The sequence below is a fragment of the Amblyomma americanum genome, chromosome 4 (assembly GCF_052857255.1).
Source record: "Amblyomma americanum isolate KBUSLIRL-KWMA chromosome 4, ASM5285725v1, whole genome shotgun sequence".
In the NCBI taxonomy this organism is placed as follows: domain Eukaryota; kingdom Metazoa; phylum Arthropoda; class Arachnida; order Ixodida; family Ixodidae; genus Amblyomma; species Amblyomma americanum.
Window position 1 is genome coordinate 93,539,156 of NC_135500.1, and position 144,179 is coordinate 93,683,334.

The following is a 144,179-nucleotide window of genomic DNA, read 5'->3' on the forward strand; positions in this document are numbered from 1 at the left end:
TTCATACAACCGCCTCGTCCTCAAATGTGCCACCTGCCACCAATGCTCCAAATACGGCTTTGCGCCGCTCCAAACGGATCCCGAAACCGGTCCAGGGGTTGAACCTGTGGAGGGGAAGGGGTGGGGGGGGGGGGGGTAGAGAAGGGACGAAGACAAATAGTGTGGAACTCTGCTTCGGTGTAATTCCAGCGGTGGTTGGCTGCTTCACACTCATCTGTTTTGTGAGGGGTGGGTGGGCGGGGTGATGCAAGCGCCGCCTCATTACCATCATCCTGAGCGGCGCCTGCGACGTCATCGATCCTGCCCTATACAGTACTGTGCGTTTTTATCGTGAAGACTTTCAAAAATTTCCCCGCCTCAACCGCTGGCTCATTTGATGTGAAACTGCACACAGAGCTTGCGTATTATGGCAACTTTTGTAAGTAGTAGTAGTAGTAAGTGTTTAATCAAAAATATTATAAAAAGGAAGTTAAAAGATTTTTGCTCACCCCGGCATCTGCCATCACTGTATCGGCGGCACCTGAGCTGGGGCAGCGGAAATAAAGGATAGAAGGCAGTATGAAGAAGGGAAATGAAAGAGGTGAGGGGACAGCAAGAAAGGACATAGGGAGAGGTCATATATACACTATTTACAAAGAGTCAAAATAAAGTTGTCCAGGTAGTGCGCATGTACAGAAAATGATAAAAATAAAAATAAAAACACATGCCCACACCACTTTGCACACAACAGCTGGGGTGGGGCGCCCAGCCGTTAAGCGTCCGAGGTAGTGCACGGGAAGCGTTCCATCACAGCGCATCACTACCTGGCGCAGAACAGACGGGACGTCAAGCCCGTCTGTTCGAGGAATGCACAGAGGCTCACTATTGTTCGCTCACGGGTGCGCGCACTGCCCTGCGGCCACAGCAGTGCCTTCAGCGAGTCCTGGAGTAAGCCCAGCTCTCTGTAGGCCGCGAGCATATCGCGACGAGCATCAGCGAACGCGGTACAGCGAAGAAGCAGGTGCTCCAGTGTCTCCCCTGCACCGCATCCATCACACACACCAAAATAATAATAATAAGAAGAAGAATAATTGGTTTTGGGGGCAAAGGAAATGGCGCAGTATCTGTCTCATATATCGTTGGACACCTGCACCGCGCCGTAAGGGAAGGGATAAAGGAGAGAGTGAAAGAAGAAAGAAAGATATGCCGTAGTGGAGGGCTCCGGAATAATTTCGACCACCTGGGGATCTTTAACGCGCACTGACATCGCACAGCACACGGGCGCCTTAGCGTTTTTACTCCATAAAAACGCAGGCGCCGCGGTCGGGTTCGAACTCGGGAACTCCGGATCAGTAGTCGAGCGCCCTAACCACTGAGCCACCGCGGCGGGTACACCAAAAACCCGCAAACGACGTTTTTTTTTTCGCTGAAGGGCGGCAGTGGCGCCATCTGTTTTTGCAGTGGAAGACGTCACGACAAAGCCGCCGAGGCGAGCATTGCACTCAATATTCTTTGAGCGGTAAAGCCTCGCTAAATCAATTGTACTGATTTTTTTCCCGCTCAATTAGCCGGAAATGTTGCAAGCGCTTCAGTTGAGGCAGACGAAATAGCCGGAACGGCATATTCAAAGGGACCGCTCTTGCAACGCTCGCCTCGGCGGCCTTGTCGTGACGTTTTCCACTGCAAAAACAGATGGCGCCTCTGCCGCCCTTCAGCGAAAAAACGTCGTTTGCGGGTTTTGGTTCGCAGATCTCTACGTTGACGATTACGTTTTCGCATCATGCACGGCTCAACTAAGTAAGTAACGTTGTCAAACTTACTGTAATACAGAAGTTACCATAATACGCAAGCTCTGCGTGCAGTTTCACCGCAAATGAGTCAGCATTTGAGGCGGGGAAATTTTTTAGTCTACACGATAAAAACGCACAATACTGTATATGTAAGGTCACCCGTGAATAAAGTCGCTCTACGTGGTGCCTCGGTGCGAGTGTGATTCTTCACAGCTGCCAGGCCATTCCGACAGCATCGGTAACGACCGCACCGACAGGACCGCTACAGCATCGAGGACCGCTACAGCATCGCACTGAAGTCGGTCCACTGTGCGTTTAGTCTCCTCTCCAGGATGGACGCTGCGAAACAGCTTCGAGGTCGAAGTCTCGCACGTAGACTAGCTCCCACTGCACGAAAGCAGCACACCAACTTTAAGTCGTATCCGCTTCCACTCCGTGAATCTATCGCTTTGGTCTCGACCGCGTTACGGACTCCCCCCACGCTGGGCACTTCGCCTACGTAAACAGAATGCGGCTCGAATTTCCTTTTACGAAAGCTGACTGCGACCCTTGCGGCCGCAAACATATCACAGGCCTTCGTGTCAGTTCTGTTTCACTAAAGGCTGATCACCCAGACCACGCTTTTTTTCCATACACTGCTCATGCTACTCCTCGGACAGGCGGTGGATCTCCACTGCTCCGAGAGAAAGGAATTGAAGGTTCTTTAATGAAAAAAAAAAAAAGATATCAGCCGGGGTACAGAAACTAGGGGGGAATTTAAGCTCCGCCTTTAAGGGGATGAGGCGACAGCGTTATTGGCAGCTTTCAGCGGTTTATTGTCTCCGATTTCCCACATGGGGCCTTCTAACTGAGCATCCTCTTCTCGAATGAGGAGTGTGAAACCGACCGTCTCACATTGCCGACGGCGCCCCGACGGGCCTCGCTGCCTTCGCGGCTCCGGTTGCGAGCAACGCGCGGATGAAGGTCGCCATACACATACACGCGTGACGTCACACGTGACATGGGTTTCTCGACATGCTGCCGCCGCCCGGACGACGCCTGGCTTTCCGCTGAAAGGGAGCTTTAACGCGATACTGCTCGCATGCTATTCTGCACTGCGGGGGGGGGGGGGGGGGGGGGGGAGTGAGGTAAGCGGTAACAGAGGGGTGCATTAATTTGGTGAAAAATTATAATGTGCAAACAGGACACCACACGGTTGCTACTGCGCAAAACGAGATTCAAAGACAGCTTTTTTTCGGTGGTGAGTATAATATTACGCAGACATTATTTTTTTTCTCTCGTACTTATGCACGAGACGTCGCTAAGATATCACTCGTGACGTCACGTCGTCGTGACGTAAGGACCACTCAGCGTAGGACGTTGCAGAGACGCATTGCGAGACGTTCCTGCCTACTGGCCAATCAGAGTTGGCATGTGTGCAGCTGGTCCCTCCCCTTTCCTCCATGCGCCACTCCGCAGAACCGAGAAATGTTCCCTTACAGCAAGGGACACAGAGGTCAACTCCATCCATTTATCGTTCTCAATAAAAATTTAATACCTGGCTCCGCCTGGCTGTGCTGACGTTTCTCTGCCGCTGTAAAAACATGCGGTTACAGAATTGGGCTGAATACATGTAAGTGAGGGATACAGAAATGTTTTAAAGCACTGACACATTTCGACTGCCGGTCACTCACTGTGGAAACGATACGCGTCAGGAGTCGGTGAGACTAAGTGATAAGTAATCAGCACGCTTTCAAACATAATAATAACCCCCCAAAAAAACGAGTTCCTGAAAATAATTGCGCATTATTACGGATAACAGCTTTTCTCATCAGTATAGACAGATAAATAAACTGTACTAAATATGTTTACTACTCTGCAGCTCCTTGCTGTCTTGTTTCCGGCACACTTCACCCTGGTCTTCCTCTTCCACGCAGTTTAGCCTTCCTCAATAAACGTGCTGAAAATATTATTCACTGCCTAATAATAGCCTCTTTTCTGTAAAAAACTATAACCTATATGTTTGTTGCTAGTCTTTCAAATGATGGCACGTGCATACCCACACTGGGGAATCGGCCAAGAATCGGGAGGCAGAGGTTGCTATTCACCTGCACTCAATAAAGGCAAAAGAAAAGCACGCGCGAGTGCAAAACCGGCGGATTCTACCTCAAGAAGGGCATGAACAGGAAAGGAACAAGAGTTTGGATAAAAAGAGAGAGAGAGAGGGACAAAAAGGGAATAATTAAGTCAAAATGTATTATGACCAGGCTTTCTTCAATAACTTTACCACCGGTTGTGGATGCTCGTAATAGAGGATACAAAATCCGGCACGCATAAACTACTATATGAGGTACTAAAGGCAACGATATGAAAAAAAAACGTACAGGTACATCACTGGATGTAGCGCTTAATCTAAAACAGCAAAAAGTAAAGTCAGACCAGTTTCCATGCTGACGTGGCGAATCGTCCCGGAGGAAGAGAAAGAAGAAGGTACGGCACTAGGAGGAAAGAATAGAAATGTAATAAATTCACTAAAAAGACACCTAAGATACAAAAACTGAGGCTTGCATAGCAAAGCTAGGACGTCCCTCGTAGAGCAGGCGGAAATTGGGCTTGCGGAGATGCACTCGCGGCTGCTCGTCAGAGCTAGCGCCAGGAGGGCAACGAGCCATTAGAGGGTAAAATTAACCTATATCGTTTTCATTCCACGCAGAAAACGGCAAAAAGAAGCATACCGATCGAGGCATTTACCAGGACATAGAGCATCACGACCCCGAACAAGAATGAATAAAAACGCCGGTAGACATCACCATCCCTGAACACCGCTGTGTAACAAGAGGATTCGTGGGAATGAATCGCGTTTTACTGCAAACGACAGCACTACAGGCTCGGTCGTGGTAGGTAAGAAGCACGCTGAAGCGTTCGATAGAGCGCCTCACTGTGTTGACAAAATCGTGCAATGCCAGTCATCGCGACCGCTGTGATCGATTGAATGCACATAGCGTCTTGACCCAACCGCTCCACGCACATTCTAAAGGCATGTGGGCTGCGGACTCGATACACTTCTCTGCGCAGGAACATAGTCGTCGCTATTTGAGAGCCTCAGTTAAAGGTGCAGGGCCACCAGGTGCGAGATGACCTTTCTCTGAGTGCTTTTACCATGTGTAACGCCGCCATTCGAGCTCCGTGGAATGAACAGCAATGGTTCGTCTTTAAATATATAGCAACAATTCGAAGCGTACTACTCCTAACGTCTGTCATTAGGCACAAAAATAACAGGACCTGACTCCTACCGTTGTTTATTGAACCAAACAAACCCCCTTCGTTTGGTGCTGGCTCATAAGCCCCTTAGCCGTGACTGCAGAGCTAGGCATCAAGTGAACAGCAGCAACAGCACCTGGGTTAAGCACGCGACGCATTAATACGTGCATCGTGCTGTCAAATTCAGTCCAGAGTGGGCCACTTATTGAGAGTGGACGCCGCTACTGAATCTTCTAATGCTATCATTTTCGTAGAGCGCAAACATATGACCAAGCCGCCGCGGTGGCTGAGTGGTTACGGCGCGCAGCTGCTGACCCGAAAGACGCGGGTTCGATCCTGGCCGCGGCGGTCGAATTTCGATGGAGACGAAATTCTACAGGCCCGTGTACAGTGCGATGTCAGTGCACGTTAAAGAACCCCAGGTGGTCGAAATTTCCGGAGCCCTTCACTACGGCGTCCCTCATAGCCTGAGTCGCTTTGGGACGTTAAGCCCTATAAACTAAACTAAATATATTACCGGTGCACACCAACTCATGCCGACGACTCCAAATTTCATTTGTAAAACACTGTGGCAAAAAACCGAAAGCACTCGACAAGAAACATCTTGTTGGTATACGTTGACGTCTCACAAGGGCAATCAAATTCAAGCGCTTCGAAGGTGTGCAGCTCAGCCATGCTGTGTATGTCGATATAAAGATGTCAAGGTGCACCCGCGTTTATTTTACGCGCACACCATTTGTGTTGTTGAGCCTCCGAAAGGGATGCTTTAGTAAAGCTGGTCGTAGTCGAAAGTATTCTGGTTTATATCTCTGAAATTCGCACTCAATGGTCGATGCAAGAGTATAAGACGGTGCACATGCTCCTTTCTTCATTTAAAGTAGTTTATCAGTTTTGGTTCCCTGTTGTAGAAAAAAATACAGAATTTATTGTACGTAACGAAAAAGCCCTAAACTTCTTTCTCCTCTTTTCTTCGTTATCATGTTGCCGAGACCCATTTCTTACCGTCGATTGGCGATACAAAAGCGCTGTCAGCGTTGTGTAGATCGATGCGATCAACACGCTCACGTTAACAACCGTCAGTTGGTCACGTTGGCACCATAAAAGTTACTCATTTTGCTGAATAAAAACATTAACCAGGCAGAAATCTTACTTCGTCGTCGTCAAGACAATCATCATCGGTCGTTACCATCTTCCGGCACGCGCCTCGCGAGTTTTGTTGAACAGTTCCAATGAAAAAGAAGCGGGAGGGCTATGCATGAAAATTCAAAAAATACTGCGAAGAATGCCAAGACATGGTTTGAAAAAAATAGCAGCCGCACACCATTTTACAATTACAGATTCAAAATGCATAGCAGAAGCTTCTTCAGTGAGTATCTAAATGCAGGGACCTTCACCTCGAGTGCCATTTTTGGTTATCGAATAAACAGAAGAGGGCGCTCAAGAAACACGAAGACGATGAAGTGGGTGGCTATAAAAGCGGGCGCGAATCGAGCACCAGCGTCAGCTGTCCGGGAGCCACGGCCTCGACCGGTGGCTTTACCGGCCACTGGTACTCTCTTCTACCGGTACCGTCGCACTCGTCTGTCATTCGCCACTGCTGATCCTCATCTCACTATCCTCCGAAAAAGACTGGGTGCAGCGTTCGCCGCGGACGACGCCCGCGGGAGGATGGACGGTCCTCGCGGAACCTGGCCGGAGCGTTGAGGGGGTGGCCCCGAAGACGAGCTAAGTCGTGGCTTCACAAGGGCTCCGCTCGTCCGCTTCTGATGACGTGGCATCTCGTTTCCAAGGGCGCTGCAACACAAAAGAGCCGCAGCCGTTGAGCCGACCAGTTCGGCTGTTACTTCGCTATAGCAGAGACAACGCCTGTCCCGCTCCGACTGCAGAGCCCACAGGATTCCTCCCCGGTCCTCCTGCGGCACGAGACTTCTCGTTCGCGCATCCTCATCTCCATAAAGTGTCCAGTTTAGCACCCGAATGGCCCACCACATCCTGTCCTCCGAGGAAGACTCTAGGAGCAGCGTTCGCCGGGGACGACGCCCGCGGGAGGATGGACGGTCCTCACGGAACCTGGCCGGAGCGTTGAGGGGGTGGCCCCGAAGACGAGCTAAGTCGTGGCTTCACAAGGGCTCCGCTCGTCCGCTTCTGGTGACGTGGCATCTCGTTTCCAAGGGCGCTGCAACACAAAAGAGCCGCAGCCGTTGAGCCGACCAGTTCGACTGTTACTTCGCCATAGCAGAGACCACGCCTGTCCCGCTCCGACTGCAGAGCCCACAGGATTCCTCCCCGGTCCTCCTGCGGCACGAGACTTCTCGTTCGCGCATCCTCATCTCCATAAAGTGTCCAGTTTAGCACCCGAATGGCCCACCACATCCTGTCCTCCGAGGAAGACTCTAGGAGCAGCGTTCGCCGGGGACGACGCCCGCGGGAGGATGGACGGTCCTCACGGAACCTGGCCGGAGCGTTGAGGGGGTGGCCCCGAAGACGAGCTAAGTCGTGGCTTCACAAGGGCTCCGCTCGTCCGCTTCTGGTGACGTGGCATCTCGTTTCCAAGGGCGCTGCAACACAAAAGAGCCGCAGCCGTTGAGCCGACCAGTTCGACTGTTACTTCGCCATAGCAGAGACCACGCCTGTCCCGCTCCGACTGCAGAGCCCACAGGATTCCTCCCCGGTCCTCCTGCGGCACGCTGGTACGAGTGGCCTCGGAGTCTGAAACCGGCCGTGCGCAACGTGCCTGACGGTCCCGGACGCTGCAAGGTCTACCGTGAAACCTGCCAGGGGCGTTGAAGGGGGAGGCCCCGAAGACGAGCTTAGTCGTGGCTTCACAATAGGCTCCGCTCGTCCGCTTCTGTTCATGGCCGCATTCCAAGGGCGCTGCAACACGAAAGAGCCGCAGCAGTTGAGCCGACCAGTTTGGCTGTTACCTGCCCATAGCAAAGACTGCCTCGTGGCGCCGGCTACTCTGGTCGCCGTCGAGGAGCGGAAAAGGGATCCTCTTGCACTTCCACGGTGGCTACACTTCCGTCAACTTCCACCAGCATGCCGCAGTACCAACCGCTTGCTGAGGTTCTCATCAGTGTTCACTGCGGAACCGCAAGGACTCTCCTCAGCAGAAAGTTAAAGTAGGATCAGTGTTCGTCGTACAGTAATTTATGGCGTAGATTCCCTGCAGCGCATTGTCCGACGGCCCCTCTACAGCTTGGAAGTCTCATATGGAACCTGCCAGGGGCGTTGAAGGGGGAGGCCCCGAAGACGAGCCTAGTCGTGGCTTCACAATAGGCTCCGCTCGTCCGCTTCTGTTCATGGCCGCATTCCAAGGGCGCTGCAACACGAAAGAGCCGCAGCAGTTGAGCCGACTAGTTTGGCTGTTACCTGCCCAAAGCAAAGACTGACCTGTGGCGCTATTCCCAGCGCCGTCGGGAAAGCTCAAGGGGGCTCTCGAGTCATGACTGCAGTGGTTGCTGCCGCTAAAATCTGCCTTCCCACTCTGGTCTTCGCCGTGGCTCCCGGACAGCTGAATAAAAATACGAAAAACTTTGCTATGTCTCTCTTCGCTGCATTTAGTCAATGCCCTTTCGTAAGGAATGGGGTGCGAAGGAAACTCTGGGAGCTGTAGCAGTGCTCGCTGTCAGAAACTGCGTTCCCGTTGACAAAGCCACGTTTTAAGAGGAGACAGATGTAAGGAAAAAACCGGGAGGGCTCCGGATTAATTTCTACTACCTGGGGACACTGCGTTGCACAGCACTCGGGCGGGGCGGAAGTGAGGGCGGTTTCCAGCGGTCTGACTATACTCTAGCCTTCGCTACATGGAGTTTTTCTCCATGCTTCTCTAGCGTGGTCGCCCGCGAGCAAGTGATTGTACTGTGCAAGTGGTATGCGCCTCTTAGTCATCGGCAGCTTGCAACCGATACGCCGCTAAAGGCCTGGAAACGCGATGGTCGTTTGCGATTTTTGCTTGAGAACGAAGCGCGGACGATTGGATGATGATGATGATGATGACGGCCTCGGGCTTAATAGCACATACCCACGGCGGGGGAGTGCACATAGAATCAAATTCAGTGACAGCGATCGTTTTCGCTTTATGAAACCGGTGGTGAATATGTTTATTGGCAGAAAAAAAAATGCTACTTCATCCTTGACTTACCTAACATCGCTTGAAGCGGGTGTAGTGAGAACAGGAGTGGGGAAAATAGGAGAAAAGAAAAGCAGAAACTGAGGGAAGCGGAGGGCGTTAAAACCGGCTCTTGAGCTTCGCCCGTCGGATGAATTACGAGGAATCGAGGACCTGCTTTCGGTGAGATGGAGGTAAGTCCTTTTGGTAAGCATAGTCCACTCTTCGTAGCTGCAGCTGTAGTCTCCCGAGAACCTTGCGTAGAGCTTCTCTGCGGCACATCTGAAGGCCCTTGCATTCCCATTTCAGGTGTATGCTGTCGGCAGGAATGTCCCGAGAACAGTGTTTGCAGGTTGCCATGTAATGGTTCTGTAAGTCGCTATAGTTCCTTTATTGGCGCTGAAGCGGGTGAGCAGAGCTGCCGTTATATGACCGTTCCTGTCCGGAGCCGGCGCAAGATGACCGAGGCCTAGGGGCTGTAACCTGGTAGATTAGGACACGCCTCTTCCGGATACCTACTGTGAAGAAAGGCCCGTCGTTCGGCACGTGCTGTGATCTGCGCTTCGTCAATGTCAGCATTGTCTCCGATGTCATCGATCGGAAAGGTGCAAAGTTCCTCCCGTGAACGAGGCCTGCACTGAACGCCATGTGATCGGAGATGCTAGCAAAAAGGAGCTCCCGGGGGGCTAAGTGTGCGACCTCGTTGCCAAGAATTCCCGGATGTCCAGTATCCATTCAATGATTAAAGTAACCCGGCCATCTATGAAGGAGCTAGGGTTCCGGCGAGGGTCTATTCGCTTAGCCGTTCGGCTGCAGCTGTAGTGGAAGCTGCACGTTCGTATGGCTTCTTGGAAGTCCGTGAAAATACGTAAAGGCCGTCCTCGTTAACGGATCTGAACGTGCAAAGCCATCTTCGGACATCCGCTGTATTGGTACGCTGAAAGTACCAAAGAGGGTGTCTCAGCCTTTATGTTCAACAGACGTCCGCAGTACGTCCGCCATAGGATTTACTTTTAAACAAATATGGAACTTTTTATAGTCGTCATATTCGTATGAATGGCGTATAAATGATTACTGCCGTTGTATTCGTATTTTTTATCGGAATGAAATCGACGCGTTATGCTTTCAACTGAAGCATTTTTTAACTTGTATGACGCGTTCGGTCATTGCACGTTTTAGTCCAAATTGTTTGACGAAAAATGCAATGCCCATGAAACATTTTGCAGCATCATGCCGCGGTGAGATGAATTTCGGGCTGCATAGACGCAGCTACCAAAAGGCTGAAAAAGGACGAAACCGAATCTATCCGAAAATTGTATAAATGAGACAGTATAATTGAACCATGGCGGATGCAGTGGTTAGTGAACTGTGGCACCGTTTGCAACGTTTGTTGCCAACGAACGCCCGTCAGGCCAACCGATGAAAGATCGCGGACCTGGTGTACTTCAGCCGACGGAGAGTATACGAACACGGATCCGCGTATGTTTGTCGGAACATCTTACGGCAGCATGCATGTCCAGACTTTCTCGTGGTTTTCGCATGCTTTTGCCCAGAAAACCTCAACGGGTTGCCGTCTTCAATAAGAATAAAAATAACCGGTAAGAGGTGCAATGAAAGTTCATTTATTGCATGAGAGTGCTGCTTCCGCACCAACAAACGCGACACACAATATACGATGAATTATATACATAACAGCAAACAGTCATGGTATGATCTGCCTACGTACAGAGGTTAGCACGTTTGTCTAGAGCTCTTGAGCGGTGCGACACAGAGCGAACGAGTGAAATTGTACGCAGCATAAAGGTGAAGTACTTGTTTCTGCACGGGGTTGCATGTCTATCCCCAGACAACCATGAGATCAAGAAGACATTGACAGAATGTACCGCCCAAAATTTTTAATGTACAGAGGATGTTTCTTAATGACCACACTTTGCCCATTCTATGTCTAGAAGATGTTCCTATGGCCTCGGAATGGACATCTACAGAATATCCCCAAAAGTTTTTCGGACAGAAATTGTGATGGCAGTTGGGCAAAATACACATGCGTGAAAAATATTTGTGATCCTCTTTGAATATTCTGCAAAGGCAAACCGAAAAGAAAATTTTTGAAATGCAATAAACTAATCGCAAGGGAAACTTTTCGCTCAGACAGGTGTGATTGTTTGAACAGTTTATTGTTTTAATTAGTATCAACGCTACCGAGACACTATACCCACAATCACTATGAAATCATAGTTTATTGAAACTCTTCGCTCAGACAGGTGTGATTGTTTGAACAGTTTATTGTTTTAATTAGTATCAACGCTACCGAGACACTATACCCACAATCACTATGAAATCATAGTTTATTGACGAGCTGCACACACGCACACTTGCTGGTGGCATTCAACGGGCTTATATATTCCCCACACATGGCCTCCCTGTTAGAGCCAGTGGCACTTGCCAGTCAAGCGAAGTTATTTCAGTCAATTATGAACTTACGAAGGTAGAAACGAGAAGTCCAAGTAAGCACATCATGTTGCTAATACCGTTTATTAAAAATACTATATTAGTCTGCTGTGCTACCTTTACGCGAAGATTATGCAGATGCGTTAGGTGGAAACAAACGTGCTTCTAAAGAAGGCGCCTTTCTGAGCTCCATTCATGGAGCTTCTTAGTGCATATAAAACAGCATAAGCCATTTGAAAAGCTTTCCGGGACACATGCAGTCGAGTTCCTTGTGATGGTGCAGTGTGTGAGCCTGCCTAATTTAATCGTGTCTATTTGTGATCGTTCACAGAAAGTCCACTGTTAGAGTCTCAGCGATGTGCACAAAGTAACATTCTGACCATATCACAAAATGCAAGTCAAATGGATGTCCACTAACAGATGATCTCTTGTAAATGCTCGCACAGATGTTTCATGGGTCTCTCAAAATGATGTTTCATATTGGGATCATTTGTGGATATCCTCTAAATATTTCTGGTTTTCTGGGTCAGGCTGTGCTCGAGCGCAAATATCTCTTAAATTCAGTACCTGTTCTGAAAATTCACATTTTTCCTCCGAAAAGCACCACTCCAGACAAGTGTGCTCACCTCTAAATTTCTTTTGTGAATTCCTGACGAGTTACGCTGTTAGAGGCCAGGTGTACGGACGTAAGACGGCACTACGATGCAGGCAGACTTTTTTAAACTTCCTTTTTTTCCAAGAACCAGTATTACTTGACCACAACAAGGCACATTTCCGTACATTTTCTTCCCTTTGATAACCACTCACTCACAAGAAATGCTGCATTGCCTTACTTCAGAGTACAAGGCCTAATGGCAAAGTGCTTCTTTTTCTTGCTGTCGAACATTCCTTTCCGAAAACAGGTGTCACCTACAGAAGCACGAGATATTCATTCGTCAGTCACAAGAGCCACACCGTCGGAGAACAGTGCTTGACGACGAAAAAAAACCCGGAAAAGTGAGCCCACACGCACCTAGCAATATCCGAACACTGGCCATATTTGTGGTTTACTTCAGCGCAGAGTTGAGATTGTTACAAGGTACAAGTGGGATTAGCCTTGCGGATTTTGCCGGCAATAGCTGCACCATAGCAACACTTAAATTTTAAATATAAGGCCCACAAACCAGCCACATACCTGAGACCTTGCTGATCTACATCGCTATACACAGGCGCGAAGACTCCTTTCTACATGACTGATGTCCACGCGGATAGACAATGTCCTGAAGGAAAGTGTGAGCAGCTCCTGAATTCTTGACCGAAGCGAACAATTCACAGACTTAACTGCGTTGTACACTGGACAGCACTGGACAGCACATAAGCCCCTTCCTACCACTCTTACAATAGTCAAGCGTCCAATTTCTTTTACCTTTTCCGTTTTTCTCACTGCAGTCTGTGCAATGCTGCCACATCTGTGCCTCCATCCCCCAAGTCCACAAATGGCTTTGCGACATAAGGGAGCGTTGTGTCTCATATCTTCACAATTCATGATACCACAGTGCTATGAGGGTGTCCTTGTACACAACACACAAACAAAAAATCTCCTTCACTCTTTGCCCTCCTTTGGGACAAACTAGTGGCAGGACAGCTGTAAACTCGAGCTCCCTTATGAGAGCTTCCGCTATATTCACTCATAGACCATGGCCACATAACATCCCCTCATTTTTATTCCCACAAAAGAGCACGGAAGTCAACTCCATCCAAGTTTTGTTCCTTGTAAAAATCGCTTGTTTGCCTTATGGCTCTATTGATGTTTGTCCGGTAGTAAAAGACGACGTTTTTGTTGAGAAATTGGAGTTGAAAATGGAACATTCTTCTCCCGTCGCTCAATTCAAACCCACAGTGTCAATAATGAAAAGGACTCCATGATCACCGACCGGAAGCGAATGGCTCTGTAGTCTAGCCTCACAGATTCATGATGAGAAAATGTACTAACATCACCACACTTAATTTGTGAGAAAAGTATGTGGTTGCAATACCTCTAGTATTTCATTTTTTGGTCTTTTCTAGCTCGGAAAAGCTCCGTTACCAATAGAAGTAGCCTCTCTGTCATTGAAACACGATAATCAGTTGATAATAGTCCCACTTGAATTTGTCCTCAAATCCCATTGGTTTGCAATTTATTAAAATAATTTCCTGATGTGTTCATAACAGAAGGTATTTTGTTACACATACAAAGTTCAATTAGGACAGGTTATGGTAGCAATACGGTGAGGAAGGCCAAAGACCTGAATGATATGACCACACCACACACATTACTGAGAGCACCCACCACGCCTAGACAACATTCTCACAGGTCAGCAAGTGAATGAAGAAGTTTTCACACAAAAAGTACTACAGCGACAGCCTTTACCACAAAAAAATTTCCTTTACACCTATCACTGCAAAAAAAAAAAAAACTTAAGTCCATGCAGAAAAGATAAATGTTGGGTAAAGATTTATGCACAATTGGTATAGTAGTCCTACAGGTGTTGAGCCACACTTAACTACCTGTCTGGCCTGTGACCACAAAAAATCAAGAATTAAATCATCTATAACAGCTCCGGCATGCCACACTAACCAAATGTGAGTGAAAATATTGAACAGTTCACTTGTCTGCTCACAATGTGAACATGTAAGATGTTTTCAGAAGCAAGGCTTTTCTGTATAAGGTTTTTTGTCTTGTCATCCTTGCTATAGTCGCAAGCAATGGTGATGGCAGCCACAATGGTTGCAAATGAAATGGCGTTTCAAATAAAACCATCTGAACCACTTGCGCCTGACTGCAAATGGAAAGAGCCCAGATCTGAGTGTGGCAAGGGGCACTAGATGCGAGCTATCAAAAAGCAAGACCATGAAACACACATGTAAGGACTAATATACAGTAGATCGTTGAGCAAGAAAAATTTTAACACGTTCTAGATAATCGCTGATAATTTTAATAGACTTGGTGCAAAGAGGAGCTAACCATGAACTATTTAAATATCCATAGCTGATGAGCCAATCAAAAGGCATCAAATTCCATAAATGACAGCCATTGTATGAGGTCACCAAGTACTTCACTAACACAATTAAACTGGTGAGAAATTGTGAAATGTGAACCTTTTTACAAACAGTTCCTCTTGCTGTTGAGCATGATGTTGATATACTAGCAAAGTACACTGCAAAACAGCCGAAAGGAGTGCAGTGGCAGTGGGCCAGTGTGAGCCACATACAAAGCTCACCATCCTACAGATCCATATATAATAGTAATAATAATAATAATAATAATAATAATAATAATAATAATAATAATAATAATAATAATAATAATAATAATAATAATAATAATAATAATAAACACCTTTATTTTCAGAAAACATATTTACAATCTTTAAGACTGGTCTGCCCAAGCCACGAAGGCTTGTAGGGCAGTACCCGGCAGTTGGTGAATGACAAATATATTTAAAAACAGGCGTGACAAAACAAGCAAACAAAGATAAACCTTAATGCCAAAAGCAAATAAGAACACAGATAGTTTAGGTTACCGACATACGGGTTTTTAAGAAGTGTTTTAATTGTGACTGCGAAGAAACTGAAAAGATCGAATCGGGGAGAGAATTAAAAATTTTGGGTATATAATAATTACGATTGAAGTGGCCATAATGAGTGTAGCAGCGAGGTACCGTAAAATGGGGGTGATGGCGGAAAGGACGAACAGGAATGAAAGGAACCAAAAATTCACTCTCCCAAAAGTGAGCACGAATAACTACATGATGGAAAAGGGCATCGAAAGAAGGCAGCTGTAAAAACGAAAATAAATTGCAGTCAGGAGAAGCATCCGTGTTGTATGCCGCAGATCGAAGGATGTTCCTCAGTATAGCATTTAATTTCATTCGCCAAGTCTTTGAGCAGTGATAATACACAGTGACTCCATATCTGAGGATACCATAAATAAGAGCATGTGTAATAAGCTTGCGAGTCTGGAAAGGTAATAAATATCGAACATTGTATAGTACACATGATAAACCATGAAGCTTGTTACATACTACGGTAAGATGACTATTCCAAGACATATATCTGTCAAAAAGTATACCAAGGTACTTGACACTATTTGAAAAATTAATAGCAATGCAACAACAATTAAGACAATGCGAAGAATGTAAAAGCAATGGTTCAACAAAGGAAAGTTTTTATGAGGATTATGGAAACAAATGAGTTTAGTATTTTTGTTGATTAATTGAAATAGAATTATCTAAGAACGAGTCCATAACATGCACCACATCCGTTCTCAGGGCATACATGGCCAGAGGCAGCGAAGCATTTGCAGACAACAGTAGTGTGTGATCGGCATATTGAAAAATGTAACATTTTCCCACACCATTTGATAAATCATTTACAAATAAATTGAAAAGCAAAGGCGATAAAACAAAGCCCTGTAGAACACCTGCCGACAAAAATGATTCAGAACTTCGATGGCCGCATATTTCAACAACTTGTGCCCGATTAGAAAAATAGTCTTTCAGCAAATCATTAAAAGGGCCCTAAACTCCATGACATCAAGTTTCTCTAGCAGCAGGTCATACTGAACACAGTCGAAAGCTTTGCTAGCATCCAAAAACAGACCACATGCGAATTTGTTATTATCAAAACATGAGTAAATAATAACAGTAAAACTTTCTAATAACAAAACAGTTCCTTTACCTTAAATGAAACCAAACTGTGCCTCTGATACGATATTATTCGTGAAAACAATACTGTACATAACTCGGAATAGGTGCTTTTCAAGAATCTGTGCAATTGCAGGTAGAATTGAAATAGGCCTGTAATTTTCGATAGCCTTTAATGAGCCACTTTTATGTAATGGTCTAACTACGACAACATTTAAATTGTGTGGAATGAAGCATCCAGTAACAAAACTGTTCAACATAAAAAGAAGTACTGACTGCAATTTCATATCCTAACCCGCTTTACCAAAGAGGGTGTAACTATTAAAAGAGTAATGTGGCCTTTTCCTGAGAAGCTGAACGAGCCTTATGTCAAAAGTCTTATGAGACTCCCTTTGCACACTACTGACTCCGTGCAGACAAACCTAACTCCACGCCACTGCCTCCACGCTAACTTCAAAAAGCTCAATCCAGCATGGGCCAACAGGCTGCACGATTTTGTGCTGCTTTATTCAAGATGCTTCTACGCAGTGTCTTTCTCATGGTTTCGTGAAAGCTACGGCAACCAAGGTGCACGGACACCCTAAAGGTTTGGCTAACCCATGTGTTTACAGAAACAGAAAATTGAACAAAAAACATTCAATGCACTTCGCTCAAACGTTGAAAAGTACCTTTTAAATATCGTAAAAAAGCTTCTACTTAGGAAGTCATGCCATTGTTTTTTTTTCTGTCAGGCTGCACAACTTTCTGAATACGACTTTTCATGAAACTACAATTTCATTATAATTCAATAAATTTTAAATATAAATTAGCCCAAAGTAGTGGATACATTAGTTTGTGTGACCACAAACAATGTTGCCCCAGTTTCACCCCTGCAACATGGTAGCAACTTTTTAAAGCGTGCTATCACATCGGCACCCCGTAAATAACATCATAGCTATCTCACAGTAGCAAAGAATTGTATAACAGCAGGATAGGAAGTAAGTAATATCAGTGCAGGGCTTTCAGTTCTCTTTGAACTTAAAATCGCTCGATAAAAATGTCGCCAGGGCGGATCCTTTTGATTTATTCCTTTCTCTGAAAGAAGTGCCCAAAAGCCATGCATCTTGTCGCCCGATCACAGGTATGTGCATGGTCGAATATCCTCACAATTTTCTTCATCATAACCCCCAACCAGGCAGTAAACGCGCGCAAACAGGACTGTGAGGACAATGTACTACGCGACAGTATGCGACGCAGCCGACCACATAAAAAATGAAGGGACTTACGATGATTTATTGAGGAGGAAAGACAAGAATGGAGTTAATGAATGGCAAAAGATGGCCTCCACTGTGCAAGCGTCTACGAACATGCCTTACGCATTTTCTTCTAATACGGTACCGCCACACTCAGGGCAATGAACACTTTCTAAAGAATTATTTCCGGGATATCCAGCAACTTGCGTTTCGGAACTTTCCATCACGGTAGCACCGTACAGACGCGCACACCACGCCAGATCACCTATGGTATCACAACTGACGCCGTTAGGACAAACTCCGCAAAAGTACGCATGTGGGTTCACCATCACCATGCACCGGCGTCTTCTTTCCTCCATGACCACACCGCACAGGACGCATGCCTCCGTCCATCCTCCATCACCGGACGGGACGGCCAGCGGAAGAAGACACGTTGTTGCCATGGCACGTTGCTATGGTCTGTTTGCTCTATTTGCTAACACCAGCGAGCCTCAGTTTCGATAAAATGAAATTATCGCACAATTGATTACGCGACGCACAGCAGAAAGTTTAGACGTGCTTTGACGGAATGAACAGTGGTTCAAGTTGTCAGCTACGTCTGTATTAGCAGCGCGAAGTTGCCGTTATTTTCGAATAAAATAACGTGGCCAGCTGTAGCGGAAGTGACGTTTTATTTTGGTTGCGAGGAGCGCGTGTTGTGGTGGAGAGCAAGCACAGGAAGGGGGGTGGGTACGGAAGCGCGCTCGTATTTTTTGCCGTTCTGGGAGGCGCAAAAGCCGGTTTTCGTCGTACGGCTTCTGGAATCGCCCGGTCTTTGCCGACGCTAGCTGCCGAGCTTGAACATGCGGTTTGACGCCGGTAGCGAGCGTCGTTCACTTTTGCAGCGCGTTCGATCCTAAACCGTGCCGCCTCCGAACGCCATTTCGCGCAACCTCGCGCGTCACGTGAGATTCATCTGGGTAGATCTCGGCAGCCAGCGGAACCGTGATCGAACGCCTCGCCGCGTGTGATCGGGGTGCACGTTCCGGCAACTGATAAAGACCTCGGAACATTCTCAGCGTGCGATCTCCGCTGAAACGTGGCCTTGTGGCGGTGGCAGCGGCGACACCATGGCGACTCGGGTGTTCGTAGGCCGGCTCAACTACGAAGTCCGCGAGCGCGACTTGGAGCGATTTTTCCGAGGCTACGGCCGCATCGAGGACATCGTGCTCAAGAATGGCTTCGGATTTGTAGACTTCGACAACCACCGCGACGCTGAGGACGCCGTGCGCGATCTCAACGGTAAGCGGCTTCTGGGTGAACGAGTCACGGTCGAGCTGGCGCGGGGCATGCGGCGTGGACCTCCGGACCACGACCGCGGCCCTCGCCGCTTCGGGCCGCCGACGCGCACCAACTACCAGCTACTAGTCGAGAACCTGAGCACTAGCGTAAGCTGGCAGGACCTGAAGGACTTCATGCGCCAGGCCGGCGACGTGACTTACACGGACGCGCACAAGCTGCGGCGTCACGAAGGGGTCGTCGAGTTCGCCAGCTACGCGGACATGAAGAACGCCCTTAGAAGTCTGGACAACGTTAGCCTGGAGGGCCGCAAGATCCGCCTGGTGGAGACCAAGCGTCTGCTACGTCGCTCGAGCCGGTCGAGCTCACGATCGAGGTCGCCGCGTCCCGAACGCCGTGGCGGCAGCAGCAGGTCGCGCTCGCGGTCTTACTCGAGACCGCGCCGTTCCTCAGGTCGTCGCAGGTCGCGCTCGTCGTCTGGCTCTCGACGCGGCTCGGTGCGTCGCCAGTCACGGTCATCGTCGAGGCGCCTGAGCGGCAGTCGGTCGCTGTCTCCACGCCAGCCAGCCGTTCCGACGAACCGTAGAAGCCGTTCGAAGTCGTCAGAGGCTCGTTCGCGGTCAGCGTCGAAGAAGCGATCGCCGCCTCCCAACAAAAAGCGCCCGCGGAGCAATTCAGCCGACGAGTCAGACTCAGCCCCAGACAGGAATGGTGTGTGCGACGACGCCGGACGCTCACGTTCTCCATCAGGACACGAGTGAAAAGTGGCTGGCATACAACATTGCTTGTCTTACTTTTTTCTTACGCATCACTGTTGCATTTTTTGTGGCTATTCTAGCGCAAGCTAGCTGTAAGCTGAATCATTTGCAAACCCACTAATCGTACCTATGTGCTACATATGGTGCCTCCATTGTCACTTGTGCTCATAAACATGCTTGCATTGTTGCTACAGCCCGTCTCAGGAAAAAGATTGTGGTGTGCCTTGAACTGGCCATTTAGGTGCTGTGGCGACAAGACCATTACCTTTCACTGCTGTGCTTTTGTTCTTTTGTGCGTTTTCATTAGTACAGCGACAGCAGTCGCCCTTACGGGTTCCCTGCAAGGTCTGAAGCATGGAAGGTTGAAAACGCTGTATCCTGGCTGTGTTCCAATTGCTGCTGCACACAACTGGGCCAAAGCCCATATGTTTGCTTGTTGCCCATTACTTCATCGAACAAATAAATTATCAAGTTGTGGTTTTGTGTTTGATGCTTCTCTCAAGCCGAAAGGCCACTCTGAATGCACCCACAATGTGAAAGCAGGCTGATTGCAGTAGAATAAGACATCAGTGCACAAAATTTGCATATTAATTGTAGATAAAATGTAAAGGCCCGAAAATTGTGGCTTGGAACAAGCCTACGAGTAAATACTTAGTGTAATTGACGTGAAAGTAATGCACACTCTGAGGCTTGCTTGCTACTGCACATGGCAAATTTGATTCAGTTGGAGTCTGTTAATTTGAAAGTGCTAGTTCAAATGGCTAGTTTGTTTGAAACTGATGCTTTGGTCCTGTACACATCTTCCTGCATCGAGGGAAGACTGATCAGGCTCCTGTTTGAACTCCGGATGTTTAAAAAGTTGTCTAAATCCTTTCGAGTTGAAATTATTGAGGTTCAACTGCAGCTACAAAAGCTATGCACAGCTCGTGTCTTCCTAATATGAACGTGGTTCTTGTACTGCTGTTATCTTGAGTATGCAACCAACTCGCCCAAAAGCTCATTTTCCCGGAAGGAATGTAAGCTACACATGAAATGCCAAATCTGATTTGCAACTGTCTCCAGTGGTTTGTTAACCTGCTATTTTACTCTAGTTTGATGCGACTACTATGTCGCAAAACACTAGAGACTTTTCTTCCAGCTATTACTTAACGTTCCTGGCAGGCTGTTGAACAAGCCTCTGCTTATCTCTAACCAAGGGTCAGATCGGCCTCGCATAAGCTTGCCTCTACTTAATGTTTCAATCCTTCAGAATGCTTTTCGGCCCACAGAACTCTCTTCAAAAGAGCCTGTGATTCGCACGCCAAGAAGCTATGCATTTGAGTAGTAGTCTTACCCACTCTACCACTATGTGTGGCATTGTGGGGTTTATATACCATACAATGTTCACAGTGAAGGCTTCTGATCACTCCACAGATGCCTCACTGCTCACTATCAGATGCAAGTGTACAGTCGAGCCCAAACATATTGAACCCATACATTTTGAATTATTGGCTATATCGAACACCCAGATTACCCCCTTGAAAATCCTGTGCGAAACTATGGAAAAAATCACGCACATTGAACTGCAATTTCGCCCGTCATTTGATACATCAAACGATGCGCCACATCCCTGAGTGGCGCTTCTCCTAACAGCGTTCTTCAATCACTTTTCAAACGCCGAGACAGTTCAGCTGTGTCGCCTTGGCATCAGCTGGCAGCTACCGTGTGGTGAGGTGTGAACGTGGGGTGTGCTTGAGGGTAGCCTTCGGTCTCTCGCCACATCGCTATCATGCGGTCAAGCCAACCTAACTATTGGCAGCCCTCGCCTGGTGTGCTTTGCGTGCTCTGCAGTCGAAGACATTGAGGAAAGCCACTGTATGAAATTATTCTGTTTATATTGTATTTTAACAGCATTAGACATCTTATGATAGGCAGTGGCTAGTTCCAAAGCACCGTCCGCTGTGGCTTCGATGCGAAACAGGTTAGGCCTGGCAACGTCTAGCAAACGGTGCAATGCTACAGTGCATTGGCGGGCAGCATATCACCGCAAGAAGAGCGTCACTAGCAAGGATGCAATGTATTCCTGCTTCTAGGTCACAGGTAACTTCGTGCTTCCAATTTCTGATATATCGAACTATCAGTTTCAAGTTTGATATATCTGAACTCGACCGTATCACAAAGTGTGCAACTAGAAGTTGACTACGGCCTGCATAGCAAGGTCACGAAAAGGAACAATCTTTGCTGGCATGTATACACGATATCAGCTAGCTTCTCAACTGTGCACTTGTGCAGTCTACTCATTGTATGCAACCTGCAGCAAAAGTAATTTCACACTCGGTGAAACTTGCAGTCATTCTGCCTGAACATTTCACAACAATCGACGGAGTTAACCAACTATGTCTTGAAATGATTCTTCGGTACAGAAGACAGTTGCTATGCTGTCAGGCAGGATGTAATGATGAACTCCATTTTTTTACTATCTCACCTCGCTAATTTTACAGCATCGGTTAATGAGATGCCTTGAATCGTATGAACCGTAAAGTTCTGTGCCAATCTGTGCAATGCTGTTTGTGCTGAGCCCATATTTGCATTGCTGCGTTTAAATGGCAATTCAGGGGGGGGGGGGGGGGGGGGGGGGGCCTTGCACATTTTGAATTCATGATCGCATAATGTTTATTCAACCTCCCTCTCCTGGCACGATAAATTTTGAAAATAATGAGCACAATAATCATGAAAAAGCAACAAATGGAAAATGAAAACCGAGTTGTGATCAATGCACGTCACAAATGACTGACAAATCATGTCAAGAACGTTATCGGTAGAACTCCCATGTACATATTGACTGGCAAAAGTGGAAACTGAGTAACAACCCCATTCATCAAAAGTTAGAAATGACTCAAAGCAAGCTCAAGATTTTTTCGTTCGTCCAGCATGCAGCGAATATTAATGGGTGGTCAGTTCATGTCACAAATGCAGGGTTTTCTGTATAAATTGCTCCAGATGAGATCACGGAACACTGAACTTTAAAATCCATTTGGGTTGAACAAAATGATGTGTGGCCGCAAAATTTGGCACAAAACACCAGGACATTGAGAACAACATACAATAAAAGTTCGATGAAATGCAAAAAACTCAACACACTCCTCCCCACCCCTAGTTGCCCTGTAAAACAGGAGCGCCAACAAATTTTTGAGAAAAACTAGTCGAAAAAAGATGACGCACGAGAAGAGGAATGCGCAAAACAAATACTGGTTAGTCCAGTCCTTGTATGCATTCGTCCAACGTCATTTTTCGACTGGTTTTCCTCAAAAATGTGTACCAATTTCAACTGTCCTGCAAATCACCAAAAAGTTTTCTTTCCGACAGCTACAGAAAGATCACTAAAACTGACACAGATCAAACTCCATTCCAATGCAGTAAACAAAATGAAAACAGATTTTAAAGTTACGGCTAGCTTTGCTTGGTTCTAGCTCTGGTTTCCTATGCATGAGGAATGCAGAAATGATTTGCAGAAATGCACCAACGCAAGTAAAACTTAATAGCATTTGGAAAATGAAGTCGGAATCTAGACTGCTGAAAAAAACTTCAATTCAAGCTTCACCTTTTCATCAAAATTGCCATAGGTGTCACAATTTGAATGCACTGAAATTTGATTTTTACTTCTTAGCAGATCTTTAATAAAAACAAATATCAAATTTTCATTTACTACAACCATTAAGAGTTGAAAGTGGTCAAAACTGATATCAACGAGGAGCTCTAAGCCACTTCCTGAGCAGAGCAACTTAGTGCGTTTGATAGAGTAAGTTGCTGTGGATATCTTGGCAACGTTAGCCACACGCAGCATGCAGCACAAACAAGGTGCAAAATAAGCTCTTATTTTGTTACATTAGCATTTCTGTTAGATTAATGCTGTCTTAGAGCAGCTAGCTGTACGAAGTCAGTCAATGCCTGTACAGTTCTCCAAATTTTTAGTAATATCACAGCAGAGTCGACCACATGGTCGTTCAACATCCCATGAAGGACCGCAATGACAAAACAGATGAGATTACGAGCAAGAACACAGAGCGCTTGCCAGTTCGAGCGTCGTCTGCTCAGCTGTTCTGCTGGTGCTATGTGCACAGAATTTCTCAATATTGCATAGACGGAAAGCAAACGGCATTGCACTGCATTTACCATGGAGAGGCGCCGGTATGCTGGAAAGATTAGGTTTCATTTTAAAGCGAGAGCTTTATTGGCCGCAAACTCGCGATTTCGCCGTGGCGGTACTTGATCGAGGCACGTGACGTCACAACGCGCGCCTCGCCGCGGAAAGTTACTGTGCTTCGCGCCGCTCGCCGCCGTTTGGTAGGACGAGACACGTGTTCCTCGTCGTTGCGCTCGCCTCCGCTTGCTTCGACAGCTGCGTCGCATGCGTGATAAGATGACACAGGATTGAAAAGGAGAGCTGGCGTGCGCCGCAACCACAGTTGAGGCGACAGTATGGACGGCGACAATTCTGATAAGCTGGAGGAGGCCTGGAATCGACAGTGGAACGAGATGAAGAGGAAATGAATGGCCCAGGAAACAGAGGAACAGCGCACCGAACGACTGGCTAAATGCCGCCGTGAATATGCTGCCGCGAGACAGGCACGTTTAACGTCCGGTGTCTCGACCGCTAGCAGCAGCGACAGCAGCCAAAGGAGAGACCAGAGTCCTGCTTCACCGAAGACGGCCCGTGATGAACGATGGAATGCGACCAAGAGACTTCAGCGGCGGGCTCAAGAAACCAAAGAACAACGTGCCATTAGCCTAGAGAATAGGCGTAAGAGTGACGCGACCCCTTCAGTCCTTGGATATCCTCGGTGCTGAAATCAAACATGGACCTACAGGTCATACTGGACGTTTATGCCTGTGCTTCATACGTTGTGGAATATGTGAACAAGGCCAACCGGGGAGTTTCACAATTGCTTTCGCTACATATATCCTGGCATAGCCGAGCTAAGGCACTGCCATTTTTTTACTTGGCTATTGCTGGACACGGAATGTGGACTCAGCCATAACAATACGACTCTTCTTGAGACACACCTCAAGTGAATGCTAAAGTTTCCATACCAGCCAAACATTTGTGTTAAATCTATATATTGTAAGTGAAAAACCCACTAATAAAGTAATTTCATCTGCATGCCGAGGACAGCACAACGGCGCAGCTGGCGATTCAGAGGTGGAATACATGTTTTCGGTCCAGCACTAGCCAAGACAAGTAAGAAACCTCGTCTTAAAAGCATTCCCGCGCTGGATGAAATGCTCTTTAAAGAAACTCGCATAGACGGTGGCGCCAGCTTTCCCTCTAGGTAAGATCGAGAAAGTCTGTGGTGACGAACTCCCCACTTGCTCATCTGCCCAGACTAGACTGCAAACTGGCAATGGCCCTTTGTGCAAGCTTGTAATCTCATCAGTTTCACCGCTGCAGTCCTTTCTTGGGATGCTAAACGACCACCTGGTCGACGCTGCTGTGATGCTGCTATAAAATTGGAGAGCTGTACTTATATGAGTGACAACTAACACTGCCCCCAAGAGCAGCATGATCAAGTCAGTTGCCAAGGGCAATGATGAATTGTCGTAGTCCTGGATAATGGGGACTCTGCTTCTAAAAGTAGAGGTGTACTGTTAAGATCTTCACTTTTGCTTCATGTTTGGGCATTCTTTTAAAAAAGAACGGTTCTTTTCAAATGACACTGCTTGCAAGTGATCGAAAGAGAAGACTTTCAAACCTCTTCTTTCTGCGTTGTGTAGTTGTGTAATCAGAGTTATGCGTGTAATAAGTGTACTTACGACACAAATTTTTCCCACATTGCACACTCTCACAGGCATAGTTCAGAGAATTCTGATAACTTGTTCCAATTAAGCACAGTTCCTGTCAAGCTCATATGCAAGATGTGCACTACTAAGATTGACAAAGACAGAGTTAAAGACAACATAAACGGTTAAGCACAATCTACTGAGTCTTCATTCCATTCCGGTGGAAGAAAGAAAACAAGACCATGTGACAAAAATTTGATGAAAGCTTAAGAGGGGAAGAGAAGACAACACAGAAGTGCACGACGCTGATAGCAAATATGACAGAAAAAATTAAGTCTCCAAAAAAAAGAAACATGACCACCAAACAAGTGTTTTCAAAGCTCGGCTGGGAGTTCTGCACCGAAGCCATGTCAACTCTGCCTTACTGATACACACTTGCAGCTGGCAATCATGTAAACTTTTTGTCGTTGCGCAGCATAGCAATCTCCCTCCACGTGAGGGCGACCGATGAAGAACTTAGTACGTAGCCGCCTTCCAAGCCAGATATCATTCGGAATGCAGACTTGACAAAGCTACGCTGCAGAACTCCCAGCCGAGCTTCGAAAAGACTTGTTTGGTGACCATGTTTTCTTGTCCTTTTTTGAAGACTTCATTTTTTTTCTCCTGTCACATTTGCTATCAGCGTCGTGCACTTCTGTGTCATCTTCTCTTCTCCTCTTATGCTTTTACCAAGTTTTTGTCACACGCTCTTCTTTTCTTTCTTCCACTGGGACTGAATAAAGGCTCGGTAGATTGTGCTTAACCGTTCATGTTCTCTTTAACTCTGTCCTTGTCAATCATAGCAGCGCACGTCTTGCAAATGATCATGCTCCAACTAGCCCAATCCCAAGCACTTCTTATCCAATCAAGCCTTTGCAAAGCATTGGTTGTTGACGGGACAAAAGTGTCAGAATAAACCAAAGGCTTGAATTAGCAAGGCCATAAAAGTGGCTAGTAGGTTTAAACTAGGAGACTTCAATTTTCGTGATAGTCCACTGTATCCATTTCCTTTTCAGACATACAAGTTTTGAAATTTTCAGCTGGAAAACAAACTTTGCAACCTGTACCAATATTCCGCAAGGAATCAAAAGCACAAATTAGAACTTCAAAACCCTCACTAGTGTTTTGTAGTTTTTAGACTTCTATAATACAAGAAAATCAATTTGAATCTGTGTGATGGCTGCTGAGAAAACCACTGCACCATTCCAGCATGTATCTGGATAGGTGCACCAGGGCTGATGCTTCGTCTCAATGTAATTTCACTTGCATATAGGTGTACGAGTTTTGAACATTTTAGCAAATTTCTGTTCCTGCCACCCCGATGTGCACCCACTACCTGCCATTAGCTGCCTTAGCCTACACATCACAATGTAAAGCCTCCAAATTGCTTGCAGCAGATCATTCAAAGCCCCCTCTAATCAGTGCATGCACACAAGCTGTACCTCAACAGTACAATGAGCCCCAATTGATGCTAACAGAACAAGAAATGCTGTCTTTGAGCTAACACAGAAGGCAATCTGCTGACTTGCAAAACAGGCAACATTAAGGGAACAAGAGCCCCTTCCTTTAGAAAGAACGCACAGACACAAGCTAGACAGTTCTGAACGTGTTAGTCTCTTTTAATCTTTGCATTCAGCCCGCGCGATATTTACACAATGGTGGTCTGGACACAAGATAAGAGACGATGTGCGGTAGCAAGCAGTTTCACATCCTGTGCGACCACGCATGTCCTTTTCACGGCACACACGCGATTCCACTGCCGCACACGCACGCTCTCTCCTCTGTTCTCTCTTTACAACATATTAAAGAAGAAGCCTTGCCGAAAGATCTGGGGTGTGACAATGTGCTCTCTTGGTCGTGGACCGGCATCACAGCTGGCCAGGGCTGCCGGGCAGTGGTGGAAGGGGCGTGGTGGGGGACTGAGGGGGTCCGACGAGGAGAGGCGGGGTCATCAGTCCTTTCTTTGTACACAGCTGGCAACGTGATGATGATGGCTTGGAGGAGGCCCGCAGCACGATGATGACTCACTGGGGCAGCCGGTGATGCCGCGTCGGCCATTTCCTGGCGGTGAAGAGGAGCGTCCCTTCACGGTGACGACAAGCGGAGTCCCTGGTGGCGGCAGCCACCATCCGTTGCTCAAGACGCCTTGTGCCTCTGCTCGCTGCTGAGCTTCTTGCGGCTGTGCTTGATCTTGCGGACGTATCCTTCCACAAATGCTTTGATTTTCATCGGGTTGATCTCACCCTTCTTGTTGTGGCAGATCTGCAATATGTGCAAGAAATCGGTATGCCTCACCATTGTGTACTTGCATGCAACTTATTTATTTATTTATTTATTACAACCTCAAAGGCCCCATTAAAGGGGTATTACATGAGGGAGTGGAATTCAGGGCACATGGTTGATTTACGCGTACGGTGCGCGGACGCACCGTACGTGTAATTCGGAGGTCGCGGGTTCAGTTCCCACCGGCAGCATGTGGTTGTTTTTTCTGCTGCTTTTCTAATCAATTATCTTAAAAGCAATAAAAACACCTATTTAACAATAATTTCCATCAATAAACACCACAAATAATAGTAATAATGGTTTCTGTGGCTGTTGGCTTCTCTCTCTCTCTCTCTCGCGCACGGGCGCGTGCGTGCGTGTGTGCGCGTGTGTGTGTTTTTGCTTACTTCTAAAAAAAATGTAGGTGCAACCGCGGCTTAGCACTCCCACTGTTCGTGCTACTCTGCCAGCGACGGCCGGGGACAGGCGCGACGCAGAGCAAGTGAGGGAACAAATGCGTGTTAATGGCATCCTAGTCGAAATAAAGAGGATGAAATGGGCTTGGGCAGGGCATTTAATGCGAAGGAAAGATAACTGCATGGTCCTTAAGGGTAGCGGAGTGAATTCCAAGAGAAGGCAAGCGTAGCAGGGGGCGGCAGAAGGTTAGGTGGGCGGATGAGATTAAGAAGTTTGCAGGCATAAGGTTCAGCCAGCTGGCGAAGCACAGGGTTAATTGGAGAGACATGGGAGAGGCCTTTGCCCTGCAGTGGGTGCAGTCAGGCCGATGATGATGATAAAAAAAAAAAAATGAACCTAGCAGAGCGAGAGAAAAAAAAAAGACACCACATACAAGACTGCAACATTAGTGCTCATTGTGAACTGAACTGCACCCAAAAAGCAATGAAATGTTGAACAACACAATAGTGACTTGTGTCACCAAAAGCAGCATACAAGGTTGAGGGATCTAGAGCTGGGAGGCTAAGCTCACAAAGCTGTTGGCAAGTAATGCTAGAAAATCAGACGACAGCTACTGAATTCAATCCATGGCCAGCAGTTGCAAGCTCCGGCTCCCACAATACTCGCAAGACACTGCAGATGTGGCCCCAAGAAGCAACACCTACCTTTGGGACAGATTTCCTGAGGATGTCCTTGTACTCCTCCTTGGAAATCTCGCGGCGATTGTAGTAGGGCTTGAGTGACAGCTTCACCTCCTCCACCACGCGCTCCTGCCGGTTCAGCTTCTTCAGGAACTGCATGTGCACGGGGTGAGGCAATGCAATTAACATCAGTGCAACAACCACATCCGCCACACTGCTCCCAGGCTGGGATGAAATGCACGACAATTTGCATACAAAGGAAAAAGCATGCACACCATTCCACCCACAAGAGCAACTCCCTTAATTTGCCCAACACCGCTAAAGGTCCTGTGCTACAGCACATGCTGAATGAGTGGTTATTCAATGACACCACACGACCAGCCTCCGTATCACCAACACAAAGAGTGTTCCTGCCTCATCTCATCTGCAAGCTTTCTATTCTGGCCTAACCCTAGATGGAACACAAGGGCACAAAGCAAACATGAATGGCCTGATAAGACTGATAAAAGAAACTTGGCCAGTCCACGCAACAAAGCCACTCATTCAGTGTCACCCACAAGTGCTGGCAGGCAACTCGTGTTCAAGGAGGCTCACAGATAACGGCTCCTCAACGATGCAAGAGACTCGATATCTAATGAGGTGCTAAAAACAGCAAGGTTTCGTACTGGGTGTCTCCCATGGTACAAGACAGTCAATACTAAGGTCGTCTTTACACATGCACAGAGCACATACAAACATTTCACAACGCTAATTCTTGAGCAGGAGAACCATCTCAACAAAGGCCCCCAAGACAAGAGGGGGAATTCTTCATAACAAAGCACGCATAAAACGACAAACATGAGAAAAGACACGGACAAGCGCTACACAGATAGCGCTTGTCTGTGTTTCTTCTCATCTTCGTCGTTTTCTGCGTGCTTTGTTATGAAGAATGGTTAACCAACTATCCCAAATCAACACCGTACAAAAGAAATCACGATAACCTTACTTCCACCTCATACAAAGCAGCCAATCAAAGGCTAGACAAAGGATACTGACTGGCAGATGACAGTGCCATTCTTTTATATACCTGGTCCAGGCCCAGGCTCAAAATACCACCTTTTATTAACATGTATTTCAAAACTGTATACCTAGAAAAAAGGACAACATAAAAATGCGAAATTCTTACTGCAGCAGCGGCAAACATGGAATAATAATCACAATAATAAATTTCTAACACGCCAAGCTAGGAGGTACGTTAAAATGGAGGATTCTCAGTGTTCTTCATGACATATAGTAGAGTGGGCCATAAAAAGAAAAATAATAGTGCACAGCCCGCACTGCCAGTGTTCTTCATGGCAGAAAGAACAGTGAGGACAAACAACTTACACCGAGAACGGAGCTTTTAAAGCTAGAAAAGGCCGAAATAACATGCACGTGTCGCCACCACCAGTTGATTTAGCAAGCAGACTGGGTGCATCAACACAGTTAACTGGCTGTGATGCTACCCTACACCTCCATTTACTTCAAGATCATCATCATCATCATCAGCCTGACTACGCCCACTGCAAGGCAAAGGTCTCTCCCATGTCTCTCCAATTAGCCCTGTCCTTTGCCAGCTGCGCTCACCTTATCCTTGGAAACTTCCTAATCTCATCCGCCTACCTAACCTTCTGCCACCGCCCGCTACGCTTGCCTTCTCTTGGAATCCACTCCGTTACTTCAAGATGGTGACCCTTATCTGTGCAGACATCCCGAGTTTGAATCGAGTGATGGGAAAACTGTTCAAGTGCAATTTTCTCAGCAACAAATGCGTCTCTGGCTGCCCGTCAGCCATCAACACACCCAGAAAGAGCCAGAAAATCTAAATTTTTTACCAGGGACAAAAATATGCTGGACTTGTCCCCCAGTGCCCCTTTAGTGTACAATGAAACTTCACAAAGTCTAACGATTTTACCTCCATCGCAATGAACCCGCCAGAGAAAGGTATGAAACCCATAACTTCACATTCAGAAGCAGAACAACATGGCCACTAAACCTTAGTGAGGTGAGGAGAACAACAACAAAAAAAAAAGATCTAGGCTGGGTGGGCACTCCTAGCCATTGACAAACCACCCTGTCTTGACAAGCTCCAGCAAGCTAGAGTTATTTTGCGTTGGCAACATTGTCTGCACAATAATCAAGGTGCCGACCATGGAAGATTTTCTAAGAATAAAACAGAGAAGCTCCTCCATTCTGAACTAAAGCACCACAACTGTCCCTGTCCTCAGAACAAGGCAGTCACAGCTTGTAGAATGACTCTTAGTCCCGAAAAGATGACAAACGACTCCAGCCAAGCTCCACTCTTAGCGTTCCCAGAAACCATTCAGTAGTCTCAAAAAGGAGCGAACAGTACATCATCCAGAGCTCCACCCTGAAATTGCCTCTTTTGCTCCCTCTCTCTCTCATTAATCCCAAAGTCAAAGCTATTCACTGAAGACACTTTGCAATTCCACACAGTCATTTCTTCAGCTTCACCCCCAAATGCCTACACATGCACTCTCAAAACACAACACATACACTTAAAAACACCACTACCACACAGAGCAGACTCCCATGAACACATCCTGGATGTTATAAATGTTCCACCACTCTAATGTTCCATGTTCCACCACTATAAATGTTCCACAGTACTTAGCTAGAGCCCCCATTTTTTACCCAAGTTTCATTAGAGCAGAAAGGATTTTGTCAAAGATAATTAACTGAACAACCGCTTAAGATGGGCCAGTTGAGGTCCCATCTTCAGTAACGATGCACACAATGTTATTTTGTGTGCACTGTACAGCTGTCACAATAAATTTTTCTCATTAGTAAAGGACTTCTGGTTCGCAATAAAATAATGCACACACATGCACAAGACATACAACGAAGCAGCCACAGCAACTAACTGGCAGAGGCTGAGGGCTACGTCCAGACTGTATCCCCATAAGCAATGACCCCCAGATACACGCCGTGGCTGGTGCAAGCAGTGAAAGTGGTCATATCAGTTCAGTACCAACATGAAGGGCAGCCACCTTGCCTGCACTTTTTTCTCCAGCAGAACATTTCTTTTTGTCAGCTTTCTATAAACAAACAGCATTCAAAAACCAAATAACATAACACGTCTAGAAATACAGAGCAGCTCATTTGCACAAAGAAACAACCTAGGCACCGGTTGTGGCCAAAGGTCCTATCCAACTACAAGAGCAAGGGCATGACTCATTAATTGCCAGTTAGATGAGTTAAGTGAAATGAGCAACTGTTCCAAAAGTACTCAGCCTCGGAGATTGCGAGTGACTGTTGCCCTGCCTGTATTCTCTATGACCATGTCTAGCATGTCTAAGTAGTGTGCAGTGATACACAATAAAGTATCGTAAAGACTGACACAATGCTTTGTACAACGGCTCAATGCGGCAGCACGCTTCCGTTACCTCAGCCCACTAGTGGATGCTGAGTATGAGCTACAAGTCATAACGTGAACCCAGTTGCACCTAAGAGAGACCCGAATAGAATTAAGGGCCTCTCTGAACTAGCTTGGCACTGCTTCGCAAGTGGTTTCAGTAGCAAAAGTAAATTCAACCAAACCACACGAGTTGTTTCTTCTCTCTGCACTGCAACAAAGTGATGACAATGAACATACAAAAAAAGAGAAAAAGAATCTAAATTTCTTTCCAAGTTTTTTACTAGTGTAAGGATGAGAGACAGTCCAGTACAAAGAAAGGTTTAAAGAGACACTGTGGGCAAAGTGAAGCTGGCCTGAATTAATAAATAGGTTACTAATGTCAACGGGCTGCTTTCACTGAAAATAGCTTTTATAAGATAGAAAAAAAGAAAAAAAGATCAAATAGTGGTCACGTTTCCAAAGCAAATTTCACAAGCTAAATTCAGTGAGACCATTGGTTACTTCTTCCTTCTCTTTTGGTGACTAGCTCACACCACCATCTGCTCTCAGCCGGTGCCGATGGAGTACTTTTCATCAATGCAATAACTTCGAATAAAGTGGTATGAAAAAGGCTCCCACTTACAACTCTGAAGCAATAAATGCGCCTTTTGCTGCCTAACAAATGTGAGTGGGGACACAAAAGGTCAAACAACATTTTTTTTTTGTTTTTTACCAAGAACAAAGATTAGATGGTCTCGCCCTTAGTGTCCACTACAGGAACAGGGAAAAATGTTAGTTCTCTACTGCTTTTACTTTTTCCATGACCAGCACTATAATATGAATTGGAGGGGACAATTAAGCTTACAGTACGATGCAATAGTGTAGTGGGTAAAAGGCTATCCATTCTGAGCAGTTTGACAATTTAGAACGCATTTTAATTTCTTTCAACTGTTTCAATAATTAACTGATCAATTATACACTAAAAATTTTCCTAATTAGCATAATCAAGCACTGGCTTTTCATTCTGAGCGTTTTGACACCTCTGAGCCCCCTTTTCCAATTTTTTTTCATTTTTTAAAGTAATCAGTTAATTACAATGATTTCATTAACTTGTCATCACTTATCACACACTAATCAATCATCAATCACTAGAACCACAAATTACGACAATACAATCTTTTTACACAGCCCCCGATTATTTCCGACATGCAGTGCTAACTACTACTACGCTGACAGCTTTTCGACCGAATGAGCTGTATATGCTATTGCATTAAAAAGCAATTTCCACCTGGATTCCTCAAACTACTGCCTCTCAATGGCCAACCACCATCACACCATGCGATATATTTTATATGCACAACATTTTTCTGGTTGCTGTGTTCCAAGCTGTGCTCACCTTGTCCTTGACCTGCATCTCGACAGCCGAGCTGGGCAGCTCGTCGAGGATCTGGAGCTGGCTTTCATCCATGCTGCGACCAAACTTGGACTCCGACCGGCTCCGGGTCACGTTCGACGAACTGCCTTTGCTCTTTTCCATCACAAAGTGCACCACCTGCTTGGAGTCCCGCGAGGAGGCACCACTGCTGGCATGTCGCTTGGACTTGGAACTCCTGCCAGAGGCTTTCCGGTCAGCAGCAGGCAAGAGGGTGTCGAACGTCGACGACCCTCTCTGTACAACAGCCGCCAGTTGTTGCTGCACTGCTGCTGCAGGCTCCGGAGGTGAAGATGGAACATCTGTGGGAGAATACAGCGGAGGCGTCGACACGTCCATGTCCACTACACCCGTCTGCTCCACTGCTCTTGCTGCCGGTTCAGGTGGCAGGGTGGACAGAGTCGTGGGAGCAGTGGCGGCGGGAGCTGCGACTATCGTTGGGGTGGCAAGTCGCACAATGGGCGGTGGCGGAGGCCTCAGCGGCATCATGCCCATTGGTGGGGCCAGCAGTGCCCCTAAAGCTGGTGGCACGAATGGCGCCCTCAGGCCCAAGATCACGGGTCCTGCAGCTGGAGCCCAGGCCCCAGCGAGGCTGCCCACCACAGTGGTCAGAGGCCGTGCTGGCAAAAACGGTGGCGGAGGCTGCAGCTGCAGTCCCGTCACGGCTGGAAGAACTGCAGGGCCAGTGACGGGGGCCACCACTGACGGCAAGGTTGCGGTTTGCGGTAAAGATGCCGCCGAAGCAACGGTGGTACGTGATGGTGGCTCCGGTTCTGGTGGAAGGGGTGGCAGCTCTGGCTCTGGAGGAGGGCATGGGTCGACCTCAGACGTAGCCATTGGGGGTGGTGGGCTCGGGCTCTTGGTGGGCTCACACGGGTCATAGCTGTTGTCCTCGGGTGGCGAAGGAGGCGAGGGTGGCGGCGGAGACTGTGGAGACAGCTGAATCGCGGCACTGCTCGATGAGATGGGTGGTTGTGGCAGCAGAGGCGGAGACGGCTCTGGCACTGGAGGTGTGGCCTGGGACAACGTCGGTGACTTGTCTGCAGTAGCTGGCGATGGTGGGGAGTCCTGAACTTCTGGAGGAGTGCTCGGCTTGTCAGCAAAGTTGTCACTTCCAGAAGGGGAGGATGCTGAGGCGCGATCATCAAAATCATACGCTGGCGATCGTTCAATATCATCTTCGTCGTCTGGCTCACTTGCTTCACTCTCATCCCTGCCACTGTCGCGGCCAAGCCGATGGTGACGGCGCCGCTTCTTGGTCACCAAACTCTCATCACCACTGTCACTGCCGTACTGTGGCGTGACAGGCGAGGATGCTTCACGTTTGCGAGACCGCGACTCTCGGGCACTCGACTTGTGATGCGCATCAGGCTCCGTCAATGGCACAGGTGCAATTTTTGGCTCCTTCTTGCTACGGTTAAAATTTACATTAATAATAATGCTGTCACCTTTGGCGATCACCTCCTTGGACTCTATGGGCGTGTGCTCGTCAGCATCCTCCAAAAGTGGGCTGGGCGAATGCTCTTTATGCTCAGATTTATCATGCCAGTAGTCCTTATCCACGACCACCTTAATCTTTTCCTCAGTCCGCCGAGGCTCCCTCACCTCACGAATAACTTCCCGTGAATCCCTCGTCGATTCCCTTGCTTCTCTTGTGTCTTTTGATTCTCGGGAGTCTCTTGATTCTCTAGCATCCCTCGATTCTCTTGTATCCCTGGATTCTCTGGCATCCCTCGATTCTCTTGTGTCTCTTGACTCTCTCGCTCGACTTCCTTCGTCCCTTGACTCCCGGGTCTCCCTAGAGCTCCGTGTCTCCCTTGAATCCCTCTTTTCCCTAGACTCCCTGCTGTCCCTGTCATCATAGCGTCTCGATTCCCGCTCATCAGCCCTCCGTGACTCCTTCTGCTTAGAGAACTTCTCAGCTGAGCGATCCTCCGAGTGGTCCCTGCGGTGACGACCACTGTGTCTGTGCTCACGGCGCTCCTTAGAGCTACTTCGTCGTCGGTCTTTACTACTATGACGACCATGCTCTTTGCTGCTCCCAGTGCCGCTGTGTTTGTCTTTTTCTTTATACTTGTCCTTTCGATCCTTATGAGAAGAAGATGATGAGGATGACTTGTTCTCTTTGCGTGATGACTTTTCCTTTTCTTTGTCCTTCTTGTGCCAATCGCGTTTTTTATCTGGCCTCACATAGAGCTCTCGATCGGGCCGTCGCTCCTTTTTCTTTGGTGGCGGTGGTGAGTGAGAACTAGCCCGAGCTTCCGAGTCCTTGCGCACCATGTTTTCCGAGCGCTCGATGCGAGATTCGGCCTTCTCGCGTTTCTTGATTTCCCGCTCCTTGAACAGCACTGTGTCGTCTCTCTGCTTGCCATCCCGGTAACTACGCTCGCGTGAGTGCTTGGACAGCTTCTTCCAGCTGATCTCACTACCCGAATCGACCCGGCCCAGCACGCTCGTGCGCTTTACTTCCACGTGTGACGTTGCTGCCATGCATGTATCCTCACTCATGGCCCCAATGCCAGCTTCGGAGCTGGTAACATGACTGGCCACTTTGTCACTGCCCCTCTTGAGCTTAGGGATGCGAGGCAGCTCAGAAATGTTGATGCGTGGTGGCAGTTCGATGGTGTCATTCATGAGGGCTTCTGCCTCTTTCCGTCGTCGGCTGGAAGAGGATGGCGAGTGCTCCTCTACAATCTCTCCTTCCTCGCGGTCCTCATTACTACTGGTATTCCGCCGATGACGCCGGTGCTTTCTATGGTGGCAACTCTCCTTCTTATGCTTACTTTTCCTGTCTTTCCGCGCCGGCTTCTCCTTCGCTTGCTCCCGTCGCCAGGGCTCCTGTTCCCTGACAATGTCTTCAAGATTGTCAACTAAGCCGTCTGTGCTCCCTGGCTCGGAGATGTCCTCCATGCCATTGCTAGCATCCTCGATCAGGCCTTCCTCATCTTCTGTGTCCCTCAGTGCACCCTCCTCTTCCTCCTCTTCTTCCTCAGGCGAAGTGATGTCCTCTGCCCCAATGCTGTCCAGCAGGTTCCTCACTCCACCATCGTCCAGCTCCTTCGCTTCTTCTGGTGCTGGCGAAGCTATGTCCTCACCAGCTGGCCCCCCACACACAAGGCTGCCCTCTTCTTGCTCTTCACCTTCCTCCTCTTCTGGGCTCTCAATTTCCTTTGGTGACGAAGCATTGTCCAGCATGTCGTCTTCTTCCCCCTCGTTCACATCTGTAGCGGCCGCCTTTCCTTCACTGCCCTGCCCATCTTCGCCGTCTCCATCGCCACGCTCTGGCACTTGGTCATCTGCTGCTTCCCTGACCGGAGATGCAGTGTCCGATGACTCCTCCCCACTCTCAATGGGTGAAGCCGCAGGGACCGCATCTTCCATTGGTGAGGCTGGTGCATCAGCAGGAGGTGGAGACGGTGCTTCGTCAACGGGAGAAGAAGGTGCGTCGTCGACTGGGGGGGAGACAGGGGCATCTGGCACAAACGAAGTGTCTTCTGTTGGAGATGCTGGAGTGTCTTCCACAGCTGCCAACCCTGCCTCCTCCTCCTCTGGTTCCTGCTGTGGGCTCTCATCCTCATCAGCAAAAGGCTGGCCCTCAGTTTTATCTTCCTCCTGTTCTCCACCATCTCCGGCTTCATCTTCACCCTCGTCGCCCTCTTTAGACTCATTGTTCTCATCCTCACCTTGCTCGCCATCGCTTGAGTTGCCATTCTCCACGATTTCCAGCCCACCATCTTCGTCCGATGCTTGTGAGACATCTCTGTCATTGTCAGGCGATGGACTTCGCACATTGTCAGTTTCCAGTATGGGCCCTTCTTCCTCACTCTCTTCCGCTGCTCTAGACTGCTCGTCCACATCCTCTTCGTCTTCTGGTGCATCGCCAATGTTTTCTTGCTCGTCTATGACCAGCTCGTTCTCACTTGATGATGCTCCCTCTTCCTCGTGGTCCACGGCACGACTCGGCACATGCAGTGGCACATCGTCCCGACTGCCGGACGCCGCCACCAACCTCATCGGGCTCTCACCATTCACTGAGGGTTCATCATCCCCATTGTGGTTCATTCCACCCCCATCCCCACTCTCATCGCCATCATCAATGTCACTATAGATGTCAATGTCATCATCCTCTTCCACTGGGCCATTTTTCGCCCTTTCTCGGCCATTCTTGCGAGCATAGGTGTCCGGAGATGGCACCATCACATGATGGTAGCTACCGCAACCTTCACGTTGCGCATGGTCGTCATTATGCCGACCGGGGGCACCGTTGTCGCCTGACGAACCAACGTAATCTGATGCGGTGTAGCCACCGGCACCTGATGCCCGCCTGGCAGGTGCCGTGGTGGTTGAGTGGCTGCCTCGGCTCGAAGGTGGAGGAGAAGCCGGGGACTCTGCGGGGGGCGAACCAGGAGGACTTCGAGGACAGCTGCGCACTGTTGACGGCACTGCGCGCAGGTCGAGAGAGCCATCGCGCTGCACAACAGCACCGGACAGGCCCCCTTTGGAATGGAACACTGACTGCATTTCAAGGATGCTGCCCAACAAGTCACCGCATGCAGGAGGCGGAGACACCTTGGACAGGGCTGCACGCACCCTGCAAGTGACCAGGCACATGTGTACTGTTATGGTAAGCATGAGCAGTAACTTTTAGAAAGAGTACCTGCAAAAGCATCCCCGACACCTAAGCAAACTGTTTCCCCTTCCCTTTCGGATAGCCAACTAGAACCACAAAACATTCCCACAAAGTGGGAATGATCACATTTGTGATCATTACAAAAACACGACTGACGACTGACATTCCAGGAGTAATTCTTGACGTGCCGTACAGGCAGCTCAAGTCCAACTGCAGCACATTTTATGAGGAATGCACCATCATCACCAGGAGAGGCGGCTAACTGGCCCATGAAATTATTGGGGCAGAGATGATGGATACTTAGGTGGCACGTGCGTGTCAATGTATCTCTCGCAAGGAGCTGCAATACTTGCGACTGCACTGAAATTTTCCGTGCTGAGCCTGCTTTATGTGTGGCCACGACATGCCTACATATTCCGCCTAGTGGTTCGCAATAAACTGTCGAAAGTTAGCACTCATGTGTCTCCAGTCTCTCGCTCCTGTCGACACCTTGAGTTGCAACGCATTTTTCAAGTCATGCTTATAAAAGAGTTTAATCTCACTAGCTTGATAAACAGTGTGGACGAGATATGCATCTTCCGTGCGAAAAAAGTATATTTTGTGCGTGCAATTTCTGCAATCTAGAAAACTTCCACAGGCTACTCTTCGAACTTAAAATTCTTTCAGTGAGCACCGTAGAACCATGCTGTTATGTTCCACGGTGCAGCATTTTTGTGAGCCAGTCCTGCTCTAGCTACAGAAACCAATGCAATACAACAACTGTTACACTGCCATTGTGACAGCGCTCCTGCATGGTACGTCTCGAACATTTTGGTTCAGGCATACCATGCAGGAGCGCATGGCTCAAAAGAAAATTACGTTCAAAACTTATCTTTACATGCTTTCCTATGGGCTGCACTCCCAGTTGTTACCCACACTCGAGGATTGCGGCGCCACCGAATCCTGCTTACGTCGCAGATCGGTGTTCGTACTAAAAAAGTAATTAGGTATGCTTTCTCTTGATGGAAAAGGTCCGTCTTGGGATTTAGGAAAAATTTAGAGCAGCGCACGTTTGCTACTTCTGCCCCCTCATTTAGGCGCTCCTGCCGATGCTCACGAAGCTACAAGTTTGAGCTTGGATAATAATGTTGGAAACAAAATAATGCAACATGTTTTTTTCCTATTTTTTCACCTCCTTCGAGATACTTGTTTCAGAAGTTCTAAGAAAAATTGGGGATGGGGTTTTTTCCCTTTGATTTTTGAAAAACACTTCTAAATTAAAAAATGCCAGATTTAGGGCTATATTTCTTGTACTTCCCTATATTATATAACAATGAAAGTCGGTACACTCTTTTAGCACCTTGATGCTTATCTACTGTGCAAATTTGAAGTAGATGTGCTTTATATTTGCGGAGAAAAAATTCTTGAAAATAGCCTCATTTGAGGATTGCATCATTTTCAAAATTTTTTCTAGCAAGCGACTTCTTCACAATGGCGTAAACAAGCGTGACGTATTCTTTTTCACCTGTACTTTTAGCACGCAAATACCATATAAACGCGTGTAAGGGCCGCACTTTTTTTGCCAGATTTGAGGGCCAATTTTTGGGGTGCGGCCCATACACGCGAATTACGAAAAAAAATAATTTTTAAGTAAAAACACACCAATGAGGAAATCAGCAGCATTTATTCTACGTTCAAATGCCACTCGCGGTGTATTGCCACTGCGAGCTGGCCGGTGCACGCTCATCCCACAAGAAGTTGCGCAGCACGTCCGCTGTCAATGCGTAGCCGTTGTTGCGCGCTTCCATCACTTAGCAGAGCAGCACTTCTTCCAGTTCAGGAAACTTGCATGGCTTGCATCGGAAAGCGCGCTTTTTGCAGCTTGCGTTCCTCAATGCATCCTTTTGGTTGCACCATCGTCGGACGCACTTCTCGGCTACGTCGAATTTCCTGTCCGCCGCACGCTTGCCGTGTTCGATAACAAACTCCCAGCCGTGTAGCTATTAAGGTGCTTGCCTTATCGTGCTAAAACTGCTAAAACTACAACGCTCCGCAGCAGCACGCGAAAGCCGCAACTAACACCTGTGCCTCTGACAGCAACAAAACGCTAGAGCTGATGCCGATATGAATAGCCGGAGCTCGCGGCGGAGGAAAAAGTTGATGATGATAGATAGATAGATAGATAGATAGATATGTTTATTTGAGTGTGCCTCAACAGCCAAGTGGCCTAAACGAGCGCACACTAGGTCAGATACATCAAAAACACCACTTCAAAAGATTTAAAAGCAGGCACGAAAACAACAATTAGGCAAATATGTCCATGTCATTAAACGTTTTGTTATATAAGATTTGTAAACGAGTCATTGGACAGATGGCGTGCAAATCGGGATAAAATGTGTCGAAACATTTTGCAGCTTTTGCATGCGGTACACGAAAATTCAGCGACATCAGTAAGGTCCCACAGTTAATGTAACCGCGCACGACGTTTTGCAGAAACTGCATGTCACGTATGCGTCGCCTGTCGCCAAGGGTAGACATATTGAGGTCTGCCAAGAGAGAATCATAGTCGTAGAAACGACGGCGACCAATATATCTATCATAATAGATGCGTATGAACTTACGCTGGACATTTTCAATTTTCGTGCAATAGGCGACAGATACGCTATTCCAGGCTACTGACGCAAACTCAAGACGCGGTCTCACAAGGGCACAGTATAGAGTGCGTAGACATTCGTGCCGCCGCAATTTTTTTGTTAATCTAGAGATAAGACCAATATGCCTCAATGCGCGTAACACAATTGAATTTACATGCAGTCTAAAATCAAGCTTAGAATCAACAACAACACCAAGGTCTCGTACATGAGCCACGCGAGAAATCTCACCCGCCAAAAGTGTGTAATCAAACGTAACTGTGTCGCGTTTCCTAGTTAGAGACAGAACGGAAGTCTTCTTAATATTCAGTTTTAAGCGATTCATGAAACACCAATTCTCAACGTTGTTAATGTCAGCTTGCAATTGGCGGCAGTCCTCAATATCTCCAATATTACGGAATAATTTGAAATCATCTGCGAAGAGCAAAATTCTCGAGTTCTTGACATGTAACGGCAAATCATTAATAAACACTAAAAACAACAGCGGTCCTAAGTTGGAGCCCTGAGGCACTCCCGAAGATGACAGAAATTCGTTGGACACACAGCCGGAAAATCGTACCATGTTACGGCGGCTGCCAAGGTAGCTTTTGAGCCACCTGCAGTATATGGGGCAAAGTCCGTATCTTTCCATCTTCATCAGAAGTACCTCATGGGAAACCATATCGAAAGCTTTAGTCATGTCAAAGTAGACTGCATCTACCTGACCACGATTAAATACATGTGGCCCAGTATAATCAAGAAAGCTGCATAAATTCGTTTCCACAGAGCGACCTTTCAAAAAACCGTGCTGCAGAATCGAGATCTTCTGTTTGAAGTATGAGCCCATGCGTTCGCACATAATCATTTCAAAAACTTTCGCAAAAGAACAAATTAGTGACACAGGACGAAAGTTGTTTACATCACAAGCATCGCCAGACTTGAATACAGGAACAACTACTGACAACTTCCAATGACGAGGGAAAACACCAGTTCGCAACGATAAGTTGAACAAATGCGCCAAAACAGGGCCGAAAATGTCAGCGCATCCTTTGATTATGAAGCTGGGAATTTCATCAATTCCTGTTGAAAGTTTTGGCTTAAGTTTCTGAATCGCCGAAAGAACCTCATGCTCGGTGACAATATCATAAGCTAAACAGTCAGCGCTGTCTTCAAGAGTGATAACAGCAGTTGTGTTATCATGGCGCACAAAACAAGAGCTGAAGTGATCAGCAAAAGCTTGGCACACATCTTGATGTTTAAAACAGATGCTATCGCGCGTCTTTATCACAGCAGCACTAACCTTATCATTTCTTTGCTTGCGCACAAAATCCCAAAAACTGCTTGGTTCCTTTTTAAAGTTCTGTTCGAGAAGTCTGTGGTAGTCGGCTTCATCACGTGCAATCAGTTTTTTCACAATTTTTCTGCACAATGAATATCTTTGGTACCAATATTCACTTTCTGATTTCACGTAGAGTTTGTGATACTTCTGTTTTTTCTTCAAGTAATGTCTCAAATCGTGCGAAAACCAGCATGGAAATCTACACTTCTTCGATTTACGGTGAGGTATACATTTTTTCATTATACCTTGTACAGTTGATGTAAGTAGCTCAACGCCTGTGTTTACATCCTCAGTCTCAAGCAATTCTGACCAGTCGTAGGCCAGAAGATCATTGTACAGCCTAAGGTAATTGCCATACGCGTATCTAAATTTTTCTGGCACCATCTCACGCACTGCACGAAACGACAAGAAGAACGACAAGGTAAACGGGCAATGATATTTGTCTACTAGAACAAGAGGATCGCGCACCGCTTGCACGGCAAAAAGAGGCACATTAGATAAAATTAGGTCTAAAATGTTTCCAGCACAGTTCTTCATTGTATTAAATTGATATAAACCATGAAAATTACTAAAATCAATTAAACATTCGGCTTTTTCTCGAGTTGCTGTGCAATCACTAGTGACCAAACCAGTGGACCAATCGACCTTAGGAAGATTAAAGTCCCCGTAGATGTGAACCTTGTACTTCAAAAAATCAATTTTTTCCCCAATATCCAAAAAATGATCGGTAAAAACGTTAGGAGCAGAATTTGGTGGAAAGTAGTAACAGCCGACTAGATAGTGCGATTTGTCACACGTTGGAATTTCCAACCACACACATTCTTCGTATGTCTCTAGGTCTGGTCTCCTAAATGCATTTAGCACAGAACGGCAGGCTATGATGATGATGAGCCGCGGCCTCTGGTGCCACCCATGGGCGGCACCTGGAAGCTCCTGTCCGCATGCATTGCCTCCGCAATGAAGTGGGCCGTTGCTCGCAGCCGAAGCTGATCGCGGAGGTCACGGCGCGTGCATTTCGAAGGCTATTCACACATGGGTCGTATGGAAAGTATGGGTGCAGCTCTTACAAGGATATTATTTTTTCTATTATTTCCTTCTGGAAAACACTGTGCGGCCCATACAGGGGTGCGGCCCTTACATGCGTTTATACGGTATATCCACCATGGCTTTCATATCTCGATCCTAACGTCATTGCAAATTTGTGAAATTGAGCAGTGCTTGAAAACCCTGCCTCTGCCACGACGGCATTTATAATTTTTCTCTCCTTAAATATTAGCATTTTCACAAAATGAAATTCACTGTTGGCCTACTGAATAATGTCTGCATAATATATATAATAATCATGAAAATTAAAATTTGAAATATTTGGGCAGTTTGATCTCACGTGGACTCACACTACTATGTTTTCCAGCTGGTATGTTTTTTTTTTTCTCCAGCCCCGAGAAATGTAACAGTGATGTTCTACAGTATTTTTCAAGTTACTGTGTTTAATTCAATTTCGCAACTGCTTCCACTCCCAAAGCAGCACAAAAAAACAAAAAAAACGGCCACATCCAATGCCACAACTAAGAAGTACAGTCTACAATAGACTCACATAATCCAGAAAAACAAGTCCATTATATCTGGAGTATGCTTTATACAAAAGAGGCCAGGCACACACACACAAAAAAAAAAAATCCTTCTGCGACACAGTTCTATTTTTTTTTTTTTTGTAAAGGGCCGTCTTATACCCCTTTCACACGATAGTTATCGAAGGCCTTTCAGCAAAGGCACTTTTTTTCGCCAAAGGAGCAAAACTTCAAAGGAGCAGCGACGAGGCAGCTACACGGTGCAGCCCAAAGGTGAAACAGTCGTTGAGGCTTAGCGCTTAGCACCCGCTACTCTCATCAGCAGCAGCAGGTTTTCTGTATTGCCTTGGCCAACAAGGGCACTTGGTGTTGTTGCAACGCATTTACTGTCTTGAGATCAGGGCATAAAATAAACACCCGTACAAAAAGCAAAGCCAGACAAACCTTTCTTAAATTTATAAGATATTTTTAAACATTTTTTCTTTGCTTTTACTTTTTGATGTTGGATGGCGCTGCCATTGCAGATCCTCGAAGGCTGCGCCTTTGGGTTCAAAAGGTCCTGAACAGGCGCCTCGCCGGCAAGGCCCCTAGCAGCAAAGATGCAACATCTGTGCTGTGTAGATGCACACCTTCCGCCTCTGGGCATAAGGGTCTCATTATCAAAGGCCTTTGTGGTGCCTGTGTGGCAAAGGTATTAGCCTTTAAATGAACCGGAAACAACTTTGCAGCATATTTCTGGTACATATTTGCACTTAATCAGCAGAACAGTTGCCTTGCTGCTCCAGAATTTCTTGACTCTCTCGATGAGATGAATGGGGTCGCGTGAGATCTCTTTCACAAAAACGAATATTTTGCAAAAAAGACTTCATGAAAAATTAATAATCACATGGAAAAAAACTCAGCAATGATGTTTACCCAACCTGCGGCAACTTTCTGCCGCATTTCTACTAGCCACAGAACTTCAGTACAGCAGTTGCCTTGCTGCTGTTGGAAGTATACCTTGGCAGTTTTGATGTGTCAATGCCGTCCGAGCTCATTTTAACTAGAGACTCGCTCTGAGCACTACTACCTTTGTCGTCTGTGCTGTCTTCATCTGAGACAGACACTGAAGGGCTTTTGATGATGGTTTACAATATCCTGGTGTGTGAGCTCTTTGCTGCTCACAATGCCATCATCAAAGGTGACAAATTCAGAAAGTCCTTAGCACCAAAAGATCCTCACACCAGCGACCAAACTCTGGCAAGCCTGCACCCCCATCTGTTGCCGCATTCGGAGTATCTGTCGACTTACGAAATCCAACTTCCTTGAAGCGGACTGAAGTCATTTTTAAATTGTTCCCATACTGCAGACAACACTTCCCCTGGGAAGGCAGCATCAATCTTAGCTTCCTGTTCATGCTCCGTATCAAACAACAGGTGCTCTGCTAGCCTGGTTCTGCAGGCACGCTTAAGGCACGCTTTGGGACCATAAAATGACCAAGAAATATATTTTTTTTAAATGACATTTTTGGAGCCTATAGCTATTATTGTTCAACTCTAGCAGTTTCCTCCTCCAGGAAATTTGTATTTTGACCATAATATTAAATTTAGATCACTGTGTGGGCTCAATTTATGTAGGAGCAGATGATTTAACACCATGAAAGTTTTGGACACCTGGCTGTCTAAGTACGTCATCTCAATGTCAGATAGACATGTCATATCGTTTACTACGGAAAGCTGAAGGCATAATGTATACAATAATCGAAGCACAACTGTTCAATCACGCTTCAAGAATTTATAATTTTGCAAAGTTTATCTGTGCATGATATTCACATTTTGAATGGCACTATTCTAAGTGCTGTAAAATTACTAATGAGGGTAAAATGAAAAAAGTGCTTTGATTATTGCACTCTTCACTCACCATACCATGTAGCCATGGGTTAAAAATTATTTTTTATTGAACCATTTTTTTTGTACCGAGGTACTAATAAATGACCAAATAGAATTAATCATCTTAGGAACTAACAAATTAATTTAAAAAACAATTTCATATTTGAAATCAGTATAAAAAACTGAGCAAGTTGATACAGTTCCATTAGGATTGGACGAAAAATAAGGAAAATAGGTCTAAGACCAGTGTCCCCCTTAACTGCATGCCCAAAACCTTGGTGAATAGCTGCAGAGGTGAGGTAGCATTCGGTGGCTAATGGGCAGGTGCCAGAGCAAAGAATGCGAGCGATAGGAAACTCCTTGCTATGGAAGCTAGCGACCCCACGCACTTCGGTTGCGGAATTCACAACACTAGTGGTGCTGACTGCTGGGCTCCATACTCGACACAGAAGGAGGCATCACTCACTGTGAAGTATTACTTGGTGATGAGTAGGAACCGAACACAAATGTCCACTGTAAAAGATGCTCTGGACCACATTTCACCACAAATTTAGTCTACAGCAAACGATGGTCTGTTGTAACTGGGTCCGTTGAAGCTGAAACATGTTGCATTTAAACTGTGTGGTGACCAAAAAAGTTCGTCGGAATGCCCATTATGTCTGGCTATCCGTTTTGTCTGGATGCATTGTAACAAGTGTCAACTGTATGATGTCGTGTGTAACACACTGCTCTATTAACTGTTCGTAACAGAAAAATCTCTTTTCGTTGGGCAAAATGGAGTTATTCTGCTAAAAGAAAAAGCAAACGAATATACTACCACAGCAGTGATAAATTAGCCTTCTTGACTGAACACTAGCAAACCTTGTGCACCAGACAAAGGCATATATATGCATTTGCCGTTCTAATCACAGTACCAACCAGCCCCAGAAAAGGGGCTGAAAATCAAATTAAATTCATTCTCTCCATTTCTCCTTTACAACAACGGCAAAATGGCAGGAATTCAATGCAGTTACGGACGGCTTGTGCCACCTACAGAGGGTGTGATTACAGGTGCAATCAGAAACGTGCACATAGACTCACTACTACTGCTTTGCAATGACAAAGAGCACAGATACAGTTCCACGTGAACATCACGTGGCCAAGATTCCAGCTGATCTCCAAAGAAAGCCAGGAGCAGTGTTCCGGGAAAAAAGCACACGGAGAGAACGACATTCACTATCACAAGCCTAACGGTTGTGAACGAGCTGTCCTCTCGAGGTAGACGCTGCAGGGCCCAAGGCCCATGCACTGACTGATAGGTTCAGTGCATCTGTGATATGCTTCGCATGCGAGTCCGGGTTTACCCATGCACCAGGGTACTCGGGGAGTAAAGTACCCAAGGCACGCGCAGCGTGGCAGCACCGACTTCCAAGGGATGATAATCATTTTCAATCTTCAGCCTATCTGAACACGCTGATTTTTAACCCTGATTCAGCAAATCTAAGTGCCCTTAGCGGTAAACCATGGATGCACACTTTGGAAAAACGCTGCCGCATGTCAACGTCTAGCGCATCACACTTTGACTATAGAAGAAGGGTGCACTGCAGGGGAGAAAGAAAAAAGAAACCTGCTCACCGGCTAAGCGACGACGATGCAGGCCTTGCGATAACCTTTTTGACTTGGCTCACAGATTGTCGGGGTAACCTTGGTCGGGCAACCATCAGTTCGTTGCCACTATCTTCGCCACAGCTGGTGAGAAAAAAAGGGGGGGGGGGGGGGTCTTTAAGACGATGCACCGAAAACTGATGCAATGCTCTCTAATGCACTAAATAAACTGGTCGCTTGTAACACAGGCTGTCAGCCCAAATATACAGTAAAAGCTGGTTAATTCGAACTCGGTTAATTTTAACTGACGCCCGGGTCCCAACAAACCCCTGTGTATTTCAATGGGGGAAAACTCTCAATAATTCGAAAGGGTCTGCATCTGCTACGGTTAATTCGAACTAGGAGCCACTGGCTTACACTGCTCCTCGCAGATAGAAGTTGACCCGCAGCGAGTAAAACACGCTCCAAATTTACCAGAGATGGAAAACAATGGAAAAGAAAAAGAAAGCCGAGTGCACGAGGCCGACGAAGCTCGCGTTCCGGTGGATGCCGTAGCAGGCTTTCGCTGCTGGAGCACTCGCCCGTGCCGCTGACGGTTCGGCGCAAGCTGTTCCAGGTTTTCGTTGTGCTGCGGTTGCTGGGTCACGATCAAGTGGTGTAAACAACGCAGTATGGTAGTTCGGGCGGTGACGGCATTTGTTGGTGCCGCGAGCTATTTGTACATGGACAGCAGCGTGGAGACATTGGAGCCCTTGAGTGAAGCCGATATAATTGAAGCTGCATGCCCCAGCAGATGTTGCAGGGTTCACGTGCGTTGAGAACAGCTCACAGTGATGAGTACGATGGCGGCAACGAGACTATGCCATCGTTAACTGCACGTGAAGTAGTGACGGCAAGCCGCGTCGGCGCTCGACGTTGAAGCACGCCACTTCTCTGTCAATGAGAACTCTGACGTTGCGCAGGAGCTTTGGGCAAGCTGCAGGCGATGCTGATGGAGTCTCGGCAGAAGAAACGCAGGCAAATGCACTTCGCCGATTATTTAATTTTGACAACCCTTCCCCGTAAGTAAACATCTTTTAGAGCATAAATAGCACCATATATTCCAGCAATAAAGCTCGCTGCTCATGCGAATGCATTCCAGTACTTATTTCTGGCGCATAACTGGCTGATCAATTTATTTCATTTGCCATTAGGACCGGATGAATATAATTCTGAGATTATGCCCGCCACAAGCTCACGATAACGAGTCTAGATCCGACTGCTCCAGGTTCTGCCCGCGCGGCGGGGTGCTATAACCGCTCATTCTAGCGCCCATTGGATAATTCGAACTTCGCATAATTCGAACAATTATCCGGTGCCCTTCGTGTTCGAATTAACGAGCTTTTGCTGTATTTATATGCTTTTTTTTTTGCTGGGTTTTAGCAATCACATACAACATGAATGACAGCAAAGTAGCTGCCAAGATAAGAAACGCAGAAGTTTGCATGAAAACACCCATGATTTCAAATGAGCTGTGGACAGCACATTACAACATCAGCACGCAGAATCAGCAATTCCCAATTCTTCGCACTCCATTTATGGTGACACATCGAGGTATGAAGTTACGGAATCGGCGCGTATGTCAACCACTCCTCCGATAACGGCAGCATCAAGCAGCACACTGGACCAAAAAGAATGCGGAGAGCAATATAAAACAGGAAAGGAAAGCAGCACGAACAATTCCACAAGTTCTAACAGCAGCTGGATCTTGCCGACAGACCAGTCAGTCCACGGCTGATGAGGAACAAACAGCAAAATAACATGCAGTCGGGAAAGGACACACAAACCAGGGGACACAGCAGGAGACAAGCGGCGGCACTGCTCACCTGCCGTCGAGAGAGACCAGCTCGTCCCGATCCCCAAAGAGGGAGAAGGAAAGGCCATGGGAGGAGCCCCTGGCATAGGTGGAGGAAGAGGAACCCAGGTCCACCCGGCGCATGAGCGGCAGGCTCTGGCCTGGCGGAGGACGCGCCAACCCCAGACGATCGGCGATCCGCTGCCGCACTGAAGGGGGGCAGGCCAGGGGCCTTGAAGACAGCCGCGACCGGCGCGTCTGTGAGAGGATTTGAAAAAAATAACAGTTCTCTCTTCAGTCATCAGGTCAAGAAGGTCAGAGCATAGAATAAACAGCAACCACACACGCAACAAAGAAGGTAATGAAGAAACACAATTGGAAGACACGGCAGTCACCCCCAGAAAAAGAACATCAACACTGTTCTGTAGCTTGCATCTTTTGTAAAAAAAATTCAATAAGTTGATGCACTGTATTCAGTTACCAAAATCTTTCATTTTCATAATGCACCCTCAACATCTTGCTGCTAGTTGTAGGCTTAAAGGGGAGACACGGGTCATGAAATGGAAATTTTTATTCTTAAAAGATATTGCAATAAAGTTTGGTGAATATAAGTGTTTTTTTTTTCGTTTTCAAACCTATAGAGTCAAACCCCGCTACAACGAACATTACTTCAACAAAATATTTCAAACTACCCGTCAGCTCCCCATCGAAAGTAATAGAACAAATTTCTCATCCCAAAGAACCATTTTTGGGGCGCATTTCCGCTTCAACGAAATTTTTGCTATACGAAGCTGGGTTTAAAAATCTATCTTACAATAAAACAAGCATATCGCCACCCATCTGTGTACTTCCGTAGGTCCACACTGCTTTGTTTCACTAAACTTTTGCTGGAACCAATTGATCCACTCATTCAAACGCACATGAAGACCGCCACTGCTTGGTAGTGATGACAATCGGACTGGCTGCCTTGCGACAAGGTGCAGGTGAAAGCTCCCGTTTTCTTTCAAGCCAGAGCCGCAACCAATCCATCGCCAAAGGACGCAGCAGCCTGGCAACAGCAGCAGCTCGTTTGCCCTAGTTTTTTTCACTCGTGCTTGTGTGCTGCAATTGACACTAGCATGGCGACTTTGTCTAAGAAGTGGAAGTTCCTTTCTTCCAAGGAGCTGAGTGATGAAGCCATACCGTATTTATTTGAATCTAGGCCGATAGTTTTTTTCAAATAATCATATTCCAAACTCTAGGGTCGGCTTAGATTCGAGGATTTTAAAAAACGTGCCAGATTTTCATTGAAACTGCTAAATATGGCGCATAGCTAGTGCCACCTAGAAAAGTCAGTATCGCAGCCGCGACTAGCCATGCCAGAAGCCAACCGTACACAAGCGAGGTCGCCATTTTGACCTGTGCCGTGTCGGCCGTATCGGTGTGCGGCGTGGTGTTATCGTGATGGCACCAAGCAGGAGATGCCACTACAGCGCCGCTTTCAAGCCTAAAGTTGTGATAGCCGCAGAGGCATCGTCGAACTTTCAAGCCGGGCGGGACTTCGGCGTCGACGAGAAAAATGTCCGTCATTGAAGGGGACAATGACAGCAGCTTTTTGCGTGCGTCGCAACGAGGATGGCATTTAGCGGACCAAAGAAAGGCCGCCATCTCAGGTACTTTTATCGTGCGCGGCTTTAAAAAGTGCAGCATATCTAATGCGCTTGACGGTACCAAAGATAGTGCACTGTTTGAAGGCGACAGTGACAAGGAACACAGCGACGATGACGTTGAATGAGCTCTGCATGTTCAGATTCAATAAATGCTGTTTGCATTTTGTGAACGCTGTCCTCCCTTTTTTTTGTTTGGCCTACATCTGAGGTATATATTTTTTTTGTTGGCTTCGTACTTAAGGGGGTCGGATTAGAATCGGGGTCGGCCTAGATTCGAGTAAATACGGCAATTGAGGGCCTTCGCCACAGCGACGCATCATCTGATGATGACAGCGATGCAGAAGATTTAGCGCCACCATCAGCAGCAGGCAGCTTCTGGCATACACTAGTACGCCGACGAAGAGAGAAGCCAGCCCTCTTCATAAATTTCGAAGCCCAAGCCCTGCTGGCTTTGAAGTCTGTTCGGAGTATTCCAGCCTCTGCAGCAAAGACCCGGGCTTGTTGCGTGATCATTTCGCATGTCACTGGAAGGGACCGATCACGTATTTCGGTGACATACGCTGCAAGCATGACCTCCAGCTCCAGAAAGCGTCCCGACTTCGGCCCGCGGAAACCTCTTCGCTTGGAGTCGAATCAAAAATTTTGTCTCGCTGCTTCCGCCACTCCCGCACCAACCAGAAACGTCGAACTTGCAGCCCGCCACGCAGTTGTTGGTTTCTTCGGCGTAAATGATGGCCTCCCTCTTGAACGCTGCAGTGAATGAGCGCCGAATGCTTTTCGAACCTGGAGAGCTCATGGCGAAGTACGCAGCCGGCAGTCGAGTCAAAAGCACCAACTCCAAGCACCACCAAACAAAGAGTGATCGGTGTCGGGGCGTCGGCTCTTCCAGCAAACATCGGCATTCCCCAGAAGCGCCGCTGTTACGTATTGCGCAACCAACTGAAATAGCGGCGCTTCCATCAGCTAGCGACACTCCCGGGCACTGGCGCAGACTCCGCGATTGGAACAGCGGGACAGCGGCCCTTCCCGCGAGTGAAATGAAATGAAATTGGTTTTGGGGGAAAGGAAGTGGCCCAGTATTTGTCTCAAATATCGGCGGAAACCCAGTTGTAAGGGAAGAGATAAAGGAGGGAGTGAAAGAAGAAAGGAAGAATGAGGTGCCGCAGTGAAGGGCTCCGGAATAATTTTGACCACCTGGGGATCTTTAACCTGTTGTACTGACATCGCACAGCACACGGGCGCCTTTGCGTTTCGCTTCCATTGAAACGCTGCCGCCGCGGTCAGGTTCTAACCCGGGCATCCTGTTCAGTAGCACTGAACCATCGCGGTGGGTAACGGTGTGCGCAGGAAAAATAAAAAATGAAAAATCCTGGCCAAAAAGCCCGCGGAATACCTGAATGCTACGCTTGGAGCCGTAGAGCAAACAAAAACTTCTAACATCGCAGTAGCGTCCCTGATAGATTGTTTTTCTTGCTTTTATTGGCAGTTCAAGGTTTCTTTTCGATTGTAAGTCGAACCCCCCCACTTCGGTATTTTAAATTTCAGAAAAAAGGGTCGACTTACAATCGTGTAAATACGGTATATGCTAAGTGTACATTTCTCACCAATAAATTAGTTGCAGAGTAGATAATTCACGGTGAGTGGCATGGTTTTTCTTTTGTCAGCATGTTTTCGCTCCACTGTACGCAACCTCATGTATAACGAATTTGGTACTAAAGTTTACTGAAGTTTGTTATAAGCAGGTTCAGGTAATTCGAATTATCCCATATATCGAACAAATCACATTATCATGCTGTTCGTTATAACCCGGTTTGACAGCAATCAGTCTAAAAATGTACCGCATTTTCTCACATAATGCTCGCACTCGCGTAATGCTCGCACCCCCCACATTGGCTATCAAAAATTGGAAAATTTTTTTTTCCCTGCATAATCATCGCACCCCCAAAATTACTGCCGCGAGCCGTCTGCTTGTCGTAGCGATCGCCATCTATTGACTGCGGCCACAACTAACTGCCATGGTTGGGCGCACGTGCTACTAGGCGGCGGTACTGTGCTATCTTCCGCTGCCACCGCCACTACCGCACATCCACTCACCACCACTACACCATTTTGCGAAGGTGTCTCCAGCTCTCCGGTGTCTCGTAGGCCTCGTTTGCCTTGTTTGCGTGTTGCACCGTGCTCTTTGTGCTGCTTCGCCAAGGGACGCTACGCAAGCTACACAGCTGCTTTTAAGCTAAAAGCTATTGAGTATGCGTTGGAACATGGCAACCGCGCCGCCAGCAGACACTTCGGCGTCAACGAGTTTTGCGTCCGGTATTAGAGACGGCAGCACGACGAACTCAAGACGACTGGTAAGACGCGCCGGGCCTTCCGTGGACCGAAGACTGGGAAATTTCCTGCCGTCGAATCCTCTTTACTGAAATATATCAAGGCTCAACGAGCGGATGGATGTGCTGTGTCGATTGATTTGATACGGAACCAGGTGCTCGTAATCGCAAGAAAGGAGGGCATCCCGGTGCAAGACTTCCACGCTAGTAACGGGTGGGCCACACTATTTATGCGGCGCAATGGACTCTCGCTCAGGAGGCGAACGACGCTTTGCCAGCGCCTGCCCGCAGCGTATGAAGAGAAAATAGTGGACTTCCATCGATTCGTTACCAGGATCCGGCAGGAGAAAAACTTCTTGCTCTCCCAGATAGGGAACGCGGACCAAACTCCGCTGAATTTCGATATGCCCAGCAGCAGGACAGTCCAACAGACAGGCGCTCGGACTGTGCACGTCAGGACTACAGGTGCCAAAAAACAGAGGTGCACGGTCATGCTAGGCGTGATGGCGGGCGGGCGGAAGCTCCCACCGTATGTCATTTTCAAGCGGAAGACCCTCCCGAAAGGAAAGCTCCCCCCGGTATACACGTGCGCGTCCAAGAAAAGGGGTGGATGACCGTGGACCTTATGGTGGACTGGGTGAAGACTGTGTGGGGGCGGCGACCGGGAGCGCTTCTTTTTCCGTCGCTCCTCGTGCTTGATAGCTTTCGGGGCCATCTTCAAGAGTCGGTTCGGGCGAAGTTCAAGGAACTGCGCACGGACCTGGCTGTTATACCCAACGGCCTCACATCAATGCTACAGCCTCTTGACGTATCTTTGAACAAGCCATTTAAAGATAACGTCCGGAGGCTGTACGCAGAATGGATGGCCGAAGGTGAACATGCTCTGACGCCGGGCGGCAAGATCAAAAGACCGTCCGAGGAGCTGCTGTGCAGCTGGGTATCAGAGGCATGGGGGATGATTGATGTAAACATGGTGGCCAGAAGCTTCAAGAAAACAGGAATTTCGAACGCCCTGGATGCGACCGAGGACCACCTGGTGTGGGACGACGAAGAAGCATCGGAAGATGAAGAAACCATCGATTCCAGTGTCGACACGGACTCTGATGAAGAGTAGAATTGCCTGCAGGACGTACGCAACGCGAGTAGTGACGGGGAGGTTGCGCGCGGCAAATAAAGTGCTTTAGCAGCTTGAGCTTACGTTCACCCTGTACTTTCATAACGAAGGTAAGTTATGCTTGAAAGTAATGTTTTCGTTATATTTACAATTGCGGACCTGACAATCCTGATCTTGCACCCATTCATCTTTGCATTTAACACTCCGAAACATTTGCTTGAAAATTTTCCCCGCATAATTATCACACCCCCAAACTTCGCGTTGATTTTCAGGGAAAAAAAGTGCGAGGATTACGCGAGTAAATATGGTAACCTCCACTAAAAATTTAGATAGCACGATTGTGCGCAGTGCCCTATACAAAGACTGCACAAAATGTTTGGATTGGGTAACGCTACAGCAAGCATTTTTTGAAACGAACAACGAACACTGGCAACTGAACGCGAGCGATGCAGGGACGCAATTTGTCGACCGCGTGCTTTGTTGATGACCGTTGGACGAACATGCGAGCACGCACACGGAGGGACAAGTCTGCGGGCAGATTTACGATATAAAGTTTGAACTACGAAAAAAAAAAATATATCAAATCTTTTTTCTTTGCTCAAATTGATGCAAACTTTTTTGGGGAAAAAAACTTCATTATATGAGTAAATACAGTATAATGAGCTGTTCCTACAGTATATGCCACTTGTCCAACTCCAATACCTTCGGTCCCACTTTAGGCACTCCTGATGACAGACAGGAGTTGTTAATCTGGCAGCTACACAACACTGCCCGAATTGCGTTTCCAAAAAAAGGACAGACAACATCGACACTCACGGTGCGCCGGCTGCTCTTCCGCTTACTGCCCTTGCGGTGCGTCTTGCGGCTCCGACTGGAAGTTGTTGCCGTCTTGCGCCGCTTGGTGGAGCCACCCTTGCTTTTGGTCTTGCGCTTCCGCCGGTGGCCCGTGCTGCGCCGCTTGCGACTTGATGTTGTTTTGCGACTTGACGTTTTCCGCCGCCGCTTGGGTGCCGACCGCTTGGCAGGCGTTCGTTTGGTGGACGCTGATGACGACTGTGGCTGAAATCCAAAAGGAGAGAAAAAGAGACGGCAGTACACATTAGAGCCACTTGGTGCGTGCTCTCATCTGGACTCGACCCACAGGCCGAAAATCAACAAAACTATGTGGGACTGCGCAATGTCAAGGTTTGATATAAGCAAGTTAAACCGTAGTTCGCAAGTGTGTCACAGCTGCTTCATGCTTTCCTGCTTTTTATAAGCAAGACTATAACAGCAATATCTCGGTAATTCGAACATCGTTAATTTGGAAATGCAGATAATTCGTTCTGCCGGCGCAATCCCAGCCAGTGCCATGTAAGTCAATGGGATCGGACACTTGTTAATTCAGTCGCTGCTAGGCTCGCATCATTTAAGAGGGGATGCCGGTCTTAAAACTATTTTTTATTTATGAAAGGATTCTTATTAAAATGATTCAGTATTTGCGTTTTTTATGCAGAGTCCCAATATGCAAACAGAGTTTGAATAGCACAACTCGAATTTGAGTTATAAGCAGTTTTGTGATTTTAATTGGGCTCTTCGTTACAGGCCTTTAGACAAAAAATGTTTATAAATTATTTCAAATATTTACAGAATTGAATCATCCAAGTTGTGCTCCATGCAGTGACGCTGTTTTACACTTGCCTCAGTGAAAATACATTGGTAAAAAAATCTAGGAACAGAAAGTACAAAACAGCTGACTAGTAATTTAGGAAAGGAGCTAAATAAATTTAATGCAGAATGCAAAAGTCACTAAAAGTACCATCCACCGCACAGCTCTACTCTTCCTAAATAAATCAGTACCAAGCTCATTTTAATTTCCTGAGTCAAACCAGAGAAAAACACCATAAGGCAGAGGCTGTATTTGTAAAATCACGAACAGGGATAAAGATGCGTGAAGTCTGTGTGCACTTATTGAGGCACAGGGAAAATGCCTGCAGCTTTGGATGCGCTGATGTGATGCAATCTTGAGAGGTGTCAAACGAAATGGCACGAGACGAGCTTTCAAACAGTAACAAAATGGCAGCGATGGGACCGTGCTTTCGGAACTGTGATCATGTGAAGTATAGAGTTTTTTTGTCGCGCTTCATTTTTCAGCTGCGTGACTCTCTAATCCATTTTTTTCGTACTTTGGATTTACGAGCCTGGATATTCTGCAGAGGTACAGTCTAAGGTACATTTAGTATGAAAAACTGTTGTTTGAAATATCGATCTTATTGCGATTTTTTGCCATCTCGAGACCCACATCCCCTTGTAATAGAAATGAACTCCCAAGTGAGACTGTCTTGGAGTATGACCAGCACAGCATGCTATCATTTGGATATACGCTTCATGAAACTTAACTGCATTTTTGTCCGCAAGCCCTTGATGTGCATGCGGTGGCATGCTTGACGATGAGTGGACGGCCCCCATCACTAGGGCACAAAAAAAAAAGAGCCCAGCTGCATAGTTTCTTTTCCAAACTTCACTGCCAGCCCACAATGACAGCTGTGTCATCAGGCAGCCAGCCAGCTGAGCCCATTTGCGTGCCATTTCAGATGCTGATTGGTGCATCGCAGGCCTTTCTCTCTTTTTTTTAATGCATCTTGCCGTTCTGATGCCAAAGTATGTTTCCCTCATTTCACGTGCACGGTTCCTCAGAATGCTGATGCACGCTTGTCACTCAATGCATGCATAGTGATGCCTCGCACACACGATGCCGCTGTTTGTGAGGAGGCTGCACTGCTACTGCACTGCACTTTGAAGGAAGCCGTGAAAGCTGCTAAGCACCATTTTGGAACAGCACTGCTTCGACACTCCCCGGCAGTGTGCACATAGAAAAGCAATTCGTGGAACTCTAAAAAAACATCGTTGCTGCGCAGTTTTTATCTTGAAGTACACGATGAAAGCCCAGTTTTTAACCTAACAAGTTCACTATGATGCTGACAGTTTCTAGACAGTTTTATAAGCCCAATCAATAATACAGTAAACGCTTGCTGATTTGAACTATCGACTAATCCCGAAAAGCTGTCAAGAATCTGTTTGCATAAAAATAAATTTATTTGGTGAAAGACAGGGCAACAGGAGCCTGCTTTTGAGATAAGCGCAGCAATAACTATTTTTCTCATTTCCATCAAAGCTTTACTGCGTGCACATCGCCAGGAGTGTCAAAGCAGAACTTCTCCAAAACCGCACGGGCCTCACCCACATCTCAACAACCAGAATTTCGAGGAACTGACAACAGGGGCGACAATGCACCATGCAGCAAAGGAGAGAGTCCTAGGGCACGAGAGATACATAGGAACCTGTCGACAAGAAGCACACTCACGCGGTGCTCAGGTGAGCTCATGGTTTCCTCCCGACGGCGCTGAATGCGGATGCGGACAGTTTCGCTGGCACGCGTGCGCGCAATGGCTCGGCGGAGACCACCAGCTTGCCCTGGCCGAAACCGCGAAGCCAGCATCTCTCGAAACTCTTCCATCACATCATCTGGCAGGGGCTCATCTGCAAGAGGGAAGGGCAGAAGTTACGGCCATGCCTTGCTTTACGGTAGCGACTCTCAATCTTTTTTTTTTTTCACCTCAGGGAACGCCAACAGCTTTTTAAAGGTGCTAATGAACCCTGCATGTCTTGGCACCCATCCCTTCCTGTATAACATGCATGCAAAACGAAGAGCATGTAGACACACAGCCCTTCAAAAAAATGCCCAAATTAATAATAATTGAGCGCAGCTCGCTATGAGTAGGGGTTGGACTTTTCAATTTTTACTTTTTGAAAATTTCAGCAGAACTTTTTTGGTGGTTAGTTCACAACACAGTCATCGGTATTAGTGATTATTTTCTATTGGATAAATTACAGGTGTATTTTGGCTGACATGGCATGGAATTCCTGGGCCATCAAAAGTCACTAAAGAGTTAATCTTGGCCTTTCGCCAGCACTAGTGGTTGTTTTGCCAGTAATCAACTTGCATACGGTAGTACCGTATTTACTCGAATCAAGGCCGACCCCGAAAGTCTGAAGCAAACAAAAAAAAATATTACCTAGAATGTAGGCCGAACAAAAAAAGCGAGGACAGCGTTCACAAAATGCAAACAGCATTTATTGAAGGGCCTGCTTAGAAGCTGCAGGCTCTCCTCTACAGGATGCCAACAACCATGGCTACTCGCCAGGCTTCGCCTCGGATCCCCACAGTTCTGCAATGGAACGTGCACTCCCTTGCGGCGCGGTACTCTGAACTCCGCGTGCGCATCGCGGAAAGCGCACCGGAGGTTATCGCGCTGCAGGAGACGTACGTGCGGGTCCACCAAGTGTGAGGAGCAGTCCTGTGCTGCAGTGCCCTGTGATGACCACTCCCATCGGCCCGGGAAATCGAGGTGTGCGGTGTATGTGCGGCGGGATGTGAAACACACTTTCGTCGGTTCGGCGGCGGCGACAACCGATGCTCAGGAGTGTGTGGTGGTGACAGTGCGCGTCGGTGGTGGTGACAGTGCGCGTCGGTGGTGTTGACACGTCGGTGGCCTGTGTTTACGTGCGCCCAGCTGTCGCGTGGAACGCGCTGTGTTTTCGTGCATTGTCTTCGTGCTGTGCCCCACGCCAAATCATCTGCGGTGATTTTAACGCTCATCACAGTGCGTGGGGCAGTGCCCGCCATTCAGCACGAGGAGACGACCTGCACGACGCAGCAACGCAGCTGGGACTCATCGCCTTGAACACCGGCGAGCCCACCTTCCGACGACGTGGAACACCCGGCTCCTGCATCGACGTTGCCTTCGCATCCAGAGGCATCGAGGCGACATGGCACCGATCACCATCTCTCTGGGGCTCGGATCACTACTCCATCCTGATCGAACCCACTGCGGCGGAGGCTCGCGCTAAACGCACCTACTCCATTGTGAACTGGAGCGCGTTCAGGCAGGCTGTAGACGAGGCGGCTGCCTCAGGCGCGCCCTTTTTCACCAGCTTGGTCTGAAGTGCCCTCGCAGCAACCCGAAAAGCAGAGGTGCGGGAGGGCCAGCCCGCACCAGACAACAGACTGCTTGAGCTGCGCGAGCAAAGGGACCGCGCAGAGCGAAGGGCACGATGGACCGACAGGGCCGCTGACTGGACGCTATACAACCGCCTGGATGCGAAAGCGCGGCGCCACTCCAACAAACTTTACCGTCGCCAGTGGGCTTCATTATGTCAAAGGATGGAGGAAGACGCAAGCTCGCGGAGGCTATTCGACACCTTGCGGCACATCACCGAACCTCAGGCAAACCCGCAGCCGCTTGCTGCACTGGCAATATCCAGTGGGCTCAGTGACGAAGAGCTCGCTGAGCGGTTCGCCGACCGGTTCGCGCCGCACAGCCCCGCAGGCGCAGCTAGCATAGCTGCGCTCGAGAGCCCCGGAAGCGGCACCACTCCCTCTCCCGTCACCTCGGAAGGTCCCTGCGACGCGCCTTTCACCACGGCGGAGTTGAATAACGCGCTGCAGCGCTGCCGCCGTCGGTCGGCGCCCGGACCGGACGGGGTGACCTACTAAATGCTACGAAACCTGGATGTGGAGCAACGACAGATCCTCCTGCAGCAGATCAACCTGGTGTGGGAACGCGGGGAACTACCGGAGGACTGGCACACAGCAGTTGTCTGTCCCATTCGCAAGCCAGGGCGCCCACCCACGGAGCTGAACGGATACCGTCCAGTGGCGTTAACATCGGCAGCGGGTAAGCTCATGGAGCATATGGCGTTGCAGCGTTTGAACGAGCGAGCCGCGGATGCTGATTTGTTTGACGAGTGGCAGACGGGTTTCCGTGGGATGCGGTGCACGACAGATTCGATTTCGGACGTTGTCACAGCACTGGAGCATGCCAGGGAGGCAAAACAGGTAGCGCTGCTGCTGCTGCTGGACGTCTCGAGCACTTTTGACAACGTCCGCTGCGCACCAATTCTCGCTGCGCTCGAAGGAGCCGGTGTGAGCGGGCGCTTGTTGCAATATGTTCGCGGCTTCCTGACGGGGCGCACTATGCGCGTGCGAGTAGGGGGCAAGTTCTCCGAGCCTCGCCCGGTGGAACTGGGCGTGCCGCAGGGCTCTGTCTTGTCACCGTTCCTGTTCAATGTGGCCATGTCGGTGGTGCCGGCCTGCCTCCCCGCGAGCGGCCGACACCATGTGTACATGTCCATATACGCGGACGACATGGCTCTGTGGTGCCGGGGGCCACCGGGAGAGGCGCTCCGCGTGCGGGAGTGTCTTCAGGGAGCGCTGACAGCAATCGACGCCCGCTTGAACGGCATTGGTCTGTCGCTGAGCGCGGGAAAATCAGTAGCCATGGCTTGCGTTTCGCGCTCGCGCGCACGCCCTGCGCCACTGCTGCTGGGCGGGACTCCGATTCCTTGGCGCAAATCGGTGCGGTACCTTGGCTTGGACATCGACTGGCGCCTTTCCTTCCGCCCCGCGGTGACCAAGGCCTGTTTGCAGATGAAGAGGATTACCGCCGCTGTACACAAGCTCACCGCTCGAGGCCAGGGCATCAGCCAGCAAGCCGCGCTGCGACTATACAACGCCGCAGCATTGGGGGCGGCACTCTACGCGTTGCCGCTCGTCTCGGTGCGCAAACCGTGCTGGAGGAAGCTCGACCTCCAGCACCGCAAGTCCCTGCGCGTGTGTCTCGGCCTGACGAAGGACTCGCAGTGTGCCGCAACACTGGCCGAGGCAGGAACGTGGCCGCTCCAGCTCCAAGCGGCGCGCAGGGCACTGCACCACATTGATCGTCTGCATCGCGCACCGGACGGTGGCCCGCTATTGCAACGGATACGCACGCACCCACGCTGGCAAATGGGTGCGGCGCTATTGGACTATGAGCGCCTCACAGAAGCCCCCCCCTACGGCCCCTGCCCGCCCTGGCCTGCTGCCTCGGAGATACAGCGCGAGATCGTCGGCATCGCGGGAAAGCGGAGCACACCCCTCTGCGCTGTGCAGCAGCTGACCAGAGCCGTCATCCACGAGGATCTTCAGGGCCATGTCCTCGTGTACACAGACGGCTCAGTGGTCCGCGACAGCCGTTCCATCGCAGCGGCGGCTACCATCCCAGCCCTGCGACTGCACAGCCAGACTCACGCCAACTTCCTGGGTTCCTCTACCACGGCGGAGCTGATGGGGATAAAACTGGGCTTGGACCTGCTGCTCTCCATCGCACCTCCGCCACCCAGGAGTGCTCTGCTTTGCGACTCCCGCACCGCCCTCACTCACCTACAGTGCATCGGCCGCGGTACCCCCCTAGTGCGCGGCATTCGTGCAAACATCGAGCGCCTTGCACAGCAAGGATGTGTTGTGCGCGTGCAGTGGGTGCCCGGTCACTGCGGCATCGCGGGCAACGAGGAGGCCGACGAACTTGCGACCGCCGCACACTAACTACCTCCGAGCGATCCCCCGCTAACGCTAGTGGACGTGCGAGCGGTCATACACGACCATCTCCTACGGCAGCATCCCGACCCACGCATCGCGGGAGGTGAGCGCATTGCCAGCATCAACGGCTGTCGCGCCCAGAGGGCGCAACGCGCAATGATCCTCCGCGCGCGCATCGGCTGCGTGTGGCCTGGGGAACGACGGGTGCGCCACGGACTAGCGACGAGTGAAGTGTGTGTTGGATGCGGTGCAGTGGAGACACTGGAACATCTGCTCCTTCGCTGCACCGCGTTCGCTGACGCTCGTCGTGATATGCTCGCGGCCTACAGGGCGCGGGGCATCCTACCAGACTCGCTCAAGACGCTATTGTGGCCGCAGGGCAGTGCGCGCACCCGCGAGCGAACCATGGTGAGCTTGTGTGTATTTCTCGAACAGACGGGCCTGACGTCCCGTCTGTTCTGCGCCAGGTAGTGTTATGCAGTGACTGAACGTTCCGCTTGTGCTACCTCGGACGCTTAAAACAGCTGGCCGCCCCACCCCAGCTGTTGTGTGCAAGTGCTGTGCGCATGTGTCGCGGTTGTTTCAATGTTCGTTGGCGCCCGTGCGCAGCCTGAACAATTGTATTATAATTTGTAAATAGTGTATATATGCCCTCACCCCTATCTCTTTCCTACTATCCCCTCACCTCTTTCGTTTCACTTCTTCAAACTACCTGCTATCCTTTATTTCCGCTACCCCAGCTCAGGTGCCACTGATTAGTGATGGCAGATGCCGGGGTGAGCAAACATCTTTTACCTTCCTTTTGTTATTTTTAAAAAAATAATCACTTACTACTACTACTTATTGAATCTGAACATGCGGAGCTCATTCAACATCGTCGTTGCTGCTAGACTCGTCGCTGTGTTCCTTGTCACTGTCAACTTCAAACAGTGCACTACCTTCAGTACCGTCAAGCGCATTAGATATGCTGCAGTTTTTAAAGGTGCGCACGATCAAAGCACCTGAGATGTTGTCCCACGCTGCAGCTACCCAGCCTGCCAGCTGCGATAGTGATGCACGTTTGATGCAGCCGTTGCTGTTAGCATGTGTTCTTCATCTCTCAACCAGTCCGTGTAATATTTCTGCAGATGATCCTTAAAAAGTTTGTTGATGCAGACATCAAGTGGTTGCAACTGGCCCGTCATGCCGCCCGGTATGACAGTGAGGTCCATGTTCGCTTGGGCGAGCGCAGCCTTCACGCTGTCGGTCAAGTGCCCACGGTAAGAGTCGACGACAAGGGGAGAGTTCTTTGTCAAAGGGCTCCTGGACGCCGCCGCCCCACAATCTTAACCCACTCTTCCACCATCGCACCCATCATCCACCCGTTCTCATTTGCCCGCACAATGACATTTCTTGGCAAAGTTTCTTGAGCAGGCAGTGTCTTACTTTTAAATATCATATAAGGAGGGAGTTTATGTCCATCAGCTGTGCAGCACAGCATCACAGTTGCGCGCTGCTTCTCGTAGCCTGCACATCTCGCGGACACAAGCTCACAGCAAGCGGCATGCAAAACGAGGGCTAAAACACTTAAACGTTGTTCCTCGAAGCAATCATGGCAGGAAAGACTGGTTAGTACTTGTTCTAGCACCCTAGCGGTGCCCCGATAGTTGTGCCATCTATCGTACTGCCATGAAAGCTTCCAACGATGGTTTTCAACAGCGGCGCTTGGCGGCGGCGCCAATTTTTGAGTGAATTAACGAGCTGTTACGCGCATAGACTTCTATGCACTGCGGACCGGACCACGATGACTATTTCGAATTATCCAAAATTTCGAATTAACGAGTTGTGAATTAACGAGCTTTCACTGTAAACGCCGCAACTCACAAACGTTTTCTTTTTAACAACTGGCAAACCCTTGTGACAAAATTGCGTGTTAATGATAAGAAAACATCGTTTTCAGTGAACACGTGCACCCGGACAAAATAAAGTGCTGCATTGCGGGGATCAGTAGGTATGGACTGTCAGCAATGGTTTAGTGCTAAACGATGCAAAGGTGTTGGCCTCTCAGCAATGCATGGATGTTTTTCAGCCATATGATCGTGTTTGGTTAGTAGAGGTGCGAGCGGCCCAGGGGAAATAAACATGCAACTCTAGATACTTATACAGTAACTCTACATGTGACCAGCACCTAGCGCCATCCTGTGTAAGGCTTCGGAAAGAGCCGCTTGTCTCCATGTGTCTCGAGCTAACTGCCCTTCGTGCTCGCGCCGTCAGGCTCTTTCACGCGGATAAGAGCGTCTCCCGCAGCTGCAGTCTGTTCAGACTCATTCCGCGGAAGTCAAGGGAACTGTTCGTCCTCCGAGTAGAAAGATTTAGCATAGCTCGATCCGCTCCGCACGGAGTCACTTGCCATGCGCAAATCACCCTGAGGCTGCCACAAGGCGCTGTCTGGCTGTCTGCACGCCTGCCCTGTCAGGACTAACCAGCGCGTGCACATTGGCGGTGTGCAGAAGCAGAATGTGCTATGCTAAATCTCTCTATTGGTGCATGCACACTGCACATGCTCGTTGCCGCGAGCATGCGCAGATTGGCTCCAGCATGCACGGGAGCTCAGGCACGCGGCGCGGAGTCGGGGATTTGTTCGCACTTAAGCTGCAATGCCCTCCTGCAGGAGGTATGCTGAATCGAAACCACACGCAGCAAGAATTCCAGAAATGTTATCTGCTCGAGACGAATGCTTCAGACATTTCAAGTACGAAAAATTCGGAGCAAATGAATATTGAATGCATTAACATTCAAGCGAGTATCGAATATTCGCATATGCCTACAAGATGGGCCAACGTATGTAAGCCCCTTTTCTCAAACTCATACATCTCAAAATACAGTAAAACCTCGTTAATTCGAACTCGAGGGGGACCGGAAAATTGTTCGAATTAAGCGGAGTTTGAATTAACGAGCGGGCGCTAAAAAAAGCGGCCATCACGCCCGGCAGCACGGGCCGAAGCTAAAACAGGCATATCTGAGATCGTTATCTCTTACTACGCGCTACTACACATTTGCGGCGGGCGATTGCGCGAATTAAAATCATAGAGCCCGAATGTCGAAGGAAATAAAGTTAATTTGTTTATGCGGTTGGAGCTAACATCAAAATGCATTCGCGTAAGCAGCAAGCTTAATGATTAAATATGACACTATGCTTCAAAAACATGTTTATTAACAGCAGATTGGCAAAGCATATCAAAGAGAAAAATAATCGGTGATGCGCATTTGTTTTCGTTTCCTTTGCCGTGACTCGACAAGCATCGTCTGCAACTTGCCCAACAGCTCCAACGCAGCGTCCGAATTATCATCGGCGGAGAAGTAGCGCGCAGCCAGATCGAGTGCTGACGCTGTTTCACATGCACTCGGGGGTGGCAATGGATCGTCGCCTCCGTCGGACTCGTCGTCGCTGTCAGCTGTGCTCGCCGCGCCCGAGTTGTGCGGCATCCGGTCACCGCAGGCCGCTTCAATAATCTCGGCATCGCTTAACTTCGCTGCTTTGCCAAAAGCAAGCGGCACCGTTCCGTGCCAGTCGCGTTTGCGCACACCAACACCGTCACTCTTCCCTTGCTTCTCTTCCCGCCTGAACACGTGTCGCCTTTGTAACTGACAGTCTTGTTCGGCAGCAACTTAAAATAAAGCGCGGTTTCATCTGCATTGAACACATCGCTGAGCGAGTAATCGGCAAGGTAGTCCTATAGTTGGCCTGCTGCAACGGCTTGCGCCGGAGCCACCGTGGCCGGAGCATAGGCGGCGCCCGCGGTAGGGTGGCTACCCGCGTGACCGCGCGTCAGCCAAAAATAGACAAGCCAATGCTTCGACGCTCCGGCAGCGAAAACCTGCTACGGCATGCACCGGAGGGTTGGTTCGGGCAACGAAATTCACGTCTCACCTCGTGCGTGCTGACATGCGTGCTGGCTTATTTTTTTTCTCATCATTCTGCATTTTTTTTTAATTTTCAGCGCATTGTATTTGCTACGAGGTGACTTCTATATGCGAGGAGCAATGCCAGCCATCGGCGCCTAGTTCGAATTAACCGACGTGGATACCGGCATATTCGAATTATCGGGAGTTTTGACCCATTGAAATACACAGGGCTTTGCCGGGACCCGGCCGTCAGTTCGAATTAACCGGCAGTTCGAATTAAGCGATTTCGAATTAACGAGGTTTTACTGTATTAGTCACGTTGAAAGACTTTTATGGCAATAAACTCCAATGAGTACCGAATGTTTGCCATGCCACTGCATACATAGAAAGGCTGCCATAATGACCAAAGCTGCAAATGTAACCTCTAAAGGTTTCAAGAAAAGGGTCCACCAGAAATGGCATGGCCAACACATTATGGGCATCCTCTACTCAGCACATTTCCGGCTAATGCGGATGGATCGCCTGTGCTCCTGGCTTTAAAACTTCGAGAATCCAAAGACACAGGGAAAGAAGTGGGTGCCTTCAAACTCTTGGCCCTCCACTGCCTCCAACCCCCCCCCCCCCCCCCCCCCCTCCCATAGTCTACAATGGCAGCACTTGCTGCCAATATTGCACCACCAGCATGATTACACACACGCCTGTCAGCCATATTGCATGCCATGCCATGGTGTTACACATGAGACTCAATTTACTACAATCAGGTTGGCCAGCAAAGTGGAGCTTATGTGGGAAAGGAAAAATAGCAAAATGGCTAGATATAAGGCTCGAGGTGTTTACAACGTATATTGAGTGTAGTGAAAACTTAAGTACTTGCTAAATATGTACGTCTATTTCGAAATTTTACTTAATTTTCAAGCTTTCGAGTTAATGAGGGTCTGCAGTAATCTGCCTGTTGATTTTGACTCCACTGCAGTCATCTCAAGCCACAATGTCAAATCCTGGCAAGGTATTGCAGCAACAATCCGGCCAAGAACAAGACATGGTTCTCAACTGAGCTAGTTTGTAAACAAATAAGCTGCAAATAGGCAGACAGACTAAAGTGAGATCAGTGCTGATGGGACAATAAGAACACCATACCATTTTATTCTTACTAAAACTTGATGTTATGGCCTTTTCTGGCTGTGTTCATGTTTGTCCACCAGCAATATACACATTGATAGTGGCGGGAAAATTAGATTTAAAAAGTTCACTGGACATGCTCAGCATTAGCTGCAGTGCAGGAATTTCAAAAAAATGGGGTTTAGTTTGGAAACGTTACTTGGAGTGCAAGAGGGTGTGGGAGTACTCACTTCCCTCCCTCTGTCCCCTCTTCCTCCTCACTCTCTTCCCCCTGTTCCTTTTAGTCTTAACCTTCTCTTTCAAGTTGCCACAGCATATTATAATACGTGTGGCATCACATCACTGCGTGCCAACTAATCAGCATGGCAGGTGGTCTGTGTCTGAGGTGTGGGCAAAGATGTGGGAAAAACAGCCAAAATCTAGTAACAGCAAACGCCATAAAATTATTTTTTCTCCTGCCACTCAATTCAAACTCTTGACATAAACATTAAAAAAAAAAGGACACTGAGATCCCTGCTTGGAAGTGAATGGCAGTGTAGGCCAGCCTCAGAGATCCGGACAAAATTGGTCTCAACATCGCTGCAGTTTGCTTGTGAAGCGTTGGGCGGTGCAATACAAGTGTTTCATTTGTTTTTTTTGTGGGGGGGGGGGGGGGGGGGGGGGGGGGTTTCTAGCTTATAAAGGCTATGTTTTCACTGACAGTAGAACTTTGCTGTTAGAATGCTGCAACCTATTGATACAAGCCAATTTCAATTAGTCCTCAGAGCCCTTTTAGGGTCTACTTCTTTTCAACACGCTTCTCTCAAAGCAAACCAGTGGAGGTTGCAAGCTTCCAGGGAAGCAGTCCAGCAGTACGAACCCAAGCGAGAAGGCCCACCTTCGACTGGGGCGTGGTCGGGTGCGCAATCAGGGCAGTACCACTCCTCGATGGGCACGGAGTCCAGCGGGGGGCTGAGGCACTCGCAGTGGTAGCCCAGGTCACAGGCGTCGCACAGCAGCAGCCGGTCTTCGCGGTCGCAGCGGCCACACACCTCGCAGTAGGTCAGATCCTCCTCCTCCTCCACTTGCTCCCCATCACCGGGAGCCGGTACCGAGATCTGGTGCACCACCCGGTCTCCCTTGCGCACCAGGATGAGCCCGAACACCGACCGGTCCACAGGGCAGGTGTTCATGTTCTGTACACACACACATGCACACGCACAGCAGCAAAGCATAAGACAAAGAAATTAAGTAAAGAAGCAAAGAACAGAAGAAAAAAGGGCCCTCCTGGTGAAGTCCAAAGCTAACTGCTCTCACTGGGCTGGCTTCCTGTTTGGTTGATTATTTTTGGCACCAGCAAGTGCACACGACAGACTGTATTCCTGAGTTGTCAGAATGCCACCCGCTCGGGGTGTGTACGTTTTTGTTCTGTCCAAACTTAAATTCACCAGCTGAACCTAATTTATACATCCAACACATGCAGCCTCTGCCAGACGTCTAGCGGGCAAACTTTTCATGTAGCCCTGACCCAAAAAGAGCCCTGCATCACCAGCGCACATTCTAGATTTTAATAGTCGGCAGCAGCAATGAGTGCCAAAAGAGGCTGAATCCCCTTTGGCATAGACAGATGCGAACTTTGTTATTCAATTTACCCAAGTAGATAGGCAACCTCTGCAGACACACACAACAAAAAGTATGCGGGAACCACTTTAACATTTACACGGCAGCTGAGGAAGCTTCTGTAAACAGTACACACCCATATTAAACAAAGCACAGTGCCTGGTCTATAAATTGTCACTGACAATGCCTATCTAAAGAAAGCAAAGCATGGAGCAATGTTAACTATAATAAGGTCTCTGTGGCACTCGTCTTCAGCCGCCAGTGGCACAACTGCTATCCCTGCTACCACCTTACCTAGAATGATCCATGGGGCAAGTTGGTTGGTGTGACATCATTATCGAAAGCACTGTGCAACCAGATGACAAACAAAAAAACAAAAAGGTCTTGCTGCATTATCAACTAGCTACTATTGGATTTTCTGTCTCCTACTACAGTAATCTCTCATTATAACGAAATCGCTTTACTCGAAATATCGCTTTATTCGAAATTACTTGCGGTCCCGACTTAAATGCATGCATTTTAAGCCACATTACTCGAAACGCACGAAGAGCTTGACACGCTTAGAGCGAAGTGGCAAGCGGAGCGGCGGCAACCCTTTTGCGCATGTAGTATCAAGTTAATACCGCCGACGAATTAGTCTCATGCAAGCACAGATCAGGCCACAAAAATACCAAACCCACGACTGATGACCTGCCTAATAACAGGTACCAAGCAAACGCCGAGTGCCCTCAGCCCCCCCAGCTATTTACAGCGGAGCGAACGAAAGCTGTCAAATTCCCTGGTGCAGCGCGCCCTAGCCGTTAATCTCAGTCGCAATCGCATCACTAATGTCCCCCATGACAGAATCCACATGAAAATAAAGTTTTTCTGACACTTTGCGATGCTGGAAAACCATGGACTCTTGAATGCCAAGAAGTGGCCAAAAAACCGCGAGCAGACTTGCGCCGTAGCATTCCATAGGGTGCACTCGATGAGCAAAGTTTTACTGCTCTAAAGAGCACTTCTGGCATTAAACGTGCCAAAAAGCACAAAAGAAGTGTCCCTCCGATTATCAGCCCCTTCACACTTGCGAGTCACAGAGGTTGCGCGACTATTTTGGTCAAAAAGCGACAGTCGCAAAAGGTCGTCGCACTGCTCGAAAATTGAGTCGCAGACCCATCGCTCACTGCTTGATTTTCCAGCATTGCGACTGCGAGTTGCAAACCAAGGAACCAACAGCGAGCGAGCCGAGCTTTTGGCAACGACGCCAACCACGGACGCGCTGGGTAACGAACTGAGCTGCTTCCTGACTGCCGTAGTCGTCGCTAAGCCTAACTGTTTCACATCGGCCAAAGCAGGCGAAACGTTCAAACGTGCGCGAACAACGTCATTCCTGACAGTTTCCGCTTCAAACGAGAAGGCTACCCACAGGTCGCGCTTGCAAGTGTGAGCAACGGTGTTGTCAAGCTGCTGCCTGGTCACAAGCGACCAACAGTCACATGCCCTTTGCCATGTTCGGCGCGAGGCGCTACGTTAACAAATCGGAAAGGCTGCTTTGGCGAAGCCAGTCCAGAAATTTGTTCGCCGCTCGCTATAATCGGCCTACATCACAATAAAACCCCACCCCTAGCTTCAGTGCACTTTTGACGGTGCAAACCAACCGATCACTTGCCGAAAACACTAAAAATCCGAGCGTCGCCAGCAGCGAGTCAGGCTGTCAACAGTGCTTCCCCGGCGATTTCCTCGAGCCAGGCGTGCTCGATTCGCGCCATCAGACTAAAAAAACGGTCTAAATGTGGGGTAGTGTCATTGAATTTTGTTCCTACACATTTGTCAACAGCGCGTACGAAACGCTGCGCGATCACCGACACTCGAACCGTAGAATTAGCACGCTGTCATCAACAACAGTGCGCCGAATCGTTCTGCAAACTTTACGGCCGCACACTTCGGGAAAAAGATTGCCCAGTAATCATTCAAAGCCCCTACTGCAAAACCGTTCAGTTTTCACGATTGCGCTGCGTACCCATACTGAGCGGCTAATCGTTTTTTGAGCACAACAAACACAACCTCAGACTCGAGCCACGGATTTTGCGACGCTTTCCAGAGCAATGCTCTTGTAGTCTTCCGTGACACCCCATAAAAACGGCACTGCCTTCGAAACACCCCGAAATATCCCATAAAAGTGGCCACTGCCTTCGTGATTCGAGATACCCCGAAGGTTGCATGCATGGGCGGCCACCAGGGCCTCGTACAATGCTTGGTCAGATTAGGGCAGGTGTTCCATGCGCCCGGTAAGAATTTGAAACAACCAAAGCTCACTGCCTTTTTTGCACCTGAATAAAGTTCTGCTTCACTGAATCCCTTCACTGCTTCACTTCTTCCTCATCACCATTGTCATTAAGTTGCACTGTGCTTCGAACAGCTTACTTGGAGGTCCACACACGGAAGCAGAATGCACCTAAACAGTCTCGCAGCACATCGCGCACACGCTTCGTGCCCTCACCTTGGCCCATTCCTGGATGCAGTCGAGGCAGAAGACGTGGTCGCAGCTCTCGGGCGTGCCCATCTCCTGGCCCAGAAAGCGGTTCAGGCACACGGCACATCGCTCCGCCTGTGCGTCACTCAGGTCGCTGTCGCTAGCCTCGCCCGCAGCGTCAGCCGCCTTGGTGCGCGACGCAGGCAGGCTCTTCTTGGCCGCTGCCGCAACTGCCATCACCGCTGCCACTGTAATCTGCTGCTGTTGCTGGCAGCCCTCCAATAGCAGTTCTGCGAGGCAGCGTTGAACTGTTCATCTGCTCTAAGCAGTGGTTGCAACCACTGAGAGCAAGGAGAGACGCAAACGTCCCAGTGAATCTGGAGCGTGGTCCTCGCCACACATGGTCAGCCATCATGGCTGAAACCTTAGAGAGAATGCCACACTGCCTGTGGCCGGTGACCTTTTGCACACTTTTGCCACCAAGTTAAGATACTGTTGAATCGAGTATTACTGAGGCCAGATGTGCTTTTAAGACCTTACAAAGTCCATGTGCAGCATGTATACTAACAAGGCAATGATAATCAAAATATATTGCATGTAAACTATCTCGATTAAAGTTAAACCTTGTGAATTGATAGACAAACAATAAGGGTGTGTGAATATCTATTCCATTTTGAAACTCCATTCCGTGCGCACGAGTCCTATTAAAATCCATCCATTCGGCTAGCCAACAGTGCAGCCTACCTTGAGGGATTTCCTCCCATTCCGACTCATCGCCGCCCTCGTCTTCTGCTGCAGAGTCCGCTTCCTCGGAGGACGACCCGGACTCCTCACCGCTGCTGTTGCTGCCACTTTCGTCCTCATCTTCATCCTCGTCAGCACTACCTTCCACCGAGCTTCCTTCGGCTGATGACTTCTGCTCCTCCTTCTCTTCCTCCTCCTCGTCTACAATGACCCTTGCGTTGCGCTTGCGTTGCGGAGCGATCTCTTCCTCGTCGGAGCTCATGGCAGCGACCGTAGTCTGCCCTCTCAGCTGGCCATGGCTGTTCCCACAGCCTCCTGGAAATGTGCAGAGGAACGTGCTATTATAAGCGATGCACTATCTGCCAAAATACACTTGTAAAACACATGCTGCAGGAAAAAAAAAACATTTAAAAAAATCAAATTCGAACTGACCACTCCAAATAATAGCTAACACAGGATAATATGCATAAGGCCCACATCCTGGCAGTAAAAGGCATGGCATGCACTGTGTATGCAATCACTGCAATGCATCTGTCAGTTCCAGTCTGTGGGGCCGAGCTTGTGAGGAGGGAGGTTTACATTTCACAGCAATCAGAGGAACAGCCAATGCTTTGCGCAGTAACCAATACATTCAGGCCTCCTGCCTAAGCTCCCTCACTGCCACTGGCAATGGTAAGCTGATTTTACAGTGACCAACGTCCACTGCACCGCTGCTCTTAAAAGTGTTGGCAGAATGTCATTTTCGTACACAGTGTATCACTGTTTGATGACCACAGTGATTGTTTATTGCTCATAACCTTAGTGGCTGAGGGCATACTAACTGGTCTCAGTAACAACTGCAAAAAATGCGACACGCATCTCATCACAAATTCAATGATGATTACGTGGTGACTGGATGAGTACATCCCAGGTGTGCCACCATACCACTATCCTCAAAATCAAAACAATGCTCGTTACACGGTTGCACATCTTAAACAAAGGTCTAAGTGCTGTCGTGTCAGTTTTTTTTCTTCGTGATTCGTACACTCTGTAAGCTCCTTGAGGCTGATTTTTTGGTCCTTTTTCTTCGTTAGGTCAACCAGAAAAATGGGCGTGTCTCGATGCAGTCTCTGTTTCGGATACTTGCAAAAATTCATTGCCAAGTTTCTCATCAGGAGCACAAGTCTTGGTTTGGGTTTGGAATTTGGCCTTGTTTGAAGTATATTTTTCAGCCACTAGGGCTCCTCCTGTAGATCTTCTCTGAAGGGATGTTTCGACGAATAAAATGGTACTATTCAAAGACTTGGTGGCGTTTTTCTCAAAACAAAATTTTTGGAGGTTCGTGTACTTTTTGCTCGGGAGCAAGCAAAGTTTTCCACGGATGATAATCAATGTCATTTACATAACTGGTACGAGAAAAAATAGCCCAAGTTCATTTTTACTTTTCTGACTAAAAAAAAAAAAAAGCCTTTCATGGGTGACAATTTTAAAGTGGTGACAAAGAAAAAAAATATAACATATCTAGTTTTTGTTTGAAGTGCATAATTTTGATATGAGTTGCGTAAAGCATTGGTTGCTACTCTTGAACAATATTTCAACTCTGCAGATGTAGATATTACATTAGTACAACAAAAACAAAATTTTAAACATACTAGAGAAAATTTCAATATAATTTTGAGTTCTAATGCAAGCTGCACCTATCTTTTTTTAAAATTCCTTGCAAATTTCACATTCGCAGCCAACTTTTGAAACCATTCTCGAACTCTCACCCTATTTTAATACTCACCCAACCTTAAAGGTGTGCTAAAGAGGAATCTGAACTCATCATTCAAGCATTCCTAGAAACTTCGAATTATTGTCCTATGTAGCCGATTTCCTTATTAAATCGAATTAAATACCCCGGTTCCCGCCTTTTTTTTAAGTCACCTCCGAAGGTAGGAGAAGTCAACCAACGCGTGGAGTGCCTTTCAGCCAGTCGTGTGGTGGCCTGCCGCTCTGCCATCATCGGAGTGCAACATAAGTCCACGCGCATTTTTATTTCAGTGGGCCTAATTTGCAGCTATGTTGCCTTTGGCTGAAACTATTTATTCACAAAAACCTAAGAAACAAAATAAAAGTGAAAGCGACTCGCTGAAAGGTACTCCACGCATTGGTTGATTCCTACTTTCGGAGGTGAGTTAAAGAAATTAAGCGGGAGCCGGGACAATCAATTTGATTTGGTAGGGAAATCAGCCGTACAGGACAATACTTTTAAGGTTCTAAGAATGCTTGGAGCGTGTAGATAGAGTTCCTGAGGTAAAAAGACAAGCTCAGATTCCTCTTTAGTGCACCTTTAATACAATTAAACCACCTTGGTCAGCCTTTCCAGGTCTACTCATTCACACTCATTCATAGTAACAAGATTACATTGCTACATGCTGCCATAAAACTAGGTAACTCTGTTACAATTAGAGTTTGGCAGTACCCACTGTGCCACAATAACTTTTGAAGATGCTACTTTCAGAGCACAGCAACAAATTAAGGAATTGGAAAAATTTGAGAAGCAACCAAATGGAGCATTGGAGCCGGACGCAGTGAAAGGTATAACGTGCACGAGCAATATTAATCTACACAGTGCTGCACAAATATCAAATACATCACCAAGGATAAAATAATCTAGCAGTTTTTAGCGACTTTCTTTAAAAAGAGTCAAGTGGCTGCTCATGATAGACCTTACACGCTTCCGCACCAAAACGGACAATGAAAACAATGCTCACTGCTATCACACCTGATCAGGCACGTGTGCCAATAGCTCTTTCAAAGCCAAAATAAGATCATGGCACACACTGTAAGATGAAGCACGCTAAAAGAAATGCAACATAATTGGATTTTACTTGGTACCACAAGGCATGCTGAAAACAGGCAGCTTAAAGCACTCCTGTCCTTGCCAAATTCACGACCCTGCTACACTGGCAGTTTCAATATTCAAAGTGAAAGGCCCTTCAGCTTTCCAACTGCCACTGAACTTCACATCATTCAGCTTTGGCTGTGTTACACTTCCAAAAGAATTCAATCCAACCTGCGTCCTACAGATAGCCCTTTAGTAAATAAAAGTATTCCTGTAGCAAATGCTTAATTGCAATTGTATTACAGTAAATTATATTTTACTAAACTGCAACTTTTACGCACGTTCAGCCTTATGTGTATGCCATAACTGAACAGATCCAAGGTAGTCAGCATCCTTGAAATGTCTGACCGTGACACTTGGTTGCCAAGCCTATCTTCTTTTGTAAAGCTAATGCAAGACATAAGCACAGGTTTCTAACAACACTACTGTTTTGTTAGGAGCAATTCTGCGGTCACTGCGAGGGCAGTAAACATCGGTGCACATTGAAAGCTGCAAAACATTGCAGCCCCAAGCATATGTTGACGAGCTAAAGCTAACTTAGCCTTTCTAGCTGTCGTCTTTAGGCTGCACTGTGGCTGCCTCCCACAGGTGTCCTACTGCATACGCTTATGCAAACTAGCCAAAACAGGCAGTTCCATACTCACGAGTTAAGTCTTTTGGCAAGTAGCTCTACGCTGTTGTGTGTGAAGGTCTCGATGGAGACTGCATGCTTGTTTCGTTTCTATAAATGAAAAATGCCAACAACCAATTATGGAAGACTCCCACTCCAAAATGCCTCTTCAGAAGTTATGCAGATAGGACCAAGAAAATTACAGCTGCGCCGCTTCAAACACACGGCACTGCTGATATTGTAACTACAAAGAAGAGCAGCGCAGTTCAATACTGCGTACTTTAGAAACGTTCAAAAGCATTACATTTTCAATTTTAGACTTAAAGCACCAACAAATGAAATTATTCAGTGCAAAGACTTCGTGAGTACAATAAAAAGAAACAGGGTCATGCCACCCGGACTAAAGCTGTATACACAGTTTGACTTAAAGGTGCACTAAAGAGGAATCTGAACTTGTCTTCTCACCGCGGGAACTCGACCCACACATTCCGAGCATTCTTAGAAGCTTCAAATTATTGTCCTGTGCGGCCGATTTCCCTAATTTAAATCGGATTAAACGTCCCAGCTCCCGTATTTTCTTTAAAGGTGCACTAAAGAGGAATCTGAACTCGTCTTTTTACCACCGCAACTTGATCTACACGTTCCGCACATTCCTAGAAGCTTCAAATGATTGTCCTATGCGGACAATTTCCTTAATTTAAATCGGATTAAACGTCCCGGCTCCCGCATTTTTTTTTAAAAGTGCACTAAAGAGGAATCTGAACTCGTCTTTTTACAATGGGAACTTAATCTACACATTCCGAGCATTCTTAGAAACTTCCGAGTTATTGTCCTGTGGAACCGATTTCCCTAATTTAAATCGAAATAAACATTCCAGCTCCCGCCTTTTTTTTTAACTAAATGCTGAAGGTAGGAGGAGTCAACCAACACGTGGAATACCTTTAGCCAGTCCCAAGGCGGCTTCGCTCCCGCTTATATTTTGTTTTTTAGGTTTCTGTGAATAAATAATTTTAGTCGCAGGCAACATAACAGCAAATTAGGCCCATGGAAATAAAAATCCGCGTGAACTTTATGATTTACGTATCACTCCGCCGATGGCAGAGCGGCAAGCCACCACGGGACTGGCTGAAAGGCACTCCAACCTACGGCTGACTCCTCCAACCTTCAGCGTTGAGTTAAAAAAAAAAAGGCGGGAGCCGAGACGTTTAATCCGATTTAAATTAGGCAAATAGGCCGCACAAGACAATAATTCGAAGGTTCTAAGAATGCTCGGAACATGTAGATCGAGTTCCCGCGGTAAAAAGATGAGTTTAGATTCCTCTTCAGTGCACCTTTAAGCTTATTTCTTTTATAAGTTGAGGAGTATTGTTTTGTTAGCCACAAATGCAATGCAAAAACTGGAGGCCGCAAACTATTCAATATGTTCATAGTGGTTAAGGGGAGAGTCTATCATAAACTTTAATGAACTATTTTTTTTTTCTGCAGCAATGGATAGCTCCTTGCCCAAATAAACGAGAACCCAGCTGTGGTGCTGAGAAATGCAGCAGAACAATTTAAACGCTAATTTCTGTCAAACGATACTCTCATTTTCTCATGGTGGTCGGCATCTGCAAACCCTAACATAGAGAACACAAAATAGTCAGTGCAGCCACTCCATGCAACTCCAAGGACTGCCACGTGACAGTCGCAGTGAGCAATGGCAACGATGAGTGTGACATTAACCCAGATACACAGGTTTTATTAAAACTACAGTTGAAAGCTATAAACGGCTTTTAAAAATACTATCAATATTATAATACTGGTCATATCTATCACAGGTGCCAGCAAACACTTCTGCTGGCTGCACTGCTGTATACATAGCAACGGCGTTAGTTGTACAATTTCTTTTTCTAGAACATCTTAAAACGTGACCACACAAGCATAAAAATCCTTCATTTCATGAAAAGAATGAAGGTCCCTTTGAGAACACACGCCTGAGAAGAATCCATTGGTATTTTATTTTTTGTACAAACAGGCTCTTGCCAATTGAAATGACACAATGGGCGATGAGGTACCTCACAGTGAAGGGCTCTCTGTTTCTTTAAACTACCTCTGGCTCATTAAAGAGCTCAGCCCATGGGCACTTATACATTTCACGTTCCCCGAAATGCATCTGTGCCACCACACCGGCTGAAGACAATGTTGCATTCAAAGCATCGGCAGTTTCTAATGTGTACTGTAACCAGCCTCTGTGAAACTCTGGGCTAGAAGGAAAAAGAAAATCCAGCAAATATTCTGCATGTGCAAGGAAAAGAACAAACGTCAAAAACCTACAAATGTCAAGAGTCCCTAATAAAGATGAAAAACTAATTACATATTTTAGCATGGCAATTTCAAAATTTGGGTTATATGGTATATATAGGGTTTAACGTACCAAAGTGACATAGGCTATGAGGGACACCACAGTGGAGGGCCCCGGAATAATTTCAACCACCTGGGGATCTTTCACGTGCACTAGCATCCCACAGTAAATGGGCGCCTTGCGTTCTTCCTCCATCAAAATGCTGCTGCTGTGGCTGGGATCGAACCCATGTTCCGAGGCCGAGCAGCAAAGCTGTTTACTGTATTTATCCACTAATATGGAGCCCCATCTGCAATGCATAATGTGTTTATGGGCCACGGCTACATTTAAATAAAACACGATTCCTTTAGGACCACTTAAACAACACTTACGAATAAAAGTGGCTTGACACGGCGTAGCCAACCTCAGTGGCAGCCAATGACCAAGTAGACTAGATGAGAGAGGACCATGGTCTCAGCACGTGGCCTGCAAAGATTTGAAAGCGACACTGTCACGTCAGCACTTAACAGTGCAGAAACTGTCATTTACCCACTCTGCTCCCTCCAACAAGACAAGAAAAACTAACGATAGAAAATGCAAGTGTCTTGGGCATGGACTCCACTGATCAATGTGTAAAAGCAAATGCAAAATGCAAATTATGTGGCATAATAACTGCTATATTTCAGGTAACCTTGGATAAGCCATGAAAATATAAAGAACAAACCTGACTTTGTCTGGAGGCTTCTGGTACAGCATTGGAGGTGTTTTCTGCTCTCAACTAGGACAAATATTAAAGGTGCATGATATTTTCAAACCTAGCGAAAACAGCTTAGCTGCGACAGCATCCCAGTTCTATTAATATACCGTCGTGGAAGAGCTGGTTCTACAGCAAAGACAGTGACTGTATTCAAGGCAACAAACAGATCCTTAGTGGAAGCCTACTGTCTCCATTCTGGGTGGAACAGTGTTTACTGCGGTAGACAGAATACCTTTCTGCCCGTACATCCCAACACACTACACTGACCCAAGTGTGACATGGTACCTAAGCTGGTCAATCAAGCATCACATCACCCACTGCTCTTTCCACGATGTAGAACCATATATTTCCATGAGTATGCCTTGTGTAGCAGCTAAGACAACAAATATGACCTGATGACACACACATTCGCTGCTGAGCAAATTACTTCATGTGCAGCTCATGCTTACACAAGTGAAAATAACTGGACAGTCATGGCAGCACCTACTCATTTGTGAAGATGACCAAGAAAGTGTAAACTTTACAACATTCAATGCCATCTACTCTACACATGCAGTGATTCTGATATATGTTAAGAGTTGCACAGCTATATATACTTTAAACGAACTGACTACTGTAATGTGTTCCATGCAGTCTCCTACATTCAGCATGCAAGTAGACAATGCAACTTCCAATGCCAAATGTCATTCCCAGCCAACACCAACATTCCAGCCCCAGCGTGAAACAGCCCGCATGCACAGCGGTTGAAGACCGGTTGCGAGCAGGCACGAATGTTTGCATAAGAAAAAGCCACAAAGAGAGTGAGCAATTAAAATTGCTGTTTGGCAGCACTTGATAGCCGATGGCATTGTTGCCTGGGTGCAGGCCATAGGTTTTTGTTTCTCGCTTGTCGGTCTCGTCGTGAACGACACTCCGGGCAGTGATCGCGCAGGCTGATCTCAAATTACTAGTAGTCAGTAACGTTATACACAGCTCGGTATCCCGATTCCGTGCAACAGGCGTTGGAAGCAGCCGTTTGATTTTGATGCCGTCACTTCGCCGCGAATTCAAGGAATCGAGAAATTCCAAACAACGGTTAACCGGCCGATGCTTAGATTGGTGGCGATGACCACGCCGTGCAAAGCAGAGCCGTATGGAAGCAAGCAAACTGTCCACGCGCGCAGCACTGGCCCGCCGGTGCGCTACGACTGCACTGACAAGCCACCGACCTTTAGCGACCGCGCACTGCGATCGGCGACAGGTGGTACACGCGTTGAAAATACACAAACGTTCGGTGGCCGCAGAAAGGACCAGCGCAACGGCGCGCGCATGTGAACGAGTACCGGCCGCGAAAAACGGGGATTCAAATGCGACATTGAGGAGGTAGCTCCAAGACAGCAGACATGTTGCGAACGGGTTGAAAGCCGGACACGAAAACGACAGTTCTGGGTCCTACTTGGAAGATCCAGCGGGACACAACGTGCCGGCGTAGTAGCTCCCCGCTTTGGCGAAGGAATGCATGAGGCGCAAAATGCTCCCTAGACGGACACAACGCACAGCACTGCTTTTCCCCTAGTAATGAAAATAATTATAAAAAAGGGCCACGGTCGAAGCATGGCAGATTTCTATAAAAAAATACCCGTGCCAACTCGCGCGTCAAACCAGCGTCAAAACAACTGGTCACGACAGCGTGTCAGGATGGACACAAAAGCCATACAGCCGCGCAAAGTCTCACCGTGGCGAGTCAAATGTTTCAGTTCAAGTTTCTGCTTGTTAGGCTTATCGTGGACAGGGTACGCGAAGTAAGGACTTTTTTCGCTGACGTTCAAGGAGCGCTATCCTCGCGCTCAATGAGAAATGAAAATTCTGTAGTTACAGAATCCGTCCGAGAGCAGATCTTGGCCGAAGTTTCGCGGCGTGCGGTGTGAGAACAGGCAAACGACAAGCACGCAGGATCTCCCGGCACCTCATCCAACAGCAGCTTCGGATAGCAAGAAATTCGTCACCACCCAACAATGCACCACAGAAAGCACACCGGCCAGCAGAACAGGCATCCATGCGACTGCAGAGCGCCGCGCATGAGACTGATAAGTGATTACCAAACAGCGCATAGCAAACGTGCGAACAAAATTCTTTATGCCGAACTCCACATACATTGCTAGCCGAGACGGCAGCCATTACGGTCTATAACTTCCCTTCCCGGTAGCCCTCGCAACAGAAGCCCGGATGTGTTTCTCTTTGCAGATGGCGCTACTTGACATCCTAAACAGCCCATTCTCTGACAGGTCTTGATGCTTGGCACGAGCCAACAATAGTACGAGCCGGTCGTGTGCAGAGGATTGCCCAAACGCCAACGTCTCGTCGTCTGGTTTTTTAATCTTAGCGTGGGGTGCTCGCCTGTACTCTTTATATTTCGGCTCATTTTAAGAGAAAATTGCTGCGACTGTAACTAAACAGTTTTTATAAGCTGTTTCAGTGTTGTACAGCAGCACGACAAAAAGACGAACAAGCAAATATTTTGGCGCGTTCGTTTCAGGTGCCCGGAAGCCACGGTGAGGAGCGCGCGTGTGGAGCTTGCTTGACACAGTAGACATGAACAGCATGACCCATGCAGTTCAGGCAGGGCGAGGCCCCATGAGCATTCTGATATTGTTGGGAGCTCCGCTACAGGTCCTACTTGGGTATTAGCCAGACTGGTCGGCTCAACCGCCGCGGCTCTTTCGTGCAGCACCGCCTTTGCAAAGCGGTTACGAACAGCAGCGGGCCAGCGGAGCTCATGTGAAGACGGCTCGTCTTCTAGGACGCTTCCTTCAACTTTCCGGCCAGCAAAGAGACGATAGGGAGGAAATTCTGATCACTCGTAAGAACACGGACTTTCTTAAACGGAATCTTCAACACACTCCTGCTCACTTATGCAAACTTGTCTTCACCACTTTGATCCGTCCTAAAATAGAGTAGGCATCTGCCATCTTGGATCCCATCCAACCTTACGCCATAAATACAGGGTCTGTATAAAAAGTATTGGGAACAAATTTTTTCCTGGCGTGTCTGTATGTTGCAGCGCGCTCGCACTAACAAGCGCTGTGGTGGAGGATGTGACCTTCAAGACGCGCCAAGCGCCAGTCATCTGTGAGCATTCGTTCAGGCTAGATCGTGTTTTTAGTGGACCCCTGTCGAGTGACTTTGTGCAAGCGCAAAATGCAGCGAACGATTGAACAGGGGTGCGCCATCAGATTTTGTCTTGGACTGGGGAAATCAGGTGCGGAGACGTTGGAGATGACTCACCAAGTGTTCAAGGGTGAAAGCATGCCACAAACTGCAGTTTTTAAGTGCCACAAGCTCTTCAAAGACGCCCGAGAGTGTGTGGAGGACGAGCCAAAAAATGGCTCGAGTGAGCAAATCCAGAGTGAAAGCCATGCCCATCGTTTTATTCGACGCGAATGGGGTGCTGGTCCACTTTGAATTTCTACTTGAGAGACAGAGAGTCAATGGCGCTTTTTACCTAGAAGGGCTAAGAAGACTGAACAGAAGGGTGAACCGGGTGAGGCCAGCCATCGGCGGGCATGGATATTGGAAATTGCATCACGACAATGGAACCAGCCACACCTACACCAAGGTCAGCGACTACCTGACGATAATTAAAGGGCATCGCGACGATTTCCCAACCCCTTTACAGTCCGGACTTGGCACCAATAGACTATTTTTGATTACCAAAAGTGAAATCCTCCCTGAAAGGACACCACCATAGTACCCTAATTAATAATAATAATAATTTGTTTTGGGGGAAAGGAAATGGGGCAGTATCTGTCTGATATATCGTTGGAAACCTGGACCGCGCCGTAGGGGAAGGGATAAAGGAGGGAGTGAAAGAAGAAAGGAAGGAAGAGCTGCCGTAGTGGAGGGCTCCGGAATAATTTCGACCACCTGGGGATCTTTAACGTGCACTGACATTGCACAGCACACGGGCGCCTTAGCGTTTTGCCTCCATAAAAACTCAGCCGCCGCGGTAAATATACCTTTTAAGGATTGCATAAAGTAAATATACCTTTTAAGGATTGCATAAACTTAGCACAGCGTAAATTAAGAGAAAAATGGCAGTCCACATGGAACGGCGAAGTGAATAATAAATTACATTTGGTAAAACCGGTTTTAGGGGAATTTGAATCATGTGTTCACCAGGAACGTCTTAAGGAAATGATTTTATGCCGTCTTCGGATAGGCCACACGCACCTTACGCACAACTTCCTGCTAACAAAACAAGGCAAACCTGTTTGCGAATGCGGAGATGTTGTTACTTTTAATCACATTTTATTTTCATGTGTGAAACTTGAAACACAAAGAAAGAAATATTTTACTCAATTTTATAATGAATGCATTCCTTTTCATGCAGCACTGCACTTAGATGATAATGCTATTGCTAACATACCTTCCGTTTTTAGCTTTTTAAAAGAAGCAGGGGTTCACTTTATTGCATGGTAAACCTCAGCCACTTTATCTTTCCTGAGAAGAAGTCATTTGATTGGTTGGGAGCCTCAGGGTCCTTGCCCAGCCAAGGATAGCTGCTGAGGATATATACCTTACCTTTTTTGGGGCTTTTACTATTAACTATTTCCAGATTTCCTCTTTGTTTTTTTTTCCAAGCAGTTCAATATTTTTAGGCCATCTACACTATCGACGATTTTTATTATTCCTAAACATTCTACAGAAAACCATTTTTATACCCTGAGCTTGGCGCATGATGGCCTAAAATAGCTGCCTATGTGCCATAAAACCCAACACAACACACACACGCCGCGGTAGCCTGTTTCGAACCCGGGAACTCCGGATCAGTAGCCGAGCGCCCTAACCACTGAGCCACCGCGGCGGGTAAGAAAAATTAATGTGGATTAGCTCAGCTAATCCAGGATATACAAAGCGAAAGCTATCGGCGTTCACTGTGTTCATTGGCGTTGGCGTTGACAATGTTCTAGACGGCGATGGCTTTGAACAAAGGAAGGGCGCATAACTGGCTCCCTGGATATGTGGACGCTTCAATCGTGCTTTGATTCGTGGTGAGAGAGATATGGAATGAATGAATTAGCGCTGGCAGGGCGCTGTGGTTGACATGCGGCACTGCAGAAATACCTGGGCTGTAGCGTTCATTTGGTGATCAATCTCTCGCGATCAACCATTAACTGCATGCAAACTCCCAGGGTGGCACGGAGGGCGCGCTGCCAATCCAGTGTGCGAACGTAATCAAAGCAGGCTTTTGACACCAACGCCATGCACATATGAAAGCGAGATTGAGGTCTCCACTGGCCCACGGAGCCGGTTGTGCGCCTTTCTTTCATTTCGTGAAAATGAACAGCCTTTACAAAGCTGTCAACGCAAATTCTATGAACGCCGTCGGCTCACATGTTTTGTTTTGTTTTTGAGGCAAGTAATGGCACAGTAACCGTCTCACATATATCGGTGGACACCCGAACCGTGCTGTAAAGGAAGGGAGGGAAAGAAGAAAGAGAAAACTGATAACCGAAAGTTGAATTTTAAGGAAAGGCGCGGCCCTGCGCAGTGGCGGAACACCTGTGGCTCGATGTGACTAAGGAGCGAGAGAGAAAAGGCGACGGAGTCGGCGGCGGCCACCAGCGCCGTGCGTGACGTTACTCGATCGTGCTCCGACATACGTACGCCGGCTCGCGCGAAGCGCGGCGTTGACTAGCGTAGTAATCAGCTCGTAATCGCGGTTCAGGTGTCCAAAGATATATGAGACAGATACTGCGCCATTTCCTTTCCCCAAAATCCAATTATTATTATTATTATTATTATTATTATGATCTTTAATGTGCACTGACATCGCACAGCACACGGGTGCCTTAGCGTTTTTCCTCCATAAAAACGCAGCCGTCACGGTCGAGTTCGAATCCGGGAACTCCGGATAAGTAGCCGAGCGCTTAACCACTGACAAGGACCCTAATTGCCGTCATAGAAGTTTGCACGAGTGCCCTTAAGGACCTTCCGGAATCCGCCTACCGGGGACCTTTCGAGTCGTGAAAAAGCCGTTGGCAAAACGGTGTCGACCCGCCGCGGTGGCTCAGTGGTTAGGGCGCTCGACTACTGATCCGGAGTTCCCGGGTTCGAACCCGACCGCGGCGGCTGCGTTTTCATGGAGGCAAAACGCTAAGGCGCCCGTGTGCTGTGCCATGTCAGTGCACGTTAAAGATCCCCAGGTGGTTGAAATTATGCCGGAGCCCTCCACTACGGTACCTATTTCTCTTTCTTCTTTCACTCCCTCCTTCATCCCTCCCCTTACGGCGCGGTTCAGGTGTCCAACGATATATGAGACAGATACTGCGCCATTTCCTTTCCCCCAAAACCAATTATTATTATTATTATTATTATTATTATTATTATTATTATTATTATTATTATTATTATTATTATTATTATTATTATTATTATTATAAGGGTGTCGAGGCTCAAGGGATGTACTTTGAAGGCTTTTGAGGCAGGCATTGTACCAATATTTCTAATAAATCTTTTTTTCCGAAGCTTTTCCCGATACTTTTTATACAAACCCTGCAACATTGAAGCTTTGCAACGCCGAGGGGTACGATTCATTTATGGCTGCGGCCCTGTGGCCAATATAGGCCACCGCAGCCGTGGCCTAGTGGTTTGGTCATCCGCATCGGCTTCGGGAGGTGGCAGGTTCGAAACCCACCGTCGGATACCCACCGGAACGGTCTAGGCGCTCCCCAACCTGGCGACCGGTTTGTTTATGGGGTGCAGTCCTGGGGGAGGCTCCGTAGATCCCTCTATGCCCTTCGGTGGCGTACCTTGTATGCGGGTTTGTGTGCGTCAGACGGATCCGACCAGTACGTGTTTTCCAAGGGTATGGTTTGAGGTAAGTACGTCGGACGGACCTGGAGCATTCTTTTCCCGAATACGTGGAGCGGATGTGGCGAATATTTTTCACCCGCCGCGGTGGCTCAGTGGTTAGGACGCTCGGTTACTGATCCGGAGTTCCCGGGTTCGAACCCGACCGCGGCGGCTGCGTTTTCATGGAAGCAAAACGCTAAGGCGCCCGTTTGCTGTGCGATGTCAGTGCACGTTAAAGATCCCCAGGTGGTCGAAATTATTCCGGAGCCCTCCACTACGGCACCTATTCTTCCTTTCTTCTTTTACTCCCTCCTTTATCCCTTCCCTTACGGCGCGGTTCAGGTGTCCAACGATATATGAGACAGATACTGCGCCATTTCCTTTCCCCAAAAACCAATTATTGTTATTAATATTTTTCAGTCTGGCCATTTGTTTCTTGCTCGGCGGTCTGCTCGGTTCGTTGTCGTTGCGCTCCTTTGGATTACCCTCTACGAGGATATATGTATAGTTTTGGAACACGAACATTTACCCATTACCCGTAGTGGGCTAACTGGTGTTCGGTGGATGCGCATTTCGAGAGGGCCACGCGATTGAACTGCGTGTTCTGCTACACGCATTACAAACGCCACGACGGGTCCTCCGGTTGCACCATTTGCCACAAGTCGTTTGGTTGCGTCGTGCGAACTGCATAGCTACTACTGGATATTTGCACGCATACATATATGGGGCTCATGCGCTTTCCTGCCGTGTGCCGAAGTTCGCTTTGCGACCTAATTGAGGCGTGTTTCGTTGCGGCGAGCCGCTGTCCTCTAGTCGAAGCTGAGTGCACGCCGCATCCTTGCTCCGAGACGTGTAACGATATGGCTGAGGGGGGCCTTTCGGCTCGCGCTTAGCTCGAACCAGCTGGCGTTATGCAACAGAAATTTCTTCGGTACGTGTTTGCTTTATGTGCATGTCCAGACCATGTGAACCGTGTCTGCTGTTTTTTCCTGCATCTTTTAGATGTGTCTTCCTATTGTCCCGGGTACCACCTACTCATGAGCTGAGGGTTGGGGTATCTTCTTATTTGTAGGAGTCTCCAGATACTATTTTCCTCTTTGTTTAGTGATCTGTCAGCCGGCGGGTCTACCGCTCGACTTAGTCTATAGTGTTGTCTGAGGAGTCGGCCCCGGCAGCTATCTTCCGTGCAAAGGACCAAGCTGCAAGCAGCTTATTTTTCTCGTCTTCCCATCAAAAATGTCGATGTTTGCCCAGTTTCAGGCTTTCGGTTGCTCCTCCCAACTGTCCGCTGGTACTGCGGTGGAGTACATCTTCAGCTCGGCAGGCACTTGGCCTGGTCGTCGCCGCTTATTAGAAAAGTTAGAAGTTACCGCTTATTAGAAGTTGCCGCTTATTAGAAAATTTTGAGAACAACACAAGTCTGAAATGATGGAGACTTGTCTCGTTCTCGAAATTTTTCTAATAAGTGGCAACTTCTTCAAAATAGCGGAAATAAGCTTGATATATTCGTTCTCACTTGTACCTTTAGCACGAAAAAAGTTGCTGGTGGTTTATCTCTGGTTAACCCTGGTCGAAAGCGAAAACCTGCATCTCCCTTGCTACGTTTGTGGTCGAGCGACTGGCGCTTTTCATAGATAGCCAAACTGACACACACACAGTGGTATAGATTGTTTTATTTGTTAGACATCTTGCTTTCTTCGAAACGACATTAAAGGCACTCACACAAGACAGTATATATTTAATACAGCTTCGGTGATATTTACAACTGTATTGTTGCTCGTTGCATGCGGAGATATGACACCAACTCCGGTTCCAAACGACGCGCAAACCCTGCAGATAATTTCAGAAAGCCGTATTGAAAAAGAAATTGGTCTTTTGGGGAAAGGATATGGCGTAATGTGAGACAGGCGTCATTTCCTTTTCTTAAAACCAACTTTAATTTTCCTTCGCTTACGGCGCGATTCGGGTGTCCACCGAGATATATGTGAGACAGGCGTAATTTCCTTTCCTTAAAACCAACTTTATTTCACTTTTCTTACGGCGCGATTCGGGTGTCCAGCGAGATATGTGAGACAAGCGTCATTTCCTTGTTTGTCCTCTAGTTGCATTCAAGGTCAAACTTGCGGCCCCGCTGACGGCTCGAAAAGCTGGCGTAGTGAAGCTTTTCAAAATGTTGATCATAGCTTTCATATCTTGATTCTTACGTCATTGCAAATTTGTGATATTGAGCTGTGCTTGAAAACGCTGCTTCTGCCACGATGTCATTTATAAGTGTTTCTCCTGAAACATTAGCATTTTCACAAATCGAAATTCACTGTCGGCCTACTGAATAATGTGTACATAACATATAAAGTAATTGAGAAAATTAAAATTTTGAAATTATTGGCATTTTGATCTTTGCGGAATCAAACTACTGTTATTTTTCCATTTTCCCCTCCCCTTATGTTCTAACCTCGAAAAAGGTTTTAAGAGCAGTTTCGGATAAAATTAACACGTGATCTACAAAACAATGCACCTCATGCAAAGTAATACTAAAGAGAGGCCACAGTACAAAGGAAAATCTTGCAACAACAGTGCACTGGTACAGAGAAGGGCAGCAAAAAGAAAACTTAATTTGTTCACCGGGCACTGTGACAGTGCAACGACCGGGGGATCAAGATGGGGTCTTCCCAAAGACTCTTCAATGTCTGGGTGAATGGTGTTGATCCGGAAGTCACGCGGGAGCGCTTCTCCAAAGCTATAGCTATATTGCGGTGTGCCGGGGGAATTCACAGAAGGATGAGAGCGGTAGTAAAAGAGTGGAAATCTGGGCCACTTGGTACACGATGAAGAGCAGAACCATTGAAAAAGGACAAGGGCGAGAAGAGACACACGCCACGACTACTGATGTATGTCTCCAGTCGTCGTGGTGTATGTCTCTTCTCACCCCCTTTTGACTGGTTCTCCTCTACAGGGGAATGAGGTGGCAATGTTGGGTGGGCTAGCTCGAATGCTCCGAGGGGGATCAGCTCGGTAGGCCAATTCTCTAGGCAAGGCATGAGCCTGTTGACTGCCGTCTAGAGGCTTCTGACCCCAAGTCCGCACAAGAGTAGACTGCAGTAGAGTGGCGCGGAGGGGGGGTGTCAGTACATAGTGAGCAGCGTGATCGACTACGAGGGAGCGAAAACTCCGACAAGCAGCGGCAGAGTTGGGGAAAAGTCCTGAGTCAAATGAGGGGCGACCACGGAGAAGCAGGAGCTCAGGTTTTGACGGAGAACATGTGAGGCCCCGGGGCACGATGTAAGCGGCCACCTTGTCGGGGCCACCTTGAGAGGTGTCCTGGACGTGGCCAGAGGAGACAGTGGATACCCAGATATTAATATCATCAGCATAAATGGGGTGGTGGAGATAGGGCACTGCCACCAGGGCCCGCGGCAGCCGCGACACAGCGATGTTGAAAAGAAGGTGGGATGGAACCGAGCCCGGGGCGTACCGTGTGCCGGCAGCAAGAACGGCGGGCGCCGAAGGAAGACAAAGCTAACCGTGGCTGTACGGTCGGTGAGGAAAGCCTGAACATACGCGTAAGGGTAAGAGTGCCGCACTTTTTAGCGGCAAGGTTTTAGATGACCGCGGCATGGGAAACATTGTAAAACGCAGCGTGAAGATCGAGGGCCAGTGCCGTGCGTAGCGATGTATAACAGTGAGCGCATCGAGGACATCCTGCAGGAGTTGGGCATAGTGGGTCGAGAGGTGAGCGCAAAAGTCGTACTGGGTAGACAGAAGGAAAGCGTGGGTCTCAAGATAGGGTTGCAGCCGGCAGAGGACGGCGTGCTCGAAGAGCTTGCCGAGGCAGGAGGGAAACGAAATGTGACGAAAACTGGACAGCGTCAGCGGTTTGCCAGGCTTGGGAATGAAAGTGACGTCAGCGTGGCGCCATTCAATGGGGAGTGTGCACGCCTGACAGTGTATGTTAAAGAAATCCGTAAGTACGGCTGTGGAATCAGAATCGAGGTTTCGGAGAAGCGTGTATGTGACGAGGTCGGGACCTGGAGCGGACCGACTGAGGACGACGCTGATTTTTCCAACCGTAAAAAGAGTGTCGAGGTCGGGAATGCGGCAGCCACAGTAATTAAGACATAGAAGCAAGGTCCGGAGACCCGGCTGCCGGGGCGTATCTGCTGTCGAAGGTTAGTAAGCAAGTCGGTGTCCGTGCCAGGGTGGGTCGATCTTTAGGAAACGTCGATCTTAAGCGGCCTGACAGTGCGAAAGCGCGAAGTTGTGCAGATGCCGTAAGAGGTGCCAAGTGCGAGCGCTGCAGAGGAGCCTACTGAGCGAGTCGCAGACGCTATGCCATTTTCGTTGAGCAAGCACGGCAAGCAAGCACCTTCAAGCAGTGACTGTGACTTTGACGGTGCTAGCGAGGGAAGAGACATAAGCGTTTTCCCCACAATTGTAGGAGGTGGGGATGTACGCCAGGGTGGTGAGTGGACGGCTGAAGAATCTTGGCGTGACGATCCACATCCGTGTGGAGCTCACAAACCCAAGCCTGGAGGTCGGAAGTAGAAGCTAGGGGCGTCTGTGTACCACGGGCGTCACGGAGAGCCCCCAGTCGACGATGCAGGCACACAGACAGACAGACAAAAAATTATGGTGGGGCAGGAAAAAAGATTGAAAAATAAAATGCCCCAGCCCGTGTCACTAGGTATGCAGACAGACAGACAGACAGACAGACAGACAGACAGACAGACAGACAGACAGACAGACAGACAGACAGACAGACAGACAGACAGACAGACAGACAGACAGACAGACAGACAGACAGACAGACAGACAGACAGACAGACAGACAGACAGACAGACAGACAGACAGACAGACAGACAGACAGACAGACAGACAGACAGACAGACAGACAGACAGACAGACAGACAGACAGACAGACAGACAGACAGACAGACAGACAGACAGACAGACAGACAGACAGACAGACAGACAGACAGAGCGCAGTGGCTTGTGCAGCGGGCCGAAGTAGAGAGTAGTGGCCAGGATGTTATGGTCGCTGCCAAGCGACTCCAGCGTATTTTGCCAATGGTGGTGGGGAGCGTGTAAAAGCAGGGTGAGGTCCGAGGAGGTGTCGTGGGTGACAGAATTGCCGAGGCGGTTAGGAGGTGCCGGAACGGTTAGAAGCCAAAAACTAAACGACTGTATGAGCGACTAGAAACGAGCACATTTCGATATCGATCTGGGGTAACCCCATGGTGGGTAGGCGGCGTTGAAGTCGCCGACGAGAAGCTGTTGTTGTTGTTGACCTCACACAATGGCACATACCCACAAAAGGGATTGGCCATAACCAGGCGGTGAGTATTTAAATGACCAGTTGCATGTGGCCAGCATGGGATGACCTACCAAAATTTGGATCGCACAGTTTCCGTAGCCGAGGTGGTTGCAGGAGGTTAGGGGGGTCATACAAACTAAAATTTAGGCAAAGAAGAGGTAGGGATTACTATAAGTGGTTGTAAAAACCGAAATACAGAAGCTGATAATGGGATGGGCAGGACGAAAGCTCATGATGGTAGACGTTTTGATTCTAGGAGATAATTTTGAACGGCAGAGCAAACATTCCCATTGGTATGGCCAGTCATAGAAGCGCCAAGAGACAGAATAACCGCAGAAGACAGGCGCAAACTGAGATTCTGTATTGGAACTTCTAATAGTCGCCTCCTAATCGATGAGTAGCGACGGCTGGGGAGATTGGCAAGCTAAACGCCGCGTGTGATCTAAGAGACACTGAAAGGTTTCAGTGCGGTGGCTGGGGAGGCTATATACAGAAAGAACGAAGCAGAGCTTTACGTGTAGGTGGAAGCAGTTCAAGTAGGAGGTGGTCCGTGGAGGAGTACCGCGGAGGTGAACGGCCGAAACTAAGCTTTTTGGCGCAAGTACAGCACAGTGGCTCGGCCGAACAGCGCCGTAGCACACGCGGCCAGGCATCCCAGCATACCAGGACGTGCTAAGCTTTTTTCTGTAATGCATTTAACGCTTACGCCTGCTCGTGAGGAAAAGAGCCACCGCAGCTTTTTCTTGGTTTAGCAGCGCGCTCGAAAACGTGCTACTGCAGCGGCCGCGCGTCGATGGAGGTGAAACAAAAAACGCGCCCGTATGCTGATTGATGTCGCACCGACTAGCCCAAAGTGCCACCTTAATATATCATGCATCCGGCGTTTATAGCTTGGCGTGCCAATACCATAATTGGTCGTCCCGTTAGAGCGACGCCGCCAATGCACACCGGGAGAGAAGAGGAAGTTTGACAAAGGCGTGGGATTTGACGACGACGGGAGACAGAGGTATAGACGACCGTGCTCAAGGTTGACATACAGAAAACGGGAGGTTGGAGTAGCAGGAGTCGGAGTGGAATCTGAATACTTATTGTTGACTTCAGTAAACATGGCACATACCCAAGTGGTGGGATTAATGGCCAAGGTTTGGTGGTGAATGCCAAATAAAATCACTTAGGTAATTGCGAGGAAAAAAGGCATGAGGCGGAGAAGTAGAATTCTGCGCAAATTTCTAATTTCAATAATTTCTTCTGAATTCTGATGATGATGGTGATGTCATCAAGCTTAATGACACTGTTCTGCTCGTGCATTCTTCCTCGTTTTCTGTGCCCCTTCTTTGAGCAGGAGGCGCTTTGCGGGTTGGGTTGGCTCACAAATATGCCACTTTAAGCGAAGAGGGAGTATCAAAATCGGCATCTATCTTTCACGGAAACCGAGAATGCGCGCAAGGTGTTACTAGCGTACACTCTAAGTGCACTGAGCGCTTTCCATCAAGCAGGCCAAATAAGGAAATCATCTTAATGTTCACCAGTTCCTTCGCTAAGGTACCCCAGGGGACTGCCACAGACTAAAAATTATGACGACCATTTTGCGTAGAATCTCGCAATGAGGTGAGGCGGAGCAGCTTCCTCTGCCTTATGCGTAAGAAAATTGTCCTCCTGCCGAGCATTTCTAACTCGTAAAGGCAGCATTACAAATTAAAGCGCACTTTTTATGCGGATACCCCGACTTGCCGCAAAACCGCACCCCTAATCCTTTCCGGGAACCGTGGCGTTTTACGCTTGGAGAGTTTAAGCTGCTGCTGCCTCAGAGACGACAGAAAACTGCAGAAATCATTTTGCATATTTATTTTAGCTGTCCGGGAGCCATGGCGAGGATCAGTGTTGGGAAGGCAGATTTGGGCGGCAGCAACCACTGCAGTCTTGACTCGAGAGCCCCCCTTGAGCTTTCCCGACGGCGCTGGGAATAGCGCCACAGGTCAGTCTTTGCTATGGGCAGGTAACAGCCAAACTGGTCGGCTCAACTGCTGCGGCTCTTTCGTGTTGCAGCGCCCTTGGAATTCGGCCATGAACGGAAGCGGACGAGCGGAGCCTATTGTGAAGCCACGACTAGGCTCGTCTTCGGGGCCTCCCCCTTCAACGCCCCTGGCAGGCTCCAGATGAGACTTCCAAGCTGTAGAGGGGCCGTCAGGACAATGCGCTGCAGGGAATCTACGCCATAAATTACTGTACGACGAACACTGATCCTACTTTAACTTTCTGCTGAGGAGAGTCCTTGCGGTTCCGCAGTGAACACTGATGAGAACCTCAGCAAGCGGTTGGTACTGCGGCATGCTGGTGGAAGTTGGCGGAAGTGTAGCCACCGTGGAAGTGCAAGAGGATCCCTTTTCTGCTCCTCGACGGCGACCAGGGTAGCCGGCGCCACGAGGCAGTCTTTGCTATGGGCAGGTAACAGCCAAACTGGTCGGCTCAACTGCTGCGGCTCTTTCGTGTTGCAGCGCCCTTGGAATGCGGCCATGAACAGAAGCGGACGAGCGGAGCCTATTGTGAAGCCACGACTAGGCTCGTCTTCGGGGCCTCCCCCTTCAACGCCCCTGGCAGGTTCCACGGCAGACCTTGCAGCGTCCGGGACCGTCAGGCACGTTGCGCACGGCTGGTTGCCCACTTCGAGGCACTTTGCGCACGGCCGGTTTCAGATTCCGAGGCCACTCGTACCAGCGTGCCGCAGGAGGACCGGGGAGGAATCCTGTGGGCTCTGCAGTCAGAGCGGGACAGGCGTGGTCTCTGCTATGGCGAAGTAACAGTCGAACTGGTCGGCTCAACGGCTGCGGCTCTTTTGTGTTGCAGCGCCCTTGGAAACGAGATGGCACGTCATCAGAAGCGGACGAGCGGAGCCCTTGTTAAGCCACGACTTAGCTCGTCTTCGGGGCCACCCCCTCAACGCTCCGGCCAGGTTCCGTGAGGGCCGTGCATCCTCCCGCGGGCGTCGTCCGCGGCGAACGCTGCTCCCAGTCTTCCTCGGAGGACAGGATGTGGTGGGCCATTCGGGTGCTAAACTGGACACTTGATGGAGATGAGGATGTGCGAACGAGAAGTCACTGATGGAAGACTACCCGAGTACTGGTCCCGGCCATGGCTCCCGGACAGCTGACGCTGGTGCTCGATTCGCGCTCACTTATATAGCCGCCCACTTCGTCTTCTTCTCGCCTCTTGGGCGCCATCTTGCGTTCAATTCGAGAGCGAGAACTAGCGCTTGAAATGACGGGCAGTGCGGTTAGATTCTGGCTGAAGAAGCCTCTGGTATATTTTTTCAATCCAACATTAAAGAATGTGTACGTCTGGACTTTTCGTTCACTCATATCCTGTTACTTTTGTCAGTATTCTGGGATTTTTCGTGCACAGACCTCCCGCTTCAGCTTCTTCGGGACGATTCACAGAAACTCGCGAGGCGCGTGCCAGAGGTTGGAAACGGGTGATGATGAATGTTTAGACGACGACGAAGTAAAATTGCTATAGTGTAAATATCTTTATTTGAAAATTGAAGAATCTTTATGATGCTAACATGGTGATTTGGCCGTTTTCAAAGCGCCTATATTGTACGGAACGACCAACGTATCTTCAAGAGCGTGTTTTAATCGCATGAATTCGGAATAGAAATGACTATTTGCGTCACTACTACGAAGAAAAGATGAGAAAGAAGTTTAACGCTGTTTTGTTCGATACGATATATTCGGTAACTTTGTGCATAATATTGAACGCAAATTAAAAAAATCGATTTGAAATAAAGGCAGGAGCATATTCGCTTTCTTCTTGTACTTTCGCATGGGCCAGTAGGTCTCAGTTTCATTGATAAAACACAACAATTGCGATCGGCTCACGCTACAGCATTTCACTGGGAGTCACAATGTAACAAAACTCGTGCGTGTTATAGATAACTGCAATCATTCCTTGTTTTCCCGACAGCATGGGGACCAACGGACGCCAAATATCGGAGTAGAAAATTACGAAGTGCTTCAATTTGATTGCAGCTTTGAGACGGTAATGAATACGGATAGCAAGAATACTCTAGCTGTCTTGAATGGTTTTCCTTCCCTTGCCAAGAGAAATAAAGATGTGGGCCTTAGGTGGAATGTACAGGACGGAACAGTTATCGTACGCCGATTGAAATAATTCATAGCAGGAAAGGTTAATGATGACGTGTTCTCTTTTCGAATGTGTCCCTGATCAGCGGTATTCGATGATAAGATATACGTCAAAGCAGTGCCGCGTGCTCAACCTGGTTCAATCCGCACCTATTCTACTTACAGTTAACTTCTAGTGCACTGGTAGCCAAGATTTGTCATGTGCGCTACAGAGACTTGCAAGGAATGACAGGATGCCGAGATGAACCACTGACCATTGCTCGTTGATATATTGACAATGAAAGATATTCTTCGCATAGCCGCGAATGCGCGATAATGTATTCCACAGAGTAAGGTTACTGGCACGACATATAATAGAAGGGCTATCGGAGAGTGTCGTCTACTGTGCCTCCCGTCCGGCCCCGGAGGGTGTCGATACGTAATTAGCGATAAGGTGTGGATGCACAGCGCTGTACTGCACCTCAATTAACAGGATAAGAATGCGTTTAATTTTGGTGGCTTGGCATGATACCTATGCTAACAGAATTGCCGCGGGTTATCTCATTACAAGGCATTTTCTAGTCGGCGTTTGGTGAAAATACACTCTGAAGAGCTCTTGTTCTCTGCCTGAAAAGCCTTTACGCTGCTGTAGTCTGTCAGTTGCAGTTAGTGTATCTTAATTGTAAAAAGTAGTTCATTCTTCTGCACCATCGTATGTCGCACAACGGCGTTTAGTGGGAGAGTTGGTTGGTTACTCGATTTTCAGTCACTCGCGTTATGTCAGCGTCGTGTATTATGCGGCTTGGTAAGGCCTTAGATGCGCTTTTTGTAACAGCGGGCCATCCACACTGAGACCGCAGTCTTGTTTTAGTGCCACGTCAACTTATTCCTGCGCCTTGGGTACGGACGAGGCTGCCATCAGCAGTAGCCGACAAGTTGAAATTCCGCATGCTGCACCAGCGATTCCCCATATCTGTGATCCGAGCTCCTGTTTTGTTCCGCTGTGCATATTTTTTGTAAATGATTAAGTATGTTTCATTTTATCGTAGTGTTGTACCTTCTTCTTCCTTCTCCTCCAGGACCATCTGCCACGTAAGCACTGAGAGGGGTTTGCCGTTAGTTTTTTTCCGTTTCTAATCCTGCCCAATTCGCAGTGTTTTTCGTCAATCTCTATCGTCATAATTTCGTCTGGTGAAACATATTATAAGGACATTGGGACGTGTCGTATTTCAGCATTTGTGGTCGGTGCACTCAGGCGTAATAAAAATGAGATCACAAAGAAGAAAATGTTTGTATGTCTTTGTTCTGGTTTAATTTTTTAACAACAGCAAAGGGCATGCCATTAGGCAGGTGTGTCAGCTTCTTCACAAGTATACATATATATATTATAGAAACTGGGGGATTTTTGTGTTAACTTCTCGATGACTTTACTTACCTCTCAAAATTATTTTCTTTCTGATTAATTCTTTAAAATTTAGTTATACAACCCACACCGCTTTTTTTCCTCGATTTTCATTCGGATTTCCTAAAGATCTCTCAAAATTCGTGATTTTATTTTTCTATCAGATTGCTCTATATTTATGAGGCGCTTCAGATAAACCTGGATAAGTTTTTTCCTGTTTGGACCTGCACCAAACCCTGGCCAAACCCCCACCGTGGGTATGTGCCACCGTTTTTGAGGCAACAACAACAACAACAGCAACAACTTTATGTGCATGTAATGTCTGCTCCCAAAGATTGACGGAAAGGATACTCGTTCCATGAAGCGCTGCACCACGGTCAAGACGAAGAGACATCGGCCGGTAGTGGAGCATGAAATCAAGGACGAGTGGTATAAAAACGGATTTATTTTCTGCACTGCACTAAATTGACCTGACTATAATTATAAGTGTTCAACCGTACGTATCTGCTCATCCCATTTCTGGATTGCAGACGTACAAGTAGAGGTTGGACGTTTCAGTTTAAACCGAAAAAAAAGGATAAAAGTAGGTCAAATTCAGTTTTCGAAATTTTGTTTTAACCGAGAAAGGTCAGTATTCTTGGCTGGCAAGGCGTAGATAGCTGGCTGTTGAATGCGTGTTACACACCAGTCAAAGCTGAAAATTAACTCAGTAGGGGAAGGCAAGGACATGATCGACGATAATCTTGTTTGATAAGCAGCGCACTTGTGCGATTTGAGGTATTGCGCCGCTATAGCTTACACGCCTGTGCCCACCGAGAAGCACCACCTCCTAGCCGGCTTCTCGCTAAGCACTGTATTTCCGCTGTCATCACCTCCTTAGAGCAGTTATTCGGTTAAGTGGTCAATCAACTGCGTCTAGAACGCTGACACGAAACCGCGCATGGGTGTCACTAAAAAAAAAATTGGAGGACGCTTAAGCTTCGTCTTTAAGAGTGAGACGCGAGAGCGTGTCGCAGCGTTGCCGAGGAGTACACGGAACGCCATCACCCGTTCGGCGCGACGCGTGGCCCGTTGGACAATTTAAAGGGGCTATGAAGAGGGCTCTAATAAAGTTGCGGCCTGCCTGGAATATTGAAGCACGCCACTTCACGAATAGTGTCCAGCAAGGATTTTTTAAATGCGCTTTGTGGAAGCTGAGTTATCTGTAGTCAATATTTGAATTTCAGCGTCTTCGCGCTTTTCCCTCTCCTCTCGTCACTTTCTGCACGCTGGAAGGTAGACGCTCCTTCGCCGACCCCCCTCTGGGAGTGGAGCTTCCCGACCCGCCGGAGCTGACCGGCTTATTGGCCGCGGCCACGGTGGCTGCCTGACGCCTGAAAGAATCTAACCAATGGCCACCTCTCACCTTGTCTGCGCAGATGCGAGGGACGGAGGAGGGTGCGAGCAAGAAAAAGTCGCCGGGAAGGGCTCGCCAACTTTGATGCGTGATTGTGGGTCGTCTGCTGCGTGTAGAAGAGTATTATTTGGCTCTGGTTTTCATGGCAACGCAGTGCAGTGATTAAGTGAGTTAATGTGCTCTCCTCGGAAGGCGTTTCAGAGCCCCTCTAAGGAAAGGGCGCCTGTCTCGGCGGACACCCGGATAGCGCCGTAAGGGAAGGAAAACTCGATCGATCGATCGATCGAGCGATCAATCAATCTATCGATCGATCAGTCAATCGATCGAGCAATCAGTTAATCGATCAATCGATCAATCAATCAACCGATCAATCAATCAATCGATCGATCAATCAGTCAATCAATCCTTAACGCTGTCGCGTAAGAATCCCTTCCCTTACGGTGCGGTTCAGGTGCCCACCGAGAGGCGCCATTTTTGCTCACAGCCAAAGACGCCGACGACACCGGCTTTTCTGCGACACGAGCTTATTAACGCTGTTAGAGTGAACTAGAAGATATAGTGCATCAAACGAAAGCCGAAAAGTGAGGCAAAAGAAGGGTAATTCCCGCTAGGATCGCTGCGAACGTTATCCTTCTCTAGGTGCCATTTTGGGTTAAACTGCGTTAAACATGTTCAGCTGCCTTATCTAACAAGATAGCTGGCAGGCCGTCTACAATGAGCATAACCCAGCAACTGCGTACAAGATCGTCTTGGATAAATTCAAACAGTGCTACAATACAGCCTTCCCTCTGCGAAAGCAGAAAAAAATAAATAAAAAAGTTAGAAAGCCATGGATAACTGCACACTTATACAAAAGAATACGTAAAAAGAATAAAATGCACCACAGTTTTATTAGCTCTCGAAATTGCGACATATTGAGAGAGTTTAAAAAATACAGAAACAAATGAAACTTCGATCTGAAAAAGGCAAGGGATGATTATTACGAAAGAAAATTTTGTTGTTGTTGTTAGCCTATCAAAAGATGGCACATACCCACACTGGGGGATCGGCCAAGAATCGGGTGGCTATTCAACTGAACTCAGTTAATTTTGCAACATTCAAAACGATCAACGTAGACTGTGGAATACTGTGAACGATATAACTGGCCGAGGGCGAAAAACACATATAGTGAATGAAATTATAATCGATAATACCAGTGTAGTTGGGAAAGAGCTTGTTGATGAAATGAATCGACACTTTGTTAGCACAGGGGCATATAATGGACAAAACTCAGAAGTGGATTGTTTTATGACTACAGGGCAGATTGATTCCATTATGCTTACACCAGCGACCCCCACTGAAATTGAAACAGTTATCATGGCCCTGGAAAACAAAGCTGCGTTCGGGGAAGACGAAATAAAGGCCTTACCTGTGAAGTATGTCGCTCATCTTATTAGTCCTGTATTAACCCATATAATAAACGAGATGCTTACAGGTGGTGAGTTCCCAGATGAATTAAAAATAGCCAAATTAGCCTCAGTCGCTTTGGGACATTAAACCCTCATAAACCAAACCTAAAAATAGCTAAGGTCACCCCTGTTTACAAAGGTGGTGATGAGAAAAATCATACCAACTACAGGCCGATATCTGTTTTGCCGGTGTTCTCCAAGATATTTGAGCGTGTTGTTAATGATAGGCTTACGGCTTTTTTTCATAAACACGGAATAATCACGAAGTCGCAGTATGCTTTCAAACGGATAAGTCTGCAGAACTAGCTTTGATAAACATAAAGGACAAAATAATTGAAAATATTCAGAGCAAACTGCTTACTCTGGGGATTTTCTTGGATTTGAAAAAGGCATTCGACACTGTACAACACGATATCCTTCTCAAGAAGCTTGCTGCGTATGGTGTTCGAGGTGTAGCGAAGAATTTAATTATATCTTACCTCTCAAATCGGTATCGGTATGTATGCGTCGACCATCTGGTATCACAAAAATTTAAATTCGAATATGGCGTCCCTCAAGGATCAATCTTAGGACCCCTCTTATTTCTTATATGCATAAATGATATAACGTCAATACCAAACTCCCCTGAAATAATAATGTATGCTGACGACGCTAATATCTTCTTCACTGGCGCGACAAAAGAGGTCATAGAATCATCAGCCAACAGTTACCTATTACACCTCTCCAGGTGGCTTAAAAGCTACCGGCTGAGTTTAAACACGAGCAAAACCAAATATATAATTTTTAAGCCAGCAAATAAAAAAGATCCCTACTGTGTTCATCTGAAATTTGAGGACACGTTACTGGAAGAAGTTACAGAGCAAACGTTCTTGGGCGTATGGTTTACAGAGGACCTAACATGGAATACTCATGTTAACAAATTAAAACGTGAGCTATCTCGAGTTACTGGCTGCATGTATAGAATACAAAATATACTACCCACCTGGTTGAAACAAGCAGTATATTACTCAATCTTCTATTCAAAACTCAGTTACGGCATTCTAGTATGGGGAACTGCGACAGCTTCAAACTTCAACGAACTAATCATTGTGCAAAAGAAAATATTGAGAATGTGTGAAAACTATGTGGGGGACAAACGAGGACTCCGGACAAAACCGCTCTTCGTTAAATATAGCATGCTTAAAGCAGATCAAGTTTATTATTTCAAACTACTCCAGTGGATTTATAAAAATAGGCTGCATACGATACCAGTCGACAGTTGCACTTCATACCCAATACGTAGACCACACCATCTATAGCCCGCCACAAGAACTAATTACGGAGGGCAAGCATTGAATTATCAAAGATTAATATATTAAACAGTGATCAGTTTAACATACAATACACACAACCCTTCCACAAATTCAAAAAAGACTGTAAAAAGCTATTAGTGGGGAGTGACATTGCATTTTCACCTTGTGTAAACTTGATCTCATCCCTAATAACACACGTAACCTCAGTTATGTTGCATTATGTTGTGCTATTTCTATGTTATTATTTATGTTATTATCTATGTTATATGTTATACTATGTTATGTTATTTCTCTAAGCGCTTATAAAATATATTTGCCATTGTCTCAGCATTTACATTGCACATCTGTCTAAACCTGGTTCTTTTCTGAAATGTCTATATGTACTGATCTATTTACTTCATATGCTATTTATTTTCAGACCAGTGAATTCTATGATTTCCTTTTCTTTCTTGACTTCTGATGCAAGTGAATTCTAATGTTACATAATATTTTATTCTTTACGTGTCTTCTGCCTTTTAAAAATCGTTTTCAAGCACAGGAAGGCTTTGAAGGCACACGTACTAAATAATGGAATTTTTCGTTGCTGTCTATTGTGCGTTAAAGATATGTTTTTCAGATATCTGTGTGAATGATACGTCATGCTGCCCTTAACCGTGGGGACGCAGAGGCTCTCTCAGGCATTTTGCCTTTACCTCTGCCCCCTACACGGAGAGAATCCGTGAACCAATAAACATACAATTCAATTCAATTCAATACATAAGCTAGTGCTTTAAGCGCATTGTAGATAAGCCATCTGAGTTTTGTTTTTAATCTTGTAATTTGCATATTACTTGTTACTGGGTCGTGCCCCTTTTCTTCCCATAAACAGTTGGTAGTGTGCGCATGTGTTGTCTTTTTCTTCGTTGTGTTGTCGTCATTGCGCGGCAGTTTTTTCAGTCATGCGTCCACTCGTGCCCCACAGCTGGCCGTCATTAAGTGACAGCGTACGTCTGTGTGACGCACCCTGTGCAGCTGGCAGACGCCAAGCTGAACGAAACAATTCCCAGCGCTTTTTGTAGGCACTGTGCTAAAAGCACAGATCGGAGCTTGTAGAGTAACGTCGAGTGGGCTCTAAACGCGCGTTCAAAGTTGGCGCTGCGTGGCACGGAGATTCGGGCCGTTATATTTTGACAATTAGGGTGAAATGCACGGCACCAGCAAGGCGGCGCTTCCCAAACTTCAGTTTCTGTTTCGTTTTTTTTTTGCTTCCACGGATTCTCTGCACTAAAACAAACTTTGAGCCCCGCCGCGGTGGCTCAGTGGTTAGGGCGCTCGACTACTGATCCGGAGTTCCCGGGTTCGAACCCGACCGCGGCGGCTGCGTTTTTATGGAGGAAAAACGCTAAGGCGCCCGTGTGCTGTGCGATGTCAGTGCACGTTAAAGATCCCCAGGTGGTCGAAATTATTCCGGAGCCCTCCACTACGGCGCCTATTCTTCCTTTCTTCTTTCACTCCCTCCTATATCCCTTCCCTTACGGCGCGGTTCAGGTGTCCAAAGATATATGAGACAGATACTGCGCCATTTCCATTCCCCAAAAACCAATTAATATTATTATTAACAAACTCTGATTTAAAAATAAAACAAATTGTTCGTTTAACGGGAATCGAACCCAGGTCTTCCGCATGTGAAACGATTCCTCTAACAACTACACTAGGCAGCGCAGTGACTAATTGAAGCGTTACCATATTCAATGCCACCTTAAGAACATACCTGAAGCATCTCGTCGATTACAATAGGCCCAGAGATCACCGCACATTTAGCAGACTGCCCTCTAGGCGGCGCTAAAACATGACCCTCAATTTCGGTTTCAAGGTGGTCTAAATTATGCCGGAGCCCTCCACTACGGCACCTATTCTTCTTTTCTTCTTTCTCTCCCTCCTTTATCCCTTCCCTTAAGGCGCGGTTCAGGTGTCCAAAGATATATGAGACAGATACTGCGCCATTTCCTTTCCCCAAAAAACCAATTACTATTAATGGCTGGGAGACTGTGATGTGCGGCGCCCGATCATGCTTTTTCATCTTTATATTCGGGCTTTGAGCAACAACTTTTATTTTGTTAATGAGAAAAAACATGTTTTTGAAACATTCATATTGTCACAAGTACTTGAAGTGGCTAGAAATGCAGCCAAAATAAGTATTTACACTGCATGATGCATGGTTGCATATATTGTACTGCTGCCAATGGCAAGAAATCATGCAATAACTACTTCGGACAAGCAAAAGGGCAAATAATTCATTTGATAGATTAAAAACAAGAGGAAGTCCGGAATTACCAGAGGTCTCAATTGTAGCCAGGTGACCCGTGGGAAAGGAGGACTGCATGGCGCTCAATGGATGGAAGTCGGAGACGTCGCGGTAACCTGCCTGGGGAGTCGCTGGCCCGCAAGGGGCCCATCCCTCATATCTAATGTTCTTAGAATTTTGCGAAGCGCGCGTCTGTTACAACCTTGCTGCGGAGCATTGCGAGAGATGTTTCGATCGGGTGAACCAGATCTTAATTGAAATTAAGGCCCAGCCTGCGCTGTTTCTGGTCATTTTTCCGACGAGCTTTCGCCGAATGGTACCTCGCTGAATAACGTTGACAAATTTCAAATCAACCCATGCCCCTCTTCTCTATTCTTTCCTCAGGAAACACAGCTCACTAGGTTCCTGTGTGATGCACACGCGCACAGTGCGTTGGGAGTAACACAGCAGGTCTGACTGAGCGATTTCTCCAAATGACAAGCACGTGCGTTGATGAAATTGCAACTGGAACAAGGGGAGTATCAGACATGGCGACTGACGTAAAAAAATCTGCACTAAAAGAATCTGCACTTCAAGGCACAGACACATGCGCACTTACAAGGAAAAATGGCTTGCCTCGGTGCGATGAAGGCGGCGGAAATCGTTTCTTACTGCAGTTTTAAGAATTTTCGGGAAAGAGGTTTCTTGTCTTCGCAACTGCGTTCTTGTCTGTTATGTCAAGTGCATGGTTTGTTAGCAACCATTTGATTAACTTCTTGCAGATATTATGCAGTAGTGCTTCCCTAGCTGTGGCTGGTATCCTTGTTCTCACAGGTCAGGAAAGGCAAACCCACGACTTTAATCACACTGGTAGTAGAGCAAACATGTGTGCGGTGGCCTTTGAAGATGCGTTCGGCCTTTGAGCATGATATCGACAAACTTCTTGAGGTCATGTAACACTCTTCGGAGCACTGACGTCGGGTAAAAGACTCCACCCCTGTCTTGGTGGGCAGTAGTAGCATTTCCTTGGCTGGAAATGCTAGCCACAAACTGCAGAATAATTTGATATTGTGCTTGGCTGCCAGTTTTTTCCTCTAGTTAATTTGAGCCGTCCTTCCCGGAGTTCTAAGTCGGCAGGAATTTTATGGAACGAATCGCCGGGCTTCTTGTTTCGCTGACTGGACATGCAAAACGGAACGCAACAGCAATGCATTTTCGCCCGCTACTCGCTCCAGCAACTACAGTCATCGACGCGTCACTTGTCACACGGTAACGCTAAACACACCACACAAATATTATAAGAAACAGCGCACCAGAAGGCATACTTTTTGATGCAACGGCAGTCACAAGAAAATTTTGTGCTGCCTGCGTGTCGTCTGCTAGAGGGTCATAGGACAGCGCCGCCATACGGCGGAAGCGCGCTCTACAGCGGGCAGGGAAACTCCTGACGCTTCAGGCATGTTCTTCAGGAGGCATTGCCATATTGCACTGCGATCCAATTTTTAGGTATACTTTGACCCCACAAACGAAGGAAGTTCCGTTTGGGACGCATCCTGGCGTGGGCGCAACCTGGCGGCGCTACTCCACAACAGGTAGACGTGCATCGCAATTTTTCTGATAAATGACGCTAGACGTCAATCGCTCCGCTAGGTGGAAAAGTTAGTGTACTTTTCCGAACCGCTCAGGGTTTTCTTCACTGGCCCCGCTAGATGCGGAAAGACTTTCGTTTATGCTCTGCCAATAAAGCTAACGTTCGTTCCTTCAACGTCTTTCACACGGTGGCGGCCTTTTAACGCGGCAGCGTTAGAGGGAAGTAGAAGATAGAGTGTGTCAAACGCCTATGCCGCCTGTGTATCAAAATTGAGGCAAAAAAAGGATAATTTCCGCCTGGATGGCTGCGAACGTTATCCTTCCCTAGGTGCCTTTTTAAGGGCGGCAGAACCATAGTAATTTGTAACTGCATCTATACAATGTTTACCTGTTACTGAATTGTGGTTTTATTTCTATACCACAACCCATAGGGCATTATTTCCTACCCAATTCTGTACACAGCTGTCACTGGATGGGTGCCACTTCTTGTTGGAGTATATATAGCGGAACGAATGTATGCATTGTAGACTGAGATATGTCTCAATGAGAGATGTGCTGTTATCTAGTTGCTTCCACAGATGGCGATGTGATCTCACGATGGTAGATGTGCTGTTTTCTATTTGCTGCCACAGATGACTCTGTGATCTCACAGTAGTTAGTGTTCCTGTATATGCTCCCGCAGGGAGCATATACAGGAGCACTAACAGTAGTAGGGTTAAATAGGTTGGAAGGGTTGGACACAAAGCTAGAGAGGAGTGGACTAGGCTGCAACCTTTCTTTTTTCAAGCAAGGAGAATGGATTAAACAGTCATTACCGGGACTAATATACGCAGATAATATAGTGCTAATGGCTGACAACGAGGAAGATTTACAGAAGTTGATAGACGTATGTGGTACAGAGGGAGATAGATTAGGTTTCAAGTTTAGTAAGGAAAAATCTGCAGTCATGATATTTAATGATGAGGGCGGCGAGCATAGAATACAGGGGTTCACGCTAGATGTAGTGTATGAGTACAGGTATCTTGGGGTGTGGATAAATAACGGTGCTGAGTATCTGACAGAGCATGAGAAATATGTATTGAATGAAGCTAGTAGGAATACAGCTGTCATGAAAAATAGGGCACTGTGGAATTACAATAGGTGTGAAGTGGTAAGAGGGATCTGGAAAGGGGTGATGGTTCCTAGCTTGACTTTCGGTAATGCGATCCTGTGCATGAGACCAGATGTTCAAGCAAGGTTAGAAATTAAACAACGTGGTATACGGAGGCTTGCTTTGGGAGCACATGGCACTACACCAAATCAGGGGGCACAGGGTGATATGGGATGGGCGTCGTTCGAGAGCAGAAAAGCTAGCAGTAAGATAACATTTGAGGAGCGATTGAGAAAATTGGGGAAAAGCAGTGGGCTAGGAAAGTTTTCAGATACCTGTATGTAAAGAATGTTTCAGTAAATCTTGTTGCTGGACGAACTGGTGACAAATACTTGAAAAAAAATATGTAGCGCAAAAGATACGAGCACGGGAGTGTGATATGGTGATATGGGAGCGTTCGTCCTTGTGTCTCCCTCCCGTGCTCGTCTCTTTTGCGCTACATCTTTTTTCAAGAATGTTGACACGAAAGGGAGAAAGCGAACTAGAAAATTGACAAGCAAATATCTGGACAGCAGTAGGGAGCAAATCAGTAATTAACGGTTAAGAAAAAGGTTAAAGAAACAGAGAGAGCTCTGTGGAAAACAGGGATGCTGACGAAATCGGCACTGGGAACATACAGGATCTTTAAGCAGGAAATTGCGAAAGAAAATATCTATGATAATTGTGGGGAAGCTCTGTTGTTTGAGCCCAGGACTGGAGTTTTGCGAACTAAGACATCTAGAGTCAGGTACCACGAGATAGACACGTTGTGCGTTGCGTGCGGAGAGGAGGAGGAAACGGCTGAACACTTGATACTTTTCTGTAAAGGGCTTCACCCTACAGGGGAAATGCAGCGGGGCTGATTTACCCAAGGCATTGGGGTTTAATGACAGTGAAGGGAAAGTAGATTTTAAGCGGGTAGAAGTAACCAAACGAAGGTTATCTGATTGGTGGATAAAATTAAGACAAGAGTAAAATTTCATAAGTTATGGCTAGGTGGCTTGAGCCACCGCCCGATTTAATGGGTTCAGCCGTATCCATCCATCCATCCATCCATCCATCCATCCATCCATCCATCCGTCCGTCCGTCCGTCCGTCCGTCCGTCCGTCCGTCCGTCCGTCCGTCCGTCCGTCCGTCCGTCCATCCATCCATCCATCCATCCATCCATCCGTCCATCCGTCCGTCCGTCCGTCCGTCCGTCCATCCATCCATCCATCCATCCATCCATCCATCGATCCATCCATCCATCCATCCATCCATCCATCCATCCATCCATCCATCCATCCATCCATCCATCCATCCATCCATCCATCCAGTAGTGAAACCCCACGAAATCTCGAAACTTAATGAGCAGTTGCTGCCACAGATGGCGCCGTGATCTAAGGGTAGTAGCAGACCGCACGGAATCTCCAAACGTGGTGAGTACAGAGCAGCTAACGCTTTAAAAAGTATGTTCTGTCTACGGCGACAGTCGAGTAGAAGTTCTAACGCTTCCGTCAACGCGCAGGCCACTTGATGCCCTGCCCTCACGCTGAACTCAGTGCAACAATCTAGCGAAAACATGTCAACCTGGGGCCCTATTCTCGATATCCGCCGATCCGCTCAGAGCGGTACCCGTGATTCGTACATCGGGGCGGTGCCAGGGTATGTTAACGCAGAATGGGATGACGAAATTTTAAAAGAAAGGAAAACGTATGACAACAATAGACACTGTCGTCTGCTACTTCGCGCCAAGTTTAAGAAACACCGATGCCCTAAAGCGTGCCTGAAGCCGAACGCGTAGGTGCGTACGCGTCGCGCATTACAACCACTGAGCGAAAGAGTGAAATGCGTTGTGGTCTCAGTGTATCTTTCCATACATATGTGTTGCCCAGCAAAGGAATATATCTGGCGTTGGTTCTTAACGCGACGCGAATAGTCGCAAGAATAGTGATGATAGTTTAGCGGTAACTGTGTGAAGCGATGTTCTTGGCGACGCTGCCGCTGCTATACACGCAAGAAGCGACGAAACTTGGCGGCAGAGCGTGAAAAACGTTATGACCGGGAATTATTTTTCGGTCCCTGTCTGTCGCTTCGTTGGCACATGCGGCGTTAAGGGGGAGTATCTTCGCGCGCCCATAGAGAGAAGGCAAAATGATATAGTGAAAATTTACCGCTTTATAACTTATTTTCGTCGCATGAAAAAGAGTAATAAAGAAAACAGCTTCAATGAAAAATTTGTACCTTTGTCCATTCATGGACGTTCGCTAGGAACATAGGGGATAGAGCTTTACGAAGCACGCAATCGCGCCAGAATTAAAATGACCCTACAGAGGGAAGCAGTGAAGGCGATAGCGGCTCCGTGCTGCGGCGCTATTCAACTGGAAGCTCTGCTCAACTTTATGCAGAATCACCGCGCGTTGGCCGGCGTGCCCGATGATAGTATATGGTCCGAGGAAAGGCGGGCGCGGTGGGTGCAGTTGGCAAAGGACAAGTTTAATTGGATACACATGGGAGAGGCCTTTGCCCTGCATTGGGCGTAGTCAGCCTGATGTTGATGATGATGACTGGTCGTCTGATGGAAGTTAACACCACAATGCAGAAGGTGAAACAAAATTTGTCTCACAGGGCCCCAGTGATTGATTTTCTATAAGGCCACCATTATGCACCTGCAGCAGCAACAGGCAGCTCCTTTCTGTTGCAGCACCATTCCTAGTAAGAGAGAAAGGTTTAATGTCTGGAAAGGTGAAGAGGTCACCTGGAAAAAAAGACTTCACATACGGTACTCAACCTTAGGGAACGGGACGAATATAGAGGTGGAGGGTGATGGCACATTACCAGCAGCTTCATGCAGTGTGCAAGACACTTGCTTTATTCGCTTCATGCAAGTTGTTATCTTAATGTGCATATACACACGCATTGTATAGTGCACGTGGCATATTAAGCATGAACATGTCTCTGGGTGAGGCGAAGGAATCAAAGGAGGATAAAAACAACTGTGAAGTTGCAGGCACCACAATTCAAAAGGAAGAACAGCAACACGCAAGAAAAGCACGAGCATGCACATCAGCAAGATAACACGCAAAGATGGCAACAAATGAAAGGCTAATGTGGCCGTCAGCACAGTATTTGAGGGAGGCAGCATAACAAACAGGCATTGGTATTCTGACAAAAGGTTCATTAATGTCATTAATGCTGCATAACACTGGATGTGTAATGGTTTTGATAAGCCCTGTTCACTCCACGAGAAGTCTACAACAGGCTTCAGCAATGTTTGTTGCCTGGTGTGCAAGTGTATGACCTTCCCTGTGAACACTCCTCATCACATACATATTAGGGCCATTGTTGGCTGTTTTCAAGCGGGCCGTCCAGCAGGCCCGGGGTACACTTGAAAAGCACAGGCATCACGACCCAAAACAAGCGAACCGAACTGGGGAAGTACAGAGTAGGGCATAACCCCGGGTCGACGCTTGGCCAACGACACGACGCGTTAAACCATCGGTTGCCGGCATTTTAGTAAAATTACTCCTACCCTATCCTATCACAGTGTTGTTAGGTAACATTTACACCATTCACTGATGCAATGAAAACCATGTGATGACACTAATGTGCACTGCAGGAGAGTAATGCTCAATTAATTGCATTCACTTTCAAAGTGTTTTCCTTTACTGTACATTAAAGTAAACAACCGAAACCCTCTATTCACACCAAAAAACATGACGTCTTCATTCAATGAAGGCCACCATACCAACTGTAGGTGTTGCAATGTTGGCAAAAGTCTGAAAGGACACAGAGGACAAATCGAAGTTGCTCTGTAACAATACATTACAGCAAAGTTGCTCTGTAACCATTCATTACCACATTCCAATGCGAAAGGGCCTGTCTGTAATGAGAACGAAACTGGCGTACAGCTCATAGATTATTTCAAAGAAAAAGAATCTTGAGCACGTCGCGCCAGATTACCACGGTGAACTGCATTGGCCAAAAGGCTATTACAGCCCTTGACTACGTGAAAAAAAAAAAATGGAACACTTAAGATGCACAGTAGTGGGTGCACATGGAGGGTAAATTGTGTTTTTCAGCACGATTAAGGCAATTTGAAACATGGTAAGCAAGTCTGACTCTTAGTTTCCAAGTGGCATGAACAGAAAGTATTCATCACGAATGTAAAGGTAGAACTGGTTTAAAAATTATGAAATTGGAGTCATTCAGAGTGTTTGAGCATAAAATTTAGCCTCCCTGAAATATTACCTTTTTGTGCAGCTTTGCTGGCTATTTTCTCTTCAAGTTCAAGCAGAAGTATGAAACCAAACCAAGTCAGGTGGAAATAGGCTGCTATTTTGTTTTGGACAGTCAGAAAAGTTTTTTCTTTGGCATGAGATGGCGTCGTAATTAGTGTTAAGATGTTATTGGGCGATATTTGCAACCAGAAAAGAAAGGTATGGAAAGCCTGCACACACCACTGTCAAGGAGAGGTTTATAACACGACATCATTAAGGCTGCCATTCAGCATAAAACCCAGCGTTATCCTGTTGGCATTGTGTGGAAAAACCGCGTCACGCTGACATGTCTGGAATAAGTCACTGAAAACAGGATTTGTAATTAAAATCAAATGTCAGCGCATGTCTCAAACTACTTCACCTCATAAAGCAAGATATTTTACGTACAAAAAATCTGATTAAATTTCAGTCTGGCTTCAAATACCCTTGGGTCACCAGCCAGGCACACTCTACCAACCAGACCGTGCAGGCACATTGACTGCACTGAGGTACAAAGGCTGCCGAGGCGGCTGAGAGGTTATGGCGCTCGGCTGCTGGCCCGAAAGACGCGGGTTCGAACCCGGCCGCGGCGGTCGAATTTCGATGGAGGCGAAATTCTAGAGGGCCGTGTACTGTGCGATGTCACTGCACGTTAAAAGACCCCAGCTGGTCGAAATTTCCACTGCCCTTCACTACGGCGTCTCTCATAGCCTGAGTCGCTTTGGGACGTTAAACCACCATATACTAAACTAAACTGAGGAACAAGGGGGGGGGGGGGTGATGTGTGTGTGTGCTGTTGGCTTCGTTTGAAGCTTAATAATGTAATTACCGCAGTGAGCTAGAGATGTGATAATCACTGAGAAACCAGTTACAGTAATATTATGTATTTGAACTGCAGTGTGCAAGAGTTCAAAGACAAGAATGAGGAACCGTGTTGAGATAATTGTGATACATGTGCGAACATGAATGATGAACAGTATATGTGTGAAGAGAAACCACTGCAGGGAGCCATTAACACTGTCACGTAATGCCCTCAAATTCTGAGCTTAAGTGTCCTCCTATTTGGGGAGTGAGACAAGTTGCTATGTCTTTTAGGTGTTGCAACTTGTCTGAGTAAGGTGTGTTTTACATGTACAGTGAAAAGTTAGTGGAAGCCTGTTTTGCCAAAATAATTTATTTTCATCACTGTCCTTCATTAATCCTAGAATTCATTAAGTAGCCCAATTGCGAATCATTACCTAGTGCAACATTACATATCGAACAATATGATTCGTGTACAAAGATAAGAATTTTTTTGGACAGACCCGCCTTTCATAAACGTTCAAGAGTGGTGTACATGCGCATTATTATTGCCTAATTTGAAAAGAGGAGCATCCCGCAGTCACCATTTGATAAACATGAAAGTGGAAGCACGTGCACTGACGATCCAGTCACACTAAGGGTGTAGAGGGTAAACAGGCTGTCGGGGATTTTTCTTAAAAGCCGCCAAACAACATCCCCAATTTACATGAAGCAAAGTGCAAATGTCTGAGTAAATGAAAATAGGATCTAACACAGTTTGACTGGGAGGTTGATAGCACACAAAATTGTCTCGGACCCCGAATCCCGGAAAAAGAAAAAGATCCCGGTCCTGGGAAGGCCGCCTGAGTCACCGAGAAAGATCAATGACAGTTTACTGCCACTACCATTACTGTCGATTTCCAGCTGGATTACTGACTGTATCATACCCTTCTAGCTGCAAAATACCATTTGGAGCTTTATTATTGAAATTTACGTCCAGGGGCCAGATTACGCAACTGTGACAAATTCTGTCACAAGTTATTGACACTGACGTAAAAATGACGACACGATGAGACGTCACCACGTGACGCAACGAGGAATCAGCCAATTAGAGCAGAGCGGCGCCCCGAGAGCATTCGAGGGGCCGTCTGCTAATTTTTTGTAAAAAGCAATAAGAACTAAGCAACGATTAAAATAACTAATATTTTATTTTGACATAACATTTTGTTTAAAGTTCGAAAATATTAAGTAAAACAAAAAGCGTTCGAAGTTTGCTATTATATTGGCTTGTGGGTAACTTTTGCTGCCGCGGGGATGCGCTGACGGCGGTAAAACGTGAAGCCGCTTTGCACGAAAGCAGCCGATTCTACGCCGTGTTTATTGCTTGTTACGCAGCGTCTGAAGTCAAGCTACTGTGCGGTTGACCTAAGTGCGCAGAAAAATTTGAACGAACGCAGTGAAGGCTACGTGCCTATAATATACCGAGCGAACTTGCAAGAAGCGTTTGGTACGACATCGACGAAGACAACTTGTTGGTCTGTGTGGTTCGGCTCTTTCAATCGAAGAAAAAAATGCAAAAAGGTGAGGTGTTGCAGTATATGTGATGTGTGGTTGCTTGTTTCTTTCCCCTTGGGAAACAGAAGACGACCACGAAGTGTGATTTGATGGGAAAAATAAAGTGCTTTGCCAGCATATGCGTGTCTTATTTATATGTAGCTGTGTGTCACAGAGGTTGCGACGGCACCCACCCCCTTCTGAGCAGTAACTTTACAAATTGCCTGCGCCACCCGCCGCGCGCATTTGCTCACCGTCGGTTGTGCGATGCCGACGTGCGCCTCGCTACCAACGGCAGCTTGAAAGCCGAAGGTATACCAAAGAACCGCAGTGCACACAGCACCTGCCGCCGCACCGACAGCGCATTCGCATGCAAACCTCCCAGTTCATCGGCGAGTTCGTCGCACAGCCTCTCCACAGTCTGCTTCTCCAGTCGAAAAAGGCGTCGAAACAGCTCGTCCGGCAAGTCAAACGCGTCTTCGTGCGCCCTCCTTCGCCGTTGCTCGCGCCAGCGCAGCCGCCTGAGTCGTATCGCCGCGCACACCGCCGCTACTTTCTGTCACAAAGGCAGCAGTCAAATTGACGGCCTGAAAACTGTGACAAAAAACTGTCAATAAGCGCCGGCATAATTAGGTGTGCAACGTCATCATTTCTGCCATATCCATGACGCCATCAGTAGCCACCCATGACGCAAAAAAGTAATATGGCCACTGGCCACAACCAACCAATAGGAACGAGGCTTGTTGACACCTTTGTGACCAGTTTTTGACAATTTTCCTAATTTAGAGTTACGTAATCTAGCCCCAGCTGCGTAATTTATACCTGCAACTGAATTAGTGTAGAATTTGTAAGCTTCCGTCAGGGTTACAAATTTCACTTCGAAGATGGCAATGGGTAGCCTGAAAAAACTCTGCTCAAGCCTTGCATTTTCATCTCGAAGATAATGGCCATGAAACAATGCCTGACTTTTCCCTCAAGAAAAAGAGTTAATTTCTGTATAACCACATGCTGCATGTGAAAGACGCATTCGAAAGCAATCACACAGAGGCAACCAAATTCCATGAAGCAAAGCATGTGTCAATCTTACTACACAAATAGTGTCACACAAGAAGTGTAGCACCCTGAAGAGATGCTGTAAATGACTACAAGCGCAGAGACCATGCTGTATGTTGAGCATGTTGTGAACTGCTGGCTCTCCACAAACACCAATGCAAACAGAAAGGCACTGGTGAAAGCATGTCCAGTCAACACTATGATGCTAGAAGGAACCCATTTTGGTGCCTTCCGGACTTTCACTGAAGCACCAAATAAAATGTGTGTTGTGTGCAGGCAGAAAATGTAAGGAGGCACTACAAGGAACGGCATTTCTTCAAAATAACCAAAGCATGTGTTGAAACACACACTCAGCAAGTTGGCCGACGGTAGGAGGAAAGCACTTGGTACACTTCCTGACTTCCTGACTCACGAAAAAACTGCAGCACCCGAGAAAAATTCAGGGGGGGGGGGCACTTTGTCGACCGAAAGTGTGGTGAGGCGAAAGCCTTTAGCACGGTGTTGCTGCTTGTGTCGCTGATGTGTGGTGAAGATGTTGATTAAAGACTACACAATTCTTCGCTTCACAACACTTTCGCATTAGCACGTGCACATTTGGTTGCTGGAGACACAGGAGAGCGTTTAGGCGTCATCCTTCCAGATCGGCATTCAGGAGACGTCTGGCAAGATTGCCTGGGAAGCGCTCCTCTCGAACTATGGTGGCGCCACTCAATGACGTCCCACGTATGCGCAGTAGGCTGAAGTGCAGGTATTAAGCCCTAGTATTGCTAATTAACAATTCACTATTTAACTGTGAGGACATTTGCCTGCTTACATGGAGGAATGTGAAAGCATGTGTTTTGAGGTAAGGAAAGGTTTTTGAGGGAAGGACCCAGAGATCACATCTCAAAATCTCGGTGGTCACCTCCACCAGGTTTGATCGATAGCTATAGTGTGATACCTTTCTGCGAACATCCCTGCTGGTGTGTCATGAGCCTATAAAGGCTTTCGCCTTGAAACTAACCGCTGTTGTCATGCATACCACTAATGAATTGAAAACCAGAAATATAGTCGTGTTTACAGAGGAGAACCAAAATGAAGAAGACCAACACGTTCTTAGCAGTATGCTGTGAAACTTGAAAGAGAGAAAATGCGCATTGATTGCTTGTGGCATAGCTACATGTGAAAACCACGGCGGTGAGTGAGATTCCCACAGACAGCTGATCATACGCTTCCTCTCTGTTAGGTAGCACCCAAATGGTGCTGTGTCCTCCTTCTTGAAGTAGATGGTTTATGGTTTATGAGGGCTTAATGTCCCAAAGCAAGTCAGTCTATGAGGGGAGGCCGTAGTGAAGGGCTCCGGGAATTTCGACCACCTGGGGTTCTTTAACGTGCACTGACATCGCACAGTACACGGGCCTCTAGAATTTCGCCTCCATCGAAATTTGACCGCCGCGGCCGGGATCGAACCCGTGTCTTTCGGGCCAGCGGCCGAGCGTCATAACCACTCAGCCACCGTCCTTGAAGTAGGTGTTGATGCTCCTGCTGTTATAACCATTCGCCGGTGGGGTCATGATCCGGCAGCTGAGTGGGCATCATTGCGTTCGGTTACACAATGCAAGCTGTGCTGATCTTCGAAGAAAACTCTTGAGCATGCCGTGCAGCACGTGACATCTTTGCGGACCGCTCATGCAATCATTCAGGAGCCAGGTATGGCCACCGCGATAGGTAAACAGTCACGACAAGACGTGAGCGAAGATGGATCTGGCATCAGGGCTTTCGAGCACGAGATCCCATGGTGAGTGTGGTCCGCCACATCTGCATTTGACGTACACCATAACCTGCAAGTTAATGGTGTACACTGAAATCTTCGAACAATATAGACGTTGCGTTTCCAAATATGTGAAATTGTTGAACCTGCATGTCCAACTTCAGTCTAGTTTCACGTAGGACTGTAAAATATGCTCAGTGCAAAAAACCAATCATTAGTACCAAAATGAACTGTTTCCATAATAGCTATAGGAATTCGATTGCAGATTTTTCAAACTCATGGCCACAAATAATTTCATATTAGTGTCTTTTTATACTCAGTAAAAGAAACCACTACAAAATATGTTGTAGGGAAGGGCACAAGTCCAGTTGTTTATGACTACTAGTTTTTTAGTATATGCATGCTTTTGCATTTTGCACCGATAAAAATGAGGCTGCATTGTGTCATTGTGATCAGTAAGAGAAATCCAAAGCCACAGAACAGCACTGCGTGTCACCCACAGCTACCTGTGCTGTCATGTGAAAACTATAGTCATGATTCATTACATTATTTTAATATGCAGTCCTATTTACCCTGTCTTTCCTTGCTCAATAAACTATGTATAAATGCAATCAGATATCACTAGTTGTATGCAATCTTACTCCAGGTAAACACGTTAAACCTCCATGCCTGCCACAACACACTAAGCACGTGCTCACCAGTTTGACGATTTTCATGCGGGCAGTACAGGATAATGGAGATATTCCACACAAATGGGTCATGGATGGACCCCACACAGACTTCTTGTGTGCTGGTACCGTCACCGGCAGGAACAGCACACCTGTAAAAAAATGTACATTACTCATATATGTATGTTTTCCGCGTGCCCTTACAGAATTAATTACAGAAAAAAAAAATTTTCACCCTCCTGCGGTCATTTCAACGTGACTGCTATATAACTGATGCTGTAACACTGCTATGAAAATTTCAGCTTGAGTAGAAATCACCTTTATGCGCTTCATTAGTAATGCTTTGGCCGGGTTAGAGTATTCTTTTAAGCTTTCACGCAATTTTTTTTTCACACTTAAGGGAACGACTGTGTACTGCACATACTCATTTGCCTGCTTTGAAATCATTTTCAGCCTGCATGCAAAAGGAATGAGAATGATGCTGCACAAGCTGTCACCGCTACAGCTTTCGTTTTCCTTACATCAGTGATGCTGGAGGTGTCACGTTGTACCTTTAGCGACAGACGTTTACGCTGTCTTGCTGACACCGCTGTGATCAGATAGTGCTACAGTGCAGATGGATGTTTCGTCGAGAAGCCCGACACATTCCTGGAGTTTGTTTTTGGACCACGCGAACCCCTATCGTGTCATCCACTCATCACGCGCGCAAAGCCCATCCGTTCAGCGACGTTCACTGCTGGCGATCGCAACTCAGAGCTCGACAGTTTGGCACTGCCTCTCACCGCAATGCATCCTTGCATAGCCATCACATCATACGCCTCGTCAGATGATTGCACAGAAGAGCTGTCTAGTCAGAGACAACTCGAAAGCGTCGTGGTGCTACCGAAAGTCGCTCACCTCTCGCGGCTGTAGGGTTTAACAAACTACCAATAAATGCAACGATCAGCAAAACTCACCAAAACCATCAAAACGCACAGCTGGCGCCGCTATTACCACGCTACATTAACCGCACGGACCGATGATTTCTCACTGCGAGCGAAGGGTTTGTAACGGGCACGACCGGCTTTAAAAGCCGGTCGTGGTAACGGGAGAGTAGTTAGCGCCCCTATGCGGCTGCACATTTAAGCTCTGGCTAATAGTGCTCTGATCCCTTGCTTATTTAACGCGTGCCTTTAAGACGCCGTTTCATTGCATTGTGCAAACAAAACAAGACCTTTTATAAGCTTAGTTTTGGGTTCAAATAAATACCTGTTCCACTGCGGCGACATAAAGTCGACTCGCCGCGGTGGCTCAGTGGTTAGAGCGCTCGGCTACTGATCCGGAGTTCCCGGGTTCGAATCCGACCGCGGCGGCAGCGTTTTGATGGAGGCGAAACGCAAAGGCGCCCGTGTGCTGTGGGATGTCAGTGCACGTTAAAAATCCCTAGGTGGTCGAAATTATTCCGGAGCCCTCCACTACGGCCCCTCTTTCTACTTTCACTCCCTCCTTTATCCCTTCCATTACGGCGCGGTTCAGGTGTCGAACGATATATGAGACAGATACTGCGCAATTTCCTTACCCCAAAACCAATGATTATTATGACCTAAAGTCGTATAAATCAGCGTTGCATTCACTCATTTGCATAATTCGGATACCTTTGGCCGGGCGAAATTATGGCGGCGAATTGCAGATATTTTAGCATTGGCGGCACATAGTAGAAATGATGAAACGTCAATTTGACATCCCTCCAAAACGTGTGCGTATCACGTGGTACACGTGACTGTTCCAGCTAATCCGATTTCAGGAAGCGGTCATTCTCAGTATGCATTTATTTTCTCTAAATTGGCGAGTCCAGTGCATGTGTTCTCATACGGACCACCTGTACCTTCTTTTGCTCTTCACAATCACTTATCTTTACCAGCCGGGCGCCAAGAATAGCGCTGCTGAAAATGTTTTTTCAATGCCACGTCAATTTGACGTTAGCGCTAAAAGTGCGTCTGCAACAGACGATGATCGATTGACGCCCACTTTGCCCTGCCTTGTCGCGGACTGACACTTCTGACAGCCAATCAGAGACAGGCGAATGTGAATATCGAGAATAGACCTCCTGGTTCATATAAGTAAACTTCCACTTCCGTTTTGTCTGCCGTCTATCTCATTTAACTTGAGTTACTCTTTTAATGACGACAGCAATTTCTTCTACAAGAACATGTAGCCCCAATTGCTGGTATTTGCGCGTTAATTGCTGGTAAACAAAATGTTCAGGACGACAGAAACACTGAGATAGACCAAGTCCCTTTTGACCACACAGAATTCCTACATTAAATCACCGAAAAAAGTTAGCATTTAGTTCGTCAAAACTGATAATAGCCGAAAAAAACCCGAAACCTGCGTTCTGAAGTAAAAGCCGAGAAAAGTTCGCCGAACTTTCAAAAAATAAAAATCGCAAACTCCAAACCCTACGCATAACGAATAGAACCGAGCCCGTTGGCAGCGAAAAAGCCCAAGATTAATTAGTTTGACCTCGAATACTCGTCGCGTTTCACCTCAGCGACAACACCGACCTCTTCTGGCATCGGCTCTGATGGCAGCGTCACTGAGTGGACTACAAGACACGGCTCCCGGCATTACCTGCTCTCCCAAAACGAGTCCGCTCGTTGCCAGGTGGGCAAAGAAAAATTTGGCGCGCCATCATGTGCACGTGGGGAAAACCTACAAGGTGCCATGTGGCATACGCCGTGACGCCTGCCCCGACTCACCTGTCGCCACCGTTATGGCTCCCACAGGCATTAAGGTGTCGGCTGGCGAAACCCAACATGCAGGGTGTTTCACCTGAGACTTTCTGCCACTTTAAAAATAGGCTTCTTTAGTTAGAAAAGCGTTTCTTCGCCACAGCATTGTCAATAGTGTAATGCATCGAGTACAATTATGATGTGCTAATTACAGGCTGGTTAACAAATATTGAGTATTTAGCCTTACAACTATTAGTGTTGGAGTGCTTAATTATTGAAAGGCGCGTAGCACATCGTATCGTAACATATCAGTTTTTAAAATTTCAAAAACGCGGTTCTATTCGGCGCTGTGGCCCAACAAATTCTGGCTACATCGCGCCAAAATACATGCGCTTTCGAGAAGCTTGCCGGCAAAGCAACCTCTACAGTACTGGTAACTCGTCGAAGTAGCCAAAATTTGTTGGGTCACAGCACCGAGGATGATCGCGTTTCCGAAAGTCTAAAAAGTGATATTGATATTACTTATAGCGGGCTACATGCCTCTCAGTAATTAAGGAGCCTAGCAATAATAGTTAAAAATTTAACTACTCAGTATTCATTAACCAGCCTACTAATCAGCACGTGTTAGTTGTATTGTGATCTACTGCACCGCTGACGATGCTATGCCGGAAAAAGCGCTCTTCTAAATCAAAAAGCCTGTTTTAAAAAACTTCAGGGAGTCTTCGGTGACACACCCGTTATGCTCGACTGTGCACGACCCTGCGATCAGCCTCGTTCGTACTACTTACCCATAACAAAGCGACCGCTCTGACCTGTCCCAAAGGCTACGTCTTCATCTTGGCCTGCCCATGGAGGACAACAGTGGTATGCAGGAATGGTTCAATCACACTGTCCATCTGACATTGACCATATTCCAATCTTACATCTTCCTACACCCCCCTGACCGGGTGTAAGAGAAAAACACCACAAATAATTTGTCCAGCGCGCAAGAGGGTTGGTGTACCGGATTCCGTTAGTACGTGGCAAGATATACAAAGGGTAAATCGGAAGAAGCATGAATGAGAGGTTGACGGAACAAAGGCGCAATGGCCAACAGCACACAAATGATCACTTGCCAGCGGGCTGTCACGACCGTCCAAACTCTGAAACCATTTTTTTTTAGCAAATGAACAGTACAGATTATAAGCAGGGATGTCGACAGCGCGAGATTATAGAAGCACGTTTGATATGCAGAGAACGAGTGGAGTGCATTAACGTTGAATAAGGTTATCCTTTGGATAAGAAAATCGCGTTCCTGCGTTTCATTACGGCGCGCATTCGTTAAGCATATTCTTTTTATTTTTTACTCGCTAATGTATGCTACATGTTTGCTTGCTGTGAATTAAATTCAGGTAAAAGATAGCGCTGTGCGCTGTCGACCTCTCATCCTCGTCAATTCGCACTCTAACACCTTCATCAAATGGGCAACCAAGTCAGAGTCAGCTCTGTTCGTTTCAGCAGCTCAAGACGCCACGGTGATACTATATGAACCTGATCTTCCGCAACTCTAACCAGTTTCAATGCACCTCACAGAGTATCACAAGATCGTGAATACAGACGTATAGGGAGCCTATCAGGCGGGTCCCGGCCAGAAAGCAATCGGACTTTCGGTGCTCGCCGTGAAGGAGATAGCGCAGTAACTGTCTCAGTTCTCGGTGAACACCTGAACTGTGCCGTAGTTCAAGGGTGAAGGAGCAAGTGAAAAAAGATACATGCCGTCCGTAGTGGAGGGCTACGGGATAATTTTGACCGTCTGGGGATCTTTAGCGAGCACTGACATCGCATAGCACATGGGCGCAGTTTGCGTTTCGCCTCCAGCGAAACGCGGCCACAAGCACTGAGCTACCGCCGCTGGCCGGTGGGAGAGAGGGAAATATTTTCATGTCAGTAGGTATCGGGAAGCTCTTGGGAAAAGAAACGACCAAATTTTGCTGAGGAAACCTTGAAATGCTTTGTCAGTCGGTCGTAACGACATATTTGTACTCGTTGTTTTGAGCAGTTTTTTCCTTACGACAAAGATCAGCAGAATACTACACAAAATTTTGTTGTTACTGCAAAAATATTTTTTGTTACTACAAGTTCATGGTCAAGAATACTACACAAAACCTGCTGCGATGAAATAAACTTTTCTGTTGTGCTTTTCTACTGGAGTTGATATGCTTTCGCAGCTTCTACCGCAGTGGCTAAGAAAATTCTCCCCCTGTACAAACGCTATGCGCAGCGTAACATCGCACCAGAAGCGAAGGAAGACGCCGTGTCCCGCAGAGTCCAGCCATCCCGCCATGATACTGTCCATCGCTTGCCGTTATGGGAAACTAACATGTAGGGGAATCTGACGCAAAATTTGACTTTTTTAGTGCTACAGCAGACGTCTTGCAAAAACCACACGGTTTCTCTCTAAACACATTCCCTGATTGGTAAGCTCCGAGATGATGTCATCAGGGTCACGCCAACACAAAGCAACAAATCAGAGAGCACCGCCAAATTTGAAATTTCTAAGGACTCCCAAAATTTGGCTGCTGGCAGAGATAACCACCAAATTTAAAATTCCGAATTGCTCCAATAATTTGGCAGTTGGTCCATCTCCAGAAAATTTGCCAGTTCACCCACCCACAAAAGTTGGAACTTTGCCTATCCCTAAAATTTGGCAGTTAGCCCATCCCGAAAATTTAGGAGATGACCCACTCCAAAAAACTGGCAGTTGCTTAGCTCAGTTAGGCCAGTATATGCATAGCGAGAGCTACGCTTAGCTCTGATTTAGCTTTGGTTTGGCTATACCGGTTAAGCAATTAGACACGATTGCACACTGCACTCGCGCACACTGGATAGGCAGCGCGCCCACCCTGTCACCCTGGCAGGTGGCCGTTTATGGTTCATCGCGAGAGGTTGGTCACCCAATGAACGCTGCGCCCTATTGCTGCAGTGCCATGTGTCTGCCACGACGTTGTCATCGCTCATGCATGCAGGCCACATTTCTCTCATCATCGCCACGTACCTCACAGTGCGAATGAGGCGTCCACTGACCCAGGGAGCCAGTTATGCGTCCCTCCTTTCCTCAAAGTTGTCGGAGTCTAAAACGTCAACGCCAACGCCAAAGAACACTATGAACGTTGACAACTTTCGCTTTGTATATCCTGTATATCCTGTATTTGTATATGCAGTAATCCACATTCATTTTTATTATACTTCAAGCTGCATAGCCAAGCGCAACTCCAACACCGGCGGAACGGCGCAGCTCGCTGCCTTGGTAACTGCGCATGAGGCGCTACGGCACGCATCGGCGCAGCAGTAGAGACCGGCGTGGCCAAACGGCGAACACATGCGGAATGGCACAGCTGGTTGCCATGGTAACGGCGCATGCGCAGTTCTGGCTCCGGCTGACCGCGCGAAACGCGGCTCTGACCAGCGTGTAGCTCTCGCGACAAAATTTATCATTTGACCCACCCCAAAATATGGCAGTTAGCCCAACTAACGAATTTGGCACTTTGCTCATCCCCCAAATTTGGGAATTGCCTGCCTTCATGACAATTTCCACTTGGCCATCCACCAAAATTTTGAAGTTGTTCCATATTCAAATAGTTGGCATTTGTCCCACCCCCGAATTCTGCGCCTAATATTTGGCAGTTGGCCTTCCTCCAAAATTTTGTAGTTGGCCGAACTCGAAATTTGGCGTTTGGTAAACCCAAAAATTTGGGAGTTGGTGCACCTCACATCGGATATGTTGGTGTAATAGGTGGAGTTCGCAGTTTTAGCGCGAAAAAGGAGGCATGATATGTAAAGGGCGGGGAAATCTCGTCTCAATTAGTTTTGACAGGAAAGGATGGTCACGAACACGAACCAAACCACAAATATAAAATGAAGGTAAAATAACAAAATGATAAATTCATACTAATTAATAGTATAATTGCTGTACATATCGTTTTTACGAAGTAAAATGTTCTTACAAGAGGATATGACCCATCCTCAGTGCGCCGCACTGCGCATTTAGCCTTGAGTAAATAAAACTATAACAACGGCAGAAATGTTCGCACCGCTTCGATACGGGGAACTGCGGTTTCCCCGTGGTCTAACCTGCAACATTTCCGTATCTGTAACAATTTCCGTATCTGTAACATTTCCGTATCTGTAACAATAATATTATTAATAGTAATAATAATAATAAAAGTACTAGCGTGATGACGAAATAGTATGAAGGATACAACAGATCTCTGAGGCTGACAAACATGAATGAAGGTTACATGTTTGATCGAATTTAAGTATTAAGATTTGTTTAGAAACCACCACTTCAATTTTATCTCAAGAGGAAGAAGGAAAAAAGACACCCTGAATATTTAAAGTCAAAGAGAACCTGCAACTGGCGGCGCAACAGGCGGCCTGCTGAGTTTCGGTATGTTTTGGGGTGCTTCGCGGCTATGGGTTCTGCGTGACCGCATGGCTTCGTTATGGACCTAGATTTACAAGAGCAGAGCTGCAGAGGACGTCCAAGTGCCACTCTAAGTGCTCCTCGGACGAAGTTCGTGCAACGGCACGCAAGTGCAACAAGGAAATAGAGCTGTGTACCGCCAATGTTCGAAAGCGCATTTCTCGGCGTATTCGCTTCGAAACGTAACCAAACGCTGAGCTGCATAACCAGCCCTACGAGGACTGTTATTACATAATTTAAATACGCGTGCTCGTACCAGTCGCTACACATCAGTTGTGACGGTGGCTCGGCGTTGACAGCGACGCTGCCAACTCCTTGGCGCTAAGATTTTCTTGACAGACCCGCTGCCTCAGCCTTCAAAAGCATCGCACGCTGTGTGTGGTCGAGGTCGCTGAATTCAGGCTGCAGTTATTTGCGACAATTTAGTTGTCGGAATAGGGAACGGGATCCATCGTAACGTTGGTGCAAAGGTAAACGAAGCGACGAGGCTGTCAGAGGCCTTTAACATCTGGCCGCCCGGCAGTAGTTATCATTTCGGCTGCTGCTCGGCAAGAGCGCGGCGCTCGCAGCCATCCCTCATTGAGTCCTCCTTTCCATTTCCGCCACTATGCATCACTCATGTCCTATATCGTCATCACAGATTCCTAAGTTTTGAATCGGAGCGGTGGTAAAAGGTTTTTAAACTCATAATCCAAATCTCTTAGCTATAAATACACCTTTCGCTGCCGGACAAGCGCCAACAAAGACACCAAATGCCCAACTATCAAAATTTATTAACAAAAAGTTGGTAATGTTGTACTTAGGACCTCTTTAGTCAGGGCTCACTCCGGACTCACAGGAAATCTAGCTGCCTACACCTCTGCCCGAGAATTGGCCTACAGGGTGAGGGAAATTACTGTGCAAAAGATGGCGTCTGGATGCATGGATAGCCCCAAACTTACCGAGAAATTACATCACTGTACTGACTATTGCAGGCCCTCTATCCACCCGCGCAGAAGTCGCTGACCAAAGCTCGAGTGAACGCGTGGCGACGGCTACAGACAATTGCCTACCTGCACCCACTTCCACTCTCCAGAACACATCAAAGTATACACACCAACAAGCAAATTCTGCACGCAAGCAGCCACGCTGCCACACTCCTTTTGGGAATGTTAGCACATTCTCTTCACGGGACTAGAGGGAAATAAAAGGGCGCACGCTTTAGCTCGAGCAGCAATCAACCGAGCGGGGCCATCAGCGCACTCCAATTCATTCCTCTTCCCTCCACGTACAACGAACACTTAGAGTTCCAGCGTCTCCAACGCCGAAAATACCCTCCTCCTCACACAAAATCAGACACACAGGACGCTATCTCCTGGGGTGAGATCCAAACGAACACTTTCTCTCATCTCCACAAATTTCACGTCAAGCACCCAACACTATACCCTAGCTTACCCATGCCCATGGTGCCAGGCCCGCCCAACACTCTTCCACATTTCCTGGGGATGCGGGGCAAAACCGACACATTTACAGACGCTGTACACGTAATTTTAGCGGTGAGAGGCGATGCTGACCAGCGATCGTATGGAGGACCAAAGAGCCCTCATAAAACAGGTCCGTCAGACAGCTCAATCCAGTGGAACCCTCGAATGAGGACCCCACCCACAAGCCTCAAGGAACTTTCCTCTGATTTTAATCGTTAAAGTTTATCTACTACTACTACACCCAACAATCACCCCAGTATAACAGCGGGAAACATTGCTGCACCGCTCCGAAGCCGCCACTCGAGAGGACGGTCACCTGGGCCGCGGAGGCCGCGGAGGCCGCCGCGGCGCAAGGGCTTGAGGCTGTCTGATTAGCCCCTCCCTAAAATCTCAGAAGTGAAGTTGTCACCTACCTACCTACGTCGCTGCCGCGCCCTTTTTTTTTTCAGCGGCCCGTATAAGCTTTTAAGCACCCAGAAAATGGAACTAAGATTCCAAGACCCGTTTCTAGGCTCTGAAGCCCAAGCCGGGTATGGAAGACTCGGGCGCACGTCGGCAGGGCTGACATAACATCTTGTGTAATTATGTGCTATAGTTCGCTACGTGGAGGGGGCTTAGATCGAGTGGTGAAGGCTCCCTCAACGTACATTGGTGGCATACTGAACACGGGCTTTGGTGTTCTCGTTCTACCCAGTGGCAGGTAGCCCGCTGGTAGACAGTAGCGAACAAGGTAGCGTACCTTTATAACAAAGCAACAACTATAACAATTAAAATCACGAAGTCCCTTCGAAAGCGCTATAACCAGGTTCTACTACACTTAAAGAGATGATTTTCTTTTACTGGAAGGGACTATGCAAATACGCGGCACTGTTATAAAACATCGCTGAGCACAGATGATTAACGGGCACTTCTCACGCGCGTAGACAGTTCTGCATGATTCTAACTCTGAACCTTCTTTCTGCATGGGTGTATGGCGATATGGTGCTTTGTTATCCACGGATAGCAGGGGGAGGTTGACTTGGCTTGAAGCAGAATTGACATCTGAGTTGGTTTTTCATTTTCAAAAATTATACAAAGCGCACTTAGGACAACAGACAAGGGAGACCAAACACAAGCGCTTACTCGCAACTGCGCGTTTATTCGAGAAACACACAAAAGGAAGAGCAATCACAAACAAAACAAAAGCCATCGCGCAGGCGTGACAGGAAAAGTGCTCATACAGGTGCGTCAAGATAACAAAACTCTCTTTCATGCAAAACCACCATAGGGTCGGCAACACACGTGTGCTGATTCTTACGGATGTGATAGGCCTCTGAAATCTCTCTGGTTAGCTGATTAGGGTGTCGGAAGAAGATTTTTGTTTGGTCAAGCAAAGGCTTGCAGCCGCTGCATTTTGAACAGTGCTTAGCGAGATTAGATGAAGGTGACTTATTCAATGACAAAAAATGCTCTTGCAAGCGCACATTAAGGCAGCGGCCCGTTTGACCTATATAGGTCCGGGCACAAGAAAAGGGAATGTGATACACCACTCCTTTTGGACATCTGACATAGCGGTTCTTGTGATTCACAGTGCAGCACCACTTTCGTTTATCACATACACCGCTGCTAGAGCGCGCAGCAACCTTCGCACAAACACTACTAACTTTCTGAGGGGCAGAGAAGAGAACATTAACACCATATCTGTTACCCACGTTTTTTAGTTGATGAGAAAACCGATGAACATAAGGTATGACTGCAATATTTTTCTTTTTCTCCTCAGAACCCTTAAGAAGTGACCTATTGAACTCTTACTTTTTTGAGCACCTTGCTAGAAGCTAGAAACAGCACGTCCTCTGGAAATCCAGCCAATCTTAGTCTGTTCACTTGCTCGCAGAAACTTTCCTTCATTTCGTGGTTGGTTTTATTCCACTTGGTTTTATTCCACTTGGTTTTATTCCACTTCAAATTCATTCCGATTCTGTTTCACACTTTAATTCCCGCTATGTCCTCAGCTGTCGTTGGAATCAGAGAAGACTGGGGAATGGCAAAAATGGAATAGAATCGGAAGAAATTAATTGCGTTATAGCCTTATAGGCAGCTCCTAATCTTCCGTCCCGCTTATTCTACTGCTGTCTTGAAACCAAATTACCAGTCTAAGGCATCTAATGCAATACAAATACAGAGGCATATCGAGAGCTCATAACACTTTAAGGTGAGAAATGTTGCACGCAACTGGTTACACTGGCCGATATGAAAGAAAACGCTGTTAAATACCATTCAATAAATGCAAATATTCAAGTAAGGTCGATGATTTGTGTTACAGAGTACTGTCCTGTTCGCTTCAATCATAAAATCGAATTCTGGCTGCAATAAACAGTACGGTATAAAAGGGGTGTCCTCAGTTATAGCCTAGCAGCATAATAGTGGCATATTACGCAATTACAAACTGTTCCCTGCACCAGTGGAGAAGGCACTGGGACACTGAACTTCGGGCCTCATGGGCGAACCGCGAGGGCAGGAAAAGGTCTTGGCGAAGTTAGCGTCATGTCTTAATGGCAGGTTGCAATAAGCCTCCGCCACATCGATGCCTTCCCCACAGGACCACAGACAGCCGAAGACGAAAAATAACGCCGGCTCCGGCAAGTCCGAAAAATCATCGAGAACCGTCGTGTTGCCTCTGTATTGCGTCTGACCACGGTAAGCTTCCCAGAGGGCTGCCCAGGACAGCATCGCAGCACGGGCGCCTTTCATGATTGCGCTCGCGTCACGAAGGTTGTGTTCCAACGAAGCTGCCATACAGTGCCACATGTCTTCTGTTTCGGTAAGCACTGCCGTCTTGCAAACTTTTCTGTTGAGCACAAATTCAGAAAGAAGTTTGCCGATTAAGCGGGACCCTATTCCGGCGAGCTTGATGGCTTTAGGCGCACTCAATGCGTACCATGGCGAATCAAGGTAACTGGCTTCCAGAGGCTCACTCCACGCATGGCTGGGACCCATGAGGATGGCATCAGCGAAAATCTCCAGCCTCTCAAGGCCGTCATTCAGTGCGAACGTTGATGATGCCGTGCTTATCCAATTACTCACCGCGCTGAGCTTCATGTCAGGGTAGCGCGCGTACCTCTCCTCGAAGTGTTCAGGACTCGAGCGTCTGAAGAGGCGTGTGTATGCTTCTGCTGCCCACGCAACGGCGTCACTTGTGCAGTTGATCTTCAGCTTCGGTGATTTGGTACGCGAAAAAATGTGGGTAAGAGACAAACCGACATCTTGCATCAGCCTGCCGATGTCTTCTCTTACTTCCGTCGTGACGACGTCGCTCAGATAAGGGTACTGGAGGGCGTAATGAAAGATGCGGTCGCTGTTGGCAAAGCAGAGCGCCCTGTGACTCTCCAGAACATCAGAACCTGGCCGTTCAACTGCTATGATGCGCCCGCTGGCGAACGGAATCAGTGCTTGGACACATAGCCAGTCGTAGAGCTCTGCGAAGTCGGTCTCACCGAGTTCTTTATTGAGTGCGAACACCGTCTGAATGTACCGCCTGCCGCGCACTATGACTGGGTATTGGCCGTCCATCGAAATATTGAGGTACTGTTGCAATACCTGCAGCCAGCGATCTGTCGAAACGTTTGGCGTCATGTGCTGAAAACTCGCTATGTTGGTAAGCCAGGTGTCTTTTCTTCTGGAGTCACGATTGAACACTGAAGCACTCAGGAACGATATCAGCACTGATTCTAACCGTTTTATGTTGTTGAATCTATCTACGAAGTTGGATTGATCGTCGATCGCTGAGAAACTGTCGTAAACTGCACGGATGTACTCCTCGTATCGCTCGAACGTCAAATTGTTTATGTGTCGCCTGGTCGCCTCCAGCATTGTGACAACGTTGCCTGGCCTTCTGATGACGATCGGTCGATAGACTGCGCGCTCCACAGTAAATCCCAGAAGGACAGGTATCTTTATAACCTGCGACATGTAGAGCATGCGTTCGAGGACGTCCGTAGATGATGTGTTTTCCGCGGCATCATAAGGCCACGTGATGCCGCCGTCTACCAGAACTTTTCGGACGTCAGCGGACTGGTCGTTTGACGCTGCAACGATGTCGTCGCATGCAACTAAGTGCCTCGCGGCCTTTTGCACAGCCGTCTGCTTCTTGGGCGCGGAATCGAAAGGAATGCGGACAAGCTTGGCACGTCGGGTGACGTTGTCAAAAAAGGCCGAGGCAAGGACTTGAGTGATGGTCTGCCCCGGGTGTGTCCGATACCACGAGCCGCACACGTGCGCGTGGAAGTTGTCGCATGGTGGGACTCCATCGTCCAGAGAGTCCCTGAGCAACGCACTCATCCGGCGGCAAGCCTCGTCGCCGCATCGGGCGACTAGTAGCGACTCGGTGCCCTGGACTTTGAGACGCCGATGGATGACGCCATCCCTAGCTGCACTCCTGGCGAGCAGCCTTGCTGACAGAATGGCCAACACTGCGCCAACGACGAACACGACTGATGTGACCAGCAGGCAAGTTCTGCCCGGGCTCCGCTGCGCCATGCGGTGCAGCGAAGTAGTGGCCTGGGTCCGTCGCAATCCACATCCACCTGTGCTCAGCGAAGTCTTCTCGGCACACATACCCTGAAAAAGAGAGAAATAAGAACATGGAATGGCTTTGAGCGATGGGGTAGCTTTTAATTTTTAATGGAATAAAATCCAGGAGCCATTAAAAGTAATGAATGCAGAGACAAAAGCTCTGTGGCTCGATTCCGCCTGTGGAATTCTCAGCATTATCAGCAGGGGCTTAAAGCAGCAGCTAGTAGTACAGACAAGTCTTCAGAGCGGTTTGAACCGCGATAATAAAATTTTGATTATTTTCGGTAGTTGTTGCATAAGCTCCGCTGGACGGCCGAGTCATCCCAAGAGTGGGAAGGCTAACTTCCCATTGTGCCTCCAGGAGCTAGGGTGAAATGCGTAAGTAAAGCGGTTTCGTCATTCATAGCATGTTCTGCTACCACTTCGGCGCTTGCCTTCGCCTTGGTTTCGGTTGCTTCTACTTTCAGCTTTAACTTCCAGTGTTCCACGAGGCCCTCCTAAACATTGCAGGTTACTCACCTAAGCACAGTGATATCGCACTCAATGGTTGACCCAAAACTGACTTTCATCTGTTTTCCAATGCTGATATTATTTATGGCAGAAGACACGCGTGTGCTGTGTGCTGATGCGATCACGCCAGGTAAGGGCCATGTGGGGACATGGATGGGTGGGGTCTATCATGGTATGTATCATAGCACTCTCTATCATAGTTCATGTGTGCGAGTGGGAAGGGGGTGGGGGAGTGAGCCTCGCAGAACGAGCAATAGTCAATGAAATGCTTTCCATGACGCTGCCCAATCACATATCCAAAGTTTTGTTATCGATTCGCCGACACTCAGGCCTTTCTAGGAGTTCCCCTTCCACCAATGCTGCGTTCCAGGTTTATCAAAAAATAACCACCGCGGGATGACAGTCAACGAATTATGATAATGGAAGCTATAAATGATAGAAGTAACATTGAGAGAGACGAAGTGAACAGCGTGAGTTTCGCAACAAATACCAGCAAATGAAATCATAACCGAAATAAAGGGACCTTTACATGAGCGAGACATATGATAAAGATAAAAGAGCCCATGGTAAGGTAAGTTAGGGTAGCAGAGTGGATTCAAAGACGAGAAAACATTAACAGGTGCCGGCAAAGAGTAGAGGTAGGTAGACCACATTAAAAAATTGGCAGGAATATTGTTGTTGGAGCTGGCGCGGGGCAAGGCTAATTGCAGAAGTGTGCGAATATAAGATAGTTTTCAATATCGAACCGAATATCCTTTCACTTGAGTCGCTGGATGAGTAAATTATTGCATGTTCAAAACTATTCGAAACGAATAATTTTAGAATAGTTTCTAATATTCACGAATTTCGTATAAGGCACGCCATAGTTTTCTTGGACGTCTGTTACGATAAAGAGGCCTACTCCTACGCCGCACGTGCATGCTGCCGCGATCGTTCTGATCTGGATGGAGGGCTCAGCGCCGCGATGCGGTCCATTCATGCGGCAGCTTTCATAATGCTAATGCATATCCACCGAGATTTGGCGACGCGGCAGGGCTGAGCAAAGTTTTAGCAAACTCTGTCTCGATGCCCGGTCTCGCAAGCCATGACTCATACGCCGCTCTCAACCATCTCATTGATCGATGTGAGTTAACTTGTTGTCGCCATGAGTAGCAGAAGATAATTTTCCAGCACCTATGACATGACGATCAGAGAGCTGAAATACTGACTTCGTGCAGCGTGCCCCCTAGTGAACACCAGTGTTAAAAATTCTCATACTGCTATAGATCCTTAAACTGTAGCACCGCAGTACAGCATACCCTACAGCGCTTCGCTGTTTCGCTCGGTTAATCGCTGGTAGCGAACATTCGGAAAAGTGTGCGAGTCGTATTCGATTGCGAGTCATCATCATCATCATCATCATCATCATCCTGACTACGGCCGCTACCGGGCAAAGGCCTCTCCCATGTATCTCCAATTAACCCTGTCATTTGCCAGCTGCGCCCACCGTATGCCCGCAAACTTCTAGTCTCATCCGCCCATCTAACTTTCTTCTGACCCTGCTACGCTTGCTTCCTCTTGCCCTTAAAGACCAGCGGTTATCTTGCCTTCACATTACATGCCCTGCCCAAGCCCATTTCTTCCTCTTGATTTCGACTAGGATGTCATTAACATGCGTTTGTTTTCTCACCCACTCGTTTCCGGTCCTTTAACGTTACGCCCATCATTTTTCTTTCCATGGCTCGCTGTGCTGTCCTTAACTTAAGCTGAAACCTCTTCGTATGCCTCCACGTTTCTGCCCCTTAGGTGAGTACCGATAAGGTACAGCTGTTGTGTTATTTTGTTTTCAACAATGCTGATTCTTGGGCTAGTTGGTATTGTTCACTCATAGTGGCAAAGCCTTTAGCGCAAAAAAACGAGGACGTGAGAGGAAGACGGGACAGCGCTGTCCCGTCTTCCTCTCACGTCCTAGTTTTTTTTGCGCTGAAGGCTTTGCATTATGAGTATTTTGTTTTGATGGATATTGGTAAACTGCCATTCACTATCTTAGAGTAGCTGCAATATGCGCTTCACCCCATTCTTATCCTTCTAGTTATTTCCCTGTCATGATCCGAATCAGTTGTCGCTACCTACCCTAAGTAGACGTATACCTTTACGACTTCCAGCACCTATTCACGTTTGATTTGGCTTTGAAAACGAGCTATTCGCATGACCCTTGTCGTTTATAAGTCAGCAGGAAGTGCCTTTGTTTTGCAGTGCTTGCGTGTGGTTTCATGACGTACGCACACGTCACGCGTGCACATGGTTTCAGAGAGACGCATACGTCACGCTGAGGGGACAGGTTGGACTTAAGGCAGGCTATGGAGTTCGCGTGCGGGAGAGTGGGCAGTGCACTCACCGTGTCCTGTTCGTGGTCCACCGGCAAAGGCAGGTCGTTTCGTTCGCCGCCGACCCCTTGGCAGGACCGGCGTCGCTCGGTGGCCCTGCTGACATCCGATGCCGCAGCCCAGGGGTAAGCGTTGCTCAAAGAGGCCGCCTTGTGCGATTGCGCCGGCCGGTGCGACGAGACCCCTGACCAGGCTTCTTCTGCCATGAGCCGGCTTTGCGAGCGCCTGGTCATTGCGACGACTACAAATCGCAGGTCATGACTCCGGGCGACCTCGGGCGAATGCAATGCCTAGGTTGGACAATCGCGTGAGAACGAAGCTATCAGTGATAGAGATTTTTCCTTAAACACGAACGAATAACAGTTGGCACGGCGTAAACTAATTTTCTCACTGCCCGTTAATTTATCTGAGCTGAGCATGAAGAACCAATCACGCCTAAACAACTAACCATATACTGGTAGATCAACTAAGTGGAACGGCGCAAAATTGTGAAAACGCCTTTCAACAACTGCGTCAGGGTTTCTATAGACTCACACACTAACGCTAAGAATGTGCCAAGGGCAGATTTTGTCTAAAATAATTACCGGTGATAACATTCAACTGACTCTTATTGTAACATAAGAGATACCTGTAGAGGAACAAAGGCGATGGGCTATGTTTATGGGGTGTAGGCTTAAAGGCAGCACAGGGCGGCGATCTCTGTGTGAAGGTGAGTGCTTTCATGGAGTGCCCTTCTGACCTGTGCTTCCTATCGGCAGCGACACGTAATGCTACACAATAAATTACCTTCCTTTGCTTGAACCCCGCGCCAGGCTTCCTTGTTTTTATGCTTCCAGCTGTGGTGCATCAGTTGAATGGTTGAACGTCGTCTTCTGGCGTCTTACCGCTCGCGGCGCGTGTACGTATGTGGCGGCAAGGTTGATTAAGATTGAACATCTTTATTTTAATAAACTCAACTCACTTTATTTTTCCAGAAAAAATGACACATCCTGGGGAGATTCCACGTCTAAAAACTGTAACAAAACAACTTGACTGGGTCCACGAACTTCTAAAATGGCAGTAAACGAAGAAACACATATAACTGGATGAACTTGATTTGCACAATATTATTTAAAGCAACGTGAAATTATGAACAGTTAATATTAACATGTTTAACAGATGCGCATAATCAATTTATAAATAGAAAAGCAAGTACAAGCAGACAGAACCTACTGCAAGATGGCAAGTGAAAACAGACAGCGAGAAAAAAAAATTGAACACTCAATATGCATGGGTAATAACAGTTTACAGAGGTACGTACAACCTAGCCATAAACATAGTACATTTTAAGCTCATTTGGTGTAACATTACAGCTAAAATTTGGTATCTGTTAAGAATAGACGGCAAGTTATGTTCAAGTGCTTGTAGTTTATAATTATTTCGAAAGTAAGGTATAGACCAGAGATTGGTGTTTCGAGTGGAGATTTGGTTTCATGAGGAACTTAAAAGTGCAGTGCTTATTAAGAAATCCCTGAAGCCAGGATAAGAAGGGCAAAACGAGCGCACAATTCGCACGAACATGCCTCGGAGAGTGAGAACCTCGCCTTAATGCAGTCGGATAAAACTGCAGCAAAGCGACGTTTCGCATAGATATTGAAGCTGGTACAAACGTAGACGAAGAGTGCCTCTTCTGATCGAACGTCAAGCCTTGCGGCTTTGCCTTGGCTTGCCTTGTTTCGTGGCCATAAATGCGCTTTAATCCAAGGCGCGTGTCCTTCCTTACGTCTTGCGGTTTCAACAGCTTACAGTTAAGACCTTTCTAAAAGTAAATAGTTGAACTTTGTTGTGTTCGCAAACTATTTTTATCTCTTCGCCTCAATTATTTTTTTCGCATTTATTGGTCGAGCTACGAAAGGCTGCAAGTCGTATACGTTCAGTCGCTTCTATCCCCGTTGCTGGTTGATGTGTCTCTCCAGTCATTGTCTATCTCAGTTTGTTTTGATCAAATACAGGGTGTTCCACGTAAATTGAACCAGGGATTAAAAAAAGTGGCGCACTTAGCTAGGTGAAACCAACGACATACTGTTTCACTTCGTGTGGTGCTCCTCAGAATATATATAAATGTCGCTTAATTAGTAAATTATTTAATATCAATTACGCAGTTTTTATTATTTACTGTAGGGTTACGTGCGTTTATTTGACTTGTAGACTGGATTACGAAACAACCGATCCAGTTTTTTGTAGCAATATATCTTCTAAGTTGTTCTTTTTTCCAGCATTTAAAGAAAGCCTGCAAATTATGAAAAAAAGAAACGTGATTGCGCTCTTGTGCTACGGCATTGCAGCGGTGCTAAGAGCGTTCGGACTGAACAAAGCCTGCGCGCTCACCAGGTCGAAGTGAGCGGCTAGCGCCGCTCTCAGCACAGTCTTGAAACTGCGTCAGCCCATTCTTCGTGAAGATGGTAAGCGGGCGGTGCGATCGGCGATATAGTGATAGGCAGGCCACTGGCAGCCAATTCATACGGGGCTTTTACTTAAACATCGCGCATACCAAACAAAACAGGAAAGGAAAGCAGTGAAGTCGCGTATTTCAAGGTAGTCTCCGTTTTTTTTTTTTGATACTTATCATTTTGCTGCCCGTCGAACTGAGTGGCGGCCTCTCACATGGGCATGGTCAACGCGCATGTTTCGTTCGTTCAAATCACGTTTGGGAGCGCTGGAATACGGTAGCGTATAAGCGCAGTCACGTGTCTTTTGTTTTTCATATCTCGCGGTCTATCTTGAAATGCCGGAAAAAGGGCCTCGTACGAGGTACGTTGCTACAAAAAACTGGACTGGTTCTTCTTTACTTCTTTAATGCCTTCTAAACCTTAACGAAATGCTCGTCACCCTATGTAGCGAATATTTCAAATTTTGCATAATTAATATACCTAACTAACTAATCAATCATAATTTAAAAAATACTGTGGGGAGCGCCGCAATACGTGAAACAATTACTCATCGGTTTCAACCCGCTCCTTTACGCCACTTTTTTAAAAATTCTTGGTTCAAGTTACGTGAAACCCCCTGCATATCCAACCATGCCAAGCCGCCGGGGTGGCTCAGTTGTTATGGCGCTCGGCTGCTGAACCGAAAAACGTGAGATCGATTCTGGCCGCACCTGTCGAATTTCGGTGGAGGTGAAATTCTAGAGGCCCGTCTACTGTGCGAGGTCAGTGCACGTAAAGAATCCCAGGAGGTCGAAATTTCCGGAGCCGTTAACGACGGCGTCCCTCATAGCCTGAGTGGCTTTGTTACGTTAAAGCCCAATAAACCAAACGAACCATAACAAGTCTCTTCCGCAGTCTAAACTTTGGTTAATACCTTGCATGATCGTCAAAATCGTCATCGGCCTGGCTACGTCCACTGCGGGACAAAGGCCTCTCCCATATCTGTCCAATTAACCGTGTCCTCTGCCAGCTGCGACCACCCTATCCTGCAGACGTCTTATACCTGTGTTACACGGGCATTTTCAATGACAGTTTAGTTAACCGCCAGTTGAGGATCTAAACTAACGTCGAACTCAACTGGAATCGCCAGCTGTTACACGAGCACTTCGCGTTCAGTTCAGTTAGCACTCTAACCTCATGACCTCGTGTCTAGAGCGGAAGTGTAAACAAGAAAAAAGCAGTGTGTGCACTTTCTTCTTGTTGTAAATGATCGCAGTGTATATATTCTTTACTAAAGTGAAAATTCTTTTTGTGTGTTTTTTGCTTTGCGGTAGAAAGTTGCGGGTGCGAAGTTAACTGAGCCAATACAATTCGTCTTTTGGTCCGTACGTCGCCATCTTGTCAGCTGGCCGTTCAACTGGATTCCCCGATCTCTCGAACTCAACTGGCGTTGAGATTTCAACGGTAGTTAGCACTACCGTGTAACACCGCTAACTGCCGTTCAGTCCAAATGAGAGTCAGCTGAACTGCCGTTGAAAACGCCCGTGTACCACGGGTATTAATCTCATCCGCACACCCAACGTTCTGCCGCCCCTCCTTGCTACGCTTACCTTCTCTTGGAATCCACCACTTCGTTACCCCTAAGGACCATCACCTGTATTGCCTTCGCATTACAGGCCCTGCCTGTGCCCACTCTTCCTCTTGATTTCGACTAGGATATCATTAACTCGTATTTGTTCCCTCACCCACTCAGCCCTCTTCCTCCCCCTTAACGTTACACCAATCCTTTTCCTTTCCATAGGTTTCTTCGTTGTCCTTAAGTTAAGCTGAACCCTTTTCGTTAGCCTCCACGTTTCTGCCCCGTAGGTGAGTGCTGGCAAGATACAGCTGTTGTATACTTTTGTCCTGAGGGATATAATGGTAAACTGCCATTCATGATCTGAGAGAACGAGCCCCCAAATGCGCTCCTCTCTAATCTCATTCTTCCAGTTGTTTCACTGCTGTGATCCGGAACTGCGGTCATTACCTGCCCTAAGTATTTTACGCACTCCCTTCCGGCGCATAGTGTAATTGCTACTGATGCTGCACTGTGTGCGGAAAATGCATGGGTTGGTATTTTCTCGTCACAGCTTGATTGGGCTATCCCTCTTTACTTACAACCGCATTTTGGACGCGGAATATTTGGCTATGGGAGTTGCCATCCGGAGGTTACCCCTCAACACTCCTACATCCTTGTGGAGACGGATGCTCTTTCAATTTGTACTGCATCGATATCTTATATTGGATCTACTTTGCGTCGTCAGTTTTTTGATCCCGTGCATGCTCCTATCCGTGAAATTAGGCTTGTGTGGGTTCCTGGTCGCTGTAATTTAAATGGCTAGTCAAGTTGGATGCTAGCTTGCTACAGGGGTTTGAACACACGACATATGCACTTTCAATTGTATGCCTTCCCACACTTTCGTATCAAAACCGTAATGCAACAGTTCGTCGTGCAGCGTTCTGGGTGGTGTAATACGCGCGCACGCGCATGTGTGTGTGTTCCAAACAAACAAACGTCTACGTCTTGCGTCCACTAGATGCAAACTCGGTCAACGTGATTCACCGCCGTGCAGCGAGAGGGTCCGAAGGTTTCCGGTCTGGTGCGCAACCAATGCGCAAACACATAAACTTGTAGGAAACAACTTTAATGCATGTACAAACAAGCATAAGCAATGCACCCAGGGACTGTAATACTTTCGCATTCTCACACGTAAGCACTCACGTAGGTGCCTCTGCCGAATTTTTTTTAGTGCATTGGCTGCGATTTCTCGGAAAATGGAGAAATCCCGGCACTAAAAGGTTTGCAGTGGTTCATTACAACTTTTCGTTGACGAGGAATGAGGAAAAACTCATTTTTGGACCGAATTTACACAGCGGAACCCACAGTGCTATCTATGTCCAAGTAACTTTGGTCGCGAACGCTTCACCGCGCTGAACGACAGAAGACAAGAGTGAAAGAAAAAAAAATTCAGCAGCGGGTTGCACTACAGCGGCGTTTTAGTGGAGTGTTGTAACACATGACACCCCGCTCATATGCATTAGTGCTTTCGCCTACTAAGTACACAGCACCGCTTGCTTGGGGAGTTGCAGCTATTAGCGAGCGCATGACATCTAACCTACCAGAAGGCGCTTCGCAACTTCTCGGTTTTGTGTTACGACCCATGACTGGACATTTAAGGTCTCATAAGAACCGCTGGAAAATGATATTCATTCGACTGCCTGGAGGGCAGCGGTGTGCTCCAAAGATAGCCTATCACTGCTTGCCGTTGCTTCCGAAAACACACCTTTATGCTATGAGAAACGTCAGTGGAGAAGAGGATATTGCTTTGGGACTTTCAGTGTCATCAAACACGCACTACACAATAAACAGGCTCTTTTACTTTTCGTCCCCATAGAAACGCAGCCATCAGTTCAGCCCAAGAAATCTGGCTCATTAAAAAAAATCATGATCGCTGGCTTCGAGGACGTTTTAACGTTTAGACATCGCGGGCCATAAAAAAATGATTGATTAAAAACCTAGAAATAAGGCAAAGTTTACTTGGCGTATATGCAACCCTTTTGTGGCGGCTCGTGTTTAAAAAGCAGAGCGGGCTAACCCGCCTTATCTCTCATTCTTAGTGTGTTTACCAAATCTATTGTCTGAAGTGTTATTGCGACCTGAGGTGACTTTGCCGGTCACTTCTTTACTTATGCAAGAGGAGACTGCTTGCAGTCTGTGAGTAGTTTAGTTCTGAGCTGCTGCGGCAGCCGGGGGCCTAGCCGGGCCCGGGCTCTGTAGAGTGATGATGGTGCGGGCTCGGGCCGGCCTGTGCTTGAAGCTGTGGGCCTACGCCGGGCTCGGGCTTCAATCCTTGGCAGCTGGAAGGGCTTAGGCCTCAGGATGCGGCCCGTTCAGAGCTCTACGCACCGTGCCTTCTCAGGTTTCAGATCCACTCTGCGCGTCCTTTACCGAGGTGACCTCGCGTCCTCCCCGAAGCAAAATCGCCTTCTGTTCTTTTTAGTATAGCCATTATTAGTTTAGTACAGCTATCATGGGCTGCCATCGTGAGACGACTGCATGCTAATGACTCCTGTTGGAAAACCTGTTTTTCTTTAATGAATCAACTAAGAGGCGATGGTGTGTGCTTATGGTACATCTTGAATACTTTTCAGCATATCTCAAATCTTATTAGCTTTTGAACTGCGCGAAAAACGTACAAGACTTCGAGCTCGTACCGCGCTTCACATGTTGACGACGTGCATGAATGCGCTTGTCTGTATGAGTGCGTACTAAAAAAAGAAAACAGCCACTTTGGAATTTCAGAACGCCCGCAGCTTGCAAAATGTAGCCGATTCGACGGCTGAAATGAGAATGAAAGCACTTCACCACCTGGCCGCCTAGCATACGCAACGGAGAGTGAATACCGTTGACAGCTTGCTGGGTGCGCACAGACAGCCTGAGTGCACAGAATGCGACACGAAAGACTCGGGGCTTATGTTGGCGTCTTACCTCTCTTTTCGTCGTCTGTTTTACGATGTTAGAACTATGAGACTTCGCATTATTGTCTATGCTTACCGCGCCGCTTTCCTCGTATTTGGGCCGTAAATTTCCTATTGATGACGAAATGACGCTTCTCGGGAAAACGCACAAATACGTCACCAGCTGCGGTTGTGCAAATCAGCGAGTGGTGGCGCCACGTGTGCGTCGTTTTTACGCAGTTTTCGGGCTTATCAAAGCTTTGTTTGCTTTGACGTTACGCTAATAAGACGTAGTATTGCCCTTTAACGTGCCTTTAAACATTAAAGCGACAACCCCCCCCCCCCCCCCCCCCTCTATATTCATCTCCAAACGTTGTCATGCCGCGTCATTTCTTCACGATTGAATTTCTGAGATATATTACCGCCTACCTCACAGCTCCTTCGCTGTATATATGAATGACAGTGTCCAGAACCAGGGAATTCTGGCGGACTAGTTTGTTTATTTGCGCAGAGTAACAAAATTGCACTTTATATGCCTCACTCACTCACTCACTCACTCACTAAAGTGCAGTTAACGGGCTTTACAAATCCGCTGCTTCCATTGAATAAAATCAGAATATTGCGATGTTTTGTATGTGTGTACATGTGTCTCGCTTCGTCCCCGTCCCCGCTGATCAGGTGAAGCTGACCAGCGCACGCCTCGACGGCCAGGCAGCGCTTTTCATCGCCAGAAGGTCGCAGAAGCCCCAAGAGTCCTGGACTGAGGGTCCGCCCACAGAGCTCCAGCCACCATCCTCTTCAGTAAACGTTAACTCACTCACTCACTCACTCACTCACTCACTCACTCACTCACTCACTCACTCACTCACTCACTCACTCACTCACTCACTCACTCACTCACTCACTCACTCACTCACTCACTCACTCACTCACTCACTCACTCACTCACTCACTCACCAGTGCCCAGGGCTGCGAAATAACAGCATTTCAGTGCGATTGCGAGCCTTCCCTTGACAAAACGTCTAGATTTAGATTACGCGAAGCGCCATCCTCCTTTTGTGCAGAGCTGTTAGCTGTCCAGGATGCGCTTCCCTCTGGCACGCTACATTGTCACTTGGTATGCAGCATTGTCACAAAAAATTCACCGGACGGTTACGACTATGTAACGTGAGATTCAGCGATACCTGTGTAGGCATTTAGATTTGGAAGGCGGCTGTTCCAATCAGAGCCACCCGTAGGTTTATGCGACCCAGGTTGGCCGTGACATAAAGTGACATCAGACTCCGACACAGAAACCGACGCACAACATTAATACAGGCCTTAACACAACCTACGTGGTGTCACGCTGGATGATAACTATACCCGGGTTGCCATGGTAACAGGTGGATACTTTACCATGGTAGCCATGGTAACCATGGTAAAGCACCAACCGGTTACGCCGACGGCGACGCGCAAGCCCACATCTGGAAAGCCAGCGCGAAGGAATCTCGCCCGCACGCGGCGTAGACGATTCGACAACCTTGGAGAAAATATCACTCGTTACCGAGAGAGAGAGAGAGAGAGAAAAAAAAAGTTTATTTGGGTGCTTTCAAGGGCTTGGCGTCTCAAGGCCTCCGTCGTCTTCACTGCGCTGGCGACTTGAGGCCTCTTCTTAAGCAAGGTTGGGCCCCTATTCCAGGGCTCCAAAGAGCCTAGCTACCTCACTTGCGTGCTGCACTAAAGCCCTTTGGGCCGTGAGCTCGCAGCTGGTGAGCCGAATCTCCCATTGCTCTGCACTCGGGTTATTCTTTTGGTGTAATGTTTGGTTGCGTTTACATTCCCATGTGATGTGGTGTGGCCCCGCACCAGGGGCAGGTATCTGTGTACTGCGTCGGGTACATTTTGTTTAGGATGCATAAATTTGGGAAGGAGTTTGTTTGCGGTCTGCGCCAAAACGTTGCTTCCTCTTCCGTCAGGGCTTTATGCGGAAGAAGAGCGCGTAACCTTGAGCGCGTTGCGTGATGCCCTCTCACGCCGCGTCAAAAAGAAGCGACCCGAGCTTTCCAGAACCCTCTCTCCTTGCCTGATCAATGACGACGCGAGCCCCGGCGGCAGGATGTGATAGTGATTGAACAGTTAATACCGTGTCTATGTGCGCGCCTGTCTTGGCGCGAAGATATGAACATAAGCGGCGCTTTCTAAAAACGAAGCACGTTAAGCGCCGTCAGTCGGCCCGTGCCGTAGCTCTAACTTCTGCGAAGCGCTTACGCACGATTCCCGGGTCAACGCCTCTGACAGCCAGCCACGGACCAGCGAGGGAGCGCGCGCCAGCCTTCGGGACAGCCACATAATTACCATCCGGTCGACACACTGACGCAAGGCCCGGTGAATAAATTACATTTGTGTTTGCCTCTCTCGTATATTAGTGCACTGTTCGTTAGATCTTTGATTGCACTGTAGCCTCCCTGAGGTATTACTTCGAATGTGCTGTATTGTTTTGTACATCACTTTGTGTGCGTTATTACGGCTCATTAGAAATTTCCCTGTATCATCTCCTTGCTTAGTGCAAACCTCGCCAGTCATGTAGGCATTGCGGAATGAGGGTGTGTAAAAGAAACTTATCGGAAAATACTGGAAGATATCTATAACGAATGCACCGCTACCATAGTTCTCCATAAAGACAGCAATAAAATTTCAGTAAGGAAGGGTGTCAGGCAGGGAGACACGATCTCGCCAATGCTATTCACCGCCTATTAGCAGGAGGCGTTCCGAGGCCTGGACTGGGAACGGTTGGGGATAAAAGTTAATGGAGAAAACATAAGTAATTTGTTATTCGCTGATGACATTAGCTTGCTAAGTCATTAAGGAGATGAACTGCAAAGCATGATCAATGAGTTCGACAAACAGAGCAGAACAATGGGTCTAAAAGATGATATGCAAAAACCTAAAGTAGTGTTCAACAGTGTAGCAAGGGAACAGCAGTTGATAACTGGCAGAGAGGTGCTGGAAGTAGTAAGGGACTACACCAACTTAGGCAGGTAGCGACCACTGATCCAGATCCGGACCGCTGAGGGATCATGAGATCCTTTCCTTTAATTAAATTACTTTTTCTCTCTCTTACGAGAGGGAAACGACTAGAAGAATAAGAATGCGGTAAAGAGCATATGGCAGGTTCTCCCAGATCATGAATGGCAGTTAATTAATATCACTTAAGAGAAAAATGCATAACAGCTGTATCTTACCGGTACTCATCTATGGGGCATACACGTGGAGGCTAACGAAAAAGGTTCAGCTCAAGTTAAGGAGAACGAAGCGAGCTATGGAACGAAAAATGATAGGTGTAACTTTAAAATATCGCAAGCGGGAAGAGTTGGTGAGGGAATAGAAGCGGGTTATGACAGCCTTGTCGAAACCGAGAGGAAGAAATGGGCTTGGGCAGGACATGTAATGTTTCTAGAAAGCAAGATAACCGCAGGTTCTTAAGGGTAACGGAGTGGATTCCAAGAGATGACAAGCGTAGCAGGGGGCGGCAGAAAGGCGCTTGAGATTAAGATAGCGGGGATACAGTGGCCGCAGCCGGAAAATTAAGGACAGGGTTAAATGGAGAAACTTGGGAGAGGCTTTTGCCCTGCAGTGGGCGTAGTCAGGCTGATGATGTTGCTATATATAAAACTTATTTTATTTGTGAACTTTTGTCTCCGCCTATTATCTGGCTTGCGACCAGATAAATCGCAACGCTAAACGACCCCCCCCCCCCCCCTCCCCGCCTTTGTCATTTGTTAGAGTATTCCTGGCTGAGATTTTCACGCTGAGTTGAGGGTATCTCCTTAAAGATCGTTAGCTACCCCCACGTGCTCAAAGGGTATCTGGGAGCGCACGCAACTAGCGCACAATTATGACAAGTGCGCAAAAGCCGCAGCGGTGGCTCAGCGGTTATGGCTCTCGGCTGCTGATCCGAAAGACGCGGGTTCGATCCCGGCCGCGGCAGTGGAATTTCTGTGAATGCGAAATTCTAGAAGCTCGTGTATTGTACTATGCCAGCGAACGTCAAAGAACCCCAGCTGTTTGAAACTCCCGGAGTCCTTCACTACGGCGTCCCTCATAGCCTGAGACACTTCGTGACGTTAAGCCCTATAAACCAAACAAAAGAAGTGTGCAAATAATCTGTGCAAATAGTGCTGTTTTCGATGTCGTTTATTACGCCAATTATTTTTAAATTAAACCAAGCTTCATAAGTTTCAGAAGTAAAAACTGGAGGGTAACTTAAGCTCCGCCCTAAGGGTATGACATGATAACTTTCATGGGCTAATGGCCATATATATGCAAAACTGGTCATTCTCAACATTCATAGACCGCTGGGAGTCCTCATACTACCCCTGGAGCGGTGGCGCAGCAGTTAAACGATGCGCCACTGCATTGTGATGACTGGTGCTGCAACCGGTGGGGCTTGTTAGGAGGAGGAGGAAAACTTTATTTTTATTGATATTAAAATGTGTTATTAGCGGTCGCGGGCTGTCTTCTTCATCTTCCGATGAGTTATTGCAGCCTGTCTTAACAGGGTTGGGGCCCCTGGTCCAGGGCTCCACTGAGGTATGCCGCCAGGTAGGCTCTCCGCACCAATCCGCGCTGGACGGCCCTGTCCTCGCTGGAGAGCATCCGCTCCCACTGTTCCGCACTCGGGTTTTCGTTTATTGCAGCTAGATCCTTGTTTTTCTGACACACCCACGTTATGTGCACTAACGTGTGTTTTTCTCCTCACCACGGACATTTGCTGCTGTATTGCGTGGGGTAGATTTTACTTAAGGTATTTAGATTGGGGAAAGTCCCCGTTTGCAGCAGCCTCCAGCCTACTGCATCTTGTTGATGTAGGCTGTTATGGGGTGGCGGATATTTGAGTCGCGTTCCCCTGTGATAGTTTAGAATGTCTGAGTAGCTAAGGGGTACCGGGTCTGCTGCTGGGTTGTCGGGGTCAGTTTGAGTGGAGGTTCGGTTTGTGTGCTCTCGAGAAATCCTATCTGCGTCTACGTTCCCGGCGACCCCGGTGTGTCCTGGTACCCACATGATTACGTGTTGCAGTTGTTGTTCCTCGGTTTGCGGCATTTTGTCCGATTTAAGGATATGTAGAGCTTTCCGTTCTATTTTGCCATTCATGTAATTTGTTAGACCCAGGTTGCAACCTCTCGGGACCAATCATTAATTTAACGGCAACCTTCCACAGTGATCAGTTTGCTCCCAACTCGACGGGCTGGTTGTGATGACGCCACAAGGTCACGTTACCTAGCTGGCCCACATGGATAACCGGAGCGGCCGGCTCCGGCTAGCTCCGGCTATATAAGTGGGCTCTGCGTACCTTTGCTGGGCATGGATGCCTCTCGCTTTGGCCTGACACTGTGTTTGGAAAGAAAGGTTTGGTTTGGTTTATTGGGGTTTAACGTCCCAAAGCGACTCTGGCTATGAGAGACGCCGTAGTGAAGGGCTCCAGAAATTTCGATCACCTGGGGTTCTTTAACGTGCACTGACATCGCACAGTACACGGGCCTCTAGTATTTCGCCTCCATCGAAATTCGACCGCCGCGGCCGGGATCGAACCCGCGTCTTTCGGGCCAGCAGCCGAGCGCCGTAACCACTAAGCCACCGCGGCGCTGTTTGGAAAAACTATGCCAGTGACATTACCTGTGCTGACATCATCCGTGACATTAACTGTGACATTATCTGGGACATTATCTGTGCCTATTACTGTTTTGTGAGTTTTCACGTTTTTTGTTTGTTGTTTTTATATCCCTGCTTTTCTCTTTAGTTTTTTTTTGCGTTTCGCTCCTTTTCTTTTTTTTGTATTGGCTTAGTATTGTAAGCGTTGCTGGTCCGGGCTCTCTCTCTCTCGCTCATTTACGTTTTTTAGAGGACCAATAAAAAAGGGCTTCAAACGGTCGGCAACGCCGACGCCCAGCAATTTTTTGACATGGGTATACTAACATTCTCGCGCTGAAAGTAGCTCTTGTCTCGTGCCTTTAGCATTTAATTCCCAAGCTAGCATCTTTTTAGCAATAGTGTCTCTTTACAGGCAAAAAATAAGTAGCATTGTGAGGCATAATTGATAACAAAAGGTCATTTGCAGTCGCGCCGAGTCGGAGACGACCCGTACGCGACAATCAGGTGGACATCAGCAGCGCCATTTTTGTCGTCGTAAAACAGATGCCTGTGGAATTAGGCTTACACATACTTATCTAGCCACCGTACTTTTAGGTAGCATTCTGAGGTGCTTTTAAGTTAACCTTTGAAACGATTAGGGAGGCGAAACCCTGCAGTTTGGGCTGAGCATGAGCAGTTATACTCACCGCATTTGTAGTGCTTGCCTTTGACATATCCTTGGGCTGGGCGCCTTCAAAGAGCATTGTCGTCAACTTCGGCTCAATTATTGACCATTGCAAGTCGCTTAAATGTCTTTCTGCAAACCATAGTGTGACGTCATTCTGTTAGATTCCAAGTCTGCACTAGAGCACCTGCAACGAGGGACTCCCGCTGATGAATTTTGCCTCTGGTCTCCAACCAGGCTCTGGAAGCTAGAGTTCAAACGATTTTCGGTTTGATTCTAGTAGCTACCATTTCACGTTGGAGCCGCTGGTAACACGGCGGCAGACTTTCTTGCTCAAGAATCCCGGTATTATCAG

General features: G+C 47.5%; 2 protein-coding genes and 1 pseudogene across 9 annotated transcripts; 1 reads left to right on the forward strand and 2 right to left on the reverse strand.

The window, feature by feature from the left end:
* The first annotated feature begins 14,993 nt into the window (after positions 1 to 14,993).
* On the forward strand, positions 14,994 to 19,983 carry LOC144128123 (serine/arginine-rich splicing factor 5 pseudogene; annotated as a pseudogene). The gene has a single exon (XR_013313694.1). The product of XR_013313694.1 is annotated as a serine/arginine-rich splicing factor 5 pseudogene (transcript).
* A 6,906-nt stretch (positions 19,984 to 26,889) lies between these two features.
* On the reverse strand, positions 26,890 to 79,931 carry LOC144128124 (uncharacterized). Of its 7 annotated transcripts, none has more exons than XM_077661211.1 (14): positions 79,451 to 79,912; positions 77,704 to 77,757; positions 77,372 to 77,465; positions 74,694 to 74,770; positions 71,184 to 71,498; positions 70,467 to 70,729; positions 67,263 to 67,560; positions 57,329 to 57,504; positions 54,802 to 55,044; positions 48,927 to 49,153; positions 47,092 to 47,205; positions 33,428 to 38,054; positions 28,680 to 28,808; positions 26,890 to 27,558 (listed from the first exon to the last, which is right to left on the reverse strand). In XM_077661211.1, the coding sequence occupies exons 5-14, from the start codon at positions 71,443 to 71,445 to the stop codon at positions 27,433 to 27,435; spliced, it is 6,465 nt and encodes a 2,154-aa protein (XP_077517337.1). In that variant the 5' UTR covers positions 71,446 to 71,498; positions 74,694 to 74,770; positions 77,372 to 77,465; positions 77,704 to 77,757; positions 79,451 to 79,912; the 3' UTR covers positions 26,890 to 27,432. The 7 variants fall into 7 exon arrangements, with proteins under 7 accessions (XP_077517337.1, XP_077517336.1, XP_077517335.1 ...); XM_077661210.1 differs by having other exon boundaries at positions 79,870 to 79,904; XM_077661209.1 differs by lacking the exon at positions 77,704 to 77,757 and having other exon boundaries at positions 79,870 to 79,931.
* Positions 79,932 to 125,317: 45,386 nt separating this feature from the next.
* LOC144129673 (endothelin-converting enzyme 2-like) lies at positions 125,318 to 130,860 on the reverse strand. Its single transcript, XM_077663778.1, has 2 exons — positions 130,639 to 130,860; positions 125,318 to 127,796 (listed from the first exon to the last, which is right to left on the reverse strand). Exons 1-2 carry the CDS (start codon positions 130,858 to 130,860, stop codon positions 125,619 to 125,621), a joined length of 2,400 nt encoding a protein of 799 aa, XP_077519904.1. The 3' UTR covers positions 125,318 to 125,618.
* Between the last annotated feature and the right edge of the window lie 13,319 nt (positions 130,861 to 144,179).

What these genes read in the sequence shown, in the direction of transcription:
- LOC144128124 (XM_077661209.1), bottom strand. Translation starts at nt 71,445, where the DNA reads ATGAGCTCCGACGAGGAAGAGATCGCTCCGCAACGCAAGCGCAACGCA. An exon ending in TGAGCTCACCTGAGCACCGC is followed by an intron (nt 55,045 to 57,328) that starts GTGAGTGTGCTT and finishes TTTGGATTTCAG; the next exon opens with CCACAGTCGTCATCAGCGTC. An exon ending in AGATGCAGGTCAAGGACAAG is followed by an intron (nt 28,809 to 33,427) that starts GTGAGCACAGCT and finishes GTGCACATGCAG; the next exon opens with TTCCTGAAGAAGCTGAACCG.
- LOC144129673 (XM_077663778.1), bottom strand. Translation starts at nt 130,860, where the DNA reads ATGACCAGGCGCTCGCAAAGCCGGCTCATGGCAGAAGAAGCCTGGTCA. An exon ending in TGGACCACGAACAGGACACG is followed by an intron (nt 127,797 to 130,638) that starts GTGAGTGCACTG and finishes TCTCTTTTTCAG; the next exon opens with GGTATGTGTGCCGAGAAGAC.